Source organism: Sturnus vulgaris, chromosome 2, assembly GCF_052056855.1.
Source record: "Sturnus vulgaris isolate bStuVul1 chromosome 2, bStuVul1.hap1, whole genome shotgun sequence".
NCBI lineage: Eukaryota > Metazoa > Chordata > Aves > Passeriformes > Sturnidae > Sturnus > Sturnus vulgaris.
The window spans coordinates 16,449,552-16,562,903 of NC_142244.1; the positions used below are offsets into that span (position 1 = coordinate 16,449,552).

At 44.6% G+C, this 113,352-nt stretch overlaps 5 protein-coding genes across 8 annotated transcripts; 3 read left to right on the forward strand and 2 right to left on the reverse strand.

The window, feature by feature from the left end:
* The first annotated feature begins 1,218 nt into the window (after positions 1-1,218).
* On the forward strand, positions 1,219-8,414 carry PDZK1 (PDZ domain containing 1). Of its 2 annotated transcripts, none has more exons than XM_088157907.1 (8): positions 1,219-1,482; positions 2,270-2,522; positions 3,533-3,669; positions 4,863-5,058; positions 5,291-5,487; positions 5,960-6,154; positions 6,942-7,108; positions 8,183-8,414. In XM_088157907.1, the coding sequence occupies exons 1-8, from the start codon at positions 1,273-1,275 to the stop codon at positions 8,412-8,414; spliced, it is 1,587 nt and encodes a 528-aa protein (XP_088014033.1). In that variant the 5' UTR covers positions 1,219-1,272. The 2 variants fall into 2 exon arrangements, with proteins under 2 accessions (XP_088014033.1, XP_014738312.2); XM_014882826.2 differs by having other exon boundaries at positions 6,942-7,235; positions 8,183-8,260.
* GPHRB (golgi pH regulator B) lies at positions 7,409-25,880 on the reverse strand. Of its 2 annotated transcripts, XM_014882831.2 has the most exons (15): positions 25,777-25,869; positions 24,578-24,625; positions 23,354-23,413; positions 22,491-22,594; positions 20,879-20,985; positions 20,001-20,102; positions 17,017-17,137; positions 16,695-16,775; positions 13,530-13,639; positions 12,485-12,573; positions 12,014-12,106; positions 11,577-11,672; positions 10,940-11,029; positions 10,263-10,328; positions 7,409-10,108 (listed from the first exon to the last, which is right to left on the reverse strand). In XM_014882831.2, the coding sequence occupies exons 3-15, from the start codon at positions 23,378-23,380 to the stop codon at positions 9,902-9,904; spliced, it is 1,293 nt and encodes a 430-aa protein (XP_014738317.1). In that variant the 5' UTR covers positions 23,381-23,413; positions 24,578-24,625; positions 25,777-25,869; the 3' UTR covers positions 7,409-9,901. The 2 variants fall into 2 exon arrangements, with proteins under 2 accessions (XP_014738317.1, XP_014738313.1); XM_014882827.2 differs by lacking the exon at positions 24,578-24,625 and having other exon boundaries at positions 25,777-25,880.
* A 1,670-nt stretch (positions 25,881-27,550) lies between these two features.
* GJA8 (gap junction protein alpha 8) lies at positions 27,551-69,830 on the reverse strand. The gene is made up of 4 exons (XM_088157908.1): positions 67,141-69,830; positions 56,568-56,660; positions 51,946-52,103; positions 27,551-35,851 (listed from the first exon to the last, which is right to left on the reverse strand). The coding sequence occupies exon 4, from the start codon at positions 35,839-35,841 to the stop codon at positions 34,642-34,644; it is 1,200 nt and encodes a 399-aa protein (XP_088014034.1). The 5' UTR covers positions 35,842-35,851; positions 51,946-52,103; positions 56,568-56,660; positions 67,141-69,830; the 3' UTR covers positions 27,551-34,641.
* On the forward strand, positions 69,630-88,215 carry GJA5 (gap junction protein alpha 5). Of its 2 annotated transcripts, none has more exons than XM_014882843.2 (2): positions 69,630-69,912; positions 85,410-88,215. In XM_014882843.2, exon 2 carries the CDS (start codon positions 85,459-85,461, stop codon positions 86,569-86,571), a length of 1,113 nt encoding a protein of 370 aa, XP_014738329.1. In that variant the 5' UTR covers positions 69,630-69,912; positions 85,410-85,458; the 3' UTR covers positions 86,572-88,215. The 2 variants fall into 2 exon arrangements, with proteins under 2 accessions (XP_014738329.1, XP_014738331.1); XM_014882845.2 differs by lacking the exon at positions 69,630-69,912 and adding an exon at positions 74,630-75,123.
* Positions 88,216-101,121: 12,906 nt separating this feature from the next.
* On the forward strand, positions 101,122-109,035 carry ACP6 (acid phosphatase 6, lysophosphatidic). Its single transcript, XM_014882847.2, has 10 exons — positions 101,122-101,372; positions 102,714-102,842; positions 102,937-103,067; positions 103,722-103,801; positions 104,518-104,605; positions 106,064-106,196; positions 106,903-106,997; positions 108,273-108,368; positions 108,577-108,742; positions 108,857-109,035. Exons 1-10 carry the CDS (start codon positions 101,178-101,180, stop codon positions 108,992-108,994), a joined length of 1,251 nt encoding a protein of 416 aa, XP_014738333.1. The 5' UTR covers positions 101,122-101,177; the 3' UTR covers positions 108,995-109,035.
* Positions 109,036-113,352: the final 4,317 nt, after the last annotated feature.

Consider the following 113,352-nt stretch of genomic DNA (forward strand, 5'->3'; position numbering starts at 1 on the left):
GTGACATCTGTGCCAAACATCCATGCTGTTCTGTGTGCTGCCCAAGTAACATCAACAGTGCAGCCTCAGCTCCCATAGCAAAGAGTCTGCAGCATGATAACCACAGCAGTGGCTCTGCACTGAGTTGCTCTCACAGAAGGATTTGGCTGCCAGCAGATCTAAAGAACTGACTTCTGTCAGTAAAGAGACAGAAGAAAGTCTTCCCAGTAAAATAGTAGCCAAGGTTGCTAATTACCTGGATTTTTCAACTGGAGGAATTTGTCTTCATCTGCCTAATTTCCCCATCTTCATGGATCTTTGGCAGGACAATACCTTGGGAGGTGTTCCCTGGCCCCACCTGCTACTTACCTTCCATATGTGGTATTCCTGCGTGACAAGCTTCACCCAAACCAGAGTTTCTTTACATCACAGAGCAGTTTAGGTAGGAAGGAACTTTTAGAGGGTGCCTGGTGCTATATCCCATAAAAAACAGGGCCAGCTTACATGAGGTTGCTCAGGGCCCAATCCAGGTATTTCCAAGGACAGAGACTTCACAGCCTCTCTGGACACCTCTAGCTGTATCTAACTGCCCCCAAGAGGAAAAGCTGGTTGGAACTTACCTTGCTGTGCTGCAGCCTCTGTCTGTTGCCTCTCATCCTCCCACTGTTAATTTCCAAGAGCCTGGCTGTGTTCTCCACACAATTCAGTTATTCAGTGGCAAGATATCAATAAGAAGTTCTCTTTACTTTCTCTTCCCAAGACTGAACAAATCCAGCTCTTGCAGCCTCCTTAAATACTTGCTTCAGAACCAAAATGCCCTCTGCCAACTAGCTTCAGTATGTCAAATACTCGGGGAGATCAAAACTGGGGACGGTACTCACATGTAGCCTGCCAAGGGTCAAATGGAGGGGAACAATCCCTTCAGTCCAGTTATAATCTCTTTTCTCAAAACTTCATTTCCTCTGTAAGACTTAATCCTGGTATTACACTCTCTCCTCAATCCTTACTATGTTTTCACAGGCAGACTTTTCTTATTTCAGTTCTGCATTATGCTTAACATCATTTGAGATACAGAGACAAAAAAGCAAGGAGGGTCAGGGAAAAGAGTTTGGTTTCTTTGCTCTAGCCTTATTAACTAAATTCAGCTTTGCACAGCTGGATTTCCAGGGGCCAAAAAAAAACCACCCCAGGAATTCTGAAGCAAATCCTCTCAGCATGTAATTAGAGGGAATATACCCTAGTTAAGCTTACTGTTCTTACTCACAGGTATTTTTTCCATCCTGTCTGGTAGAGATGACTTCTGCTCTGCAGCCCCGAGAGTGTACAGTGACCAAGAAGCCCCAGAAGAAATACGGGTTCTTCCTGCGCGTTGAGGAGGACACCGCAGGGCACATCATCCGCAACGTGGGGCACAACAGCCCAGCTGAAAGGGCTGGCCTGAAGGATGGAGACAGGGTCCTCAGGGTTAATGGTGTCTTTGTGGACAAGGAGGAACATGCACAGGTACAGCTCTGTTCAGTCTGGGATCCACACCATGCCCCCATTAGCCAGGCCCACGGCTGCTGTGTTGTAGCAATTATGTCGAGACGGACTGGACTGACACCATCATTAATCCTTTATTAAAAGCTTTTCATGCCTTCTCTCAGTGGACTTCTTTCAGGCAACTCTGACTTCTTTCCTCACAGGCAGCTCTACACAGCATTGACTCCTCTCTGCAAGTTTCCTTCTGCATGACTGGCTAACCCCAACCTGTCCCTTACCCAGCCACCTGACCCTGTCTGTCCCTCACCCAGCATCTTCTTACCTTGTCTGTCCCTTGCACAGCCACATGTCCCTTCCTCCTCATGGCACAGCCAGCAACTCCATCCCAAACTGCAGCACACTCTGGGGCTGAAGATCCAGCTCCAACTAACTCTGGACCACCTAACCCACACTTCTATAACCCCCATCCTCACTGGGCAGGCAAGGCTGTCTCCACTTCTCAGCTATCAGTACAGCTGTAATTCATTGAGGAAAATTGCCTTCTGCACTATCTTTACAAACTGTCTTCCCACACTGCGTGAAGCTTTTTCTTCCAGCTTTTATGACTAGGAAATCGAGGGGCAGAGCCAACTGCCCTGAGTATCCCCCTGCATCATTAATTACCCACCATGGGCATGGAATGTCTTTGGGGTGCCTCCCCAGTGCATGAGCAGGAGGGTGAGACAGTAAAGACAGTGGGCAGTGCAGCTTTTCTTCTTTCAGCTCCATCACTCAAGTGCCTGCTTCCATTTGCCCTTGTCCATTACAGGTGGTGGAGATTGTCAGAAGCAGTGGGAATTCTGTTGTGCTCCTTGTTCTGGATGATGCATCCTATGAAAAGGCACAAAAGGAGGGAGTGAACTTGGAAGAGCTGGGTCAAAAGACATCCACAGGACAACAGCAGGAGCAGCAGTGCCCACCATCCATGGCCAACAGAGGAACCACTGGAGCTCCACAGCCCCGGCTCTGCTACCTGGTGAAGGAGGAGACAGGCTATGGCTTCTCCCTGAAAAGCACAGAAGGTGAGAGCCTGGAAACAAGAAACTGGATATATATATATATTAAAATGTGTATATCTGGCAGCAGGGACAGAGACAACCACAGTTAACATGTGGAGGCTAATGGGGACACACAAACTGTTCTTGCTAACAGAAAGAAAGTGAGAAGTAGCAGGATGAGTTCAGATCCATCTCCAGTACATTTCTCTTCAGCGTATGCAGCACAAGGTTTTCTGAGGATCATGCTTCTCATGGGATGGAAAACAGACCAAAAAAAAAAAGAGGGAAAAATAATAAGCTGTTTTCTGCTTGTTATTTAACCCCACTTACAAAACCAAAATTACAGTCCCTGCTCAAACACGAGATATACACTCAATGTGTTAAGTCCTGTTCCATTCCTCAAAATCAGCTTAGGAATCAGAACATGAGCTTCTAGACAGCTGTAAGAAATACTTTCTCTGATTTCTCTGATTTGTAAGTTAATTCATTTAGAAAGAAAAGGATTTAAAAACTTTTCCATATATGCCTTTTTTCCAAGGCCAGTCAACGGAAGAGGGAGGGCTTCTGGAAAGCACCACCTCTAAAGAGCCCTCTAAAGGGTATTTTGGAATGCAGTATAATTGAAGGATCAAACATAGAAGGCTTCCAAACACAGGAAATTATGAAATGTATAAAACAACAGTAAAAGCAGCTTCTGTCTTCAAAGTGATGGGGGGAGAGGAGGGTGGGAGGGACCAAAAATCAAATCCCTTTCAGCTATGTTAATCAGCTGCTTTGCACTCCTGGTAGGGGAATAAACACCAGTTTGAGCTGCAGATAGCAAACAAACATCTCCTTCCAGCACTGAAGTGATTTTTCCAGGCCAGAGTAAGAGACAGAGTAGTGTCTGTGTGGAAGGCTCGTGGTGCTCCTGCAATCTGTGTGCAAGCAGAGGCCAAGAGTCTCTGAGGACATCAGTGCTGAGTTTCCTTAACCACTATATTCAGGCCTATTGCAGTGACTTACCCTGTGTAATGAGTTTTCATTTATTTTAGGACAGAAGGGGTTGTTCATAGTAGAGATTTCACCACAAGGAGCAGCTGCAAAGGCTGGTGTCCAAAATAACGATCGCCTGATTGAAATCAATGGGAAAAATGTGGAAAATGACACACACGAGGAAGTGGTGGAAAAGGTATTGATCTATCTTCTTATTCTGGCCTGCTTTCACAGCAACCTATCAGGGTTACTGAGGAGGCCAGGCTGGCTGATCAAGGCCCTTCACAGTAAATCTTGGGAGTGCTGTTCATGCACCATCAACACATCAGCATAGCTCTCTGCACTGGCTCTGTTGTCAACTGCCTCTCAATGAACACTGCCATCAAGACAGGCCAAAAAATTTTAAATAACGATAGTATACTGCTGCCAGGAACCCTATGAAATAAGTTCATTTCCTAGAAGTCCTGGAAATGCTCCTAATGGCAGGAGGGCAAGTCATCAAATGTGGCTTCCAGGCAGGAAGAGGGAAGCCTCTGATGATACAGTCAGAAGGGAGCAGGAAAGATTTCATGATTTTAGACAGTAGTCTCTTTCTCTGTGAAGAAGTCTAAAACTCATGAAAATCACTGTGCAAGTGATTTCATTAATTGGCTGCAAAGAACACGGCTAATGAGGCTTCCAGCTTTCTGCTGTTGGCACTGCTAAAACACAGCTGGAGCTGAAGAGATTCCATAGAGCCATGAGACTCCAGCATTCCAGCAGCATTCAGTGCACATGGCTAACTATGGAATCATGAAACACCTGTCTTTTTTTGAGTTACTGCAACACCAGCAGCAGAGTGACACTAGTTAAGATGAGTAAAAAGAGAACCCATTAGAAAGAGCACCCATTAGAGTAAAAAGGACTAAGAGAAAGACAGGATTGGAGAGGTTGAACAGACAGAAAAAAACCCCTTCACCTCAGAGTCAGTAATACAGGGAGACAGAAGAGGACACAAGTGACAGAAACTTGACTCCTGTCACTGTAATCTAAAATAGAGGCATAGATGGCATGATAAGTTTATATGGTAGAGTTCCACACCTAGAATAGCCAAATACTATCTGCTCAGGCTCCCTGGATTCTACAGCACTGTGTGCCACCCCCATTGCCCTCCACAGGTAATTCCCTACAGGTCAGGAACACAGTATGAAATATGGAAAATTTCCTCATATATTATATGCCCCTGACTTTGTCATGGTCTAGATTTCTGACTGGAGGGGAAAAAAAAGAAAAATCTGGACTAACAGCACCCAGACTCTGTCATGTATCAGTGCACCAGTTACCAAATATCCACAATTCCCACATGCTGTTGAAGGGGTGACATCTGAGACTGTACATGTGCTGTCACAGGTAAAGAAGTCTGAAAATCATGTTATGTTTCTACTTTCAAATGAAGAAACAGACAGCTATTTCACAAACCAGAAGATGTCACTGAGCAAAGAGAACGCCAGCCTAAGATTGCTTCCCCTCAAACCACGACTTATTGAGATCGAGAAAGGAAAAAGCGGGTATGGATTTTATCTCCGGATGGAACAAAATACCGGCGGTAAGATGCAATTTAACACACAGACCGTGAGAGTTGTTGGAACATTTCTCCCTATATGATGTTTGCAGCTCTCCATTCTCTTTGGCTTCTCACTGGCCAGCTAGGAATAATCCTCAGGGAAAGCAGCCACAACATAAAATGCAATTCTGACCATTTTACCTCTGCTTTTCAATGTCTTTAAAACTCACCAAGCTCTGCCTTCACAGCGACCTTTCTCCCCTTCTTATTTTAGATCACATAATCAAAGATGTTGATTCTGGAAGCCCAGCAGCCACGGCAGGTCTAAAGGACAATGACATTGTAGTGGCTGTCAACGGTGAGCAAGTGGATGGGCTGGATCATGAAAGTGTAGTGGGAAAAATTAAGCAGTCTGAGGAAAGGACCTCCCTGTTGGTGGTGGATAAGGAAACTGACAGCATGTACAAATTGGTAAGAAAATGCAAACTACTGCTAGGAATTGATAATTTATCACAATGAAACAACAAATCTGCTCCAACACTTTTTCAACTTGCAGGAAATGTCTAAGAGATACCTGTATTCCAGCAACTCCACTTACAGGAAGTCACTAAACACCCAAACATTTAGCCTCTTCCTGATTTTTACAGATGCTACTGGAACAATTCTAAATTCAAACACATCACAAGAAAGGTTAAGGTTTGCTGTTAAGACATCAAATTCAGAGTTACATGACTATGTAACCATTTATGAGTAACAAAGTTCCTTTCTCACATAGATCAACACGGTAGTTTTCCACTCAGACAGAATAAGGAAGAATTCTTTACCACAGCTAAAGTCTGAGTCATTAACAAAGTTTCAAACAAAATATATTGAGCATGAGAGGCTGAAACAGATTTCACAGCAGAAGTTTTTATTTTAATGTAGTTTTGTCACTTTTTTTCAGGCTCAGATTTCCCCTTTCTCATACTACTACAAAGCACAGGATTCAACCCCAGCTCAAATGGAGGAAAGAGTGGAGTTGCACATTGAGCAGAAAGTGAACCATAAGCCAAGGATCTGCAAGATGGTGAAAGGACCTAATGGATTTGGTTTCAGTTTAAACATGATCAAGAACAAACCTGGATTGTTCATTACTGAGGTACTAATGAAGAATGAGGAGCAAGGAGAAGCTCAAATAGTCTGCTGGGCACCTTCCTCCTCTCCATCCTGCAAACAAATGCAAGAAAAGCCACAAGTCTCTTTTCCAATGTTCTCAGATCAGAGCTAGAATTGTTTAAGTCAGACTGACATTGTTGGGCCAAGATAAAATATGAGCACCAGAAAAACATTCCTTTTTCTGTTAGACATCTAGAGGGGAGGACGAATCAGCTTTTGCATTATTTTTGCTTTTGCTCATGAGTCTGGCACACTAAAATTAGTATTTTAGACAGACTTGGTTTTTACTGTAGAACAGCTTAAATATAGGAGAGATGCCTTTGCCCTACTTCTATCCACCTTCTCTGAATTCCATAGCTGATAAAAGCCAAACTGTTTCCTTCTGTCCCAAATTACATCTGTAACTTCAGCTTTCTTCAGAGGTGGGGTTCCACCTATTACTAAAGGATCTGTGATTTGTTCTAAACTTTGAAGTTATTGGACAGAGAGACCTCCAAATAGTTAGAAAACTTGTTTTCCTACCTGTCTTCATGGTCCTACCATGCCACATTCCTATAATGGAAGTCTATCAAGATCAAGAAGCATCTTAACATCTCAAAGTAGTGGGCTCCATGTTTATAATTTCTGGGCCCATTGCCCATCCCAGTTCCTTCCTGCCCCACGAACTCCCATTTCCCTTGCTTATTTCACCATAACACAGCTAATCCTCAGCTGTTGATGCATCTTTCCAAGTTTTATGCCAATATCCTGCTTTGAACTCCCCTCTGCAGGTACAAAGCCAGGGGCCAGCAGGCAGAGCAGGTGTGGAAAACAACGACTTCCTGGTGGAAGTGAACGGAGTGAACGTGACTGATGAATCCTATGACAAAGTGGTGGCGAGGATCAAAAGCAGTGGGGACAGACTGACACTGCTGGTGTGCAGCAAAGATGCTTTCAGGTACTTCCAAGGCCAGAACATTCCCATCACAGCCTCCATGGCAGACTCTGACACTTCTGAGCCTCCTGCTCACACAGAAAACCATCCATCAGAGCCAGAGAGGAACTCACCTGAGCCAAGGGAAAGGGTGAGTAATCCTGCATTAGGCAGATGCTGAGGAATCGCTCAGAGCATAGGAAAAGAACTTTCTTTTCAGGTAGTAAGTTTTCCAGAGCTAGGATTGTTGAGCCTGGATTTTTGCAAGTTATTAAAAGGAAAGCTGTTAATTATCACAAGAACTCTTCTTTTGCCCACACGTGATACAGGTGAGTATCTTTAATGCAAGATTAAATCACACAAAGAATGCACATACAAGAGATTTCATGGAACAGGATAATCCAAATAGAGTAATCCCAATGATGTGAAACAGGCAATACAATTGTGGAAGTGGAGGGGAAAGTACTTAAATACACAGAAAACATAACATTTGTGAAAACCACATGAAATATTTTGAAATATTTCAAAATGGGTCATTTTGGAGAAGGAACAGCAACTGATAGGTTATAATAACATTTTCCAGGCAATGTGCTGATTTTGAAATTATTTTACTCACTTCATGCCACTAGTAAGAATCTGAAGCATGACTAAAGTCAGAAAAGCAAGAAGGTATTACTTCTTGAAACACTTTTAACCCTGTTACAAAATGCTTGTTTTCTGATCATGCAAAAGAGACAGACCTTATCTTACAAAGGTAAGACCAATAGTGTTTCCCATTTATTTGTCGTTAGCCTTGTCTGCAAGTTTTTTCAAGAATGTCTTAGTCCCCAAGTTGCATTTTGCAGAAGTTAGCACTACTGTTGTGTTCAAATTGAGCAGATCTGGGAATTCAACAATATAAACACTCTATTGAACAAATTTCTCTCAAAACATACTTAACCAAAAAACTCTTCAACCATTATGGTATTTGTTGGTTCATTCTGCCATCTAAACAGTGTGTGATTAGTGCAGATGAAAACAAGAGTCTGCAACCGTGTAGACTATCAAACATGTTTACAAATTGAAAAAAATGACAATGTCTTTGTTATTCCTCTGCAGGCAGACTCATCTTCCTCCTCACAATCAGCTGCCTCCACAAGAGCTGACGATGACAACAGCGATGACACAAAGTTGTGAGCAGACAAAACCACGCCAACAAGAAGAAAGAAACCTGCCAAATCTTTTCTTCAGCTCTTCTTTGCTATTCCACCTCTCAGAACTCAGCTGTTCCAGGGAGCGCCAGAGCCATAAAGGACTGCAAACTCTTGATGCAATAAACACTTCAGTGTAACTTGCATCCATTTAACACTCTGCAATTGTGCACCACTGGCACAATTTTTGCCTTGTGAAGTAGGCACTCAGTCACTGGCTTCTGAAAAGGCTTAAAGAACTGCAACTTTATAATTAAGTGTCCTGCAGCAGAAGCTGGAAATGTTTTATAGATTCATAAACATCTTAGCCTGTTACGGATAAGCTCTTAATAAAGACCAATTGATTTCTGCCCACCTCCCAGGAAAGGCAGCTCTCCCCCTAATCCATCACCTCAATCTCTGTGGCATCTCTGCTTACAGCAGTACAGCTACTCTAAAATGGCAAAATCCCAGGTACTCTGTGGATTATGATCCTTTTCTCTGCTCACATTGCAGAAATTTCTTTCAAACATTAAGGCTAACTTTGTAATTCACAACTCAAGAAGTTTAATCACTATTCTGTCTCCTCTGCATACAGCTGTGGATTAGAACAGTGCATGTAATTCAGTCATGCACATTTGTCACCACCATGTTGTATTGAATGTGACATAAATGGTTCTGTAATACTGCTGTTGTGTACTTTGCCTCCTTCCTGTACACCAAAGACAATACAGAAATAAATTGTTTAGCGTGGTTATTTTCCCCCCTCCAAGGCTTACTCTCACCACCTACAATTTTATGTTCCAGAACAATTATAAAATAAAGCCTCAGAGTGTGGCCATGAGAACCTAAAAGTTTAAGTCACAGGTATAAAATTTGTAACATACAATGTAAACCAGGCATGGCAGTGGTCTTCGACTTGACACTGAACTCTATCAAAGAGGAACCCAAAACCTAAGTTCAACTTATGCAGAGAGAAAAACTGACACTTAGTAAGAGAAAGCAAATCTCCAGTTCCTAAGGACAGTAGGTACTAGTGACACACACTACGTACAGAAATGGAGTTCTCTCCACTTCACTTCTGCCAGACAGCAAATTCTAACCATCTTCTGGCTCAAATCCAGCCAAATCTTTGGGAGTGACAAAAAACAACTGTGATACTTGCATATTACAAAAGCTTATTTAATTCCATAGACTCACACATTCAATTCCAGAACTGCTGTCCTCCAAATCCCAATTATAAGTTGATTTTCAAAAGAAAAATTGCATTTCTTGATGCCTTCTGTGAAGATGATGTTCCAACAGCAGAAGGTGTTCCCTTAGCCAGCCTACACAAGTTCTGATGCCCCTGGATAGTGGTGTATCCAGGATTGCTTTTATTGCCTGGCAATGAACTGTTTCAAGTTTAACAGACACACCCCCATCCCTTCCAGCTGTGGCACTGAACAAAATGAGCCACAGAGCTGGATGATGACACGTGTGGAGGTTCAAGGAGCCAGAACACACAGAGCAGTCCTGTCTCTCCAAGTTTTGCAGTTACACTGCCAGAACACACCCAGCAGTCCTGTCTCTCCGAGTTCTGCAATCCACAGGAGCTGCAGCAGTGCAGCTGACAGGACAGAGAGCAGTGCACGGCTGCAGTTCTGCCTCAGAGGGCCATATGCTTTTCTGGGGCTTGTTTGTGTGCTAAATAGAGAAAGAGGATACTGGACAGGGCACTAACTAGGAATATCACATCAAACCACCGGTGATAGAAGTTGAACTGGAGCTCTCCCAGGACCTCTGTAATAATGGTGCGGTATTCCGGAGGCATGCTCATGCGGATCAGGAGCACTGATGACACAAAGTACATTCCCTGGAAAGTTAAAACAGGGACAGCAGTTAAGGCTTCAGCACAGGCTCTGTGGCTAGCAGGGGGCAGCAGACAAAGGTATTGTTATGTGTTTAAACACACACAAGGTATGCATGCAGAAATGCACGTGAGTGTGCCCATGGTTCTCCATACTCACCATTATCTGTGCTAACAGCAGAACAATAACATTGGAGGACTTGCTGCTGGAAATGGCATAGAAGAACTAGGGGAAAAAACCCAAAACATTGGAAATAAGCAGTTAGGTAAGTCTGATGTGCCTTAGGACATATCAAAGGTACATACTGTTCAATACCTTTTCATCTAAAAATAACCCAATCAAAACCATACTCTAGAGGGCTACCTGTAGCCTATCTTAATAAACCTTTCATAAACCCTAGTCTGAAATATCAATCTCCCTCAGTCAGTTGCACCTTGTGTTAAAAATCACAAAACAATACCGAGAAGTTTAAGCATAGGTACCAAAGGCCAGGTCAAGTCAATGAGTCACATGTCTGTTGAGTTAATGCCTTTCAGTCCTTCCAGCACCTTAAATTAAGTAATCCAAATGCTTTTAATCACCATCTCATCAACCTTACTTAATAAGCCTTGGCTACAGCATCATTTTGAAACCTTGCATACATTTAGCATCTTGACATCTAGATCCCTTCCTGACAGAGCCTGGGGAAATATCTTTCCCCCCTCTGCAAGAATTTATATTCAGATATTTAAACATAAATGCATACTGGAAGTTTATACAGCACTTGTTCTATCAAAAGGTAAAGATCTGATAATTAATTTCTCTGTGTAAAACCACTTATGAGTCCTGGTTCTTACCTTTGTAAGTGTGATTAACAACCCTCTAATAGAGGTAACAATGATTATTCCAACAAGAATAAAGGAAATGTGCTGAGACCAGAATTTGACCTGTATCAACAAAAACACAGTTAAAACTTTGACAATAACCTCATTTACACCACATTATATAGCTACCAATTCTTCAGGGCTTTTGTATCTTCTAATTGTACGGATGTCCACTGTAGACAGGTTTATATAACAGAAATTTTCACAAATGTATTAGCAACTGTTTACTCCAAACACAAGACAAGGAGATTTAATTCATACCAATCACAAAGAACCCCATTTTCACAAAGATATGTTTTTAAAGTGTAAATGACCGAATAACTCTTTGCATAAACAACCAAAATTAATTGTAGCTCTGTAGCTGAATGTATTAATCTAAGCAGATTATCTAAAGTGCTTCTATTTCTCCTCTCTGGCAAGACCACATCACCATCTCAGCATAAAATCAGTGGGAAAACAACGTTCATGGCACATTTGCCTTTCCTCCTCAATAAGTCAAAAGCCAAAACCATATTCTCAGGGTCTATCACTTTCTCCCTAGCAGCAGGATGATTTAATTTAGATAAGATTTGAATTGCTGAAAAGGCTGTAAGAATTAATAAAAGCTCACATCAAACTGGATTCCCAGGTAATTTACAGTGATCTCAATTCCTCTTGTGACTGGATCAGTCTTCCCCACACGATCAAATACAATATTGATGGTTGCCTGCAAGAGATGGATTTACATTCAAGCAAAAAAGGCAAAAGCATTTCTCACTCTCACAGGTGAGGCTCATGCATGACTCTTGTACTGTACTACCAAGGAAGGGGCAGGGGGTGGTCAGAGTGCCAAAGAAGGCACAAAACACATCCATGTAAGAATTATTGGTCTAATGCTGTATAGAAAAAGTCAGATCCAGAGCTTTATTTCAACCAAGGGCCAGTTTCTTTCAGAATTTCTGGATTTTAAAGAAACTAGAGCATTACTTAATGAACTGCATGCATAGCATAATCTATGCAGGGTATATTTGCATACATCTACAGAAAATGCAATAAACTTTTACATACCATGAAGATTTTCCAGACACAGTAGATAGAGAAAAAATAACCCAAAAAGTTAAAGTATTTTCCCTGGAAAGTTTTGGAATACTCTATTCTCTCCTGGAAATACAAAGAGAGAGAGGGAGTAAAGTATAGACAAATACATCATTTTCACAACCCACAACATATAATTGTAACAGAGCACCAACAGTAGCAAGCACAGCCTTATCTTTCTACATCTTTTAATTCAAATGTTTCTCAACTCCTAAGTGTTAATTCTTAAGCTTGTGGTTATAGGGCCATGGGGCAGACTTAAGGATGGATCTGAACTGGAAGGGGATCTTAGCCTCAAAGTTAAAGGAACAGATCCTCATTCCACTGCATTACAACATTTCATACATTGACCTATTAAACAGGTTTCAATTTCTCATAACACATGTACTCTTTCAAACTATTTTGACCTCCCAACACCCATATGGGCAGTTATTTGCTGTGTACCTTTGTTGCATGCAAGTCAGCAGTTTCCAGGAAAAGCTGCCGACTCAATTCTTCCAAGGCATCCACTTCTTGCTGGATAAGAGACAGATCTGGCAAACCAACATAGTCAAGGCTAGAACACATCATAAACTCTTAATTAAGAACAAAACATTCCCCATCTTCAGCCCAAAGGCCACATCTAATGGTCTGGTCTCTTCTTAGATCCAGATCAGCTTTATCATTCAGTCTTCATGCTCTTCATTAATAGCAAAGAAATCTCAAGGATATAACCTTATGCACACTACCTCAGCTTAAAGAGCAGGACACAGTGTTCTGGCAGTTGTGCAAAAGTCTTCATTTCTTTGCCTGGGAAACACATCACAGAATAGAACCAGAGCTCTCAAAAACTGCTGCTCCACTTTGATCAGTGTCCCTTGCCACTGAAGTGCATCTCACAATATGTCATCTCAGATCATCTTCATAAACAAAACTGCTGAGTAACTGCTGCAAGAGATTAGTGATTACTATGAATAGTCTGTCAAATAGCCAAATTCTGATTTTAGCAGCTAGTGTGAAAGGAGAGGAAGAAGAGTCCTCAGCCTTAAATATGCAAGATGTATACTTCGAGTGGTCTGACAGAAATCGTTGGTAAGCAACTCTGTTAGAGAAGTACAGACCCTTGTCACTCCCAACAGATTCCTTCACAGGGAAGGTTGAAATTGGATGATCTTTAAGGCCCCTTCTAACCCAAACCATTCTATGATTCTGTGGCAAGCATGCACATCAAGTGTCCCCTGATCTGCTGTACACCCATGGTGATGCAACAGAACATTTATAGAGCAGGGCAGAAACATAAATCTTCTGCCTGTGTCACAGTAAAACTGTGCCCAAGGCCTGGGCAAAACATGAGACAGTGCTGGAGAACAAACTTCCCAGTAGACATTAGGCTTGAAATGTGTTGAAACACAAATGCTTTGTGACTGTCCCAACTAACGCTCTACCTCTCAAAAGAAAGAAAGCTGGATCCACCTCCCGAGGCAGGTGCCAGCATGCAGATGAAGGATACTTTCACTGCCAGGAACAGATGTTGTGACACTTTTTATCATTCCCCAGAAGCCAGTGGGTCTGTTATGCACTTCTCCTCTCTGGAACATTGTCCTGTGAGCCACTGCTATCCTGAAAGAACAGAGAACACAAGTCCTCAGGAATATAATATCTTTATGAAAAATCAAAACAAGTAAAAAGAAAAATCCACCAGTTTCTCAGAAGATGCTGTTAAACTAAACTCACAGAAAAGAGATGACCCTTTTTTCTTCCCCTAAACACCCATCCTGCTACATAAAATTGTCCTGATTAGCTCTGGAGTAGAGCCCAGATCTAATTAAGTGAGATTCAATGATACACTTCCCAAGTCTTCAATTCTGGACCCTATTTCAGTCCTAAAGGGTTTTAAACCCAGTTAAAAATTCAGAATTCAAATGGATTTCTTAGTCATATGCTTAGTTGCTTTCCTTTCCTCTAACACATGACTGTTATCTCAAGCTCAGGAATTAAAAGACTTCTCATGCTCCTCCCTCTCCTTGGACATCTCTTCTTTATCACTGCACATCGGCCTTTTCCATGGAGCTGTGAGCTCTGGATGGTGTGCAGAGCACTCCCTGATATGCTGTCACTCACTGCTGGGCTGCATGACAAGCTGTTACTAAGCAGAAACACACAAATCCATTCTTGGACTGAACCACTGGATGCCTCAGGCAATCTGAACATGACTCCTGAAGTTCATTCCAACACTCCAGCAGCAGCTGTGTATCGTCCCTCACACTTCCATAATCCCCACGAGCAGCGTCGGCTTCTGGTCTCGTTCCCTCACATTTCTCCCCACAGAAATTTGTGAGCAAGTTATCCACTCCTAAGCTGAAAATTATTCACAGGATTCTCAGGATGATCCATGATTCTGTGGTGTTTAGTTCCTTTCCTGTAGCTGCAGCCAGCATTGCTACATTTGGCACTGAGCCCTCTTCAAGGCTGTTGATAAGCAGCATAATAAAAAAAATTTAAAATCATTCCATCATTCCTTTCACATCAGCAAAAGAAACACCCTTGGGGCATCCTACATACACATGTATGCACATTTGGCCATAGACTACAAATAACAGACATCTTAGAAACCTGATAGCTGCCAAATGTAAGAAATGCATTTTTAATCCTTGCTTTCTTCACAGTACACAGATTCACATGGTCCATCCCAAATGATCCACAGCATTGCAGCAAAAATGCAGCAATGTCCAGGTGAAGCACAAGGCTATAGATACACAAAGGCAAATTTTCTCTTTTGAGAGGTAGCAGGGATCTCTGTATCCACACAGTGGCCAGGAGTTCTGGAGACCTCACAGAAAAGATCCACAGGCAAACCCCACACACTCTGTGCAGACTGGTAATGATGTTATGTGATATTTGTGTGTGACATCAGCTGATCTGACTCTAACATGATCCAAATGAAGCAATACTGGCATTTCAAACCTGAGGATTAGTTGTGTCACACCTGCAAGAATGAGTATAAAGAATCTGACAGCCTTAGAGGTGAGTTTCCATAAGGCTTTACTTGATTGTGCTCTGGAAGGAAAGAAAAGTGATTCCTTGCAAAAAACCCTCAGGGCAAACAACTTTCACCAACTATCTCCTACTGACTACAAAGCCAGCCTGAATAAGGGTTGGCATGAGAAGAAATGTCAGGATCAGCAAAGAAAACAAAAACCTTTATGTTCTATTGCCTTACAATTCCTGTGCTCACTGGTAATTCTGAACTATCAGTAGTGCTGAGAAGTTGGCCAGCACATCACTGACAATTTATGGAACTGCAGCATTGAAAATACTGCTATTCCCACTTGTTCTGCCAATTACTTGGTTGCATTTGGACTGATACATATCTAACCTTTCAAATTTGGCTTTATATGATCAAAAAGTCCAATCATGCAAGCCATTGCTCCTCATCAAAGCAAAAAAGAGAACAAAATCTACAGAGTTGCTTCATTATAATTTACCAAGTGACTAATACATGGCTCTTCATAATGGTTAGAAAGTTGCCATATTCAGAAGATTTCCTGCCATGGGAAGGCAAGAAAATGCTAGCTAGTTACAAGCCTCTAGCATCCTGACTTTTACTCCAACATCACTCTCCCTGGACCAAAAGCCCAAAACCACTGTACAAAACAAAAGAGCAGAGTCAGAAACAGCACTATCTTTTAACTCCAAGGGCAGTCTTTTAGTGTACTTCCAGTCAATTAAATCAATTAAACCTGAGTAAATAAATTCTCTCACTACTTACCATCTCACACATGACCACAAATACAGAGTTAACAGCTGTTCACCACTGAATATTTTCAAAGGGGAAGGAGGTTATGCTTTAACTACACTTCCATCAGCTAATACTCATCAGCAGATACACACATGGTGATAAATTTGGCAAGGTTAGGCTATCTAAAAGCTCCCCTGAAAATGTTAAAAGCTTCCATTGAAACATTAAGGCACCAAAAGTAAAGTCTAGGAGAATGGTGGTCAGACAGTCAAACCTGTGAAGTGACTCCAGTAACTGGATTTCATTCTGCACTACTAACAGGACGTGAAATACGTAATATTGACATGAAATATGCAGGCAAAAATCTTTTCAGTGTAAAAGAAATTACATTGTTTCTGAAAGTAGGTTTTTTAGCTTGAGGGACATGTAATAAACTTAACCAATGCCAGCAGAGTTCTGATGGCACACTTGTGTACTACAGTATCCACGTTAGCAATGTTTTGCAATTCTTCAAAACTTAAGCAACATAAACCTTGCTCTTTGCAAGAATACGGCTGTGTCCACACCAGTTCACTATCCTGCTTCAGCTTTGATTAGGATCTACCATATGTACAAACCTGAAACCACAAGCAAGAGCCAGGTGTAGTGGTCTAAGGGTCCCTGACTTGGCAGGAGAGAAAGGTGCCCATCCCACAGATTACTTATGCTGCCAGCAGAGAGTTACAAATGGCCTTGGAAGCCTAATCTGTGCCACTGCAGCCACAAAGGGCACTGCTTAGTGTTAAAACAGTCATGTATCAGGCCAGAAAAAACACCACACAGCTCAACCCAATTCAGATTTCAAAATCCATCTTATACCACTTCAAGAACCATCTTGTACCACGCTGACTGCAAATCCTTGAGATAAATAATTTCGTGCTACTGTTGTCCTCTCACCGTTTTTTCTTGCTAACAATCATGTCCATAGTCTGGAGGAGCCGTCTCTCCAGAGCCAGAATATCTGCATCTGTCACGTTCCTGCAAAATAAAAACTCCCAATTAGGCCTGCTACCCCATTTCAGAGGAGATGTGCACATGAGACAAAGAAAAGCCTGTATAAGGGGAATATGCAGCAGCAGTGGAAATGATTTTAGCATCCAGACATGACAGCAGCTAGATTCAGAAAAAAAACTAACAAAAAAACTTGAAATAATACTACAGGAAAAGCAAAAAAATAATCTCAAAAAGCAGGACAATTACTTCATAAGGCTGCAGTTACCTGAGAAAATAGGACATGTAAGTGTATGGACAGTTGACAGCCCCAAATCCTGACAGCAAAGCCATGAGTGTCACCCCAATCACACCAACACGGCTGATGAGCTGTTCTATAGACAGGATTCCTGAGGGAGGGAAAAATATGGCATCAGCAACCTTGCTCTCTTCACTCTGCTCCACACTTGGTGCCTTCCTAACATAACACAGAGCTGCTTAATTGATCTGACTGCTTTCCCACTGCAATGACCCCAGGAAGGACAGACAGGGACTAGGAGAAGAAAGGGGCAGGAAGTCTCCCTCAGAAATCACATTACCATTCTTAGAAGCAGGAATGGGGAACTCCAGCTGTGAAGAAACTTAAGACATATATATAAATACGTGGAGAGGACTAAATATCAATATTTTGGTTCCAAACTAATAAAATACATTTGCCATTTGCTGAAGTGGGAAAACAGATCATCCACCAGGCACTTATAAAGGAGTGCATTCCATAAAGACACTTCTGCAACTATCAGCAATTATTACCAAACCAGTTGGTCCTGGCAAACCGACCTAAAAATGTCTGAACCCCCATTCCATTAGAAATGACCCCTCCAGATCAGATACAAGCTGTGCTTGTAGGACAGTAGAGTTGAGAATCTTAAGCTGCTCCTGGCTGTTCAGTGTTCATCTGGTTGACACAAACACGTTGTTGAGGAGATCACCAACAAGGTCTTCTACCTGAGCACCAAGTGGACTCTAAAATATGTAATTCAACATGAACATAAGCCTGTGCTGTAACCATCACCAAGCACTGAAGCTGCATTTATTCTTAAACACAGACCTCAACCTGCCTTCCCAGGACACAGTGCCATGTGTAGTAAACACCAGTCGCTTTTTAGGGAGCTGGTTATAGAGCAGCTGCCACACACAGCACATTTAGAGCTTACACGATTGCAAAGCTGAGATGGCTGAGCTCCAAGCCACATTTCATGCTTCAGAGAAGTGGAATGAATGATGAAAACAAGGCAAAAAGACTTCACAAAGGGAAACCGAGACACCCAGTCATGTGCAGCTGCACAGAGATTTACAGGAGCTACAGAATGTGCTACAATACACTGGCCTTTTGCCCCATACACTGTCAGACTGCAGCACTTAAAACAGAGGTACCTTCAAAATGACATGATATTCCACTGGTTGGAGCAATGCTTCCCCATGAAACTCACATGTAAAGTGAATCAATGTTCCATCAACTCAGATAAAGGCAAGAGCTTTATTAGAGTACTGGTGTGTCATTAAGCACAACCTTCCCTCTACTATGAGCTCCCAAACCCAGGTTTGTTAAATAAGTTGTAGTCCGAGGGAGCCCTTGCTCAATGGTGGCACTTCTCAGCTGCAGAACACTGCCATCCCCATCCCATCCCCACCTGCCTGAACTGGGTCACCACTCCCTGATGAAACACACAGCAGCCTTGTCTGTACATGCAGGACAGCAGCATCCCAACAATACAGCAGGGAATAAACATGCAGAATCCTTTGCTCTAACTTCATGTCTACACCTGGTAGGATAAGGCACTGTAAAACTTTTAAGTGGAGGTATCACACCCTGTAAAGTCCAATTAAAATTAAAAACAGAGAGTACCCTATTAGCTATTCTGGAAATCTGCAGGTGTTACACAGCCTCCCAGAACCTTTTGGTGACCTAAAGAGGATTACCCAAACCCCATGGCTAAGTCTCCACTGGATTATTACACTCTGCCAACTCAAGCACCTTCTGCAGCTCACAATGGATACAAGTTTTTCTTGGCAATGGAACACTGGGCAGAGGGATCTGCACTATACATCAGCTGCTGGATTTCAGAGGCAAATGACACAATTATAAAACACAGACAAACATTTTCTCTTAGGAAACTTTTAGGATCACAGATGAAAGGGTGAGCAGACCCTACACAAGTTGGTATCCTTCAACTTCTCATGTGAGTACAAAGTCAAGCAGCTTCCCACAGAAAAGAAAGACTAAGCTGAGTATTTTGTATGCAGACAGACATATTCATTAATTTTCATTAAATGGACTCAATTTCACCTTTTGGGAACAATATCCACACAATTTTCCAGTGCAGGGGAAATAGAAGGACAATATTATATAGGTTACACTGGTAACAGAGGTGACAAATAGTCTGGTTCTAACAGCATTAAAATCCTTCAGCACAGCCAGGTGCCTCAAGGTTTAGCACAGCCAGGCACACGCTAACTCTGCTGCACCCAAACTAGCCCAAATGCACACAGTATCTTCACACTGTAAGTCCTCACGACCACAACAGAGACACCCAAGCTAATTCTGCACACAAACAGCTCTGGCATCCAGCAGCACTTACCAACTCACACTCCAGTCCCATGCAACTGCACAGCCTCTGGGCTCAGGCACAGCAGCAATCTGTACCAAAGCCAGCACAACTGCCAGGCCCGTTGCTGGCTACAGTCTGTGCAGCTCTGGAGTTTAGGCACACTGCTGTGTTTTGGACACAACTGGACTGTCACTCATGTTAAACTCCTCTCATTTCAGTCACAAGAAAGAAAAACCTGACTGAAAAAAGAGTCAGAAGGACTAGTTGTTCATCTGCTTCTTAAATAAACTAGGTTTAGTCTCCATGATAGAAAGAAGTGAGTGAATAAAAATTGCGATCAACTTTTTGTGGAGATAAAGTTTCTGTGTCCTCAAAAGTACACCATGTCTTTACATAGTCTAAATTCAGTTAGGACTTAGTTCCTTCAAGTTTTCCAGTGGTACTGAAAGAAAACTAATGAAAATAATCCAGATGTATCCAGCCATTTCTGTCAGTCTGACAACCTTCACATTGCAGATTTCAAAGCAGAGCAGACCCTCAGTTGCAGGAATTACTTTCTGCAGTCTCAGCTGCAGAGCTGAGATAATAATAGCTCCAAAATAAAACGTGAAATAACAAAGCCTATTTGTAGGAGGGAAGAAATCAGCAAGAAAATGAAACTCACCGTGTTTTGGGCTGAGGATAGGAAACGGATCTCCCAACTTCCAGAAGAAATACATGAATGTCAACCACACAACACACGCAAAAAGTAGTTTCTGTCTGTGCACTAATGGAGAGGAAAAAGAGAGTGCTTAAAATAGGTTCTTCCTTTAGGGCTTTTTATAGCTTGCAACATTTTCACATTGATCTAAATGCTACTTTGAGAACAGGTGGCCAAAGCAGGTGCCACCTGGCAGAGCTACAACTTGCAGTGTGCACCCCTTCACCTCCCACAAGGCTCCACACGGGACCACTTCACTGCTTCTTTCTTGTGTGGTCTTGAACATGAATCTTAAATATTTCACCTTCCTGGCTAAACTACACATTTAATATTCCCAACCTATATGCCTAAGTTACACACAACAGAGTGATGAGTATCAACAGTTCAAGGGTTAAGTGTCCATTAGCCCATGGAAGAGGCCTCATCCAGACAGCAGAAACAAAACCAGCAAAAGTAATTTACTGAGCTTTTCTGCTTCAGAAGTGATTTATTGAGCTTCTCTGCCTCATTTCTTTTATCCCCCAGTAGAACAACACAGCCTTGCCAAGGGTTGCAGAGTTTGGCTGCAAGCTTAGAATTGCAAAGGAACAAATCCCACAAAACTACTCTGAAGTGCTCAACTTTGTTGCAACCCGTGAAGAAAAGCAGCATTTGCTGGGGTCATGTAAAGAATTTCCTGACTGTTCAATGAATGGTTCATGATACAGCATAAAGTTCCAAAGAGAAGGTATTTAGCCAGAACAAACCCAGAGCAAGGAGGGAGGTACAAGGACAGTAACCAAAATTATTTCTCATTTGTATTCCTATGCTCAAATTAGCAGCTCTCCTGCCACAATACTCACATAATCTGATATTGCTCACAACAAAGTAACCAATGTAGAAGGGCACCATGAAGATCAGGATGAGCAAAATGACACACAGGTTCAGCTTCCAATGAAAATATCGAGAGCTGAAATAAAGCCAAAATACTGATTAGCACGATATCATAATACAACAAATTTCTCAAAGAAAACTGCATGTCAGTGAAATATTTTCAGCTACATCAAGCAATGAAAACTATTGGCTTAGTATATAGAATATTCTCGATTTTTTTTATTAGGGTAGAGGAGAGGGAGTTGTTTGGTTAGGGGTTCTATATGGTTTTATTTTTAAATACAGAGGTCAAGAATGTGTATTTAAAACTAAACAACTATCTAGAAAACCATGCTAGGTATTTTAACAAATACAGTATTTTTTATGGTGACTAATGACAGTTGCAGAATGATTCATGTGACTGACTGCTCATCTGGTAGAACACTAAATGAAAACTAAGTATAAGCAGTAATTAATTTTCTAATGAACAGCTGAGTCAAAAAAGAGCTAATCCATATTGAAAAGACTAAAAATACTTAAGGTTAATAATTCATCATGTTTCATTTCAGAAGTGTCTCATCTGCAAGACTTTGCAAAGCAAGGTTTTATAAACACATATACAGATCAACATGACCAATACTCCTCTGACCAAATTAGAGTGGACAAACACAGGTGAGATTCATCTTGGCTGAAATGACCTTTCACTTTACTTCAACAGAAAAATACATGTCCCCATTCCCAACATTAACTCATATCCTTTTTATCCCCAGGAAAAAGTGACAAGGATCCTCATCATTTCTTCTTCCCTAACAGATTGAGGGGCAAACATTTTCATCTATACTGAAGTCCCTTTATTGAAGCTCATAAAAGCATTCTCCTCAGTGATCTTTCTGGCTACCAGCCCCACATATTAACAGCATACAGAACTAACATTACCTTTCATCTGCTCTGTGCTTCTTGCCTTTCAACCCCTTTGACTGCTCTCTTATACTTGTATGATTAGACAGAATAAGAAGAAACTCAACTTAGCCTCTACATGTTATGGTTCTATCTTCTCTTTCCTACTGACTTCCAAAGAAGAAAATTTTTAACACCACCTTTATGTAGAAGTCCTCACCCTATTGTCAAGCGGGGATTCACCTTTGATTCACAAATCCTGTACTGTTACAGACATAGCTTTCACTCCACAATTATTTTCACATCTTATTCACTCCTCTGACCACCAAAGAAAAAATCAGTGCTTAAAGTTTCTGTAGTCTTTAGCATCTGAAAAGTGCTCTTAGCATGATCTGAAGACTTACAATACTTCCACAAAAGAAATCATTTCTTTTAACTTCACAAATGGAGAAAAGTCCAAGACCTAAGCCTTGCCCTAAGGACCCAGGCCAATTATTAATTGCATGGAAAATTGGAAGCTTATGGCTACTAGTCCCCATGTTCTGTCAAATAAACAAATGTTGCTGCACAAACATCTTGATTGAGTTGTTGACAGTTCTCTCCCATGATTTCTTCCATCCAAGACTAATCCACTAATTTAGAAGTTAGACTGAAGATGCTGCAGAGCACAAGGTAAACCAGTCCCCAGTGGGCTCCCAGACTCACCTGCTGTTCAGCACTCCCAAAATCTCAAAGATGATGAGCTCAAACATGGTACAAGAGAAGGCAAAAGTCACAGAGAAGATCACCTGGACCACATACTGTCGTACCTGCAATGCAGAGAACAATCCACAGACATCAGGCACTTACATTTCTGGAATGGCATCCTGATATCCCTCAGATAACAAAACAAATCACAAGGTATGATGGCCCACAACTGGGTCTCTTGCTGAAAGGCACCAAGCTCTTTATCTGCTCAGGAGGAAGCCAAAAGCTTCTTGGGAAACAGAGGGCAAACTCAAAAACTAAGAAAACTCTTTGATATTAACCTTAGATTTAAAAGGAAAATCCACATCAGAAAAACTGCTGGGGTCTGAATTTGGTTTGCACTTAAAACATCCCTGAGAGACTACAATCTCACACTCCACTATGGCTAAGAGAATGGCATTTTAATCCCATCTAAGCTGCCTCACAAACAATTCAGCTGCAACTTACACATCTCACTGAGTTTAAAGTTAACCACTGGATTTGATTTTGTCTCTAAAAATCACTTTATATAAGGTGGGCTTACTAGGACAAAAGGCAAAACAGCTCCCTCAGTTTCCTATTACCCCTGTATCTCCTCCATATTTCTTTTTATTTAACAGTAGCCAGTATGGAAACTTTCAGTTGCCACAAATGAAACTAGTTCCTCGGATATCTAGGAGTCTTTCAAACAGAAGCACAAGAGGAAATTAAAGAGAAAGTAATTGCAGATAAAATAAAAGGGATTAAAGAGAGGAACAAGGCTAAATGCAGTTTTTAAAATATTTCTATAATTGGGAGTAATTTTTTAAGATACAGACTTGTAATGAAAGGTTCCTTCTCACCTCATAATCCTTGAAGAGCTTTCGCATGAAGAAGAGCCACCCAAATCCAAAGAACAGCACCTGCAGAAGAGATGAAGCACTCAACATTTGCATCCTGCAACTTGCCAAACACAAACCCACTGCACTGCTGACTGTAAATTAAACAAATGGAAGGAAAAGAGCTAACCCAAAGTACTCAAGATCCAAAAAAATATTAAAATTTTCCATGGTACATGGAAAAATTGGTATTTTAGGTATCCAAGTGTAGCAGACATAAAAGACTATGGCCTTAAGAAAGATCTAGTCAATAGAGCAGAGTTTGGTGTTCCTAAATTCTCAGAATTCCTCAGTTCCTGGCCTGCCAGAATCCTTTGCACTATTGATTCTTGTTCCACTCTTGCAATCTACAGAATTAAAGCCTATGGGTTTTTTTACAGGAAATACAGAAACTGAGGCAAAGCAAACACTTCAATGTCCACCACATATACAACTGGTAGGGATGAGTAAATTTGATAAAAACATCTGCTGTTTCTTGTAGACAAGAAGTGCATGTGAATTTTTTGTAGAGGTCTGGTTACACACTGACACATTGTGGGTGAAAGGTGCTACAAGCATCTCTAAGGTGGGGAAAAGGGAGTGCTGAATGCCAAACCACAATCTGGAGCTGCAGAAAGCCACATGGACAAGGTGGGTGAAGCAGAAAAAAAGCCAGTAGCACTTTGCATTTCAGTGATTGTGAAAGCACATTACAAAATTTGTTTAAGTCTCGCCACACTCCTGAAGGGATCAACTTAATACCACAGCTATTTTGCAGATGACTTAAATGAATTAAACACAAATTGAACAAGGCAGCCAAAATTGCAATTACCTGTCTTTAGAGAGTAAAAGGAGGCTGTGTTGTCAGGCCTCCCCTGGGTAGCCCCATCTATTCCTCATAAGACTGAAAGGGAGTGTAATGATTTAAAAGAACTCAAGCAAAAAGAGAATTCGGGAAATACTTATTTTTTACAGAAGTAGCTTTGACCAAGGCAAAGACAAAATTCAGTATGTGTCAGACATCAAACATAGTCAGTGTATCTCCTCAGAGCACATGGAAAAGGCCAGAGCTTTCTGCCCACCCTGCCTTGGAGATGGGAAATATTCAAAGACAAAAGCAAAGGAATTACTGTGGATCACTTCCCTGCAATCAGGAGTAACCACAGTGGCAAAGGTAACACACTAACATAATTTACAGACAAGGAATACCTGGAATGCTGGGCAAGAAGATCAAACGCAGCTGCCTTGAAAGAACAACTGAAATAGGAATGAGGTCGAATGAGTGATTTGTAACAGCTGGCAAAACTTGTTTGAGGAGGACTTCAGACTTTAAAGTTGCTGCTAGCAAAAAGGAAAGATATTCTGTAAACCTCCTATCTACATGTCATAAGTTAAAGAAGAGCGATAAGCAAATGAGATCTACATAAAGTAATTCCACATTTAACAGTGGGAAGGAGGAAAAAGGTAGAGACAAACTCTTTAACAGAAGTAAGTAAGAGAAAAAGATGAAGAGATAAGTAAGTACAAGAAGAACGGAAAACTGAAGATTAGACTCCCCTTGTGTCAGGGACTGTACAAAAGCAAAGAAAGACGTTTTGGTAAAAGTTCACACTCCAAGACACTGCAGGTGAATGTGACATGTAAACTCAGCAAAATCTTGAGCATTTGACAATTACATGCAGAGACTTGAACATCTAACTTGGTACTATTGAAGATGATGAAAGGATTCAAAGCTGCTATCAGAAATGAAAGAAAAGATATTAGATAAGTTAGAGCTCAGAACTCAAAGCAAAAAAATGGGAGTTTTTGTTCTGGGTGAATTGTTAACACTACCAAAGCTAGGCTCAAACCACCAAGAGTGAAAAAGCATGTTTTAAGAAAAAATTAAAGCATTATCAAATAGCAGGGCACTGTTCTTCTAAGAAACGGCCAAAAGCTGTCCTGAAAATTATCAGGAATTAGGGGTGTGCACTGAAGTCTATCTAAGACAACCACCTGCTGCTGAGAGGAGAAAGGTTCCCTTTCCTCATCACTACACAACAGAACTTTCACACCAGCTCAGAAGCTTAGATCAGATCCCTGTGATCCACTGTGATCACCTGGTCCAACTGCCTAGGATCAACCTCACTGAGAAATACCAGAAATAAACCGAGGACTCAGCAGAGACCTGCAAGATGAACTTCCCTATCTGTTCCAACTGGAGAAACTTAAATTTACACTTAAGCGGAGCTCGGCTCCGCCGGGCCCGGCCGCCCCTGAGGGTGCGCGCGCCCCCGCGCGGGGAGACGCGAGCTCCTCGGCACGGCGCAGGCAGAGGGGAGCCCGGTGACGGCGGGACCTCCCCGCTCCCTCGCCCTTCTCCCGGCCGGAGGCGCGGCGCCGCAGCGGCGGTGAAGGGGACTGGGTACCTGTGAGGTGAACATGATGCTGGAGTCGATGAGGAAACTCATGGCGGCGCCCGACGCTGCCCACTCCGCCCCGCTCCGCCCCGCCGCGCTTCCGGCTCCGGTGGCGGCGGCGCGCAGGCGCGGGGGCGCGCGCCCCGGGGTGGGCGCCCCGCCCTCCTCGCCGCGGGGGCGGGGCCAGGGGGCGGGGGCATGAAGGAAGCTCCGCCCCCAGCGGCCCCAGCGGAGGGAGCACGGCGGGGCCCGTGTGAGGGAATGGAGCGGGGAGAGTTTGCGAATCTGAGCCCTTCGCCTGCCCCTTCCAAACTCAGCGCTGCTGCTGCACTCAAAACCCCTAGGAAGGGCACCCGTGCTGGCGTGGGGGCAGAAGGAGGTGTGCGAGGCACAGGAAGAAGGGGAGGGTGAACACCGACCCCAGCACAGGAGGGACATGGACGTGGTGGAGCCAGTCCAGAGGAAGCCCCCGAGTTAATTGGAGGGAAGGAGCACCACTCTGTGACAAAAGTCTGAGAAAACTGGGAGTGCTCAGCCTGCAAAAGAGACGGCTTAGGGGTGACCTAATTGCGGCCTTACAGTGTCTAAAGGGAGCCTGCAAAAAGGTGGAAGGGGGTTTTGTACAACAGCATGGAGTGACAGGACAAGGGGGAATGGATTCAAACTGAAAGAGAGCAAGTTGAGATTAAACATTACAATGAAATTCTTAACTGTGAGGGTGGTGAGGCACTGGAATAGGTTTCCCAGAGACATGGATGCGCCATCTCTGGAAGTGTTTAAGACCAGGTTGGGTGAAGCTCTGAGCAACCTGGTCGAGTGGGTGATGTCCCATCCATGACAGGGCTGTGGAACTGCATGATCTTTAAGGTGTCTTAAAGAACCGAACAATTCTGTGACTCTGCAATTTTACCACTGCTGTAAATGCAGGAGCAGGGCAGCAGTGAGCGGCTCATGGCACACCACAACTGCTCCTGGCCCATCTTCCCCCCTAAGGGGAGATTAATCTCCCACATGGAGCCCTCTCCATCCTTCCTCCACACTGAGAACTGGGCTGTGGATGCCTTCCAGGCCTTGCAATTGCAATATATCAAGAAACGGGGCCAGAAGGGAAGCAAAAGTGCAGACAGGGAATTTCCTGATGGCTATCGGTGTGAGATCAATCCTTCATGTCACAGTCGTGTTCCCACTTGACCTTCATGGCGTCTGAATCTTTTTCTTTTTTCCTCTTAGAAACACACCTTGAGGAAATGGCCTCAAGTGGCACCAGGGGACATTTAGATTAGACATTAGGGAAAAAATAAAAGTCACAGAAAAGATTGTAAAACATTGGAACAGACTGTGCAGGGAAGTGGTGGAGTCACCATCCTTGGAAATGCTTAAAAAACATGGATATGGCACTTGAGGACATGGTTTGATGATGGTGCTGGATTGGCAATTGGACTTAATGATCTTTTCCAACCTCGATGATTCTTATTCTATGATTCTAACCATTGGCACTCAGAACTCTTTGTATTCAGAATAACAAACAGGAAGAGAAGAATCAAGTTGTGAGTTTAACAAAGCACAGAGCCCCTACTGACTGAAAATCAGGAAACTTTATTCATTACAACTCATTTCACTAGGAAAACAATCTGTGTTTGGTTGTGCCGAGTCACCAGATTAGTCCCATAGTCTCTGATTGTTTGGCTTTCTGTCTTGCTCTCAGACTTCTTGGTTTGAAATTTGTCTCCTTGACTGCAGCATTGCAAAGAGAAGAAAACATTCAGCTTTCAGAGAGAAATTAACTGAGGGAGCGGGTTATTGTGTCTGGTCTGAGACTTTTACAGTTTCTGGTATCACTGCCAGTTAATGCAGAGCTGAGATCAGGCCTTGCCTGCTCTTTCTTTCTGTATCTGCTACTTAGAAACTGTTTTTTCCTAAAGTGATGAGATTCCTGAGTTTGGAGGGATTTGTGGTTGTTTTGTTCTATGTTGGTAGGTTGTGGGGCAAGGTTAGCTGTTGGTTGCCTTTTAGAGATTGAGGTTAAAAGGAAATCCTTTAAAAATAAGTTACACAGAGCCAAATTCTGCTCTTGTTTTTGTCTTGGCAACTCAACTTCCACACAAGAGTGAAAAACAAGGCAGAGTTTGGTCATAGGTCTTAAACTTTCATCTTTGCATGTGTTTGGAAATAGGCTTGAAACATGCCTCTGCTTACTGATCCCTGGGCCTTGGGAGAAACACAGAGAACGAGATAATTCCTACAGGATAAACCCAGCCCCACACCCACCTCTCAGCCCCAGGACTCCTCCTTCAGGAAAGACAAAATGTGTGAGAAGAAAATGGGAAATTTATTTTGTGCTGTTCGTCTTTAGATAGTTGCTGATGTGCATGTGTGGGGAGAAGAGTCCATGGCCCTCCACAGGTACAAAAGCAGCTTCTCAGCTCTAGTTATTCTTCCACATATTATAGTGAACAAGGCTATTTTATGTTCAGTTTGTAGAGAGAACCAAAATCAAGCCTTTTAAGTAAAGCCGGAAGGTGCAGTATATTGAATTAAATCATGGGGTTTGGCCAAGAGAATGTTTAGAAATCACACAGGTTTCCAGAAGGTGCTATGAGGCATATTTATGACAAATAGCCTTAGCTGGCAGCCAGCCACCCATTTTCTTTTCTCTTCTCTCCAGAGGTTTTCATAAACAAGAACTCTGAAGCTGGAAGCATTCCCACATCGTTCTGATGATTTCTGCATTTCTTTTGAGTTTATTCTTGATGAGTTCAGGTGATGATGTTCATTGGCAATTCATGGATTCCTTTGCAGGGTTGTCTATGACTCTTTTGTGAGCTAACATGTATTGAAAAACTTACCTGAGCATTTTTTTATATAGCTTTTCCACCTTGGAAGCCAATAAATGGCTGGTTTGCTTTCACTGTACCAAGCTGGATCTAGCAAGGCAAAGGCCAACAGTCTTTGTTTTTTAAAAAATGTTCTGTCAGTAGCTCTGTAATCACCATTTCTATTCAGTGCTGCTTCATCCCAGATCAGCAAGCTTTAAAACACACAGGTTTTTGTTGACAGAATGTTAAAATGCAGTCCTGTGCACTTTCAGATGGATTTAAAGGCACACTTGACGCTGAAGTTAAAATATGGAAAGACCTAAGCTGCTATATTTCCATGATTTTATCTGTTGACAAGCATACTCTTTTTCTTTTTTTTTATATATTTTATTTATAATGCTTTTTCCAAACCAGTTACACAACACAATTCTGGCCTCAAGCAGCTCTTGTAGCTACCAAACACCAGCTCATAGAATCACAGAATCATAGAGTAGTTTGAGTTGGAAGGGACCTTGAAGATCATCCAGTTCCAACCCCCCGCCATGGGCAGGGACACTTTTCATCAGACCAGGCTGCTCAGAGCTCCATCCAGCCTGGCCTTGAACACTTGAACAGCTGATTCTGTGTGTGCATTGGCCTCTGCTGGTGCCTGGGGAGGTGGTGTGGCCTTTGGGACAGCCTGAACCAGCTCTACCAGAGCACCCCGGCAGGCAGGAAGTGCCCTACATGTGTCATTCCACCACGCAGTGGCTGCACTGACCTTTCAGCTTGGGATATCTCATGGGATAGATAGTTCAGGCTGGAAGGCATCACCTGGCCCAACCTTCAGCTCAATACACGTTAGGATGCTCAATACTTTTCCCAGCCAAGCTTCATCCCCCAAGGATGAAGATCCCACCATGTTTCTGGGCACCTGCTTTAGTGCTGAACCACTCTCCGTTTGAACAAGTTTTTTCCTTGTCGGAGCTTTTTTCGTAAAAATTTTCCTTTGCTGCTCATTGTGATTGTTGCCTCTGGTCTTTTGCTGTGCACCTCTGTCAAGAGTCTGCCTCCATCTCCCCTGGAATTCCTCCCCCTTAGGAACCTGAAGAAAGCACTTAGGGCTCCCAATGCCCTCAGCCCCCTTCTCTCCAGGCTGAACAAACCTCCTGTGTCTCTTTGTACAGCAGGCTGCTGAGAGTAAAGCTTGAGTTGTTGACAGATACAGAAGTCTTGCCTCTTCTACTGAAATAGGTTGGTGCCAAGCTAGTGGCAAGGAAAGGATTGTGTGCCAGGCTATGTCTTGGCAAGCCAACACATATTCGCCTGCCATGGTTACTGCTCAGCTGTGTAAGCACATTTGGTGTTGGCAAGAAGCCTTTCCTGAGCCATGTTAAAAGGTACAGCACACACAGAGCCCAAGTAATGGCAATGTCATTCTGTTGGGGGGAAAAAATTATTCCAATTCTTCGACAAGTCCCCTGATTTTGGCACGTTTATCCAGCCCTGGCCCTCAGGAAATCTGGCACCATATACTGTTTCATCACAGCTGCCTTGGGCTTACAGGAAGGCTTTAGTGTAGTACTCATGGATGTTCCTGTCTTTGCTAAACAAAACTAAGCCTAGGCTAGGATTACTTTCAGTTGTCAGCCTGAAAAGCCATTTTCTATACAAAACAGCAAACTGCCACCTTTTTTTTCAGCATTGTGTGACACAGCCGCTCTTTAAATGTAAAACTGCACAGTCAGTGAGTTACTGAGCAGCAGGAGAGATGGGACTTCCCTCGTCAGTAAGTAGATTTGATGCCCACACAGACCTAGAGAGCAGAGGTTCCCCCCAAATCTCTCCTCTCCTGCAGGAGGAGGAATCTGCACCTCACTGTGTTTCAGCACTGAGAGATTGTGGGTGTTGGTCTTTGAGTGGTTTAAAACAGAAGCCCAGCAATATTCTGCATGATCCAACCCTCTCCCACATGCCTTGCAAGCACCTTAAAACTGTCAGAGCTCCACCAACCTGAACCAAGTACTCCAGGAACTGCCTTATTTAAGCACAAGTGCCGCCCCAGAGTGGACGCTGGGGATGGAGAAGAGGGGTCCACATCATCACACTTTCACCACAGCTTCATACATGGCCTTGGCTAAGGTGGGAGAGATGGGTGAGGGAATCAATAAAGTCTTTTTTACCCGTGGCAAATCCACATCCATGTTAATGTTGTCACTGCAGTGCAATGTTCACATTTCCAAACTAACACCCTTCTGATCGAGGAGTCATGTATTACCCAATTTAGCAGTTCTGCCAAGAAATAACAAGGATACCATGCATTTCAGGAGTGCTTTTCATCAGATCATTCCTACTTACTTTACAAACAGAATTAAGGAAGCCTCACAACATCCCTGTGAGGTAGGTGGAAATTCTTACACCTATTTTACAGGTGGAGAAAACAGGCACTGAGAGGTAAAGTGATTATCACAGCAAGTCAGAAGCAGAGCTGGAAATAAATCTAAGATTATTATCCTAGGTCCACTGCTCTAGACACTAGAGAACACCAACCCCCACATGCTATTGTAAACTAAGAGACTACCTTGCTCTTCTACTTTCACCTTCTTTGGTGATTTTGACACTTGCACCTTATGCTTCTTGCAGAGAGCCAAGTGATCAGTTAGGAATTTATTTGCACAGGGAGCTAAGGGGGTAAACACACCTTTAAATGATCCAGGCATGGCTCTAATTGTCCAGTGATTTCCCCCTTCCCAAGGATATAATATTCCCCATTCATCATATATATCTCTATATTTTGCTAAGTTATTTTTTGAGTAGAATCATACACTGAATCCACAGCTCTGAGGCTGTTATACAACTTCACTAGGAATTTCTTGAATAAACAATTAAGTTTGTCTCATTGAGAGGGAATAAAGCACATTTACGTGCTCTCACATCCAGAAATAGCAATAATCCTTTGCTCATCTGTAAGGCCTTCCATCCAAAGACCTCCCTTTCCATAATTAGCACGTCAGGCCTCACATCATCATTGTAAGGTAGAAAATGATTCCCAATTGCACAAGAAGGAAGAATAACTTGCTGACAGTCCCACAGCAATTTCCTTGCAGAGATGAGGCTGAGTGCCAGAAGACCAGACTGTTCCTGCCCCGTTTGCCAAGCAGCTCTGTCCTGATGCTGTGGCCCATGCTTGGTGGCTATAGATTCACTGCCAGCCAGGCAAAGTACTTGAAAACTGGCTTTAAAAAAATAAAAAAATCAAGAAGCAGTTGAGTGGATGCAGGAGGAAAATGCCAACTTCTCCTTGTGCTGTTGGGACCCGGGGGAAGAAAGGAGCATTCCTGTGGCAGCTGTGAGAGAGCTACAGTGTCCATGGAGTACACTGCACATGGTGCATTTTACTGAGGCTCTCCAGTGAAAAAGGACATAATTAACTTGTGGTGATTAAAGACTGCCCCTCCTGACAGCTATGTTGTGAACAGTGTACTCCTGATGAGCAAGCACTCATCTTTAAGTAGTCCTGTAGTCTAATGAATGTATGAATGTCAGAGATCAGGAGTGGAATTGTCAAGTAATTAGAAGTCAACAGGGGTGAGTGTGATTCAGCCAGTCAAGTACCTTGGTATCTGGAAAGGTCAGATGCTCTGATGCAGATACCTCATACTAAACTGTTACAAGGTTGTGGTTTTTACCTGCAGGAAGGTGTGTTTCTAATCCCCGTCAACAAGTGGGCTGGTTGATTCTTAGAATCATTCAAACTCTCTTATCTCTTTCTATGGAGAAAATAAAATAGATCCCATCTAGTGTAAGTGTGGTGATTGTGTTGTTCCTCTAAATCTTAGCCCTTTCTTTAGTTCTGTATCTTGAACAGGGCACAGTGGACTCTTCCTGCTGAAAAACATTCTCATTCCTTAGTTGTGATAACAGTTCTCCTGTTTCTGTATTAAGGGAGTGGATAAATGGTAGCCTCCAGGCTCTCTCTCTCTGCATGTGTTGCTTTGTCATATTCTTTCCCAAAACTGAGGAGGGAGCTTCCAGTCTTTTCACAAGGAAGGACACTCAACAGCCTTTGCTTAAGGAATAAAGGTTTTGACCTCAGGCTGCAAACCTTGGAAAAATACACAGGCCCAAGAGGAGCAAAAGGATGAATAGTTTAAAAAAAAAGAAAAAAAAAAAACCAAACAAAAAAAAACCACATGGCACCTCTGTGGCACTGAAGAATCCCAATGCACCCTACAAACTTTCTACATATGTACAGCTTATCATCACTCAGCAGTGAAGTCCAGCCACCTCCAAGGCTGCGTGGCCAGGCAGGGAACTCCACCAAAGGGGTGGCATCAGGAGCAACAGGACTGACTGTTCTGGGGCTGGGGCAGGGCCCAAGCCTACCCAGGACTCTCACAGACGCCCATTTGCCTTCCCTGGGCTTTGAGTCAGACCTGCCACAATAGGAGGCCGCAGGGGTCTTTTCTAGCTAATGGCGGGATGAGTTTGATGCATTGTGCCAAAGACCTTTTTTTCCCTGACCTGGATTAGAGCCTGCCCTGGGAACAATGGGATGGGCTGCAGCCCAGCAGAAAGAATTTGCTGAGATGGCAGGGTCTGAGGTTTGCAGAGCAGAGCAGAGCAGAGTGCATACCTGCACTTTTTTGGCATGAGGCTCAGTTTTGGGGGGACATAGCTGTTAACCTGAAGCTTTTGAACGCATTGCTGCGCTGTCCCAGCCAAGGGTTGCTGCTGTAGACCTAAAATTAGAAACCTATATTAGACATCTAAACATTTGCAAGCACATCATTTTCTGCCTTCTGTAAAAAAAGATTTTTCTGAGTCTCTGAGAGTTCTGTACAGATCTGTTGGCACAAAAGGTCTAAATCATCTTTTGAAAGGCATTGTCTTACTTGAGCTAGACTTTGGCATTTAATTAAGAAGTAGCCCACTGAATGGCTCCCATCTGTCAAATTATAAACAAAGGCTGTCAAAAGAATTTTATCATATCAGTCTTTTCAAACTTGACCGACCAGTTTTGTGAGGCTTAAAAAGTCACATAGTTACCCAGACCCCTGGTTTAGGTTCGCAGGTGCCTTCAGGACTCTGTACCTGAGATTTGCTGAGTGCCTGGGAGCCTGGAAACTCCAGGAACTGAACACCTGTCAGGATCACACCGTGAAGCCTTGCATTTGGTTATGTGCTCTGGGGGCTGTAGCTGTCCCCTCCTTTCTCAGAAGATTTTTCCCTCTTACTTGGCTAAATATAGCTTCAGATCTTTAAGTCACTAGGTTACAAGTAAAAAATATCACATGAAATTATTCTTTCCAGTATTTTGAACTAGTCTCAGGGCTGGATGACCCTCTTGGGAACAAATAATCCATCTCTGGGCATCTGCTAAGTCCTAGTAGACAGCTACTCTTAACCTTGCCCACTGTCAATGTCGCTTGAAGAGCAGAAATATTTTTGACCGGGGAAAATATTTTTACCTAACTCAGATATGCATTCACAGAGAAATTTGGAACACTTTTGCCTTTATTTTCTGAGTAAAGAAGGGAAGTTTGGCTTAGTATTTTAGTGTGTTGATGCTAAGCATAGAATTCATTTTGTGAATTAAATAACTGCAATTCCATGCCAACAGCAAAGGGAAGATCTGCTCAGTGAGCCATAGGAGGAAACAGAAAGAGAAAGACTAGATACAGTTGTTGATCAGTCTTTCCCCTCACTGGCTGAAAGACAGATCCTCCCCACATTCCTAGAGAAATGTGGAACACAAGGCTTTCAGTAAATAATGATCACAGTGGTGACATTTGGGTATCGCTGCCATGTTAGGTTTTAAAATACATCAGTTATGTGTCCAGTATAGATATTACTGTAAGGAGTGAGCTGGCATGTGGAAACAGGGAAATACAGGGACATATGGGGCAAATAAGGCACAGCTACCATGGTAGTACCTTTCCAGTTGAGAATCATAAAAGGAAATAATATTCAAGTGGCCTTTTTAGCGCTTTGCTTAAAAATATGTTTCGATTCTTTCTCTATCTCTCTTTTTCTCTTCAACCTTTTCCTTTTCATGTGCTCCCCGCATCCTGCACCTTCATACAGTCAAATCATCTGACCTGGCCCGGCTGCTGGCTTTACTTAGCCTGCTCAGGGGTCTCATATCAGCAGCAAGTTCAGCAGGTGCTGAAGGCCCTTCCACTTCATCTCTCGCCACCTGCTCCTCTGCTTTCTTCACCCCTGGCTCTTCCTGAGGCCCTGGATGCTCCTCCTCTTGTTCCTCCTCCTCTGCTCGTACCTTCTCCTCTTCTGGTTCCTTCGCTTGCGCATACGATGGTAACCTCTCATCGAATGCCCGGGAGAGATCTTCCAATGGTCCCATCCCAATCTTCTCCTCAAACTCATTGTAGGCTGATGGAAGGGGGCTGGGCTCAACCCCTACTTCCGTGAGAGGGAAATAGTGGGACACCGGCTTCTCTTCTTCCAGCAGCTTGTAGCCTTTGGCCTTAGGGATGGAGGGGACTGTGATGGCGTGGAGGGGCTTCTCCGGGACCTCTCCAAGCTGCTCCTCCGCTGGTCTCCTCAGAGCCCTCCGGATTCTTTTCAAGATCAAATGACTGATCTCCACCAGGTTGAGGAAGAGGGATACAGAAGCCACCACCAGCATGAACATAATGAAGATGGTCTTCTCCGTGGGCCTGGAGACAAAACAGTCCACAAGATTGGGACAGGGCCACCGCCCACAGCGGTAAAGGGGGAGAATTCGGAAGCCATACAGGAAGTACTGACCTACTATGAATCCCACCTCAAAGAGGGTTTTAAAAATGATGTGGAAGATGTACGTTCTCAGGAGAGTACCTTCCAGGCGAAACTTCTTGGTTCCATCAGGGTTGTTGCCTTTGTTTTGGTTTGGAGCCAGGGGCAGCTTCTCTTCATCCACCTCAGCTTGCTGGCGCCTCTCGGCTTCCTCCCTCTCTTTCCTCTTCTCCTCCATGCGGACGTGGTGCACAGCATGCCCGAAGTACATTAGCGAAGGGGTGGATACGAAAATGATCTGCAGGACCCAGAGCCGGATGTGGGAGATGGGGAAGGCCTCATCGTAGCAGACGTTCTCACAACCAGGTTGCTGGGTGTTGCACACAAAGTCTGACTGCTCGTCTCCCCACACGAGCTCAGCGGCTGTGCCCAGGATCAGGATGCGGAAAATGAAGAGCACCGTGAGCCAAACTCTCCCGATGACAGTGGATTGCTCGTTCACCTGCTCTAAAATGTTCCCCAAGAAACTCCAGTCACCCATTTCTTACGGTCTAAGGGAAGAAAAAACAAAGAAAAACCACACATTATGCTAAATTTTAAAGGTTTCGGGTTTTCCTGCCGATGTTTTTTGTTGCTTTTGATCAGTATTTCCCTAATATGCTTTGAAAACAGAAAGGCGGTCGCTTGCTTGCTGATTTGCCTGTTCACAATGATTTATTAGCAGGAGAAGGGCTGGTAAGCCAGAGCAAGCTGCCTGCTAAATTCTTCCTTCCATGGCTCTAAATGGGCAATTACTTTTCAGCCAGAGAGTATATTTATCTCCTTTTGCAGGTGAAAGTCTTCTGTGGCGCCTTGTAGGCTCACTTCTGTGAGTCTGCTTGGATTTTGTACATGTACAAACACTCAACAGCAATACAGTGGAACAGATTTATCAGCAGGCAGCTGCAGTGGTTAGAAGAGAGGGTGAAGCTTTCAAGCACACAAGCACTCCTGCACCAGAACCCCTCATGGGTCGAACAGATCTCAAATCTACATCTTATACCTAAACAAACCTGAATTCTCTCTAGGTTGCAAATGTCAATTCTACTCTAGCAATCACTCTGTTAGGTAAGAACAGCAATTACTGTGTTAGTAATGCTGCATAAGCTTAACAACTACTATATAGATTAGTTTTGCTATATAGAATATGTTATATGCAATATAATTATTTGATGCTATTTGGGCTATTCTTTGCATCCCCTTCTGACACTGACACACTGACAGTGGAACCAAGGTCTCTAACTGGGACCTAAAATACTACTTGCTGTCTCTAAAAGTGCCACTATCTCAGGCTAATACAGAGCTGGAAGCCAGCTGCAGATACGCTATTGGAAAGCTAAGACAGTCATCCATTTTCAAGTAATGCAAGTCAAATATTACATCTGTCATTACTTTTGCATGATAAGAAATGATTCCTAGGTCAGGGCTTCATTCTGCATATCCTGAACTTCCCACTATATAATTTCAGGCAAGGGAAGATCTATGAAAGAGGAAAATAGAGATGAAAGTTGTTTTGTATGGGTTGATTTAACCCATCACAGCAGTCTGAAGTCTCTGAGGAATGCAAAATATTACAGTGGCTCAGAAAGACCGACTTGTAGAGCATGACAAGTGAAACAGGGAACATTATTTATAAAATAGCTGTTCACAGAGATCTAGTAGTTCATCTCTTAGATACTACCTCCATCTATAGTTCTCTAAATGCAGACACATACACAAGCACTGAGAAAAGGAAGGTACAGTCAACAGCATGAAAATCTGAGTATCTAAACATCCCTCCTCCTTCAGATACCACTGGGATATATTTGTAATGCCATATGTTATGACACACCAACGCATACCAGTCTGTTTCAACTACTCTGTGTACGTAGTCACACATAGACAAACACGTAAAATATTGAGAATTCTATGGCTCGGGGGAATTTCACAAATTTTCAGTCAAAAAAAAAAAATAGCTTATGTATGATGGCATTTTGCTAAAGCAAGATGATGGACTCATATTCCTTGCCCTCAAACCTCACATTATTTTTACCCCGGACACTCATGTTAGAAAATGAAGAACAGAACCCAGTACCTTCAGTTTGCACAAACACCTCGCATACATAAGCGGCAAACATATAATTTAATCACCAAGGAAAATTGCTACTTTCTCAGTCATTAAAGTCTTGTAAAGAAGCGTGTTAATGTCAGCGCTTACATTAACAAGTCTAGCAGAAGATTATGCTGTTTACATACATTATCTAAACTGATTTAAACATCCTCTTTCTGCAAATTCACAGAGCAAAGTACACCCGACAGTTACCAATCACGTGCAACTCTTTAAAAAACATGACTACACACAGCACAAGCTTCATTGTCCCCCAGGCACCTCAGTTAACTCCATCCCTTTCTTTCCCTGTGAGTCACACTCATATCTACGCTACCATTTGAGCACTTCCACTGCAGCACACAAGAGCCACATTCTAGGTGTGATAAACCTTATCACACGGAAAACTCACTGTATAGGAGAAGGGAAAATGTTTCCTGTCTAACTCCATCACATGCCTTGCTCGCAGCTCGCTGCATTTGGCTAAGCCCTCCCTGAGATCACTTCCAACTTGTCACATTCTTCACAACTCTGCCATGTCCATCCCCTCTTGTTTTCTGCAAGGGAAGTGGTTCGAGGTTGCAAATTTGGAGCAACAATATTGGGGGGAGATGGATGATGAGCGGCACAACCAGCTCGAATGTCTGGGATTCCACCTGCGAGCAGACAGCCACTCCAGCCTCAAAAAAAGGGGCAAGCGAGGCACTTAGGCAGCCACCTTTTCCCCGAAATTGCCTGCCACGAGGAAAGAGCAGGACTCTGCCTAAGCCCACTCAGAGCCAACAGGTTTGTGTTCTGAAGTGTCCCGGGCTGGCTGCAGACCCCCACCCTGCGCACGCTACCAGCGAGAGAGGCTGAACAGGTTAAGGATGGTGAGCAAGCAACTTGCCGCTGTGAGAGGCTCCACCGAAGAAATGTGTCCCCCTCCTCTCTTGGCACTCTGCAGGGAAGAGTGAACTTTTGTCTCTCTTCTTCCCTACCCTAAAAGCCCCAATCTTGTCGCACGACTGAGCAGATATGACTGAATTGGCTCTGATGGTGGGTTTTAGTTGCCCTGCAATATTTAAGCTCCGAGCCAGACGGCTTTATGAAGTGAGTGACAGTCAGTGACGTGGGGAACAATAGGGAGAAAAAAATACAGAGAGAGGCAGAGACACAGAGAGGAGAGTCCACTGAACATGAAAAAGCAGAGGGGGGAGAGGAACAGGCGGCAGGCAGTGAAAACCTAATACATGCACAAATGGGAGTTTGCTCAGTTAAGCAGGGACCAAAGCATCTCTGCAATTCCGCTGTGGTTCAGCACAGCTCTGTGAGTGTCCACACTCACTGGTCTTTAAGTGTTGTGGTGTGGCAGGTAAAAAGGGACAACCAACATCTGTGATAGTGGCACCATTAACTGATTTGTTACCCTACACCCAGCTCTGACAGACAAGTTGCATTACTGATTTTCAGGCAGATGCTGAAGTACTGGGTTTATATTTGGCATTGTCAAATACTTTGGTCTGCTCTTTACCATCTTTTACCTGGAAAAAGCAGCAGAATGGGAAAACAAGATTATCAGTCAATATTAATCAAAGCTGAGAAAGACCGATTTTACAACCTCACCTCTCAGTGAGGCTGTAAACTTAACTCTGCTTAGTTTTTCCTCCAAATGCATCTTGCATGTGCACATGCATCAAGAATGTGTAAACCAAACTGTTTTGTTACGGAGCATAGCTGAATTCCAGCAGCCCAGCACACAGGAATGTTACCACAGGCACACTTGCCTGCCACCAGTCACCTGAAAAAATGCTGGAGAGGCCGCAGAAGAGAGGGATCACAGGCTCAGTAATGCATCCACAAGTACAATTAGATGGCCTGAGAGTTTTAATTAAAAGTCAAATGCTATAACCTTACTCTGAGGCATGGTTTTTGTAGTCTTTCTGGAAGCATTGCTCAGAATGTGTTCTTGGTGCTCAGCTCTGAAGAAAAAGAGGATTACTGGAAGCAAGATTTGCTAAGCAGAGATACAGATGCCAGGCTCATAAAGTGATGAAGCAGCAAGTAGCTCTCGTCTCTCTTTATGCAAACTCAACACTGAATTTAATTTCCCAGAATGGCACTGGGAGACACTCTGTCTCCAGAAATGCTGTCATTTGAATGACATATTAAAACACAAGGGCCACAAAATTTTGTTGTTTTGTTTTGCTATATACTACTGAGATAAACTGGTATCAATATATGAGTGAGTGGTCATCACTGCCACCCTCAACCCCTCTCTAGGAAGCAGTAAGAGAGGGAGGACTAAACAGTACCACCAGCATCCAGCACTTTTAGAGAGTGCCTAGAGGCTGGTGCATCACAGAAGGCAGGTGGTTCAGATGTTAAACTGTCCATTCCTTTTCAGACCAAAAATGTCTTTTTGGAAAACTCAGCTCTAGCTGAATGTGCACGTCCATTTCTAGGCCTTTTCTCTCTAATATAATGAGCCAAACCCCAAATCTGGTATATAACTACATGGCTGTAGTCCATCTCTAAATTACATCTAGCTACTATCAGAGGCCTTTCCCATTAACCTTCTATCTGCCTTTTGCTAACACTATCCAAATATCAAACATTGTCTGACAAGTTGCAGAACAGCTTGTAGTATGCAACTGATGCAGAAATGATATTCAAGTCTCTGTTTATTTGGTCTGTGTTACCTTCATCCAAATGATCAGGCTGACTTTCTTTGGTATCACAGAGTGCAGAGCCTTTAGCATGGGGCACACCCAGTTTTCAGGACATTTCTGGTTTGTGGAAAACCACTGAGTCCCTTCATCTGGAGGCCTTTTACAAAGGCACCACTGAGCTCTGGGTCAGGTTCTCCAGCTCACTAGGGCCTCCTCCCTCTGAAGAAAAGGGTCTAAATGAAAATGAAGCTGGGCAGTGAGGAATTCCTCTTGTACTGCTGCTATGCAGGGGAGTGATTTGAGATGGACACGAAGAAGAGAAGGCAGAGCATGAGAACAGCAAGAAGGAGACTTGATTCTCTTGGGCATCATGATAATGCTGGAAGTCAGAGCTACCTTTGTAGCATGAAAGCCGTGGCTGTGAAAGAAAGGAGTAGAGATCATAAAAGCAAAGGTCGAGAAGATTGGGCCTCACGTGCAGCATGTGACAATCAATGAGTCTGCAAAAGAACTGCAGCACTGACAGTGCCAGACTGAGAAGGGCAAACACTTCCAACCTGTGTACCTGGCTTGGTATTTATGATCTCATTGGGCAACCTGTAGTTGAGTACTTTCATCCCCAATGAACCAGTGCTAAAAATAGTAGCAGCTAGTGAAACTTACTTCTGTTAAACACTGTTAACTCTCACAGTGGATTTTCCTTGCCTTTGGGACTTTTCTTGCCTTCAAAGAATCATGGGCATCTCCTGCACTTTTAAAATACTATTTTAAAATACTATTTTCTTTGGAAAGAAGTTTACTTCATTGCTGACTTCTCAACCTTGAGCTGCTTTGAGGCTGGTGAGCTTCTGTCCCTGGCACCACTGAGTCTGTGAAGTCTCCACTGCAACTCAGCCTTTTGCTCAGAGACTACGAGGTCACTTGGGGAATGTGGGATTTTTCATTCCAAACGGATTTCCAGCACAGACATGATGTCAGGACAAGGCAGGGCCATGCTATTGAACAGCTCTGTTCATGCATGATGGCAGATTGTGCGATTATATAGCGCACAACCCTGCATAACGATACCCCTCCCTCAAACAAAGTTATCCTCTGGGGATCTGCTTAGCTAGGAAGTGGCACACGCTTCCTGTTCTTCTGCTGAGCACACAAACCTCTCACTCCTGGCTGAGGCTGAACACTGGGAACATTCAGCCTCCCTACAAGAAGCTGGGAGCTTCACCCAGCTCTCTAGTAACACATGTCCTTGTCCATCCCAGAGCCAGAGTGATCTGTCCTCTGATCACCGGGATCAGGCTCCCAGATTTTATCATCTCTCTGCCACCTACTGGTCCCAGAAATCATCTGAGTGTAGCCAGCCCTGGACAAATCTCTAAGCAGACCTTACTATGCCCCTACAAGCCTGGCAAATGTCACTGCCTACATTTTAGGGCCAGGCTCCCAGATTTTTCTCTTCAGGCACCAGTGGATATGAATTGATGGGGAATATGTTTTGCTATGGAGCTGCAAGCAAACCATAAAGAAAAGAGAGGGAGGAAGATATAAAGCATCAAGTAGGAAGAAAATTGGGAAAGTATATAACAGGAAGGCAGTAACACAGAAGAGGTGAAGATAGGGCCGGGTTATGCTGAGCCTGAGTGGAGGATGAATACTTATGGGAAACATGTTTTTAATTTAGGGGATGGAACCAAGCTAGACAATTAATAAAGATAAGCAGGGCAAAAGTGGAATGTCTTTCAATATCTGTTAAATGCAATTCTTCTCTGAAAATTACTGTTCTAGGAGGACCTGGGGAATTACAGGCCAGTCAGCCTAACTGTGATACCTAGAGAGATACTGGAACCAATTATGAAACAATCAATTTATAAGCAGCTAAAGGACAATATGCTGATAAGAAACTACCAGCAGGGAATTTGGAAGAACAAATCATGTCAAACCAAGCTAATTTTCTTCTTTGACTAACAGGCCTGGTAGATGAGGAGGAAATGGTAGGTGTAAAATACTTTAACTTCAGTGAACACTTAGAAAATATCTAGATTACAAGCTCCCAGGGCAGCAAGCAAAGTCACTGTGCAGAGGGTACACAGGTTGAAGTACCATAATCAAGGGTAATTATCAGGGCTTCACTTTTCCAGCTGGGAGGATTGTGTCCCTGAAGTTCTGCCTTCAGGGCTGTTCAGTATTTCCTTGAGTGTCTTGGAAAACAGACTAGAGGACAAAACGAAGAGGATGACAGCTGGGCTGGGGGTCAGCAGTCCCTCCTGAAGGCAGGAGGCTGAAGTGATTGGAATTTGAGAGGAATGTGAGACAGTGGGGAGCTGGGATGCCTCTGCAGAGGTGACTGCACCAAGATCCAGCTCAGGAAAGGTGACTGCACCAAGATCCAGTTCAGGAAAAGTGGCTGCACAGACACCAGGTGTGCTGCTCCCAACTAAATTGTGACTGGTCCAGCAGAGAGAGCTGGGGTGGGACCCAATGTGTGTCTGTTAAGTGAGATCCCCACAGAAGAGGATAAATCTCATTCTGAGGTGCTTTAATGCGGATTTTGTGCATAAGGCAACAGAAGCAATTATTTTGTGCATTTACTTGATACTGCTGAGTACGTCCACTCCCAGGCACTACATTTTACAGGAGATGCAGACAAGTTGGAGAAAGTCCAAATCAGAGCAGCAAAATGAATAAGAGAGGTGAAAAAAACCCCATGGCTTATAAGGAATGGATAAAATAATTGAGTTTGTTTTCTCTAGGAAAAGAACAACAGGAGGGGTGGCATGATAACAGTCTTCCAGCACATAAACATTTGTTATAATGGGTGGAGAGACTAAACAATTGTCCCCTACATTCACCAAAAGTAGAAGAGGAAATAATCAGCTTAATTTGCAATAAAAATGATATAGCTACACATTAGAAAAACACTTTGCTATGGCAAGAATAGCAAAGCACGGCAGCACACTGCTTGGGGAGGCTGCAGAATCACAGGAGGTTTTTATGAAGAGGTAAACAAACATCTGTTAAGGATGATCTTACCTCACAAGCAGAAAAACAAGCAGGGGGAGAGGAAGGCTTTCTAAGGTCTTTGGCTCTATGGTTTTGGGTAGGGCCAAAGGCCTGAAGAAATCTCAGAGAAATATTTTCAGTTGAAAAAAAAAGAAAGAGAAAAGAAATAGCCACCAGTTCTGAAAACCCAGCCTGGGCACTGTGGGTTGTCTCCACCACCCAGTGCAATGCTGACCTGGGGGACAGCAGCTCAGGCCTGGGAGCAGCCTAGCAAGGAATTCCACTTGAGTTAATGATCTTCTCTGGAGAGGGGCTAATTAGCTGGGGCAGTGTGAAGTACAGTGTGAAGCATGGTACCGCTTCCCCAGGTATCCCCACGCTGCCCTTCGAGTAGGGCCATCCCCGGGACACCTTCAGGGGAGTTACAAATGTGTTCTTTGCCTCCAGTGATGCAGGTTTAGAGGTGTTTGCTGCCCACAACCCCATTTCAACCAATTCGCTGCGCTTTCTCGCCCAGCCCGGCGAGAAAGGCGCCGATTTGAGCCGAGGAGGGGCACGCACCTTGTCCCGGTGCAGAAGAAGCTGGAGCAGCATCCTCGCAGCATCCTCGGGAGCGGCAGGCGGCGGCTCCGCTAGCGGGCGGTGTGTTGCCATCCGTGCGCCGGTACCCGGGGATGCTGCGGGGCACAAAACAGCGCCACGGGCACGCTGAGCCTTCCCCCGGCTACGCCCGACATTTCTCTCCGCTCCTTCCCCAAACAACTGCTGCGGACACAAAAGTAAGCACGGCAAACTTGTGCTGCTGTTGCAATGACTATGCTGAATACAATTTTTAATGGTGCTTTTACAATGGTTAAACGGATGGACTTAAACTGACGTGAAGATCATTTTGATGTCTCTAATTTTACCTATAGACTCAGTGTAAACTTTTTTGGCAAAGCACCTTTTTTACTAGTAAAATCTGTATTTCCTGCATCCCTTTTCCAGCAAATACTTCACAGATATACCTGCTGACCTGCATGATTTTCCCTTTAATAATAACATAGTTGATAACAGAAACTTTAGTAAAAGTATATCAATAGTAAAAATTCATTAAAAGTACAAAGAAAACCTAAGGCAAAAAAAGATTAATTCTCACATGTCAAAGGTGGGTGCTATGCTACTGCAACAGCAGAATCAGGGTTAGGAAGAAAAGAGTGCCTTCAGACACAGGATTTCATGGATCAGCATTATTTCACTTAAAACCTGACCAGACTACTTCTAGAAGCACAGATCTTTCCAAGAGTGTGTTGGTTAGAAATTCTAAGTTCTTAGAGCATCTGCAATGGCATTTCTGAAGAGCAGCACTGGGATAGGGCCCAGAGCTCATAGGTAAATTGTTAAACATGCATTATGCAGCCATCATACACAAAATGCCTTTCCCTAGGTCCCTTTCTCTGCCTCCTGCCCAAAACCTTCCCCCAGTCACAGAAGTGGAGCACACCACTGAGAAGATGTAAAAACACAGGCGTGCTGCATACTTAAGTGGTCTATGGACTCAAATTTCTCTCAGCAAGGTTATGGCCCTTCCAGCAGTGCTGAGATCCTCAGGAGAGGAGCAGAGGAGCTGCTATCAGGAGCTGTGAGGTATCAGGCCAGTCAGGGAACATGGTTGCTTACAGCCAATCTGGGCTCTGTGAAGTGGATCCAGGGAAAGCAGTGACAAGTACCTGATAATACTTCTGGTAATAATTAATTGCTCCATGCCTGCCAGTAAAAGAGGAGCTAATAATATCTCCCAGCCTCTTGAGGGGATCTCCATATGTTTGTTTTATCAAGACTTTTTGTACAATCTCTTAACATTCCCAGGCACAAAGAGCTAGAAGGGACCAAGCTTCTGAAAGAACTCTACATGTCTGGAAGCATTCTGTGTTACCTCACTTGTCCATGGGGTTTTTTGCTTTCCAGTTTTTGATGGGGGCTCATTCCCTACTCCTTTCTCACTTCTTCTGGGCTCTTCTTACACCACCAAGGCCTGCCTTGCTGAGTGGTAGGCTCAGGGCTCTCAGGAACGTTGTCACCACCCACTCTCCACCTTTATCTCCCTGCCTTCATTTCCACACCACAGAATGACACAGTGGAGGTGCACTTTGCACACAAGGTGTGAAGGTGAGCTCACCAGCAGGCCAGGCCAGGGATGGGGATGGCAAAGCAGACCATTATCTATTCTTCCCATCCCAAGAGATGTGCATACCTGCTGTGCACTTTGGCTGACCTCAGCTTCCCATTTCCCACAGCAGAGCATGTTCCCAGCCTCTCTGGGGAGGACATCCATGGGGATGGTTCCTGTTTCCCTGCCCTTTCAGCCTTCCTGAGCCTGATATAATTGTTTCTTTGGGCACAGTGTAAAAGATGCCAGCAAGGAACGGAAGCCTCTCATGCCTCAGCAATTCATTAAGAAGGAAAGGAAGTTTCTGAACTTGGGAGCTGTTGAGCCAGTCATTCTCCTTTCCTGATCAAGAAGACAACCTGTCCATAGATACATCATTCATCCAGAGGTGTTCAGCACTCACTGAGACAATTTGGCTTCAAACTAATAAACAGCCAGATGGAGGGAGTCAAGGATTATCTGTGTGCAGACCTGCCAGAAAACATAGGTGGGAGAGCCAAAGGGCTTCTCCAGTTTGGAGAAGTTTGGCATGGAGAGTTTTTTCTTCATTATTTCCAGCAAACTTCAGTCCCTTGCAGCCCTGTTACTGCTCAGTGAATATGATATTCATAGGAAGAATATGGTTTAAAGCATATCAGGATCCTTTTAAAAGAAGCATTAAGACTCTCTGGGGTCCCCTGTCCTGTGTGAAACTTGGCAAAATTTTAAGGAGCTACTTCTATGGCAAACTTCTAAATCCCACCTTGGCACAGTAACTGTTGAATACTCTTCCACATGACCTGAATTATGACCCCCCATTCCTGTCTGATTGAGCAACACTATCCCAGTGAATTCAGCTATTACAGGTAGTTCCTCAGCAAAATACAGGCATGTTTTTAAATGGGCTGTGTCTCTCCAGTCCCCAGAGCTCTGAAGCAAGAACTTGAGCTCTAATATTCCTATTTCCCCCCCTGCTTTGGCCCAGGGTGCTGCAGGTTTGGTGGGTTTCCACTCCCCCTGAGCAGTGCTGAGTTTATGCAGCTGCAGCCCTGACTCTGCCTTTCAGAAGCATGCCCTCCCTCACAGGAACACAATATGGAAGTCAAATCCATTCCAGTACATCCTCCTTAGCTGCATACAGTTGTGGCATTCCTTTCCAGTTTATATTCATCAAGGCTTTGCCTGCCCAGGGGACTACAGCTGTAAGACACTGGAATAAATGCTGGCATGGTTTGTAAGACAATATTAAAATCAATAGGTATAGCCTTAAGACAGACAGAGTGGGACAAAAATAAAAGTACTTGCTAGCTTGTTTGTGACTTAGAATCACAATTTCCTAGTTACCAGTATTCAATATTTGTGAGTTGGTGCTCCAGTAACAAGATTCATGACTTGAATGGATAGCCAAGAAACACTGGAATATTGCAGCACTGGTTACACAAGCACTCATCAAAGAAAAAAATTATTGCTTAGTTTAAGGCATGGTTGCTGACTCAATAAACAGCCTTGGGGATTTTTTAATGTTCTTAACTTAGGTTCCTCATTCGGCAAACTTGAAATCCAAATTGAACAAAACTTGTGTTTTCCTTATCAGGATGGGTAAAGTGGTGGCAGAAATGAGAGGCTGGTAGCAAGTTCACTGATCCCTAGCTCACTGCACTCTTATATGAAAGCAGAAGGAGGTAATGCAATGCTTTAAAAGATATGTTGCTTTGAAAAGTCCCATTTCCCAGTCCTGAAGAGAATTCTGGGCTAAATAAACACAAAGAAAGTATTTAAATACAAAAACATAAATAAGCACTAGCAACTGCTTAAAAATCATTTACAGGGCATCAAAAATACACAATTCCCCGGTAAAGAAAAGATAGTGCAACTGAAAAAACACAACCTGAGGTAAAATTGAAAGGAGGCAGCTTTAAGTAAGTAAAATATAAAACATGCAACAAACAGTATGAGAAACTGAATATAAATTAGAAGATAAGAATTGTAAAAAATATTATGGAGGTGAAAGGGCGGGAAAAAAAGACAGACAAAGGTATTTTTTTAAAAAGTAAATTAAGACCAGAATGAGTCCAACTCATAGTATTCATCTGTTATCAGATGGAAATCTTAGATTATTCAATAACAATGCAGAGAACTGCAAAAGAAATCAATAATACTCCTATCCTACTGCTGAGAGGAAAGAAAGTAGTTGATGAAGACCTTGTTAATGACATGTCTATTCTTGTAGTATCTCAGAGGAGTTAAATACCACCTACTAAAATCATGCATTTTAAATCACCAGGATTAGATACCTTGCACTAAAATGTCTAACTTTCTTTAGTTTGGGGTTTTTTTCATAAGCTGCATACATAATTCCATTATTATATTGGTCTTCTGTACTTCTTGGTGCAATGGGTAAGTCCTGGAGGAGTAGAAGAAATCCTATAGCGTGGCATTTTGTAAAGACTATGTAGAAGGGCACAATTATTTTATAATTATCTCATAATTACTCACAGGTAACTACAGATCTGTGATAGGATCTCAGACCTGAGCTAAACAGCCAAGTGGGTAACGAAGAACACAGGGAATAAAAAGAGGGAAATAGAACTAGGGGCAACCAACACGGGCTTATAGAGAATTCACCCCCACTGAACTGTGCTCCTAATTTTCTCTGAGGAAATTGCATGTACTATTGTTAAATATAACAAAGCTGGTACAATATACTTGAGATCTGGAAGGCAGTTTCCCTTCTGTCATGTGGCACTATGATTAAAGAACTTGCTTGGCATAAAAATAAGACAGCAGTCATTAAACAGACTATAAATGACCTATCAGACTCGTTCCAAAACACAGTTGAGACCTAGAAGTGATTGGGGTATCTTTTATAGTGTGTTTGCACCAAGATCCTGGAGGGTGTTTGGCATCAGGATATTTTAATCAACAAACTGGAAGAAAACATCAAACATTTTACGAAAGTCACCAAGTGCTGGAGAGGGGTGGATCATGAAAAAGGGGACTGCTGATCCAGGGGACTCTTGATGGCTCACAGGGCTGGACAAACACAGACTGGGTTTGCTTTAGCACAGGGAAGGGAAGGTCAGCTCCTGCCCTTCTGCAGGGACACCAGCTGTAGCTCTGCTGTGGAGAACTTTGTCCCAGGAAGCAGTGACTTCCTGGAGGGCTCTGAGCTCTGTGTGGCTGAGGAGCTGCACGTGAACTCCTGCTGCACATCTTAGGGTTGACACACAGAGGCAAGGTGGATACACCTCAGTCCTGCCTGGTTTATCCTCCAGCTTTCCTGGAAGCCCTCTGCTGTCAAAAGCTCCTGTTAGGTGTTCTCCATGACCCCTAATTCATCAAGCTAGAAAAAGAGTGCTTATTTTCTGGTTCAAAAGCCAGCTGTGCCTGCCAGCTTGAATGAAAAAGGTGTCAGGGTACCCCCCAGAAGTGTCTCCTTACCTTGTACTGATCACATGAGATTGCAGATCTACACATAGGCTGCTGGTATGCAATTCTAAGGGCTCAAATCTCCTCATCTGCAACCCACCTCCCAAAAAGTAACTTGTGAGGCAGCCCAGAAACCAGAGTAACAAGTGGTGAAGTGCTGCATCATCCTGAGGATTCTTATGCAGCATGAGGGTGCCAGCTCAAACCTCCTGTTTGGTACTGCACCATTTCAACCCCATCAGAGCACAAACACCAATCCTGGGGAGCTGTTGATGAACTTACAAAGACTTCTGAACAACCTGGAGACAGACACTTGCATGAAGAAGTGTCTTGCATCTCCCTGATGTCAATGATGAATCTTAAATGTCAAAGGCTGGAATCACCACATTTTTCTGCCAACTAGTCCAGTGCTGTTGTGTTCTTGGAATGTCAAAGCATGGAAAACATGGATGTCTTCGAAAAATCAGTCCTGGGAAAACCAAAGGCTGCCAAAGAATTTAAGGAAAGGTTCTTTGTTTAAGGAAAGGATGCCTGAGCTTGTCTGGGCAGAGAGGTCTCATTCATGGAACAGAACAAAATAAACTATGTAGGATTTCTCCTAGTGTGGGGAAGAGGGCAGGCTGAGGCTGGGACTTCTAGAGGCAGCATTTAATCTACAGTGTGTCCTTAGAGAGAAGATAGAGCTTCTGTAGAGTGCCATGAAAGGAGATCTGTGAAACTGCCAAGAGATGTTGATGATCCAGGCCCAACTCTCCCTTTTAGGCAAGGTATTTAACAGTGGCAAAAGTAAAGATGGGTGTAGGCAGACCACTCATCCCTGACCCATGGAAACCACTGCCATAGGCTGGGCCTAAGCCCTGAAGGACCGCATTTATTTATCCAAGAGGTTTCAACAGCTCTGTGTTGCTGCAGAGAGGGGAATGGGTTTCTTGGGAAAGATTTCCATCCAGGCAGCAAAGTCCCCATGCAGCAGGGACCGCGTGTTCTTAATGACTCATTAACTCTGCTGTTCTGCACACAGCAATAAGCCTGGATAAGGAAAGAGCCACAGAAGGGTGGGGTGGAGCAGAGGTCTCTGCTTCAGATCTGACAAAACCTTTCACCTTTACTCCTCACAACCACATCTCCACCTCGGTGGCATAAGCCATCCACGAGCACAGCTAGCTCTGGCACCGCTGGAAACAGAACCACGGGATGGGGCCGTGGCATGTTTCTGGCAAGAGCCAGCGAGGCCAAAAGCTGTAAGGCTTGGAGAAAGTCTCCTGGGGCCCACTGTGCATCCTGATCGTGTGCTGGCTTGCAGTGATAACATTGTGTGCCGAGGTTGGCACACAGTCCAGGTGAAGTCACAAGGGGAAAAAGCTTCCCACCCCGCACAGCCTCGGCAGTCACATCCACAGATCCCACCCAGCCAGCCCTGCTGCCCACAGGGACACACTGCCCTGCCTGGCTTCCCTCTGCTGCCCTGGGCTAGCTGGCTCACAAGTGGCCATTGTGTTTCCTAGGAAGTTGTGTTGCTGTTACAGCAAGGACGTGGCCGTGCTGGCTGTGTTCAAAGGCTCAGAGCTCTGCTGGCACCTCTTGATGCTGTCCCAACCTCCACCTGCATCAACACCCATCCTTCTCCTGCTCTCAGACCTCATTTCTAATGGTACATTGCACCTCTGAGTCTTCCACAGGGACAGACTTGGCCTCTGACAAAGTTAAGTCTGCAGGGCATAAGGTAAGAAATAAAGCAAAACCTGGCATCATGGGGAATATAACTTCTCCACGAAAAAAAAATGTTCATTGAGGCAATAGAAAAACTCATTCTAGTTTTTCCAGAAATAGAAACTAGTTTGGCTAAGAAATACAAGAGAGTAACAAGGTTTAAAGTTTGAAATGGATGACAGAGCTATAGATGATGGTCTGTAAAAGGAATGCCTTGATTTGGCTAGAAGAGAATTAAAGTACCATTGATAGATAACAATTAGTCATTACTGAGCACTTCACTGGACACTAATGAAGCTTCATTTACTTTGGGATATCAGTGCAACATTATCCAATAAAAAGTGAACCAAACAGTAGTGAGTTTGTGCACAGGGCAGGGTGAAAAGGGGCAATGCCTGGGCTGAGAGGAGATGCCTTTGGCTCTTGCCCTGAGGTCCCAGTTCTCAACCCCAGAACTGCCAGCAGCTATGAGCCAACATCTGACTGTAATGCCAGAAAGAAGTGGCACAATCATCCAGACCCACTTCTTCACAAACTTGCATCAGAAAACTTGGCAGAAATCCTTCCCATCTCTACAAGTGTCCACTTTCTGACAAGAATCCAGCCACAACTTTAAAGCCTCATGGGAAGGATCCTCCAAAACCTCGCTGAGTTCTTTTAGTGGTTAATTACAGATGATGTTTAAAAATAGTGCTTTTTCTCATATCATTTTGGGGTGTTTTTTTTTTACTCCAGTTTCATATTCCTGTTTTTGGGTTTTAGTGCCCCTCAGTCTGCTAGACCACAGGAAGTTTGTTCTCCTTCTAGGTATATCTAGATGCTGAAAAAAGTTAGCCTTCAGCTTTCCCTTTTCACTCCACCTCTTCAACCTCTTTTACTGGAAGGCACACTTCCAATTCTTTAGCACCCTCAGGCATTGTCCCTGAAACCTCTTCCATCCAGGAATTACCAACAAAAGCACTGAACAGAGTACATGGGAAGTGACATGTTAGTGCTAAATCACACAGGCACGCACACTCAGCCCTTCCTAGAACCATGCAGTTTGACGTTATTTACTGGAATCTGCCCGAGTTCCCCCAGCTACAGCATCCTCCTGGAATTCTGTAGTCAGCCAGTGAGCTGCACCAGCCCCCACTCCTTCCAGAGACAAACTTGCCAACTGATAAATGTAGCCTGTGTTCCTTTGACATGTGACTTACAGCAGCTAATGTTATGCTTGGCCCCATCTTTCTGAGTCATCCAGACTATTGCAGTACTGTTTTTCTGGTTTGTGGTCAGGATTTTATTTTTGCAGATCACTGATTTTTGAGTCATTCCTACTGATCAGTTACTATCTTGCAGTCTTGTCAATAGCATTCAGCCACAAATGACCAACTTTCCAATGTTTACTCCTCCTTACAACTACACATCTCCACTCATTTGGAGGACTGACGGGTTTCCCATAAAGTCTTAACATCTGCATTCCAAAAAAACAGCAACAACAACAAACCTCTCTAGAAGCACTGTGGCAGCACCATCTATTCCTGGCTCAGCCTACCTCATCTAATTTGATTCTAAGAGCTTTAAGTAAAGTCAACATTTGATGAGTGTTTCTGTAGAGCCTACCACAAACAGGTCCCTGATGAAGAAAGATTTCCCTTCTCTGGCTGGGACAAAAACAAGCTTAAGCACACTCTCAGCTCCATCCTGTGTCAGAAAACCAGTCTCAATGCACACTGAAGTACAGGATTTCCAAAGGACTGGGCACCAGGAAGATGCATGACCTGCAACAGGAGAGGTGAAACAGGAGGTTAGACAGTCACAGTTTTCTTTATGCTGTTGTAAACCCAAACTTCTTCTCACATCATCTTTTCAGTTGTTAAATACACAAATATGGGATTACATTCCCATGTCTGGTTGCCTCAGGGGCAGTATACAAATTACAAATAAGCAAATATATGGATTCCTTGACTTCCAAGGGATTTTTTTAAGATTAACTACTTAACCCCTAATTACAGCAACACTAGCTGGCTAATGAATAAGGTGAGGCAACACCCTTGGCTGGTAAGATTCACAATGAAAAAGAAGGAATTTCATCCCAGGAAGGAAAAGGGCTCATGGATCTGGCATCTTTCCATTCAGATTTCCCATCTGGGACAGGGTCACATAGTCTGTACCTACAGGAATATCTGAAGTTCACGTTTTATTGTAGAAGAAGGTATGAAACCCCATGGTTTTGCTCTGTGTAAACAAAGGGTCCAGGTGAAACAAGCCCTACCTGGACAGGCACTTTTCCCCCATTGTCACAGCTGATGAGTGTGAGAACAACCTACCTCCTAGAAAATTTTAGTTTAGCTATAAGGGACACTTCTGTTGCTGCATCATCCAAGTGGTTTGCATTTTAGTAACCTTCACTTCAGTCCCCTGACTAGGACCAGGCAAAACAGAGCAATGCCTTACAAATAATTCCAAAGCACCAACACCATGCATACCCTGCACCCCAAGGAATGGCTGTGGCCTGTGGTGACAGACTCATGGAGATTTTTAGTGCCAAAAGCCTACGTGCCAAAAACAGCTTCAGAGACCCAAGCTGCAGCACCACTGTCTTCAAGCTAGCAAGAGGGTTAAGGATAAACACAGCATCCATGACTACTGCATGTGGCACTTCCTCTGGAATTCACCAAGTAAAATACCAAATGCATTCCCTTGCTCATATCAACCTTCACATTACTTTGGGGAATACAGGCTTACTCAGAAATGTGATACAGATGAGCCAGACCATGCTAGAGCCACAGCATCTCCCCCCAGATGAATTCAGGATTGTTATATAGGTGATAAATTCTACTCTCATTGAGAGAGCAGCAGGGCTTGGGGACCCATCATTTGTGTACTTGCCCCCACAGAGGCCCTTAGCCTAGCTAGCTGAAAAAATACAGTGTTTATGGAGTGTATTTAATGGCTGAGCCACTTCTCCATTGTATAGAACAATGCTAATAGTTCTCCCACTTTTGCCTAGTTATTTTCTTCCTCTTTCCTGCTTTCTTTTTGTTTTGACTCCTTCCCCTTTCTGTCTCTGCTTCAGCTTGATGGGACTTTGATTTCTTCTTTACCCCATGACTCTGTCTTCAATAACATCTTCTTGGATAATCTACACAAGTAGCACCAGGCTCTTCTGTCCCCACAAGTGATGGGCTTCCTCCTCCCTACAAAAGCATATCTCATAGTATTAGATCTGTTCAGAAAAGCAGACAACTCCTAAGCACTGTTAGATTCTTATTGTTTCATACAGGAAGAGCCTGTTTATAGCCTGGAGCTTGCAAGGAATTTGAAATGCCTTCTCCCTCCACTTGGAGGGCAAGCAGCTGAAGAGAGCAGGAATCCTGCCTCACAAATGTCTTGGCATTCCAGATATCAGCCTTACCTATAGATCCTGCAGCCCAGCAAATATGCTATCACATATCCCAGTGTTTACCCAGCCTGTGCAATCTGATAGGCCACCTATACTGAAGGGAGTGATTAACATCTAAGAAGGGATGGGAAGTGACCCTCCACACAACCATGATATATTTTTGGAAGGGCAAGGCAAAGTCAGAAAGTCTTACTAAACTCTTTGATCATTTAAGTTTCTGGTTACTAAATAACCACCAGTATCCTTTCCATAAACGCATTTATTCTTAGCTGCACAAATTCCCATCCCTACTTCTGCAACATTAGTGTCTACTCCTAAACTACATCTTTCATCCCAGCTACCCCATCATTCCCCAGCAGCTCCAGTAACCTATTCCCCAAGTGTTCTCCTTTTCCTGACTGAAAACATACCATGCATCTTGTTCGCTGCACCCTTCTCTCACCTTCTGTAACATCCCGATCACTGGACATGAGCAGCCAGCAGGACACACTTGCAAAACTTCCACTTCTAAGACCTCCACACAAAGAAAGTAACAGAATCTACTTAATTCATGGATTTCTCATAGCTTCTCTCACTCCCCTGACAGTTGTACAGCTGTTATATTCACATCTGTTGCTGCTAACTAGACTTGTTTCTAGCAAAGCACAGCAGGAGCTAAAGAAACCTAATTCTGGTGACATTATAATACCAGAAATACTCCCCCACTTTCATTAACTTCATGCTCCACTTTTTATTTTCTCTATTCCCTTTTTCTTCTCTTCCTCCTCCTCCCTTTTTTGCTGGCATGGTGGACCTTTTCACTAGGTCAGCAGCAAACAGGAGCAGCTCAGCTGGCAGTTCACATCCCTTCACTGCTGCACAAAGAGTGGAGGTGGCTGGCACTGGGGACTTCAGAAGAGCACCAGCAAATACCAGCACCCTTAGGGGATGCTACATCAGATATCCATGGAAAAACAGATGCTGAGGGCATGGTTTCATAAGGACATGACTATCTCACATGGATCTGTAGCACATGTATCCATCTGAAAATGGGACTCACCACCTTGCTGTCTTTCCTGGTCTATGTACAAAATGCAGGAGGGGCATCAAAGCAGAAAAAAAAGATAAAATTATAGTAAGTCAGGCTGGTGGTGACATGGCCCAGTAAGTCACTAATTAGGATGTTTCACTATAACGTGGGGAAAAAAAGAAGGAAAAAAATTAAGACCAACACTTTCTCCATTTGACCTTGAGTGTCTTGGGCAAAAGGCTCTGCCCTTAAGGCTGGAGCACATTTGAGAATGAAATTCACTCAAATCTGAAGTGGAAGCTCCTTAAAATTTGAAAGAAAACCCTGTATGAGATATAGCCCTGACAGAGGGAGAGGCAGAGGCATCCTGGTGGGCAGAAGCAAGAACTAGATACCACCCTCGGGCTGTTACACAATACAGATTTTGAGGGCATCACTCACAGAGCAGGGCATCAGCAGCACTGGGAATCCAATTACAGCTCTCAAAGGGCTAACAGGGGGTGCCAGATGGCACACTGGCAACAAACACCTTCATATTCCCTTGCCTAACTCCTAGGTGGGCAGACAATCAGCATTCATGTCAAGGGGAATTAGCTATTCACTGTGGTCTCAATCCTGCCTAGCATGAACAGAGTCCAAAAAAAAATTTGAAGAGACCAACAATATTGAAGTGCAGTATAATAAATTTTGAAGGCCTGGAAAAGAGGCATAAAGGAGATTTTCAACCAAACAGCATAGAGGAAAAAAGGTGAGATTTTATAGGTTCATATGCAAGACAGAGCTGAGACACAGTAAAAGGTGTGGGGATCTGAATGTCACTGTCAGGGAGAAGAGTGGAAGTGCTGGGGGTGATGAAGAGTGGTGGCCTTGGGAAAAGGCCCAGGTTTCCCACACAGAGTTCCAGATGTTGGTGGGGGGTGATAGAAGAATGGTGAGGCTCTGAAATAAAGAGATGCTAGTACAAGATGTTGGGCAGAAACAAAAGAAAGCAGAAGAGAACAGCACAGAAAATATCAAAGTTGGTGGGAAAAAAGTAAGACTTCTAAAGGTGACTGGGGCAAAGACAACTAGATATTCTTGTGAAAAGAGCTTTGAGACTATGATTTTGAAAATAAACTTTGAGGTATCCCAGCAAGTATTGGAGAATAAGAACTTGGCAAAGCTCTTGTCAATACAGGGAATATGGAGGGAGTTTGTTCCATTCTGCAAGTCTGCAGCATGTGGAAGTGATTACAGGGATGATTTCAAGAGCAGTGCTATATAAGTGATCTGGGATAATAACATTCAATGAATAACATAGTACAGAGTAGAGCTGTAGCCAAAGAAGAAAAAAAAAACGTGCCAAGAGCTGTATAAGCCTATTTTCTGAATAAGATGTAAAAGAAGAACAGCAAGTCAAATTGAAACCTTTCCTTGATTTTGCTGCAACTTTCTGTTGTTAACTATAATTCCTCTCTCTAAAGAAATCCCTTGTTTCACCTTTAATCACTTAGAATATTTGGACTAGTAAAGGCAAAGTCAAAACTTCAACCACAAAAAAAATTAAAGGACTTTGACCCCAGGTTACGTAGTAAAAACTTCAGAGGTTTTTCTCAGCAAGAAACTCTGACATCATGGATTTTCAATCCAGTTCAGGAAGAAGGACACTAAGTTTAAGACCCTTTAATTTTTTTTAACAAAATAAAAGAAAAATAAAGGAAAATAACATCTAAATTTCACACTCAGAAGGAAAATTATTCTTTCCAGCCAGTCAGGTTTAATTGTTCTCCTGTAGTGGCAAGATACTGTTCGCCAGTTTGCCAGCAGTTACAGGTTTTAAAAATTACATACCTGCTCAGTAGACGCTCAGGGTTTTATATTCAGGGCCCTCAGTTCAAACCCATCAAGAGGACTCTCCCAAATGTATCACTGTAAATTGCTCACCTGTTAAAAAAAAAAAAAAAAGAAATTAATTAAAACTACTTTTAAAATTTTCTGTGGGTCCACAGGTAGGCCTAGAGGTAAGGTAATGTGTGAAAATAATACCCTTTTTTTAGTGATAACTAAGGTTTGTATGAGAACTATTTAGGTGCTGAATACCCCGAGAGAGAAATGTTATTACTGGAGAAGAAAGGAAAAAAAAAAAAAAAAAAACAAACCACCCTGGGCATTCCTTCCCAACTCTATTGTTTATAGCTCTGAGAACTAACATCCTGCAATCACTTCACATGGCTCACACTTCCAACTCTGCTAGGTATGGGAAAGTCACAGCAAACCCAACTTTTGCAAACCCCTATTCCCACCCCAAATCCACCTGCTGCCGTGCCAGTCCCATCGCAAACACCTCGGAGATCATCCCTCCCTCGCCTTGTCCCGGCTTAGGAGCGTTCCTTTGTTACCTTGCAGTGTCCTGGAGCCCGGGCTGGTGGCTGCAGCTCAGACTCCCATGCTCTGCAGGGATTCCTGCAGGGCTGCTCAGCAGATCCCCCCGGCCGTGGCATTTTATCAGCGCGGCGCGAGGTGAGCACGGCCGCGATAAGGAAGCGCTAAAAAGTCAACGAGGTGCCACTGACAAGGACTGAAGCTGGGCTCACGCTTCCCCACGGCCACGTGTGCCGTGACACTGAGCAGCCCGGGCTCCTTCTCACCAGCTGCTGCCTTGGAAGGAGGCACCTTTCACCCTCTCCTCTGTCCATCCATCCGTCTGCCCATCCCATCTCCACTGGAAGCTGCCACGACACCAGCCCTGCAGCAAACAATTTTTTCCTCTTGAAACGCCCGTGGGTTCCTTGCAAAGGGATTTTTCTTTGCTCAAACACGCTGATGGACGTGTCCCCTGAATGCTTCATGCCTGCCCACTGTTCCCTCCCAGGGAGGAAAGATCTGCTGCCCAAAGTGATTCCTTTCCCAGGCAAGCACTCCCATCTGCATGGAGCAGAGCCACCAGCAGCGTGCCTGGCATACACCCCACAGAGATTAACCCCCTGCTCAGGCAGCCCCAAGGCCTGGGAAACCTGCTGTGACTAACAGCTTGATTAGGACTTAAGCCCTTTTCCACCAGATTTTCAGGGGAAGGTGAACAAGCTCATGAGAAAGGTATTTCTGTTGTGCACCCACAGTCTGTGAGCTGAGTCCCACAAAAGAAAAAGAGGTTTAACCAGATCACAGACCAATATGTGTTGTTAGAGCAAAAACATCCTGATTCCATCCTTGCCATGGTCACCATTAACTCCACATGGCAAGAGCAGACACAGCCCAACTGGCCACATACTGGCTGGAATGTTTCAAAACAACCTGAAACTCAGGAATTTGGACCCAAAGATATACCAAGAATGCCCCCACTACCTGGGCTACCACAGGTGGGGCCCAGTAGCTCAAGCAGCACTGCTCTGGAGAGCAACCAACTCAGCACAGCACTGCTACCAGGCTCTGACACACAGCAAACCTCTGTAAGAGGCTAAAGGACTCCTTTTTATTCCCATGGGCAGGTGTGGTTGGCTCAGCTGCTCAATTTCCCAGCTGGTGCCAATGGTGCCTTATGAGCAGCCTCAGCACAGACACCCAGGTCTGAAAAGAAATGTTCAGTTCACCTCCAGGAAGTCCCCTCCTTTGCAAGGCTGAGCTGCACTGAGCCTTTAACCTGCCCAGCTTTGTGAGTGATCCTCTGGCACCCTGAATTTACATTCATAGAGAGAAGAGTGAGTCACTTTTTCTTGGTGTGTGCTTTTTTGGAAAAACATCTCCTGAGATAGCCATGCTTTCTGTTTCCTAGTTTTCATAAAGACACCATGAGCAAAAAGAGTCTCTCCCTACTCCCTGAGATCCAATACAAAAACACATCTCACCAATGCACATCACAGGCAGCAGCAGGACAGACAGATCCTCCTGTTCTGTCCCTGGACAGCAGGCACGTAGGATTTAGGGGTGAGAGCTTGGTGTTGGGCCAGGCCAGCCCTCCCCATGTCATTCCATGCTTGTGTTGGCAGGCACCACTTCCCCTACTGTGAAAAACACATCCGAGGCTCCCAGGAGACTTAAACACTCAGGGATATCACTAAAGGGAGATGTTTCTTTCCCAGAAGAAACAAATATTCGAAGTGGGAGCTCTGTCACACACTTAGATGTGGATGCAGACCTGTTTATATTTGCACAGGGGGAAGAGACTGGCAGTATCTGTAACGTCTATTACTGTAGAGATATCTTTGAGCAGTAATCAGAGACCATGTGCAGGAAAGGTGCTGCTCAAATATCTTGTAGATGCCATTTCAGCTCCATTTGAAATAATTTCTCCATTTCGCCTGTAATTTCTGTTTCTCTCTCCACGCCTGCCCCTCTCTCTGATTCCTGACAGGCACCCACAGTTCCTGATTCCTCCATGCTATCAGTCCTCAAGCATTTTAGTCGAGAACCTAAAGCTCCTCATGGACTCCATGGACAGTGGCTGGAGGTCTGCTCCCAGCCCCAGACAGGAGCAGCAAGTTCGCCAGTCTGGCAGGTTCCCCCCCAGCATTTTCACAAGCACTTGCTTACCTTGTCTGAGCTTCAGGGAGCTCAGTTTGGGGTGAAGGGTAGGTCAGCTCTTATCTCCTATCTGCACACACAAATGTAACCCTTAGCAGTTCCCTTTGCAGCTCCAACAGTTCCTGCCCGGCGGCACAGCCTGGACCACGCTCTCCCCCTCTGCTGAGCCAAAGATGTCCTAGGGACCCCCCAGCCCTGAGGAAAATCCTGAGTGTCTCTGGGCTTTCTCCTTCTTCAGTGCAGGTGAAGGAGCAGAGCCCCCAGTTTCCCCTGCCCCACTCCAGGCTGGTGAGAGGAGCTCTGGGGTGATGCTCAGGGCTAACAGGAGATGGATGAAACCCCCAAAGGAGATCCTGCAAGGCTCTGTGAGATTCAGACATTTCAAAAAGCCTCGCTGGGCCCCTTCTCCTTCTGGAAAATGTTTTTAGTGCATCTGAGGTGGATTCAAGAGCTTGAGCTACGGGATCTTGCAGTTTGTTTAAGCAAATATCACTTCTGTCAATTTTCCAAATGTCTGTTCACACACAGACTGTCTTAGCATCCTGCCAGGGCTCTAAACATTCATCTATGGAGAAATTTTCTGGAAACCTGTGCCTGCATCCCTGTCTTGCCTTCTGATAATTTTAAAACCAAACACATAAATATAAATAAAAGTGTGGGTGTGAAAGAGTGCATTATCTAAAGCCTTGCAGGTGTGTTACTCAGGGTGCCCTGCTCAGACCACAGTCACCTTGTGCTGACTACAGCACATCACACTCAGCTCCAAATCATATCCAAACTAGCAAATCATATCCATATCCCTCAGTGCTGGAGGCCACCACAGGACAAAGACAGCAAATCTGAGTGGGGGTGGTGTGGGAAGGGAATGGTGGAGCAGGCAGAGACACTTGGTCCTGTGTGTTTTCTTTCCTTACAGATAAAACTTTCCCCAGTCAAATGAGAAATCAGGAACAATGCAGGGATTTTTTTAAAGAGGCCCGAGCTGCCACCTGACTCAGCGTCTGGGCAGGATATCGATTAGCAGGGCCATTCTTTATTCCTCTGCTATTGTTCAAGACCAGCCTCCCCCATGACACAGCAGGCGTGGGAACACAGCAGCTTTGGTGTTAAAAAGTGTTTTTATCTCTGAGCTGAGGAGAGGGGTCTCTGGGAACCAGAGATGGTTGTGCCTGATAGTCAAGGGAATGCATTCAAGCTGAGAACCTTGTTCTGGGATCTCTCAGGTCCTGAGGCACACCAACACCATGCAGCACATCCCTGCCCTCCATTTCTACTGAGCTGTGTTCAGGTTCTGATGAGTTCAGAAAGCTGCAGGAAGAAAGCACCTCTGCCTGCTAAAGTTTCTTGGATTTCTCCTTGAGCTTCAGTAGCTGCTGTGGTGGCTGTTCCTACCAGACCTTGTTTTTAAACAAGTCAGGTTGAGTTCTCTAACTCGTGTGTCACAGCACAGAGAACAGCTCACCACCAATGCCCTTATCCCTTCTCCTGAACAGGTTTTTTGCCAGTTTTTTGCAGGTTTTTTTTTGCAGGATAGGCTCCAGCCTGCTCTAGCTACCACAATGATGTCAGCAGGTGAGGGCATCTCCTCCTTGTTCAACAGACCAAACAACTGTAGGGTGTTACACATCACTGCCACTTAAATTACCCAGCTGCCTGCAGCCAGCCAACAAGCCAACACAAGTCCTGACCAAGTGAACTGATAGACACTTACACAGCTTCCTGGGAGCTCCAGGCAGGAATAAAGAAAATCTTTGGTTTCTTGGTAATTCTCAGTGCATTAAAAAGCAACACACTTCAGTACTTGAACACTTCTGATGAGTGTTCTCACTCTGGCTGAGTAGAGGAAAAGCAGGGACCAAGAACCAGGTTTTCAGCCAGCCAAAATATTTCTGCCTGTCTATAGAGCCATACAGTTGGATCCAGATTTTATATTCTTTGTAGGTTTGTTCCTCATTTGCAAAAATATCTCATCTGTAACCACTTTAAATATACACATGGTGGTCTTTATTTTCACCTACCCTTAAGAAGAAATTCAAAAATGAAAGTCTTTCAGGTACTGACTGGACAAACATCAATATACAAATTCACTTCAAAGACACCCCAAATGAAAGAGCACAGTGCACTAGGGAGTGGATCTCCAGACATAGCAGGTGCCCTCTGCAGACACAAGATATTTATTCCAGCATCTAGAAATGCTCTGCAACATTGTCTGTGTAAGATTGCACAGTTTGGTTATATTATGGCTGCACCAATTTTTTCTGCAGGCTTTCATGTTCCAGTTTCATTCTTTCCACGAATTTTTCACCTTCCCAAAGTTGAAAAGCAGTCAGGAATCAGCCAAGATTCTCCTCCTCCAATCTGTGACAAGTGGACAACGAAGCTAAACTTAGATGTTTAATAGCTGATGGCTTCCCTTCTACAAAAAGCAGAGTTAGTGCACAAATACTGCTTTCCAAAGAAGATGGATGTGTTGTCTCAGGACTGACTGCCTCCCTGCCAGCTTGTACTCAGTGCCCAGCACAGAGCAAGCCATGCACAGCTTGGGAATTCTGAGGCCCAGAGCTTGACTCTGCTCATGGAGATACCACAGACACAAAAGGCTGGAGCCATTTGGCTCTGCAAAAGCCAACCCTACTCCAGCACCAACCTGCACATCAGTCCTGAGCTACACAAAGTAGCTACTGCATCAGATCATCAGTTCAGCAAAGGCGTTGATTATGTCTTTATCCACTTATTTGGGCAGCCAGGAGTTGAGGAATCCATCACATTATCCACTACCAAAACGTAGTCCAATAAATGCAGCAGGTTGCAATTTAAGGGATTTAATTTTTCCTTTCTCCCGAGCTCAAGTGGCATGGCCATACTTTCATTGTTTACTTTGTGACCTTCCCCCTCTTCCAAACCTAGTGTGCTCTCCATCTTCCAGTGAAGCTCCATCTAAAACTCCCAAACTAACGGGACCAAGGCACAGGTTCCAGTCTGATCCCACTACCATCAGCACTGCTGAACTGTCAGTGTGTTCCCTGACCATTCATTCACAGTGCTCATTTATTCAGTGCTGCTCTCCCGGGATGATTCAGGAGGTTGGCTTGATGAATAACAACTCCCACAAGACAACATGGACAAAAACACCCAGCTTGGGGTCTGAGGGAGGAAGGGAGGCAAAGGAAAGCCAAGTGGACATGAGCTGTGCTGTTCATCATTCTCAAGATGAGCAGAGCAGTCTCCCATCAATATTAAGACATTGCCTTTTCACCTCCAGCAATAAGCCCCACGTTTGGGCAATCGTGCCTCTCTTGTCATGGAGCTGCTCACAAGAATGCTTCCTACAGCCTTTTCTGTGAGGAGTTAAGGTTGGAGCCTGGAGTACTTAAAAATCATTACATTTCCCCTGCCGGTGCAGCAGCTGATATTCCTCCCAGGGGTTTCCACATTGCTTTGTCTCCTGGCCATTTTAGGTCACTCCATCACTGGAGTCCAGGCTGCAGCCCCCACAGGACTTGTGCCATGGTGTCTCAGAGTAGAGATGGCTCTTTGGGACAGCCTCAGAAATCCCCTGGCACATGAAAAGAAAGATGTCAATCTATGAGGCACTTCAGCAATTGTTCCCTAAATGGAATGGGAACTCGGAGGCAAGAAGAGTCTCTGTGAAACCTGGGGACAAAATATCCTCTGCCAAAGAGTCTCAGCTACAGAACAATGTTCCAGGGAAAGCAAACAAATCCAGAATGTCTGTATCCATTTTTCAGGACTCCTTCTTACTGAGAAAAGCCAGCCATGAAAAGAAGTTAATACATTGATTTCTAACCAGGAAAACCCAAGCAACCAAAACAAAAAAGGCCACTCTGACAGATATGCACCTAGAAAACTAAATAAAATGTGTGTTAAAACATAGAAGGGACCTCCCCAGTGAGCGATTTAACCCCTCAAATTAGGAATGTTATTGATGCCTTTGGACATATGTGCCTATGTATAACACTCCTCACCAAGATACATACATCTGTATGTAGATATGTTTGCACTAGTTATGATTTTGGTGATGTTCTTGTTCCTTTTCAAGTCACTACCGTACATTTTAAACAGTATCTGTACTTTGAGATATGTCCCTTTGTTTTTATTTTTTTTTCTGTGTTAGACTGGCAAACTTTATTAATTTCCTTCTTTTTACTTATTCATGATCTGTAAAAAGCTTCCTGCTAAAACCAAGGCCACTTGGCACCCTTAACAGCCTTATTTGGGGATTGTTTTGGAAAAAAACACAAATAATTTTTCCTCTTACTACTTTTCTTGAAATGCTGAAGAAATTCTGTACATTGATATGATTTACCTGTATAGAAGATGCTGCATTGACCACGACCTGCTGCAGACAATCTGCTCCCAACAATTTATAATTATAACATAATTCAGGGGGGAAGTTAAAGATCTTTTTGTTCTTTAATTTTATCAGCTGAGACCAGCTTTCCTTTTTGACACCAGTTCTTCCAGTAGCCCATCTTTATTTCCAGCCAGACTAGGAGTCTAGCCTGGATGGTGGCAAAGCTGAGGAAGGGTATAGCTCAGAGAACAAAATGTCATCAGACAGAGCTGCTTGGAGGCTGCTCTGGGTAATACAAGAAGCCTCAAACAGGTCCAGAGCTCTGAGGGCTTTAAGATGGCTTGAGGTACAGAAGTGATGGGTCTTCTCTGCTGTGTCTCCATTCTCCTTCACTGCACCTCACAACCCAGTCCAGAATTAATTTCTCCATGTTATTCACACTGACTATGTCACCAGAGCCACCATAGTTCTGCTCCAACAACTGGAAATGCTGCAGGGCATTCCTGACCATCACCAGCTGGGTTCAGCCACTTGGACAGGAGGTAGCAGCAGAAGACTAAAGGAAGCAGAAGGCCCAGAGATTTCCATCTTTGGGGAACTCTGACCATTACCAAGGCCAGATAATATTAATGTTGGCATCACATTAAGTTTCTTCATCTCCATCTTCTTTTATTTTTTCATAGCTGAACCATCTCACAGCTTTGTTGTGCTTGGAAACAAAATGTGAGTTCCCATGCAGGTCAGCACAGAGCAGATTGCTTGCACAAAGCAAGCCAGATACCAGCCCACAGATCACCACTGACCTCTGCATGGATTCCTCTAAGGCTGGTCAGTTTGCTTACACAGCTGCAGGCTCCTAGTTCACATCACTTTGGTGGCTGAAAGATAATTTTGCGTCATTCCTGTGCTGGAGATTTCTCATGGGCCCACTTTTCAGGGTGGAGAATAATTATTTTTAACAATATGAAGTAGTTTTTTCAAAGTATCTTTTTTAATGCAGGAATTACCAGAGTTCTGAGAGGAGGAGGAGAAGAAATTGAAAGGATTGCTCAGGTGGAAGGAAAAGTTGTGTGACCTGGATTAGAAAGAATTTGACTGGAAGACTGGCTTGGATTTGTTTAGACCTACTAGAGAGAAATGGGAGAAGAGCTTTTCTCAGTAATATTTGGGAGAGGGTTGTAGGGAGTTCTGGAGAAAGCACCTCATGGGGCCAGCATGGACAGCCACAGGAGCTTTAGGAGAAACATTTAAGTCAGGTTTAGATTCACCCTAGATTGTGGTACTTTGAGAGTTCTCCAGCTCTTAGGAATCTGATGGCATTAAGGCATCAGCCTCTACTCTCAAGGCAGCATTTCTCATGTTTTCCAAACAATTTGGGAACTGCAAATCAGTGCAGATTTCTCAGCTCAGTAATTGTGGTGTTGCCTCAGCGTTTTTCTATCAGGATTCTTCAAAGCTCTTTAGATTCTCTCCCCAAATGCAGCCATCCATCCTCCTCCAAGAAATCCCAGACCTTACTGATTATTACCAATAAAATTATTGATGTTGGAAATGCTGATACAGGAAGATGAAACTATTTAGGAGCGTTTTACCAGATGCTGGTTGAGCGATACTGCATCATTTCATGCAGCACATCACAAAACCTCTTTCTTCCCTGCTGTGTTAAATTGTTACTTTCCCTGAGGGAGAAACATGGTTCTGCACAAATCTGGCCGAGAGGAAAGTGGGGAAAGAGTGTGGGAATAGCAGACAACATCAAGGATTCCCATTTCCCTATTCTCTGCTGCTTCTGAGCAATCTTGTGTGGCTTTTAACCACTGCCACTCGTTTTCTGAAGTGCTCTTTCAGTGGCCACATCCTGCTGCCTCTGGTTTGGTGACAACACCCCTAAATACCGAGAGCATTGTCAGAAAAATCAGTCCTGGGCTCCTCTTGGGCTGAAAAAACCAATTTACTTCTCTCCTTCAACAGGCATAGGATAATTATAGGAAGTCCCTATGCCACATCACATGGGTATCAAATGAAAAAAACATATATCCTACTAATGTGCACTGCTTAGGCATCTCTGTTTCTCACACACAGAAAGATGAAACTGATCACCCCCAACCAGGAAAAAAATTGCTTATTATTTTGATAGCTATTTTTTCATATCCCAATTGAACCTGAGGGGTAGCTTTCAAGGAAAATAAATTTCACATTTCTCAACAAGAAGCCAAACAGAACTGCAAGATTCAGAGCAAAACCAATGAATTTATAGCTACTTCAACTTGTTTCAATCAAGTTTAAATATTTCTTCCTTTTCCATCATTTCAAGGAAAGCAATAAACATCAGCAAGCAAACATAATCCTGTCTGACATCACTTTCTGGTCAGATTTTATCCCTAGGTTTCTGCACGAGCTCATACAGGGATTTTTCCACAGTGCAAGCCCGTTTTGACAACATCTGTCAATCACTAAATCAGAGAGATAAAAGACATTAACCCACAAATGAAACATTTCTGTACAGGTAGCAATTTTGGGTATAATTTTCTCTTAGGTGTCCTGTGGTCATACTTCTTCTTTGCCCCCACTTACCATTAAAAACAAGAAGCTCCAGCATGCAAAGGACCCAGTGAGAATGCAGTGCCTGGATTTATAAGGAGCAGGGCATCATACTATATATGAGCACCAAGAGAGGATTCAAATTAAATTAAATGAGGTGGGGAAAGCCCTATGTTAGGCCACTGTTAGGACTTCAGTCCTCAGAGAACTCCCTAGCTTCCTCCACACTCCTTGTAGCTTTAAACGTGAGCTTGTGGCCACCTGGAGAGCCAGCAGGGTTCTCTGTGTGGCTGTGGGGAGAAGCCACTTCCTTGGCTTTGTGGCTGCAGGTGATTCATGCACACACCTGTTTCCTCTGCAGCCTCTCACCTCTCTGGGCATGGAGAGGGGGAGATGCTGGTAGACAGACAGGGTTTTACCAGGAAACCCAGGTGTCCAGAAAAACAATGAAGGAGATTTGAAATGACCAAATCCTGCACCATTCCAGAAAGCAAAGCTGGGTACAAATATTTCCTTTGATAAATCCTCCAGGCACCACGTGCCTGATGCATGCCTGTGAAAGATTTGCCTTTATGCAGCCACTCACAAGTGCAGCATGAAGGAGCAGGGCTGCCTGCTTCTCTCTCAGGGCTCATGGCACACTTTGGAAAAGAAAGCTCCTTGAAAAGCATTTTCCTTGCCCCACAGCACTGCTGGGCTTGTGAGCTCTTGCACACACACGGATATTTGGTCTTCTGGTATAAAAGGCACCCTTCTAATCTGCTTGGGCCAGTAGTGTCCTCCTGTTCTCAACCCCCTCTCCCCCCATTTGCTGTGATTTACTTTACAGAAGGCTTCAAAATCCAGCCAACACACATCACAAAATTGGTGGGAAGAATCCTGATTCATGGATTTTTTTCAATTAATCAAGTTCTTAATTTTACCCAGGAGGTCATGCCTTGAGATTCTTTCAGACCATCACAAAAGAGAACAAGCTGGCTGGGAGCAATAGGCACCATCTGAGAATCCTCCTATAACTCAGACTGTTTACTTTTCAGTTTCACTCACCATCATCCAAGCACATGCCCCTTTTTCCTCAAATCCTTTCAGCTCTTTCTTCCTCTGAAGCCGATTTCCAGGGAAAGCTCTAGAGATCCTTGCCTTCAGAGCAGATTCACGTCCTGATTTCTCTTCCCTCTGTGGAGAAAGCACAGAGCAGGCTGAGGTCCTTCTACCCCACAGCTTGCTTTAGGAAGAGACATGTGCTTGTGATTCTTTCCACCTTGGCAGACTTTTCCTAAAGCCTCGACATACAGAGCTGGGATCCTGCAGCAGCACAACTCCTTAGCTCCAGGATGGGAGAGCACATCCCAGGAACTTGGTGCCAGCACTGGCACCACATGGCTGCATGGCACAGCCTTCTGGAGTGAAAAGTCCCCCAGCAGCCATGTGTCCAGCAGGTTAGGAACTGCTGTCATTCCAGAAGTTTCTGAGAAACCATGTTGGGTCCTGGAGGAAGAAAAAAAAAATCCCAGGAGCTTCAATAATCCACAGTATTTTCCAGTCTATGACATTTGTACAGGGAGAGACCTTACCCACACAGACAGCCCCGAGGTGTAACTATATCAAGTCACTCACATGACCAAGACTTTGCAGGATCTCAGCCTCAGGGGCTACCAAGAGTCCAGCAGGCCTGAGAGACTGACAAAAAGACTCTCACAGCTCACATTCAGGATCAAAACACTCCTTACTAGAAAAAAACCCCACAGATTAAGTGATACCAGCCCAGATGACACAGACCTCAAATAAGTGCAGATAAAATATTTTTCTGCTGCCAGAACACCATCATGAGATTTGCACGTGGCATCTCTTCCTGCAGAAGCTATGCAGAAGTATATCCACTATCTGCTGTCTGCCTCAGAATTCCCCCAGGAAAGCTGGCCTGGCTGGCAGTGTAGGGTGCCTTCCAGACCATTAAACTATACTGCAATCAATGCAATTCAAGAATGTACTTAATATTAAGTAAACACCTACAGACTGTGATGAAATAGGATGCTGCACTGCTCAGAGCATTTTTTAGCTGATTTGTTCACCAAGGCAATATCTCAGAGGGACAGATTTTATAGAAACCTTCTAAAAGCTGCAAAAAGAAAAAATTAAAAAGGAAAGATTCTTGTATTTACATTAAAATTACAAAGTTTTTAATACCCAGTATCTTAGGCCCTTACAGAGATAATGCATTCAATTTGACTCTTTTATAAACACCTACCCTGGATTAATTAAAAGGAACATATAAACCAAGATCTTCTATCATTTGCCTATACAAGATGCATTATTGTCCCAGGCCTCAGAGAAATGGGAGTGCAGCTTTGCATTCCCACTTTTAGTTAAGCTAATGAGGAGAAGAAGGAAGAGAATTTTTCGAGGTGTGCTCTTCTTCCTTTCATCTGAAAAGTGGTTACTGAGCTGTGCAAAGCCTGTGTGCATAGCTCTGTGAGCTCAGTACCTCAGCATCCAAGCTCCTAGAGACTGCACCACTGAAAGGAAAGGTGAGTTCTTCCCATGTCCTCCCTGGAAGCTGGTGAAACACTCAGTTAGCAGAGGGCCCTCTGAATAAGGGATATGGCTTTGCACTGGGCAGAGTCTGCAAACGCCTCTCAGTTATCTGTTTTATTCTCTTCTTGTCTCGTTGCAAACCCTGAAACTCCTCAGGAAGGCTCAGGCTCACTTTGTGACTCTGATGCTTTGGCTGCCCATTCTTCTCACCAGTCACATGCCAGCGTGCATTCAGTGACTTCATGGTGTGGCTGCTTTGGGGGAGCTGGATGGGGAAGCAGACTGCAGCTGCTTCTGAAGGATATAAATATTTTTTGCAGTCGAGGGGCTCCAGCAGTCCAACAGGGTCAGGGACACCTGGGCTCTATTCCTGGCTCTCCTGCAGACCTGCTGCATTGTTTGGCTCCTTTCAGTGGCTCTAAATGAAGACCTTTTCCTGCCAAATTTGTTTTCTTAGGTGTGAGGCTTCCATTTGAAAACTTGAGCCACAGTAAGGAATTTGGGGTGATGGGACTGGTCTGTGAATGCAAGTCCAGGCATTCATTTGATAACAAATCCCACAAAAGCCATTGCACTGGTGAACACCATGAATGGCCCACAGGCCAACCTTACTCACACCATTTACCAGTTAGCCATCTGCTCCCTTCAGATATTATTTTATGGCTTTCCTTTGTTTTCACTAAGGCCCAAACAGGAATGAAATCGTGGGTCCTGCAGCTAGCCCTTTTAAATAAATAGTTCTGCCATCACTCTAATAAGTTTGACAAGTTGGTCACAGGCCCTGGGCAGGAAGCTAATAAACTTCAAGTTGCTTTTCTATTGTTTTCCTAAAACAATTTGACTTCCTTTCTGATAGCCTCAAATTCCTTCAATAAAAATAGAGTAGCTGGGAGCCAGAGGAAGAGCTGAACCTGAGCCAAGTTGTGCTTACAATGCCGCCTGCGTAAGATCACATTTTATCCTGGTCCACGAAGACCCTTTAAAAGAATAGCAGGCAGACAGCTGCCAGTGCATGTCAGGAACAGCTCAGGATTGGTCCTCCAGGCTGGAGGGGATCTCCAGCCAGTGAGACAGTGTCAGAGCACAGACTGAGCTCCTGGGAGCTGGCAGGGGTGCACTCACCCTGCCCAGAGTGTCCTCCCTCGGACACTTCAGGATCTCTTCTGGGAGCTGAACACTGAAAGCTGGGCTCCAGCAGGACCAAAGGGCTGTGCTAAAGCTCACCCACCCTTCAGCCAACTTGACCTGTTCCTCTCTCTACCTGTGCAGGCTCAGCAAAAAGAGGTAAAGGTCTGTTCTTTCTTTTCTTCTTTGGGAAGCATATCTATGTATAGATGTATACACACATATTTCTGCCAAGCAGCAATTCATCCAGCTGGAAGTTTGCAGGACAAGATGAATGTCTGGTGGCTAGGCAGATGAGGACTCCTTGCTTTAAAATGACTTGCTGATCCTTTGGACAAATCCTTTATGCTCTCCATGGTCTGGTTCCTCCACCTGTAAAACAAGGAGGGTGTTTATAGGAGCTGCAATTTCATTATCATCTGCAAAGCACTTCTCAACTACTCAGAGATGCTGCAGAGTTGAGAAGTGGAAGCAGGAGGGGTGAGAGTGCCGTACTTGGTTTCCAGTAACATAAAACTGACAGCTGAGCATTTACTTTGGGATAGATGGCAATTTCTCCTCAGTGAGATGAAAACCTCTTCCAGTTTTTCTTGCTGAAAACTTTATTGGCAAATGAGTCTGACACAGAGTGATATTTCACAACTTGCTGTTTCATGTTTCCTCTTCTCTTACTCTGTGCTAGTATGGTACTCTGGGTTGGGAAGATGAAAGCATCCATCCATATGGAATAATTTGGTGCTTTTACTAATGAGGAACTGTGACTATAAAACTGTTCTTATTCAGGGGCCTTTGCTACTCCTCTTCCCTTGGGCCCAGCCTGTCCTTGGGAATTTGCCTCCTGCTGGAGGATGCCTTCAAACTGTCTCCAGAGGTCTAATGTATAACAGAGAACTTCCCTCTCTGGCCTTCTCTTTCAATCATATCCATGCATGGGTATTTGAGATAAAATGTTCCATCAGGAAGGTACCATCCTTTGGTTGCTTTAGGGAAGGTACTAGAGGTGCCTGTCCAGCATGGAACATCATGAAGAGCCAGAATAAGTGCAGTGCTGTGGCCAGGCAGCAGAGATGAACTCAGCCACTGCTGGCTGGTGGTTTCTTCTGAAATTTCCCAGTGCAGTAAACCTGACATGCTCCTCAAGGACAAAGTCCTCGGTAATGGCAGGAATGTACGAGACATTTTCCCTTCAGACAATCTCTTTAAGTTTTCACATCTCAAGAGAGCATCTAGCTGCATTTGAAACAGCCTTCCAGCAAAGCCAGATGCTCTGGGAACACCTGTTTTATGTGAAGAAGCTCTTTCATATGTGAGTTCTCATCTATACTACTGCATATTTGCAGACCTTCTCCATGTATCATTTTGCCTTGCCCCTTTTGTTTGTTTAAACCTCAGGCACAGAATGAAACCCTCCATTAAATATCCATGGGATCAATGCTGAAAAACTCATCACACGAACTCTGCTCCTGATTTACCTGGTTTTTGTATGTAAGGGTGCAGATCTGATAAGGCACTAAGGCAAGTACAGGAAATAGAATGAAAAAGGGACCTCTTGGCTTATCAGGTTCAATCCCTTTGAATAACGGGCAAGTACAAAACAAATGGCCTTTTCTAAACTTACTAAACTCTGTCCTAAATCTCATTAGGTTTCCACCCTAACTTGTGCTGCTAAAATGCTGTTCCAGCACCTCCTTGCCTGCTCTGTTGCTTAGAAACCTTCTGATTTCCAGCCTAAATTCATTCATGGCCAATTTATATCTATTTATTCTTGTGCCACATTGTCCTTTAGCTTATGTAGCTCTGCTCTCTCCCGAGCACTTACTTTCCCAACCCCCAATTCCTAAAAGTATTTATAGGCAGCAAATCTCTCCTCTCTTAACCTTTGTTCTGCCAGACTAAGTAACTAAGCTCCCTTATAGTATTCACCCTGCAGGCACACCACACCGTGGTTTAATTACTTTGTGTAGCTGCACTAGCATGAAGTTCAGTGCAAAATAATTAATGCTGAAAAGCTCAGACTGGTAGCACATCTACTTTCAAATCAGCTCAAATATCTCTGTGCAGTCACTGCTGTGACTGATAAGTAAACATGCTGTTGGCTGAGACACTTTCCATCCCTCTGACCACCCCACTGCCTCCCTCTGCACCTGCTCCAGGCTGAATATCCTCCTTGCATGTGGGGAAGCAGCACTGCAGACACTATTTTGGAGAAGTCTCATCCTCTTGGATGACATTACTTCCACTCACTGCAACTGGAAATACTGCTACATCCTCAATGTTTGCTTGCCTTTTTCACCCCCACATAGCATCGCTGGTTCCTCCTCCTTGAACCATGAACTTTCCCCATCATTCTCCATCTCTCCCGGGAGATGGAGATTCCTCTTACTTTTCAAGCAACAAGTCTAGTGTGTCACCTTGCATTCTCCTACTTAATCTCACCTTGATCCCTCCAGTCACAAAGATCAGTCAGCTCTTGCAGTGCTGGAATCCACCTCTGCCCTCCTGATACCTCCCAGCTTGGTTTCATCAGCAGATTTCATTAGTATTTCTATGTTCTGTGCCAAGGTAATTAACAGAAATATAAAAAAAGATCAATCCTATGAGCAATCTTTAAGCAGCCTCAGAAATAATTTCCCTTCAACATATTAAGGAACTGGTGCATCAATCCTGTCAGTCTCTTACTCACTTGAGGATTTATTTAATAATCCCTGTCTTCTTCAGCTGAATCTTCTACACTAATTTGCTTCTTCTGGGACACCATATCATATGGTTTACTGAACTGCAGGTAGATAAGGTCTGCTATGTTTCTTTTTACCTAGGGGGTCGGGAATCCTAATCCAAGAAAGCTCTTAAGTTTTGATCAAAAGATAGTACATGTTGTTTTATTTTCCCTTTCCCTCCCGGTTTTATTTCTGCTTTCCTTCAAAATGCATTGTACAGCATCACAAACTGCTGTGATCTGTGAGCTGCACATGGCAAGCTGTCAGCTGTTCTCCTCATTCCCACTGTCAGGGGCAGCATTCTCTTCCACGTGCTCTCCTCACTCAAGTCAGACAAGTTTTGTATAACAGGCTCTTGGGGAGGGGAGTCAAAATTATTCCTCCCTGCTTAAGAGTGAGCAAACCAGCTATTTTTCTAGCTAAGGGGCTGCTAGGACACCTCTGATTTCCCTTGAAGAGAGTGCAGTAGAGAAGGGATGAGACATTGAGGGGCTGGGTTAAGTATCCTTACAACATCTCTACTTCCCTTTCTGTCTTTTGCCTCCCTGTCTGCCTTCTACCATTTCCTTTTTGTGCACCAAAATCCAGACAGTTACCACCAGCACCAAAACAGAAAGAGCTCGTAACAGCTACCTCCTGTGCAACATGCATGTGTTGGACAGAAACCTCCCCTCCCTCACTCATTCAGCAGAACCAGACCGTATCTGCTGGATTCAGGATTACCTCTGTATGCCACTCAGGAGCAACACTTGGGCAGGAAACACAAAGGAGTGAGCAGGGAGAATCAGTCCTGATCACCCTGAGTGTACAGCGAAGTGTCAGCCACACAGGGAGGTGAGCGTATTTCAGACAGCTCTCTCACAGGACCTGTCTCTCTACAGCATGTGAAAAACACTTGACAAGCCTTATCCCTAGCCTATCCCAAAGCCATCTGTGAGCTAGACCTGTATTATTAACACCTTTTTTTTTGGACACTTCTATGATGAAGTCCTTGACAATCTCACTGGCATAAAATCAACATGAGTTTACATAATAATGCTTCATGGAAATTACTCTAGAAAGGCAAAAAGCTGGAATGATATTCTCCTTCCCATGAATTTCCATTGCAGATACACAACTGCCACACAAGAGAGGGAGAAACAACTCCAGAAACATTTCTGTTTTCTTAAAAGCCACAGAAGGGCTTTCAATAAAGTTAGAAATGAAGCAGCAGATGACTATATGTGTCTCCATACCAGGAGGTTAGTGAGCTGCTGTGGGAATTTACTGTGCACTCTTTGTCCTGCATCCTGCACCAACCATCAGTGAGGATACAGCCCTCCTGGAAAAGAGTTGCACTCCTAACTTCAGAGTGAGAGTGTCCACATAGGAAATGCTTTCAGAGATAGCCTCTGCACAGCACTGTCCCTTTGTAGACTGGCTTTCAATCTTGTGACTAAAAGAGGTATTAAATTAGTGGGAGAAAAATTATCAGAAGTGTTGCCAGCATTGTGTTTTTGTCCCTGGACTGCTTTTGTTTCATGATCTGCACTCACTGATGCATAGAGAACACCAGGTGAACATCTGGGTGGGAGATATCCAGCCTGGGAAGGATTGCTGAAGGGATAACCACCAAAGCTTGTGTGCAGTTCTCAGGTCAGAAGAGTCTCCTGTGCAAATCTCACTCTCCTGCCACTGATTCTTTGAGACCTTTATCAAAGCCGGAAGGCATCTCTGATTCTGCCTCCTCACTGGGCCATTCCTGATGTGCAGGAATCAGAGGCTCAGCTTGACACATACATGAAACACAAGACCTTCAGACACTATGTCAAAATCATTTCTAAGGGAGGCCCAAATGCTTGTGCGTCTGACTGTGTGTGCGGGGAGGTGGTGGTATGGTGGTGTGACAAAAAACACCTCTCTTGGCAGGCAGATCATTCTCTATTTATCAGTAAGGGGCCATGTAAAAAGTCCCTGGGAAGCATTTGGTGCCCTTTAGGACAAGGCTGCAGCTGTGCTGAGCCCCTGGTCCAAGCCAGCAGAGCAAGTTCTGTGTGATTTCAAGAGGTGGAAGACCCTGCTCCACATGAACTCTACTTTGCAGAAATATGTCCTTTGTTGGTTGAATTGTCATTTGTCTTGCACGGAAAAAAACTTTCCAGGGTCTGGCTGGTGTAACTGTGGGGCAAAGCTGTCTCTTCTCATTTGGGGAAAGCTTGGACCATAGAATGTTTTCCGTGGGAAGATGTGCAAAGGAACAGGAGCAGCAGTGACTGGAAGGGACTGCGCGAAGCCAGCAGCGAATGAATTCCATCGGAATGAGGAGGGTGGCACAGGGAGAGGCTGAGAATGGAGAGGGAGGAATGAGATCCATGGTCTTTAAAGGAAAAACAACAGGAAAGCAGGTTTGAAAATAGAAAGATTAGTCTGGAGGGGGTGGGAGAGACAAGAAAAGTAGGTGAAGAAAGAAGAGGGGGAAAGGCGGAGAGGCAGTGGGGAAGACAGAAAGTGACACAGACAGGGGGTGGAGAAAAAGAGAGGAAGAGAGAGAGAGAGAACCATATTAAAGGAATAAAACGAAGCAACTGAGAAGAACAAGGAGTTCAACTTAACTACAAAAAGGGAAAGTGCTAAAGCAAGGAAAGGAGACCGAAGACAAGACACTGGAAATCAGGTAAGCAGCCATGAGGGGGAAATAATAGAACTGCAGAAGTGCCGATGGTAGATCAAGTTATTACACTCAAAGGGAAAACAGCATGAAGGAAAAAAAGGATTTGGAGAGGCAGAAAGAAAAGGAGGGCCAAAAATAACTTAAGAAATTTACTATTTCTTTCATTTTCTCTTCGAAACATTCCCACTAGTAACACAGTGGGCTTGGGACATTTTAAAAATTAAACTGTTTTGCCACAGGCAGCAACAGAAATAACAAGTAACTTCCCTGTGATGAGCACAGATACCAATAGATTCCAGTGTATAGGAAAGCACGATAAGAGCCCCAAACATTCTCCCTCAGACAGTATAAAGTGCAAATTGCCATTTCTGTCAGATCCCATTTCAGCCTGCTGTCAAGCTGCTCGTGGGACGGTGGTGAAGGGAACTCTTACCTAGGAGAGGCTCTCGGGGTATAAACACTTTATCAAGTGTCTGCATTAACCGCCTAAATTCCGAAGTGCGCAGGATGCTTTCAGAATATTGCAGTTTCTTTCCCTTGAGAGCATTGTGTCCTGGCTGGTCTGTGACATGGAGCCTGGGAATGTAACTCCAGTGTGGAGAAGTGCCTCACTGGTATCTGGCAGTCACACGTTCTGTGCGTGCCGCCAGGGAATGAATGCCTTTCTCCTTCATCCCGACACTGCCCGTGGCAGCCTCGGCAAGGAGGCACGCAGACCTGAAGGGACAAATGTCCTCTCACACACCAGCAGCTGCTGCTTCTTTTTTATTTGCCTTCCTAACTTTTCCCCCTCTTTTTTGTACTTGGAATAATTACTCAATTACATTTCCATAATTTAACACTGCTTTTTCAAAGAATAGCCCACCTTGAGAATATGGTACCCCTGGAACATACCCACTTGGAAAGAAGTAATCTCTGTAAAGGTTGTTGACTAATTGCCACCTCAGATTTGTGGTGGCTCCTTTGATTTCCTGAAGGGTTGTTTGGCTGCCCATTTATCATGTCTAAGGAGCTTTGTGGCATTCTGGTTTTAAGAACTCAGGTAAACTGAGGCAGGGCCCCTGTCCTTCAAGTACACTAACAACCTTTGGAGTACCATATAAGTGGCTTTTCTGGACAAACCTCAGCTAAGAAAGTCTTGTGCTGAATGAGCCTTAAGCATTGAACTCTCCCTCCATGATAATAAACTCATCAAAATTCCTCGGTAAAGCAGTGTGTATGAGAGTTTTCCCCTACTGCTGCCTATGTGTTCCTCTCTTTAAAAAAATTAATGCATGTAACATATGTGTGCATACGTGTGTGCAGCTAGGAGCAGCTTAAACAGCTCTTCAGAAGACTCAGTATTGAGTATTTCTACCAGGAGCCAAAAAATTCTGCATTTCCTGGTATTTTCAAAATCTACTTTGAGGAGAGCACACATTTCTAACTTTGTTCCCTTTTTCCTTGGGAGCAGAGCAGTACTTTAGGAGAATTCCTGAGCCTTCAGGGTTTAAAATACTCGTCAGGCTCTGGTCGCTTGGGAACTATGTTAAGTATTCCTGTTACTATAAGTATTTGGGGTTGGTTGTTGGTTTTGGTTTTTTTTTTTTTTCCACTCAACAGTATATATTATCACAATATTTTTAGTATTATATAGGCATTAAAAAATTTAAACTCTGACAGAAAATACAGAACTTCATACCTTAGTCTCATTTCACTTTTTGACCTTCAGACAGACTTCACACATTCTGCGTACATTTGTCCATTTTCTGACTTTTCCTGCAGCACTGGAAATAGCCAAGAAGGAATGAGTAATTCAGCACTGCACTAGGGAGCACAGTTTGGAGACTGCTCCATGCTTTGGGTGCTGTTGTATGAGGCACAAGGATAGAGGCTTAAAATTAGAAATAATTCCCAGAAAACAACAGAGATACTTCAATATTTGGGCTAAGAATTCACAAGGGAGGGGATCAATTTTATTGCTATTGATAAGCAACAGAGAAATCTCTGTGAACAACACTCAGCATGCTAACTCTTCCCTGAAACAAAGAAATATTAATGCCACACAGCATTCAATGAGCAGAGAGATGCACACTTTTAAGTCTCTCTAGTGTATCTTTGAAGAGGGGTCAGGGGTTTTAATGTAAGAGCTACAGGGTTTACACTTACATTTCTGCCTTTCTCCATTTTTTATGTCATTACGAAAAGGCTTTGAGAATGGCTGAGAATTTCCATATGAAACTGCTCTCCCTTAGAAGCAGAAAAGCTGACAGATGCCTTGGTCAGGGCACAGGGTTGCTCAGAAAGTGAAGCAGCCTGGCAAGGGTGACGCCTGCAGAGCTCCAGGGTCTTCTGCTGCACTCAGATGTCTGGTGAAGAAAGGAGGGAATGGTGGGATGGGAGAAAAACTGTCTCCAGTCTGTAATCAGATAAAGCTATCCAAGAGGACTGGGGTTAATTCTTGCTTCTTAGTCCAATTTCTTCTGCCACGATGAGGCAAATCACTTAAGCCACATTTCCCCACAAATGCCCATTTCTTGTCTTTTGAGTATCTGATTTCTACATGTGGTGCAACTGGTGGAAGTGATAAACCTTCCCACTCCAGCACAAACCAGATAGAGCTCTGCTTTGAATACATATTATACACTGCTAAGTACACTGGAAAAAAAAGCACCAACAGATTAGCCACATCACCAAAGAGCTTCCAAAATTAATGAACAGTTTTTATCTTAATCTCGCTGCTTTAGTTCCTTGGCTGCACAGCTGATCTAATACCATCTCCTCACCTCTGGGTGGTAATGAAAGTAAGTAGATTTATAATTGTGAAACGATCAGATACTGTTGTGATGAAAGCCATAGAAAAACCCATGAGGAAACTAATAATTCTGTCTTTAGAGCTGGACTTGAATAATGTACAGTAAATGAGGCACAGGCCACCCACTGAACAATGAGGAGAAAACAAAAACATTGAATAGCTGCTGTTCAAGAAAGCCCCGACCAGGCTGGCACAGAACAAGGCAGGCATCCTGTGCAAAGAATGAGGTGACAATGTGAGGATGTGGTTAAGGACTCTAAGAGGCACAGCCACAAAGAGATTGAATTAAGATTACTGAGAACAGTAACCCCAGCATTTCCTAACTCCCTACTGCTGGGCTTTGCTAATTTAGTATTAGTTGGTTTCAAAGGGGGGGTGTATTTTTTTGCATATATATATGGTGCATACACTGAATACAAAAAATAATCCACTCACATAGCCAGACTGAGGCAAGGATACAGCAATGAGTCTGGAGTGTGAAAAGAATCCTACAAATTTTTGGGAAGAAAGAAGCAATGAGATTTGACAAGGTAGTAATAAGTGGGAAATAGATAGTCACTGAAAAAATTCCCCTTTGTAAGGCTGAAAGAATTAGCAGTTTGGGTGCTGTATAGAGTTAGCTGGTCAAAACTGCTAAAAAACTGAGGCAGTGCTCTCTGGGGGAGTTTGACTGTAGGGAAACCATGGGGAACTGATAGGCAGGGAGATCCTGGGGTGAGAGGAAGGAAGAAAGGATGGGAAAAGTGTGAATGAGAGCTCTCCCCTTCTCCCATTACCTCTCCAGTCTGTTTTATTTCAACACTGTAACGAGTTGCATCTCATGCAGTCTGTGAAGGAGCCTAAAATCACACGGGCAGGTTTAATTGCTGCTGTATTGTGCCCAGTGTGAGGTCTGCCATCACTGCACATCTCCTTACACCAGCCAGCCTTCCCCACTGACTGAGCAGTGCTTGAGATCAGCTTCTCTCAGCAGAGCTCAGGGACAGCTTTCACTACAGCAGCCCCCAAATTTCTCAGCTTGTTTTTGTTTCCCAGAGCTCCCTCTTTGGCTATCTCCTCACCCCTATTTTGCCCAATTTAGTATCATCTGCAAATTCATACAGGTCAGTTTCTCTCTGCAAAGAGAAAGATACTGGAAAGAGCATCAAGTTTCCAGCATTTACATTAGAGAGAGAATTTAGCGGGGGGGAAGGGGTATTTCCTAGCAAAAAGCACAGTGACTCTTCATTTAGTTTATCCCAAGTCCAGTTTTGTCACATCTGTTGTGGTCTCTAGGGACCCACATTTCTCTAAGGCAAAGAGAGAATCCCAAGAGAATGAGAAGATGCTCCCTCCATTTTAAGTGTAAGCCTGGATATCACTATCATGTAACCATTTGACACCAGCTTTTCAAATATAGTGGGATAAATTCATCCCTCAGCTTGACTCATCTGAGTTCAAGGTCTCTTCTGTTCTTGGTCTCCTGAGACTACATCAGGCAGAGCTTGGCCCTAATATTTGGATATATGAAAGCACAACGAGAGGAATAGCATTAGATGTTCTGGACAGACAACTAATAAAAATTCAGCTGACTGGGAGTCTGCAGCTTCCTCCATCACTTCAGATGAAAATATTCTACATATTATTATCATCTGTGTGTGTAACACATCCCTGATGTTCACACTTGAAGGTGTTGAGTGATTCCCCAGTGTCTGTGTCCCTGTGTGCGTCAGGGTTGTGTGCCTGTGTCCCTTATCTTCTCACCCACTCTCTTTTTCATGAACTCTGAGATTTTCCACATTTGGAGAGGAGGGGGGAAAGCACACCTCATCAAGGAATAACGAGCTGTCTGCAACTACAAGTAGGGCCAGTGGTCTGGATACCAGTATGACCCTTCCAGAAATTACAGTGAACTTGGGAGGAGCAGAAAGATAAGAAACATTGGATGTCTGTCTTCTAGGACAAGAGCTGTTAACACAGAGCTGTTCTCCCATGAGATTTCAGCTCTCGAGTCAAAGTCACTCTGATACTGGCTCAACACAGGACTTTGAACCCAAGGAACTAGAATGGAACCTAGCAAACATGTCATTTTTTCTTTAAAATGTCAAATTTTCTTTAAAAAGCGTAAGTACAAAGCTATTTATTCCAGGCTCATGTGCAGATCAGAGTTACAAACTTGGCTAAAGAACAGGCCTGGTTCAGGCAGAAACTTATCATAAGCATATGTGTGCATATATGAAGCCAGAGAGATGATGTTTGGACAAAAATGCCTAACAGGTTGTTGCTTGTCTATTGTATATCCATAGGAAGGAGCCAATGCCAGTAAACTCTGAACAAAAAGATACCTGCTGAGGTGGGCTTTAGCATCACAAATCCTCTGTAATCCAAAGCACTGCACCCTCTCTGCACAGTTCATTTCCAACTCTAGTCATCATTTAATGTTGTAAGCCATGTGTCCCCACAATGCAAAACAAAACAAAACAAAAACCAAACCAAAATGCCTCTGGTTCTGCCAGGTGTACCTGCTATAGAAGGGCACAGGAGAGGGTTCTTTTTCAGGTAACCAAGACAGTCTTGTCCGAGGGCACAGGAGAGAAGAGCTGTGGTCTGTAGATGCAGATGTGCTGCAGAAGCAGTGTTGTATTGTTGTCATGACGTTTAAGAGGCAGTGCTGCCTTAGAAAAAAGGACACAATCCTACAAGTCACAACCCCTGCGCTCTGTCCCCAAACTGTCTCTAACACTGCGACCTCAAACAAGCAGTTTGTCCCTTCTGTACCCCAGTGATCACCATCTGCAAGACAGAGGTGACAACATCTGCCCTGCATGGGATGCTGAGGCCACTAACTAGGGGCTGGAGACCCTTAAGTAAAGTAGCATTAACCAACCTCCAGTGCAGAGCTGGAAGTGTCCTTTCCAAGTGGCTACAGCTGTGAGTGCACAGTTTGGCAGTGTGGGCTCCACTGCTGTCTGGGTTCAGCCTAACAAGTGTCAGGGCAAAGATCTCTGCCCACACACCCACCATGATCTGTCTTGCCATGTGCTGGCCTGGACCTGTATGAGATAACACAGCTGGAGGGAGGAAAGGCACTGACCATGCCCCAGCCAGCCTCACTGCAATGTCACTGCTCACATGCCCTGTACCCAGAGGGGACAGCTGTCTGCTCATTCAGTAGCTTGGAGGGGATGCATTTCTTGCATGGCCTTCACACACAGCCACGTGTCTGGAGTGTGAGCTTCTTAAAACATCCTGGGTCCTCCTCTTCCTTGTGAAATCTCATTAATTCCCAGAGACACACATTTGTATCTGATTGAGCAAATCATGCACAGAGATTGGGCAAAAATGGCTTTGAATCCAATATTTTCCCTTCCCTGGGAAGTGTACTTGCCCCACACAAAGGAGCCTTCCTCAGAGAGCCTCTCCATGTGACCCTGGGATCTGCCATGGGGAAGAGGTGAGCCCAGCAAGGGAGAGCAGAAAGTGTTATAATCAGACTCTCCACTTTATTTTAGAAACATCCTGCAGAGATGGCAACCTCCTGTCACCTTCCTTGTGGGAAAAGCTAGCTTGAAGTGTTGAGCTCAGCTATTTATATCACTGCTGATAGCCTTGCCTGCCTTCTAAAGAGGGGAAAACTTTCTTCCTAGCGACCCCTGGGGAAATAAACTCATATAAAGATGATTGCACAGGAACAGCCCTCCTGGCTCGCTGGTGTGGATTTGCCAGCTGTTCTTCAGAGCCTTGGCTAGCTCCAACCAGAACGAGTGTGCTGGCTGGAGCGAGCAGCAGTGATGTGAAACGCTTGCCTGTCCTTCAGAGCACGTGGCATCACCAAGAGGATGGGCAAAACTGCTCAGAGGGCAACAGACACAGTCCCCTCCCGCAGATAAAGGTAGTGCAGAAAAGGAATGGCAGAGAGCAGCCCATGGCTGGTGAGCCAGCCTGGCGTACTAGCAGGTGCCGTCCCCGCTGGGGTATTTTTATCGTGGAATTTGGCAGTCACAAGGCAGCCCGGAGCTGAGCAGACTCCATGCTTTGGCCTGAGGGGTGATGCTCAGTTTTCCTCAGCTTCAGTGGCGTTCCAGGTGATGATTGAGCCGGGCTGGCCATGTTGCTGGGCTTGTGCCAAGCTGTGCTGGTCTGTGTCACACACAGTCTCGCGGTGCCAGGATGCCCTGACGGCGCCCAGCTCTGGTGTGGATCCAGCAGAAAGCTGCCAGCCAAAAGCATGGAAGGGCAGTGGCACAGCCCACTGACTGCTCATGAATATGCATGACTCTGCTGCCAAGACTGGTGCTGAGACCCCACAAAAATACCCAGAAGTATTTTTTGCCCAGTCACACCAGAGTTAGACAAGATTTGTCCAACTGAGCCCAAAGCAGGAATATAAAAGGCTGCAGATGCTCAGTCGCTGAGAGGTCAAAGCATGTGAGGGCAACAGTAGTCTGGGAATGAGGAAAAGGAACTATATGGAAAATTCCCAAGAATAGTAAAGCTATGAGGAGAGAGGCTAGGTCGGGGGCAGCTCTGCATAGCCAGGAAAAGCTGTCAGGAGGTGACAATCCTTCTTTTCTTGCTGGCAGCAGAGAACTAGATGCTCTCAAAGACCCTTGGTCTGGCACTGCAAAAATAGCTCACTAATAAGTATCAGTAAGCCAAAAATGCTGCTCTAGGAGGGAAACTCCTTCTCTTGGTTTCCAAAATCTGCTCCCCTGTGGCCACCTACGCCCTTGCAGCAGCCACCTCAGCTCTCTGCAGGGCTGTAGCACGATGATCAGGAGGCGCCTCAGGGCAGTCCCTCCTTTAGACAGTCTGTGCAGGGGCGGGCAGAGGAAATGTCCCTATTATCTAATCTAAGCCTCTTGACTGCCAGCCTCGGATCCTCCTGATTTACAGCCTCTTGAAATATTCTGTGCATGTGTGAGACAGGTAAATTGCTGTTCTTCTTGCATCCATTAACATTTTTTATTTCTGGATTCCTCTTGCACTTTTATTTGCTTTACTTTGTGTCCTGAACATCCTGATTTTTACAATTTGCAAGCGTCTAGGCTTAGAAGCCTTCCCTGGAGAAAACAAGCCGTTGTAAAACCCCAAACAACCTGCACACAATAGAATGGATGGGAAGAGGGGCTCAGTTTGTGATTGTACTTCCCCATGGCAGTAAGAAAAAACTCAGCCTTTGCACATCCAGGAAGAACTGTGTTCATATTTACACTACCAAGCAAGGTGAAACAAGAAAAGGCATGTGTAAACAACATAACCTCACCTGGAAAAGTGCTGCCTTGTAAGGAATATTCCACACATACAGCTGTGCTACAGCACAGTGATGTTGGACACGTGTAAACACCGAGCTGTAGGTACCTAGTTGCCTTCTCTACACTCTGGGGGGAAAAAAAACAAACACACCGATTTCACTGCCACAGTCTGTAAATATTTCCCATCACTGATTTATCTGTATTTAATCCCCTGGTGCTCCTGGAATGAAGCCATATGCTAATTTCTCCAGAATGCAGTAACTGCACCAAAGCCATTTTGGAAGGTAAGGCAGACCCACACCTTCACCAGTTTTCACCAGTGGAGATGAGAGGAGTCAGAAAGACCAACTGATTTTCTGTGTTACTGCTCCTCCAGCTCTGGGCTGGCAGCAGATCAAAGCTTCTGCATATGCCAAGCAGACACCAGGACCTCCATCAGCATGATTGCAGCATGCCTGCCAGGGCAGGAAAGAGCCAAACCCCATCCTTTGCTTCCTGTATGTCCCTTCTCCCTGCTCACATGGTTTCTGACAGGTGGTGGGGTAGAAAGGGGCCACTGCCCTGTCTCCTTTCCTGGACAATCCTCACCTTCCCCAGGGCAGCCCTCAGCAGCATCAGGAATTTGAAGATTGAACTTTTGATCTTAATCCCATCCATCCTTGCAGCTGGACACAGCACAGAAACAAACAGTGGGATGAATTATGGTGTGTGCTTCTACATTAAATTATATCACTCACATAACTAGGGGAGGGGATATTTTTCCCTCAACAAGTGTATCTGTTCTCCAGCTTTTGCTCACAGGAAATCTACACTATATTGCTACCGTAAATTTTCAGCTTTTAACAGTGTCTGCTCTCCACAAATGTTCTTTGCACTATAAAAATAATTGGCTCCTAAAGACAGGACAAGGAACAATAAAGGAGAGTTAACAATTTGGTCCCTGTGGCTTTGGGATTTACCTTGACTAGTGCTTTTAATATTTCATTATGATGATTATTTTTACATTTACTTATTAAAATGCTATTTTCCAAAAGAATGACTGTGGGAGGACATTAGCTCCAAGGTAATAGTGCACACTTTATACCACCCAGCCCTTAACTCTCACCAGGGAGAGCTTTGCAGTGCCCTGGGAAGGTAAGTATGGTGAGCATAACTGGATCAAATGATTGCTCAAGCACTCCCACAGAGCCCCACAAAAGATGGACTAAACTCACTGCTCTCTTTTTATCCATCAGGTTAAGTGACTTGGCCAGAAACAGTCAGTCAGAGTCAGAAACGAAACTGAAGCAGGCTGTCCTGCATCTCCACTTTGCAATCTTACTCCCAGTCCAGCAAACCTTTCCTGTCATCAGACCACCTACCAACAGCACTTCCCAGGAGCTGCTGGTCCTTGGGAGGCACTTCAAAGGAGGCTTTTTTCTTTCCCTGTTTCATTTGAACTGTGAATTTTTCCTCAGAATTTAAGACAAGCTGAAGGAGCAAGACCCACCATTGAGATTTTGCAGCAGTCCCCACTCAGACAGGCACGACAGGGTGGCAGCAGATTAGGTTTCCAGGACTGGCACGGCCCACCAAAGTCTTTACACTCCCCTAAACATTTGCAGCTTGTAAATGAAACACTTGCAGCTGGCAACACTGCAAAACCAAAGCAAACCCTACAGATGGAGAGCAGGTGAACAAAAGAAAGGTTTTCTCCGCACTTCAGTGGTTGCACTGAGCTCATAAAGGAAGCCTAGAGCTGTGAACACTTCACATTCCAGGTGCTGGTGCAGGTATTACACAAAAGCAAGATCTGAAGTGCCACTTCTCAGGCCAGGCTATAGATTCCAGTCTTATCTCCCAGGGGATCAGCCCACTAAGGATTTTCCAGAGTGCAGTCTACAGAAAGATGAATGCTGCTTTAACTACCCAGTCCACAGAGGATGCAATATGCAGATCACAGTGAAAGGGCTTTCTGAATCAAAAATAAATCTGGCTCACCCTCAAGGTTTTGGGAACTCATTTAGCAGGCTGTAGATGAGTTATGTAAAAAAAGATCGCTTTTTGTTTCAGTAGCTGAATTTAAAAATTAAAAAAAATTCCCAAACACAACTCCAGCAGATGCGAAGCAAAGTTTTCAGAAAACCAAACCTCATTCATTTTCAGGTCAAATGAGAACATTTCCTCTGACACAAAACAAAAAAACCCCATTTCACTCCATCCCTTACCAGCTGGGCATTTCCTAACCCTCCTTAGAACCATTTTCTGTTTTTTCCCAACAGAGGCTTGTGCTCAGCTCTCAAGACATCTCACCCCTCCCGGTGAGCAGAAATGGGGGAGTGGAGTTTCCTGGGAGACTTCCTCGAGAAGGTGCACAAGCACTCCACGGTGGTGGGGAAAGTCTGGCTGACCGTGCTCTTCATCTTCCGGATGCTGGTGCTGGGAACGGCGGCGGAGTCCTCCTGGGGGGACGAGCAGTCTGACTTCATGTGTGACACCCAGCAGCCCGGCTGCGAGAACGTCTGCTACGACAAGGCCTTCCCCATCTCCCACGTCCGCTTTTGGGTCCTGCAGATCATCTTCGTCTCCACCCCGTCCCTGGTGTACATGGGCCATGCCATGCACACCGTGCGCATGGAGGAGAAGAGGAAGATGAAGGAGGCAGAGATGGAGGCCCGAGAGAACAAAAACGGTGGTGACACATACTACCAGCAGAAGTGCTCCGTGGCAGAGAAGGAGACCAAGCTGTCTGGCTGGGATGAAGCAGGAGGCCAAATCATCCTCAGGGGCAGCCTGCTGAACACCTACGTCTACAGCATTTTGATTCGAACTGCCATGGAAGTGGCCTTCATCGTGGGGCAGTACATCCTGTACGGGATCTTCCTGGAGACCCTGTACATCTGCCAGCGGGCACCGTGCCCCCACCCCGTCAACTGCTACGTGTCCCGCCCCACGGAGAAGAACGTCTTCATCGTCTTCATGCTGGCTGTGGCAGTGCTCTCCCTCTTCCTCAGCCTGGCCGAGTTGTACCACCTGGGCTGGAAGAAAGCCAAAGAGAGGTGCTCCCGGTCCTACAAAGCCAGCCCCAGCACGGCCCCTGGCAGGCTGGAGTCCGCCCCGCAGGCAGAGAGGGCACAGATGTACACCCCACCGCCGGATTTCAACCAGTGCTTGTCGAGTCCCAACGGGAAGTTCATCAGCCCCTTCAGCAACAAGGTGGCCTCCCAGCAGAACACGGCCAACTTCGCCACCGAGAGGGTGCACGGCCAGGAGGATGCTGCTGGGGAAGGGCCCTTCATGAAGTCGAGCTACGTGGAGAGTCCAGAGGTGGCGAGTGAATGTGCAGCACCTGCCTTCCCCGAGAACTACTTCAACGAGAAGCGCCGGCTCAGCAAGGCCAGCCGTGCCAGCAGCAAGGCGAGGTCGGATGATTTGTCTGTGTGACCTGTCTGCAGCAGCGAGGAGGAGAAGGAGCTGTCCCAGCCCTCAGTAAAACCTGCAAAGTGGACTCCAAACTCTTGCCCCTAATCTCTCTTTTTGAATACCCTCTCTCTATCCTTTTCAGACAGCACCTCTCACAGCCACAGGCACTGAAGAGACTCCAGTCTCGGGATATGAAGCCCTCAGCTGTATTTTCACCCTGGGACCCACAGGGATTAGAGACTCCCCAACCTTAGCCTGGTAGTGCACAGGCCAGCAGACTCCCGCCCAGTAGGTATCAACTGCGACACTGTATTCAACAGACTGACTGGACCTCTACATCTTCTGTGGTCTCTGTTCAACATTTGCAACATCAGCTTGGCAGTCATACTGAGCTGAAGCTTCTCTCACCTGCAGGGAGCAGAAACACACCAGTCGGCTTTCTGAAAGAAAGATTTTCTCATCTGCTTCATTTTGGCTCTTTCTAACTCTCTCTTTCTCTACCTGAGCCCAGATATTTTATACCAGGTTACCTGCACAATAAATCCTACTTGAATTTTTTGACACAGTGTATATAACAACACTTTCCCATAAATAAGGACGTCTGTGGTCCCCAGTGCACAGCTGCCTCTTGTCTAACATTGGAATCCCTTCCTCATTCCTAAGTCAGCGCAGCAGACTGGCCCCAGGGAAATCACTTAGATGACCAGTTGATGAAGACTGGAGAATTTTCCCAAGATACTTATGTCATCAATCCTAAGCAAGACATCCATTAACAGAAATAGAGACTCTCCTGTGAGAACAGATATCTCACTAGTATCATGTAGAAACAAAGTGGTTTTCCCCTTTTTGAAACTCATCTTTCAAGCAACCTGAATGCTGCTGAAAGGGTGCTGCCAGCTGCCCACTTGAGAGAAAAGCATCCTCTGTTTATCTGCAGAAGAGGTACGGCCTGTGTCTTCTCACCAACCTACCAAAACACTTCAGCATCCTCTGCAAGCACAAAGAATCCTGCTCAGCTCCTGCACATCACTCAGCTCCTCTCTGCTCTCTCAAGCTTGCCAGCCAGCACTGGTCAAGTTACTTTTCCCCACAGCAAGTCTCTGCTCTGCCCCCAGGCCATCCTCTCCACTCCATCCCGAGCACACACGGTGCTAGAAATCACCCATGGACTCGGTCTTTCCACTGCTCTCAGAGCAGCCACTGGGCCCCCGAGGCTGCCCTGTGAGTCCGGTGGGTGAGGTCTGCAGGCAGCTCCCACTGCAGATACATTTTCTCAGTGCAGAGCTGCCATCCCTCTGTTAAAGATCTGCTAAACAGAGCCAAGCTGCTCCCTGTTGTTTACCCTGCACTGCCCTTTCAGACACAGGCCACAGCTTCCCAACACTGGACTGCACAAGCGAATGGCCTGGGACCAGCTGATGAGGGGACTGAGCCATTCCCTCTCTTAGGGCCACTGAAAGTGAATCCCTGCTCCTGATACACAGCTTTGGTACAGCTCCCTGTACATTTAAATACACATTCACACTCAGACGGGGGAAACCGTATTTTCGTTTGCAAGTTTTTATATGTTTGTATTTTTTAATCCTGAAAAGACCTATGTGTTTTCCTTAACATGAGATTTTAGTCAGTTGTGTCTAGGTTTCTCCTAATAAAGTTCTAACTCCATCTCTCCTAGTGGATGTTTCTCCTCTCACATGGCTGACAATGAGCTGCTAGCAGGGATCAGGCTGCCCGCCAGCCTCTGCTGCCCAGAGATCTCAAAAATTCCCATTGCCCAGAGTGGCAGGAATTAGGGGAGGGTTTGGCCAGGGGGATAAATAATAAACATAGGAAAATGATTGATTGACTGGCTAACAGGAACCCCCTCTGCATTACCAAGGAAGGAGGAGCTGGTCAGGGAGCAGAGCTTCCATCCCCTTGCAAACACTTGCTCCTTGCATCTCCTTGCATGTCCTAGCACACCTCTGTACCCAGAGAGGACACCTGTGATGTGAAGCCAACTGAGCAGGAAGAAGGAAGCAAAACCTGTCCCCCATGCATCTGACTGCTTGTCCATGCAGTAACCAAGCCCTTGACATCTTATTAAGAGACAAGGCCTTGAGAGAATCTCTGCAGCACTCCTGTAGGTACTCAAATGTTTTAAGATGTATTTGCCCAGCCCGAAGAAATTCCTTTTCTTCCCTCAGCTATGTCCTTCCTCTGAAATTTATCCTTTGTTCTCCCACTTTCCGACTTCCACTGGCTCCCTCCTTCTGGCCCTGGATTCCCCCTGTCGACCCAAAGAAAGTGCCCTTCTTCACTTTCTCTACACAATCTCCCATCCCATGGGATTCTGCAGGTTGGGAAGCTGCAGACCAGTGAAATACTGGGTCCCAGCAAGGAGTCTGAGAGGGGGCATAAAGAATGAGTCCAGAATTCAATGAGGACACAGGAACAAGGTCCTTTAACTGCATTAGAAACTCAGGGACCCTTTAAGATTAAGGAGCTGTGCTTTGGGGGTTTTGAGCTCAGGAGTGAGGATGCCACCTGAGGAGCCCCAGCCCCACAGTGCAGCAGGAAGGCAGGATTGGTCCTGAGTTTATAACTGGCATGTGTACAGCCCTGAGCATGCCTGTCCCTTAGGGTGCCACCTTGCTGTGACAGACAGGCAATGGGGAAGTCAGGAGCACTCCCCATGGAACGCTTGGCTACTGAGTGACATTAATGTTTAGTAAAGCCACTCAAGCATGAACACAGAGCTTGTTTAATAAACCATTCATGGTTTAAAACAAGCAACAGCCAAACTTCAAAAACTCAGCTACAGTCTCTGCTGGAGGACAAGGTAGAACTGAAAAAAGAGGACAAGGATCTCCTCTGTGCTGTCTCAGACCTCTGTGATCCAACCACGTTCATGGGTGGGGTTTTGGTGATTTTGAGACCAGAGGAGTGCAACCATCTTAGCTGTCTCTCATCCTAGAGATTGAATGTATCAAAGCAGATAATTTCCCTCTGCCACCCATTTCTTAATGCCTCCATGATTCTGTCTTCTAGGTATAACAAATGGGGAATATTTGATGGATGGATGTTTGCACTAGCTGACAGACCATAAACTTGTGATTCTTGGAACCCACTGTCAAGGCTGGCCAGGCTGTCACACCATGATAGAAGCACATTTACTTCGGGCTGGCCTGTCCTTTCAGACAGATTTAGTATATATTGCTTTGTACCAGATGGATGGCTAGACAATCTTATAGTAGCAACTTGAATCAACATTACATATTAAATTCAGTCCTTGGATAGGTATTCAATCTGTAAAAGGCAGCATTACAAAGACAATACTCTGAGAGGGAGAAAAGAGGAAACATGAGAGCTTTTCATTCTGTTCTTGCTCCTCTTTTCTCCAATTCTACCTGCCAGGACTGCTCAGACTCTCAGAACTGTGAATTCTCCAGCAACAGCTGGAACCAACATTTGACAGAAACACCAACCCCAGTTATCTCCTTGGTCAGCACACCTCAAACCATTTCTTCCTCTAGCTGGTGTCTGAAGGACCCAGAAGTCAGTTCTGGTCTGCAGCCTTGTGCTGATCAGCTGCTGAGCCTGAGATAGGAATACAGAGAAACGTCTTTCAACAAGCCTTTAAAACTGAAATACTTAATCCTATAAAAGGAAAACCTATATTTAAAAATACATAGAATGCCAAAACTAATAAAGTATTGAGCTGAGACAAGGTCATGCCTCTGAGTTCTTCTCCCTGAACAGCACAGTGGGACAGCTGAGCAGGCTAAGAGAAATTTGAGGGAGAAATTGAGGGAGAGTCTTAAAAATAATGACTGATCTAAAGGACATGGGTCAAGCAAGTTGTTTCCTCTTTCAGAACATGTGGGCAAGACAATACTCAAGCAAATTCAGTGCTGATAAAGTTTCAGACTGTTGGAAGGAAATAGGTAGGAAGATGACAGAAGACCCAAACCCCAAAGAACAAATGCACTGTGTGGTCACAGGAATGAGACCATGCTTGACTGGACTGGAAATGGCCAAAGTACAAAGAAGGCAGAAATTAGGAATTCAAAAAGTCAGTGTAGCATAGCAGAGAGCCTGACACACAGCAATGGCAGGTACTCCAGAGCAGCTTCCCTGCTGGCATCGCTGTCTCCTGGGGAGCCTGGGACTAACACAGGCACGAAGGGAGCTGCTGTTCCCAGGGGAGCTCCTTTGGGAGGCTCACAGCAACCAGGCAGCACGGCCAGAAGGCTCTAAGTGCCCCTGAGGGAATCCAGCACCTCCTCCCAGCACGGGTGACGGGAGGGGATCCTGTACAGGGCTGATGGCAAGTTCTGCACACATTTGTGAATAAAGAACATTTCAGTGATTCGTGTTAGCAGCAGCACCAGAGGTATGGATAGACTGAGAATGAAGATAGAGAATGGCAGCTCTATAAGATACACTTTATAGGGGAAAAAAACTGTGACTTTGAAGTGCAAAATTAATAGCTTTGCTTTTGCCTGAAGTGTTTGTTGCTTATATGGTCTAGATGATTAAAGATCTTTCTGGTGAGCTCGGGAATTGTAATGCCATACATATATAACTTTGTCATGAAAATCTGATGACAGAAAAAGAAAGAGGATCAAATGAGCTTGTAAAACTCACTGTAGCCAAATAATGCAGAAATGCTTCATTTTTCCTCCAGTGAACATTGGTTCACATTTTTAAAAACGAATTTGCTGAGGCCACATTCACATACCACCACTGGTTTCCCACAGACATTTGAACAATTGGGTTTGACGGGCAACAGAGTTCTCAGAAACTAAATGTCAGTCAAAGAAATCAAAATTTAAATTCATATGGGCCAATATCTACCCCAGAGGCAGCTCTGTGTTCTTCCAGCCCTCAGGAAGCACGCAGAGTATTGTGTAACCAACCCAGTGCTGTGTAGCCAATCACAAACCAAACAACACACATCCACTGGAGACTTTATGTAATAAATACTCACCAAAATACATTTTAAGTACCATTAAATGCATTTAGATTAGTAATAGAAAGCACCTAGGAGAACTGTGATGTACTGCCTGGTGGAAATGGTGGTTACAACACCAAGACTCAGAGAGTTCAAGAAGTGTTTGGACAATGTTCTCAGGCACATGGTGTGATTCTTGGAGTGTCCTGTGCAGGGTCAGGAGCTGGATTTGATGAGCCTGATGGGTCCCTTCCAACCCAACACATTCTATGGTTCTATGAACACACTGCAGCACCAGCATAAAACCATTCCCCCGTTCTTTAACATGCCAGGCTTCATAACCAACCCATTCACACAAACCCACTGGTCTGCATGAATCAAAGCCATCATTCCATGCATGCTGGAAAAAAGTATTCCCCCTGAAAAAGTCAGAAAGCAAAATGCAGCAAAGCTGCAATATTTACATATTCCTTTCAAATTATTCCCCGACTGAGGCCTGCAGGTCTGCTACATTAAGCCAACTCTCCTCCCTTGAGGTGGCTACATTTTATTAGAAGATTAAGCATTTTTTTCTCTTTTCATTTCTGTATTACAAACTCTGTTTGGCTGGCACATGACAGGCAAGAAAAACACCCCCACTGCAGCATTTGCAGGAGCAAGACCATGCCTGCTGCAGATCCCCTGCTATTTTTTGGGAGGACATCTCCACCTCTTGGGGCTGGATCACAGCTCAAGGATTTCTCAGAATCGAGGTTTAGGACTCATTCTTCATATGCAAGAGCTCCTCATTACAATAAAGTTGTTTTAGGCAGGAAGGGGTAAAGCAGATGGAGCCAAGCTAGGGGTCAAAATGACCTGGTTGGGACCCACGAGAGAGTTAAATTTCATGCTCTTATTGGACATGAACCTAAGAAAGCATGTCAGTGATGGTCAGCCATATGACAATATAAAGAATGCAAAAGACACATCAGAAGATTTTCCTAGAAACTGGATATGAGTGTGTGGCCATGACATTTTTATCAACAGCCTCAGCAAAACCCAACACTCTCATATTCAGCTGCAAGCAGGGTTTCACTAGAAATCATGTTAACCACCAGCTCCTACCCTTAAAAGGAATTAGATTAGCAGCAAGAGGCAAGCCTGAGGTCAGAAACTTGCTGCTATTTGTTTGGGTTTTGGAGTAAATGCCGTGCCAGCTCTTCGGCCTGGGAACAAAGTTTGAGGTTGAAAAGTGCTTCTGACAGAACCAGTTTGATGTATGCCAGGCTACAGGCAAGACTTTTCAGAAACAAGTGTCCAAAATTAGCCATTGCAAAATCGTGTAGTCCAGTGAAACCACATTTTCTTTCCCACCTTGCTTTTCTTCCACTTCAGCCCAGACTCAAGAAAGCACTTAGGTACACATATATAGCAGAAATTACCTACATCTTGGCTGCATACTCACAGAAAAATGCACTTTTTTCCAATTCATATTAATTTTTCACATTCAGTTCAATTCATTTTTTTAACCCTTGCAGACCATGAGAACACTTTTCTCACCTCTTTTCTCACCTTTTTTCCTCTGAAATTACTTTTTTTTGTATTATTTTTTCCCCCTCTGTGGCTTTGTATTTTCTTAGGATATAGTTGCACTTTGCTCTCCCTATTTCTAGCTTCACGAGATTCATCTCTGACATTTCCAGAGAAATGCCAAATTTGAGGACTTTCTGAAAAGTTCATTAAATTACTCAGTCCTAAATCAACAATGAAGACGTTCATTAAATTAAAGGGAACTCGGAATAATCCTCACTGATTCCTGATGGATATCTCTGGCCACTCAAGCACATCACAGTGAGGTACCTGAGAGCTCCAGATCATCAAAGGAAAAAACACGAGATACATTATCCCTTTTCCTGCCCTAGTGCACACCTGGCACACTCCAAAGCACTCCTCCCACACCCCAAATCGGGGGTGCCATCACACCAGGTGCATTTTAATCCTGAATTGTGAGTCCTTGCAAAAAGGAACAACATTTCTGACAGCTGACTGCTACTCTAAGAGAAGCACTCTTACAATGAGAAGTATTATTTTAATTAACAATTGGAAAGCACAGTCTAGGGATGAGCTAATTTCTACTTATTGTGATGGGATTTTAAAAGGTGTGCACTGGTACCAATAGAAGTTACTGACCCCATTGGAAATTATTGGGTAAGGTCCTCTCCCCTACACTAATCAAACAGCCAGACCAGTCACCCCAGCATTCAAACCTACAAATCTGTGAAAAATTCACTGTGGTTGATACACTGCAGCTCATAATGACTATTTTTTGTCCACAGGGCTGCTGTTTGTTTCAAACCATTTAGCAATATTCATTAGGTCCACGCTTCAAATTAAGGTAATTGAGAGTAAGAGAACATACAATCAAGTATTTTACTAAGGGAGACGTGCTCCATTCCCTTCTCTGACTCAGGTGTTGACTGTTGACTTGCAGTCAGGCTTTACCAGGAATGCCAAATGCATCATGAAAAATGTTGTGCTGCCTCTTTCTTAAAATCTCACCATGGCTGGAAATTTTAAAACATATGTTTCTCCTCCCATTTATTCTATTTATTTACCAGAGAAGGATATTAAACTCCAACACCAAGACCGTTGTGCCTCTGACCCTATTTTATGGCTGAAACCACAGATCCTGAAGCCCAAGGAAAGCTCATGTCAACAATCCTTAAAATTAATACTAAAACATAGTCTTATGACAAAAACTATGTCAGCCATACCATTGTCTGGGATACTTCAAATTCTTCCTCTCCAGGAATCTCAGTCACCCGCATTAAATGACTCCCAATTGAGACATGAGAACTGGCAGCAGCATAAATACCCACGGAGCACTGGCTGGTACAGCTGACAGCCAGATGGGATCAGAACAGCAGCAAAAGATAACACTGAGCCTGGACAAGCAGCTCAGGCACCAGCCTAGAAATTTGGAGAGTGCCCTCAGGTTCCTGCTCCAAGAAGCTTTATGCCTGACAACAGGCCAGTCATCTTTGGCTTTGCCTGCCTGAAATTCCCATCTGAAAAAATATAGTGGCCCCTGCCTCCCACTAAGGAGGTGCTGAGAGCCTACAGGAATGCCATGACCTGAGATAGGCAATAGACATACAGGGGGACCAGAATAAAAAACCTTTGTGTCTTCAGAAAAATCAGTTGCAGAGAAAGACAAATCAGGATAAAAGAGTTTAAACTCCGTGTCTTCAGCAACACTGTGTGTGTTGCAACATGCAACATGCACAAAAGCCACCCAACTATTTCCATTTTGTAATAGCAGTGTTTTCATAACCATAAGGGTCCAGAGCTGTCAGAAAAGACCTGAAGGAAAGGTCGTATCTGTCATTCAAACAGCTACTAATACAGTGTGAAAAAACAGCTGAGCTCTTGCATATACAAAGCCTTCTGCATGTACTTTTGCTACCTCACAGCCTTCCCAGAGAGACAGGGAATAAGTGTTATTCCCATCTGCCAAAATATAATCTGAGTTTGAGTGGCCTGCTGAATGCTGCATGAGAAATTACCCTGACTCTGATTCAGCTCAAGTTCCCAGGGCTCCCTCCACGCTCTCACTGTGCATCAGGACCCAGTTTCAAGCTCATTACCTTCGTGTTTTGAATTAGTGCCTACTGCCTGCATACAAATGTATTGTTTGCAGCCAACATTCCAACAGCTTTCCAAACCTGGGAAAACTCTCAGAAGAGATGCAGCTCACTCCTTCTAGCACTGTTGCCTGAGTCAGGCTCCTGGGTGCTGTTGCCTGTTTTGCCATGGATTCTCAGCAGCACCAGGGCACTCCATTAAATCTCCTCCCAACACCATCTCTCCTGGGTGGGCACCAGGAGTCATCAGGATGTGTGTAGGACTTCACCAGGGAATGGTGCAGATTAACAACTGCAACCTGCTTTGCATTGCATGGATGGGAGACACTTCCAAAATATGGACCATAAAATTAATAAGGGATAACAATATATTTCTTAAAATTATCAACTGCTGCTTTGTACTGGATTTCTCTTGCTGATTGCACATGATAGCAAAATGGATGTCCTTTTCTTATGAATGTAAAGAACCATGGTATGTCTCATGTCTCTGCTAGCTCTTGATACAAGGAGCATTCACCCTGTGATTCTGCAACTGGTGTCACCCCAGCTGTGGGGACTGCCCAACCTTTGCCACAATTCATCTGGTTTTATGCTTCCTCAGAGCTGCTGATGGGGAGCTAACAGCACTTAGCTCCCTGACATTTTACACCATCAACTGCCTGTATCAGCCTGATATGCAAAACAGCTTCTCCCTTTGACCATATGAAACACATTAAAGAGACCTGTCACACATTTGCAATTAGGTGCTGAAAAATAAAGTGACAAGACTCAATGCCTGCTTTGAAAAAGCTCTTGTTTAGGCCAACGAGTCTGATTTCCACAAATCTGCAAGGAAAAATGTAGTTTTTAAAAAGTTACTTATTTTTTTGCTTTGTTTTGTTGGTTTTTATTATTTTATTTTACTTTATTTTTTCCAGGGTATGAGAGCTGCAGGACCAGGAATAGAAGGATGAGTTATAAACCTTTCAAAGTAGAGATTTAGCATGGAAATTCTGACAACCATCAATGTGAGCAATGCCGCCAGGCACCACTCACAATCCACAGCATCTTTCAAACCTGTCGTGGGTTTTTAGAAAGGGCTAAAAATAAATGCAGAAATGCAGCAATACACACACACACACACATACACATATTATTGTTCAAAAAAAGAACAGGTGGTCCTTCCAGCAGTGTAAACACAGATGACTCTTGAAAGCAGCTAACAAACACCCAGCTGAGCAGCCTTTCCTAGCCATGCAAGCAGCACTTTGAGAACTCTCCTTGAGTCCTTCCAGCCAGAATCATCTGGGATCCAGACTCTCTGTCATGACAAGGCCTGGGTACTCCCAAGCGTCTTGATTTCCTTCACCCGATATATTCACACAATTCCACCCTCTTGACCTCCTGTGGATTATTGCCCTTCTGAAAATAACACACATGGAACAGATGGTGGGGCCAGAAATGTCTTAAACGTAAATAGCACAGGTCCCTGTTTTCTAGCTCCCCACCACTTGATCTGACCCCTATCCTCATGTAATGAAGAGGAGAATTTACTGAAGGGGAAAAAGGATCAGGGCACTGTGGACAGCCCAGAAGGAGTCAAACAGCAAACGTGAGTGGCTGTATGTTGAAATCCATCAAGTCCACTGCCTGCAGGGAAAGCGAAGAAGAAAACATGAAGCAGTCTTGGAGTCTCAAAATTTATCCTAAACCTGCAGAAAAAAGAAAAAAAGGAAAGAAAAAGGAGGGGGGGAAATAGATAACATTTCAACTCAGATTTCAGTTATGTCTCCTCTGCCCACCACAGGAAGAAGACTGATGTCACAGGCTGAATCACACACATAAATCCTCCTGCATGGTCACTTATCTCTGAGGATGAAAGCATAACAAAACAACTTTGCTAGGAGTCCACTGTAAGGCTCAACATCATCTCTTTGCTGCCCTTCTCCCCTGATTGTTTTGAAAAAAAGCAAATGTAATTTACACTTGCACCATCACCTTTTTAATTTCGTATCATCCCAAAACATTTGGTTTAATAGAAAAACCCTTGGTTTAATATATATCCACAAAAAGGAAATGAGGTGATAAAGCTTCAAAGTGCCAAATGGTTGAGTGCTGCCACAGGGGAGTACATCTGCCATGGCATCAGAGCACTGAGTCCCAGGATGCAGCATCTCGGGCACAGTGACAGACTGGCAGCCCTCCCACCACACCTGGACTGCACAGGCACGGAGAGTCCACCTGACACGACTGGGAACAGCTTATCCAGCAGGCTCCTACTTCCCTCAGCCTTCCTGTGCAAGGGAAAAACACTCTTTCAGAGCTGAAGAGAAAACCAGCCTGCTGTTCTCCCAGAGCGGCACATAATTGAGTCGGCATGATGCCGCAGACTACCAAATGCAGCAGATGGCTGCAGGCATCATCCAGTTTAGGATGACAAAGTTGGAACAAAAGAAAAACAGAAGGCAGGGAATGCATCTTGTGTGCTGGGTTACTGGGCAGAGGCTGAACCTTGGCACAGGGGGTCCATCGCCAGCACATGGCTGGCTTCCAGTTCTTCCACTGCCACACCGACAATGACCAAATGCCCAAGCCTGGAAATGACAAAGAAAAGTAGTGAGGGAAAGCCACATCTTCCCAGGTAAAAGAGGCAGGAAACTACCAACTGTCTGATGATCTGTTTCTAAAATACATAGAAGAAGATCTCCAAAAATCTCCTCACATTGCCAGCCCTATGACAACTCTGATTTCCAGGACTCTCCCAGATAACCTGCAGGAATTCAGAAATTAAATTATGACCTCTAAGTATCGACACACATCATTACACTGCTGGAAGGTAAAGCACTGATGTGAAAGCATGCAGAAAATGAGACAAGATGCGTCAGATCTGTACAGTGTATCATGAATGGTGTCTTGCAGGGAGGGCTCAGTCTGGGGTGGCATTCAGCAGTTTATTTTTGCCAATTCCACCCCAAAGGATCAGTGACTTTAGGAGTGGAAACATTCCTTCCATTTCCCCAGGCGCCTTGCTCACAAAGCAGCTGGCTACAAGGTTCACCACAACAGACAGACTGGAGGAGACAGAGTGATACGGCTCCACAGGAAGCAGCACAGCACACTCAAACAATTTATAAATAAAATTCAGCGCTTTGTGAAGGGAATACAGCTTCCATGCCCAGACTGACTGGTTTATAATAGCCACTGTGGTCAGCAGTCCTTGCAGGACACAGAGACACCACCATTAGCTCCAGAGCTGGGAATGGAGAAAGTTCTTTTGGCTGCAGGATGCAGCAGCCTGTGATTCCAAACATGAATCCTGTACAAACTCCTGCCCATGTTGCTTTTGAGATCTCAGTACCTGTGTGATCACTTCAAGGGACCACAGCAAAAGCACCTTCATTGCACTCAGAAATGTTCCCAGTCATGGGAACATTTTGGGGTGGAATAAGTTTTTGGAAGGGCAGGAAAACACTTTGTGCTACAGCAGAGCAGCCCGTACTCCACCCAGAGGTGGAGCTGCCCCAAAACAAGGCTGGCACACAAGAGATATCATGCTTGGCAGGAGCTGCTTGTGGCCCACTTTGGGCAGTCACACCAGGCTGGTTAAGCCACCCTTCTCCAGCAGCCAGGCTCCCAGCCCAGCTGCAGCCTGTGTGGTGAAGAGTTGTGGAAGAACATTTCCAGTTCACTCTCCTTGCTGAGCAAAATGCACTTGGGAAAGGAACCAAAGAACTCAAGGTAATGTCTATTTTCTGACCCCTACCAATCGGGGGGAAATAAACCCCCTCCCTAAGGGGCATCCAAATGCTTTTTGTGCCTCTACCATACAAACATTTCATGGCTAATCTCTGATTTACACCATAAAGAGATTAAGACCTTTCATAGAATGATAGAATGACAGAATGGTTTGGGTTGGAAGGGGACCTTGAAGATCATCCAGGTTCAAACTCCTCCATGGGCAGGGACACCTTCAACTAGACCAGGCTGCTCAGAGCCCCATCCAACCTGGCCATCCTTTACCTTTGTTCCAGGATAAGGTGCTCACTTAGTCCAAAAAACAATAAAACACACAAACTCATTAGGTTAAATTGTTTCTTTTGTGGGTATTTTTATAGCATTATTTAATTTCAATCCATGTTGTGGAACAAAAAAAATCTAATCATGCTAGTTGGCCTCGCACCTTATCAACGTATCAGCCACACAATGGCTGCGTGACTTGGTCAAACTACAAAACTCATTATGACTCAGTTTCCTTTTCAGAAAAAGGAGGATGTAAATGCAAACTTATCAAACTAGAGTGTTCTGAGGTGTGATACATTTCTGTAGCACTGTAAAAGGCAAATGACAGCAATGATAATATTTCACAAAGATAGCAATCATTGCAATTTGGTTAAATTCCAACCAGGAGGAAATCTGCCCTCTGCTTTCAGAGTGGAAAGTTTCCTGAAACTTGCTTGTTCATTAGAGCTCATTACTTTCCTTCAGTGAAAAAATTTCACCCCTGGTGGCCATTGGATTAGCCTTCTGCTCCTCGTCTGGTCACAAAAAGTAACAGAAGGGTAAAAATAACAGGTCCTTTGAAAATGTTTCTGTAAAGATGGTGCATCTTAGAATAAATTTCTACACAGTTGGACAAAGGAAAAAAAAAACAGGGCAACACCATTTGCTAAAAAATTGACAGGCGCCTGCTATTTCAGAGATCCCTCCTCTAATTGCACGCACCTGCTGTGGCGTGGTGTAATCTAAAATACATCTCACCAGTAATGCTGCTTGGCAGCAGCCAGGGCCACCCAGGAGGGACCCTGCAGCCCCAGCATTCACTTCACAGGAACTGGGGTTTTCTTCCAGGGTAACATTGGAATGCAAATACAAAAAAATTCACTGTGAGCCTCTCTCCCTGGTCACTTCTATCACATCACTTCTATCTCCCTTCCACCTTCCTCCCCCTCTTAACTACTTTTCCTGTTCCATCTCCCCTCAGCATTTGTGACCCCTCTCTCTTGAAACACAAGATTAAGGCTTCATTCCTTAATTTGTTATTTTTTTCTTGGTTTCTGAAACATTTCCCCCCCTTCTCTCTCTGCTCTTGTTGTGCCTCTGTGTTTCACATACTCTCAAGCTCAGAAAACTGAGGTGACCCTTTCAGGGACACGAGGAGATGACCAAAATCCTCCCTCTGCAGGTCCTGCTGTCTGTGCCAACCTCGCACCACCGGCAGCAGCTCCTCCTTCTGCCCTTCGTGCAGGTCACCATCCTCTCCCCGCTCTTTATCCTTCACCCTTGCCCTGCTCCTCCAACACCTCCCCGGGCAGCTCATTACAATACCTAATCACCCTTTCTGTGAAGAAATCCCTCTGGATGTCCAACCCGAACCTCCCTGGCACAGCTTGAGGCCTTTTCCTCCCATCCTGTTCCCTGGGAGCAGAGCCCAGCCCCGCCTGGCTCCAACATCCTCCTTTCAGGTGTTGTACAGAGCAGCAAGGTCCCCCCTGAGCCTCCTTCTCCCCGGACCAAACACCCCCGGCTCCCTCAGTGGCTCCTCAGAACACTCGTGCTCCAGTCCCTCAATGCCTTTTTCCAAGTGAGGGGCCCAAAACTGGACACAGCATCCCAGGATGGCCTCACCAGTGCCGAGTACAGAGAGACAATCCCTGCCCTTGCTCCTGCTGGCCACGCTATTCCTGCTCCAGGCAAGGATGCCATTGGCTTCCTTGGCCACCTGGGCACACCTGTCTCAGTTCGGTCGCTGTGACCAGAACCAGAACCCCAGGAGAGTTTTTCCTTTTCCAGTGGGCCGCCTTCCCCAAGCCTGGAACGGGCTGTTGTGCACGGGGAAGATAACAAACTACAGCCGGCGTGCAGAGGCGCACGGTGGCGGCGGGCTCGGGTGACGGCCGTGCCCCCATGGGGCGGGGGCGCGGCCGGTCCCGCCCAGCCCAGCCCGGCCCCACACGGTTCCCCTGCGCGGCGCCCGCCGGGAGCCGCAGTCCGCGCCTGCTGCTCGTCCCTGCCCGGTTCCAGGCGGGGCTCCAGCCGCGGACTGCGCTTCCCACTGTTCCCCGCGGCGCGGCCGGGCCGGCGGGGCCGCCATGGGCTGGGGGGTCCGGCTGTGGCTGCTGGGTGGCCTGGCCGCCTGGACGCAGCGGCGGCGAGCGGCGGCGGCGGCTGCCGGGCGGGATGGCGGCGAGGGCGGGCGGCGCCAGGATCTGGAGCTGAGGCTGGTGCAGGTCCTGTTCCGGCACGGGGCGCGCACCCCGCTGAGGCCGATCCCGGGGGTAGAGCCGGTGAGCTCGGTGTGGGACGGGACGGGACGGGGGGTGGTGCGGGAGGTGCCCTGAACCCGCTGCTGAGCTCCTGCCTTGCTCCCGGCAGCCTGGTGCTTTGGCGTTTATTCCCCTTCCCGAGGCAATACCGAGAATAGTTCCTGAGGGGAAAGTGTGGGAATTTGGAGCTTGCACCCCATGCCGCGCTACAGGCTTGGGTGAGAGTGGCTGGAAAGCTGCCCAGTGGAAAAAGGCCTGGGGATGCTGCTTGACAGCCACTGAACGCGAGCCAGAGTGTGCCCGGGTGGCCAAGGAGGCCAATGGCATCCTCGCCTGGAGCAGCAATAGTGTGGCCAGCAGGAGCAGCGCAGGGATCATCCCTGTCCAGTTCTGGGTCCCTCGGTTCAGGAAGGAGATTGAGATGCTGCAGCGGGTGCAGAGAAAGGCCACGGACCTGGCGAAGGGCCTGAAGTACAAGTGTTAGGAGAAGCTACCGAGGGAGCTGGGGGTGTTTGGTCTGGAAAAGAGGAAGCTCAGGGGTGACCTTTTCACTCTCTACAACTTCTTGAAAGGAGGTCGTATGAGTCAGGCTTTTTTTCCCGGGAGGAAGTAGCAGGGTGAGAGGAGACAGTCTTTAATCTGTGCCACAGGAGGTTCAGGTTGGATATTAGGAGGAATTTCTTCACAAAGAGGGGGAATTAGACCCATTGGAATGGGCTGCTCGGAAGGAGTCACTGTCCCTGGAGGTAGCACTGTGGCCTAGTTGACACAGTGGTGTTCAGTTAGAGATTGGACATGATGATCTCAGACGTCCTTTCCAACCTAATTAATTCTGTGACTCTTTAAAGTGGAACGGCGATAGCGCATTAGTGGGACAGATGATAGCAGAGGGAACAATTGCTGCAACTGCAGGGAGCCCTCAGGGGCAGGATGCAGGGATGGGCATCCCAGGGCTCTGTGCCAAGGCCAAGTTCTGCACCACACAGTGGGTGCTCAGCAAAGGTGTGGCTCCTGCCTCAGTGGTACCACAAATGATCTGGCTCCCCCAGCTTCCACCGAGGTGGCCTGGGGAGCCAGCAGAGGTTAGCTCAGCAGTTTTTCAATGTGTAACAGTAGAAATTGTGATTTCCTACAGATTCTTCTCCTGTCAGGGAAGGAAAGCAAGTACAGCATTTCCTGCACATCAGATCTGCAAATCCAGAGAGCAGCACTGCTCTCATTTCTCTATGAGCTGTGAAAAGAGATCCCTTTGTGTCCGTGTTGTGTTGTTGGCAAGGCAGCACAAAGTAATACTCCAGCTTTAGTTTAATGCCCTTGAAAGTTTTCCACTGAAACGCTGTTTGTTTGTTTGTTTTGAAACAGGTAGAATGGCATCCCACTCTTTTAGATGTACCTGCTAAGACTAAGTTTGATTATGTGGTGACAGACCTAAATGGAGGACCTCAGCCCTGCTCAGCCTTGGATGAGGAATACAGAAAGACTGTATTTAAGGTTGTGTTGTATTTCCTGGTAGGTTCCTCTTTCCTCTGTAGACATTTTATTTCCATAGTCCATTGGAGACCTCTCTTTTTTTTTTTACTCTTAGGGTGGTGCTGTTGCAGGACAGCTGACAAAAGTGGGGATGCAGCAGACATTCGCCCTGGGGGAAAGGCTGAGGAGAAACTATATGGAAGAAGTCAAGTTTCTTTCACCAACATTTAAGCCTGCTGAGGTCTTGTGAGTCTCTCAGTTCCCTCCTGGACTTTCCCTTTCTTCCTACCTCTTAACAAGTAGCTTTGCGCTAGGGAAACTTGAGCTAGCATATCCTTCTCCATCCCACAGCAAACTGCCTGGCCCCTGGGCCTTCATCTTTGCTCAGCCTGCAGAGCTTGGCACTAGAACTCGCTCGTGACACAAAGCATCCAATTGCCCAGCAGTCCTGAGAGTGATGCCAGGGCCAGATTCATCTCACCTAGGCTGAGCCACTGGCAGTGCTCTTTTATGCACTTCTGTGGTGAGCAAAGAGAAACAGGCATTTCTGGAGCACACTTTAACTCACTCTAAGCAGCTGAAGTTCAGTGAGATGAAGCAACCCCTGCTGCTCACATCAGTAATGCTGAGAGCATCTGGCTTAGCATGAGATAAAAAATCACACCAGAGAAGTGCCAGTTTGTTACCTCCACTCTCTCTGACATGCAGTTAAAGGGCAGTTCAGATTATAGTGTTCAGTGTCTACATAAGATATATATAGTGACAAAAGATGAGTCCCACCACAGATTTCCAAAGCCATGGTGGAAGCAGAACCCTCAGTTCCAGCAGGACCTCCCCAGTTGCAGCCATATTAACATGAAGGAGAAGGTGCTACCTCACAAACTGCTTTCTCTCTTTCAGCGTCCGTTCCACTAATATTTTCCGGAATCTGGAGTCCACACGGTGCCTGCTAGCTGGGCTGTACCAACAACATAAAGAAGGTTGGGGAGACTTCTGATTAGTGCCTTTCCTTGCTTAGTCTTCCCTAGATGCACACACCTTCTGCATCCTAACTTTTCACTGGCTCCTAGTTATTACTTCTTCCTTGGTTCTTTGCACTTGGCTCCCTTCCCCAGTTCTGGTACTGTAGATTCTTTCTTGTTCCCTCTCTTTGCATATCTTTCTGCTACTCTTTCAGACCTGCTAAGGAGGTTGGTGTTAACCCTCTTCAAAATCAAGAAGGCAAAAAGTTCACACATCTGAAAAAGGTTACTCAGGGAAACCCAAGTATTTTGGATACAAGTTCAGTATCTGGAAGTAACTTTCACCTGTATCCTGCAGTTGGTGTCTACTTGTATGTTCTAAAAATATGCTCTGCATTTTAAAAATTTCACATCTGCTTCTTGCATATTCAGTTCCACTAACAAGTAGAAGTGACTTGCCAGAGCTCCTTACACTTCATGACACAGAGACTAATTTTTGGCGCTAAGAAAAATGAACACACAACTGGGAAGCTTTACAAGATGCACAGCAGACATCCCTGTGGAAATAAATGCACAGAAACAAGTACAGTGGTTTGTGTTGCAGGTGATAGCTCGGGGGAATTGCTAGTTGGTAACACTGGACGTGAGCACAAAGACTGTGAGAGTGATTATAAAGCAGTCTAAAGAAACACAGATGCACTGCTGATCACAGAAACGTCCTTCTTGTTTTGCAGGATCTGTTGTCATTGTCACTGATGAAGCAACCTCTGAAATACTCTACCCCAATTACCACAACTGCCAGCGCCTGAAACACTTGACCAGGTAATTGCCAGCAATATCTCCCCGTATGATTTCACTGCTGTTTGATTTCAGCAGTAGTAATTTACAACAGCACAATTTCTTCCCATTTCCCAGTTTCTTTCCCTACCACTTACTGTTCTTTGTGAATGGTTAGCTAGTTGTATAAAATACTTGTTAAGTGGAATTATACACCAGGCAGTGGCAGCAGAAGAAAATAAAATAGAGACTTTTCTTTGAAAGACCAGCTTAATTTAGTCTGTGTCTAGCAAACACTCATTACTAGCTAATGTACAGCTAGTCTGTGGCATTGCTGCAGGGCAGAATTAATGTCATCTACATCCCTTAACAAGCTTTTCAAGTGTGAACATATTGGGCCTCCTTTTTATATTCAGCTTCTGGTTTGGGGGTTATTTCAACATTCCCGTCACATTCATACCTTGAAGAAACTGAAATATACTCAGTCTTGACACATTTAATGAAGACTAATGAAGTGAAATAAGGAAGATCCTACATAGAACACTCATGTTTGTGTAGTGAAGTACTCTGAAATGCCTGTGCCAGGTTTGGGCACAGGGTGGAAAATGAAGAAGAGAGGCAGATTTATTACAGTTTGGCTAGATTGTACATTAGCATACTTCTGTTCAAAATTCAAGAGCTGTCAGAATTTACTTGGAAGATCTCACTGTGAAATGCTTGACCACTGTGCAATGCAGGCAAAGAATTGGTCTAGACAGTGGTGAGGTGACAGCCCTTAGATGCAGCAAATTCAGCCTCCTTGAGTAACATCACAAGCCCAAAAAAGGACTAAACTGCAGGGTCTGCTGCTCCCTGCCCCCCTCTGCCCACCAACTGCACTTTTTGTGCCCGTATCAAGGTAGATTTTTTGAGCTGCACTAAGCACTCTGCCTCAGCTTGCAGGCTACCTAGGGAGTACATGGCCAGCACGGATAGTCTCAGTTAAATTTTTTTAAGTGAAATTTAAAGCAGCATAAAGATGCAAATGGCTTCTAACAAAGCAAAAAGTGGATTTAAGCTACAAGCAAGTATCTAGGTGTTTCCCATTTCCCACACCATACAGCAATCAGTTCAAAGCTTCTGCCCATTCTTCTTTCATGAGGCAGTTAAAGGTTACTCCCTGAAGACATAGACATGTACTGTTCCAGTATAACCAGATCTGTTAGCTGATACACAGCCCTTGCTTATGGGAAGCACTTCTGGGGTGTTTACATCTCATCCTACTTTTTACTCCCACCTTTGTGAGAGCAGAGAGCCAGGTCTGATCCTTGAAATCTGGATACACATCTGTCCTTTCTGCAGCTCAAGACTCCCAACATCAGGAATCCCTCAGCATGCTGCAGTGCTTCTCTCCTACCCCTTACTGATGTGGGACAACTCCACTGGGCTGGGTGATGAGAAAAACAAAAGACAGAAAGCCTCCTGGTGTGTGAAAAATTCTTGGTTTTCTTAATTCCTTTACAGGGATAGGTCAGAGAATGCTAAGCAACAGCCAGGTATCTCAGATGACTTGAAAAAAATTAAGAAGAGGATGGGTATTGACGGCGATGAGTCTGTGGATTTCTTTGTCCTCCTCGATAACATTTTTGCTGAGCAGGTGAGCTGAGCTGTTGTGTTGCACTGTCACAGAAAAAACATCTCCTTTCCATGCACATGGAGGAAATCACAGTGCCAAGACCCACAGATACTAATGTGCACTCTAATACCTTTCTATGCAACCCAGAATGCTTATAGAAATAGCATGGCTTTCTGAAAAAGCAAGATGTAGGGTCAGCCTTGCAGTAGGATGGATGAAGGCTTGTCTCCAGTATTTTTGTTCTTACCTTGAAATCCAGTATTTCTTTCAAGTGTAATGTAGAGATAAGAGAGGCATTGGGCCTTGCTTACCCATTGCAAAGTGCTTTCCCTTTTTTGGCACTCAGCACCTAACAGTCTTCTTAATCCCAGTTCCACCACATTACCTGTGAGCCAGACTGCTTCTGCTATTGCAAGGAAGTTGGGCACATTTCTAACCCTCCTTAGTACCTCTTTTTTGCTGGAGCTAATGATAACTGGTCTGTCAGCTGAATGTAAAACATGGAGCCATTCTCCACAGAATTGGATCCTAAAGAACAAACATCCATCCTTTTGGTACACAGAGCAAGTCTGTGTGTTTAAAACCATCCTAAAAATCCTCACCTGAGTATCGTAGTACAAATGGTGAGACATGAGCAGCTGTTTTCTGTGGGCAGCCATCCATGTGTTTTCATGCTGGGTTCAGAAAGGGTCAAACCCTACCACTCTGCTGCATCTCCTCATTCCAGGTGCACAATATGCCAAGCTGCCCCATGCTGAAGAGCTTCCAGCAGACTGTGGAGCGCCGATCTGTTGAATCTATGCTTTTCCTTCTGGAAGACAGGTGATTTCCTGTGTCCATGCCTCTGGCCTCAGGGGCTGTCTTACCTGGGATGGATGTGCTAAACCAGCTTACTTCAGCAGACAGAAATGCTTTCCCATCTGCTGCATTCCCCCACCAGAGCCCACTCATGAGGTTTGTGCCTCAGCTGTCTCAGTGCCAAGTTCAGTGCCTTGAGTCAGTACTGTGAGCTAGGAAAAAGGAATGCACACTGAGGAGACCAGGATGTGGGCTTATACCCCGTTTTGTTGATCCTCATGGAGAGGGTGGTCTCCCAGGAGCAGCAGTAAGCCACTGAGGTAGGCAGTGAAGGCCTCAGTTGCCACAGGGGTTTAAGTGAACCAGTGGTAAAAGCAAAAGAAGGAAAGAGGAGATGCTCCCAGCCCGTGCCCTGAGGCTGCCCTTGCAGTTGCACAAGTACAGTCGAAATTCCAGCCTGGGAAGCTTATCCCAGGGATGGCACTTGCACAGCTCGGCTGAGAAGTGCTGGCGCTAGCGGAAAAAGTGATGCCAGGTCCTGCACACATGTAACTACTTGCAAAGAGAATCTGCTGCTACGTGCAGCTAATTACCTCCTCCACAGTTGTTTGTAAAGGCTGGCTGAGTTGCCAGCCTAGCAGTCATTTTCCTTTTAGATTCGTTTGCAGCTGCCACACTCACTAGCTCTTCTCAGGTGGTAGCAAAACACTGTCTTTTCTTTACCACGTATCAGAGATCTCAGGTAGTGGAAGACTGATGTACCCCATTCCCACAACACCCAGGAGAGTTAGTCACTGATATATTCATCAGGTGGAAGGAATTTCTTCCCACCAGATATTGTATAAAGATCATCTCTTTGTTTAACAAGAGGATAAAAACTACTTTTCAAATACAGCAACCATTTTCTTGAATCTTGCCCCACCTCACCAAAGACCCCAACCACTTCACCTGCTTTTTGCAGCAGTCATCTTCCCTAGCTGAAACCCATACACTCAAAAACCAGATCAGGGAAACAAAGTAGCCTAGAGAACAATCAAAGAGTTTCTAGATTGCCATTTACATGGCCAGACTTCATGACACTGCTTGTTAACACCTCTTCCCTCCCATTCTGTGGTCACATTAGAGTGGTGACTGCACACCAGCTGAACTAAAAACTGGCCATATTAATTGCATTTAATAGTTCATAGCTATGCTCAATTCAGATTATCAAATCATAAGAGAAAAGAGGGTTCTCAAGTTTTCATGTATAATAGTGGGAAGGTTTTAAAACTAGTAAATTTATTTCTGCTTCTTTTCTAGAGAAGTTCTTCAGATGAATATTGGCCTCCTGTTCAATACCTTAGAGAAGAATATTAAAGCAGCTGTAAATCCCTCAAATCCAGCTGAAAAGGCCAGGTACAGCACAGAACTTCTCCTCCAATCGTTATAAATTCTAACTTGTCAGTGTGAAAAAGTGGTTCAGAAAGACATTGAAAGTGTGGAATAAAAAGGAGTGTTCACCTGCTGGAAAAGGCGTGACTGCTACTGCCTATCCATGGAGGAACACAGCTGACATTCCAGGTCTGATTGTTTCTTTTCCCTTCTTTTTTTTTTTTTTTTCCAGAAAGCTCTACCTCTACGCTTTTCATGACTCCACTCTTATTCCTCTCCTGCTGGCACTGGGCACCTTTGACCACAAGTGGCCACCTTATGCTGCTGATGTGACCCTGGAACTGTATCAGCACCGGCGCTCCAAGGAGTGGTTTGTGCGCATGTCGTACCGTGGAGAGGTGAGATCCCGTGGGAAGCCCCTCCTGCCAATCTTGGGTTTGTGGTTTCACCATGCAACAGAAAAGGGCTTTGACAGTGCACAGCATCTGTGATTCTGTCTCTTTGCCTTGCAGGAGCAAGTGGTGAAAGGCTGTAAAGCAGGTCTCTGCCCACTTGAAGAATTTCTGGAAGTTCTTTCACAGTACTCAGTCACTCCAGAGGAGTACAACAACCTGTGCTCCAATATGGACAGGAATCAGAAAACTAACTAATGATTAAGCTGTCTTAAATTAAAATTAGTTTATTGTCACAATCTCCGCCTATTTTTCTTTATGTCCTTGCCAGCCTCCTCTGTTCCAAAGGTATTTTACATGAGGGGACACTTTCCTGCCAGACACAGGGTGGCACAGTGTCACTTTACACTGTTAGCATCAAGCTGAAAGAAGCCACGTGACAGAATGGCTCAAGTTTACTTCTGAGGTGACCACACAAAAGCAGGGAGAGGCTGAAAACAGCAAGGGCGAGAATAGACCATTTTAAATTGCCCATCTGCATCAGGAATACTAGACAAAACTTACCTCTTCCTCATATGCTGGGACTGTGGGATGAAGCTCAGCTTGCTCTGTGCTACCACTTGACACTGAAAGCTTTGACATAACATTGATTCTATGTTTGGTAAACTACAGAAGCCATTCTGCCTTTCCCTTTCTTTTGGCATGTTGGAGGGCTGCTCTCTGCAGACAGATTAGCCTCCCTAATTGCATAGCATTTAGCTACCCCATCTTCTTGAGGGCATTCTTGTCCACAGAAAATATCTCCAAAGGGACAGAAAGCCTCCAGACCTCTTCCCTGTACTCCTCTAATTATGGAAATTCTGCCATGAACATGCAGAACAACCACAGTGGGCCAAGTACAAGAACACACAGTCTTGGTGAACTCTGATTAATGTGCTTTAAACAAGAAAATCTGGGGACCTGCTATCAACTTCAACTTTGGGCAGCAGTGATCTATTTTGCACTTGCTGAAAGAGGAATACAGCACTAGCCAACAGCAATACTTCTGGCTGAGATGACAGTTTTTCCTGTAAGACAGTACTAGGAATCACAATGTTGCCAAAGTCATAGAATCATAGAATGGTTTGGGTCAGAAGAGATCTTAAAGATGGGCAGGGATGCCATCCACCTGAGCAGCTCAAAGCTCCACCCTACCCGGCCTTGAACACTTTCAGGGATGGGGCATCCACAGCTTCCCTGAGCAATCTGTGCCAGTGCCTCACCACTCTCACAGTAAAAAATTTAACCTAAACCTCTCCTCTTTAGTTTAAAACTGTTCTCCCTTGTCTTATCACTGTCTGTCCATGCAAAAAGTCATTCTCCCTCTTTCTTATAAGCCCCCCATTAGGAACTAGAAGGCTGCTCTAAAGTCCTTCTGGAGCCTTCTCTTTTCCAGGCTTAGCAGCCCCAACTCCCACAGCCTGTCTTCATAGCAGAAGTTTTCCAGTCCTCTGATAAATCTTTATGGCCTCCTCTGATTTTTACAGGTCCACGTCTTTCTTGTGCTGGGTGCCCCAGAGCTGGATGCAGCATTGCAGTGGGGTCTCATCAGAGCACAGCAGAGGGGCAGAATCCCCTTCCTTGACCTGCTTTGGATGCAGCCCAGAACATGGTTGGCTTTTTGGGCTGCGAGCACATGGTGCTGGCTCATGTCCAGCCTTCCATCCACCACCATTCCCAAGTGCTTCTCCACAGGGCTGCTCTCATGCCTGGGATTCCCCTGACCTTGCAGCACCATGTACTAGGACTTGTTGATCCTCACTAGGTTCTCACAGACTCACTTCTCAAGTTTGTCCAGGTCCTCTTGTGTCAATGGCACCACTTGACTTCATGTCCTCTGCAAACATGCTGAGGGTGCACTTGATCTCACTGACTATTTAATTGAAAAAGGTCTCTACTTTTCAATAAATAAATAAAACATGGTCCCTACTTTCTTTGGGGTAGGCAGCAGTTAAAATAAGGGGACCATTTATTAAAATGGCCCTGCAATTTAGGTTCTCTGTTACCTCTTCTCGTTTTGTGAAAAAAATCACTTAATGTAAGTCTTTGACAGATACGTGATGGAGGCACTACAGCACCTTTTCCCTGAGAAGAATGGGCTAGATTTACCTCTACTCTTTCATTAGCCTGCCCCCACCACAATTACATGTTGACACCACGCAAAGTGAACAGAATAGTTTGAATACTAAATAAATTGCTGGAGGTTTCACTGAACTGCTATTAGAAGCTGTCAAAAAAAACCAAAGAAAACATTGTTATTTTCCATCAAGTTTTTATACAGCCTAAAGCCATAATGCCACTATATAAAAATCAATGCCTAGCCCTGCTTAAGAACAGTGTTCTGCTCTAATCAAGCTCTCTCTTATACACAGTTTCAAGTATTTGAGGAACATTAATGAAAATATTAGGGCTACGATTACAAGGTATTTCTGAGGCATGGACTGCTTGGAAAAAGACATCAGGAGCTTTGGCTATACAAAGGGGGAATTCACATACTTACTCTTAAATAACAACTAGGAGCATCCCCAAGAGCACGTAAGGTTGTTAAAGGGCACTGCTTTTGCACAATTAAGATCCTCCTATCGCTCTAGGCAGGGTAACACAAATTTCAGTAACAGCAGAAGACCTCAGAAAAGCAGTGGCTTGGAGGAAGACACCCCACTGGGAACAGGTTATTTCACTGTCTCTTGCAGGGGTCTGCAGGGCCCCTTTGCCCTGTTCTAGCCTTATCCTTCCTCCCAGTGTGGAAGTGGTTGGGCCACGCAATGTTCCATCCCACTGAGCACTTCCATGGTAGTTGTGGCCCACAGGATGAAGGAGGAGTTATTTCTGACCACAACTAGTGTCAATGATAATTTCAGAAGAGGATTGGTTGGACAGTAGAAGAGTTTTAATACTAAAGGACACAGGTAAGTGGGAGCTACTGTATTGCAAACACAGCACAGAAGAGCTGAGTCATTTCTGAGAATGTTGAATAAAAATTCCCAGAAATCAACAATTTCCCAGTACCTCAAACAAAACAGCATCATTTTCTTCCTGTGTATTAACTATTTTTAGGTTAAGAATTACTACCAATTGACAAAGTGAAGTACATTTTAGTAAATACAGGCCTATATCAAACATGAATCATTTTTCCTTGAGAAGTGGCACATTAGGGAACAGGTTTCAGCCAGCAGCCTGGTGAGGCTGCACAAGGAAAGCATTCACCATCATAAGTGCAGGAGGACACAACCAATAAAGTGTAGCCTGTCCTGCCACCTGAGTGAAAACCAGCATAGCCGAGCACACAAAGCACCACAAAATTAAACCCTGCATATACCATATTTGTAATAATAGTCCCAGCATTCTGGGGGAACAAAAAATGCTGTGTTTCAACTTAGGCTCAGGAAGATTTGGGCACCCACAAGAGTTAGGACACATGTATTGCACTAGAAGCACTACCAGCATTCAAATCCCAACCAACACTGATGCAGATTAGATCTTCACACACACTGGTCTGTCTTCTGAAAGGTGACCCATTAGACACCCCAAGGATGTAAGGACTAAACTCCTAAGGCTAGCCTTGCTGTCATCTTCTTTGGCAGATTAGCTAGCCCATGATACAGGTACAAATCTCAAGTTTATTTAACGGTGCTTAAAACTGCCAGTGTACTTCACAGATGACCTGAGTGCAAGTCTACTAATTTAAAACAAACAGATTTCAAATATTTTAAACTTTTGATTTAGCAGGCACATTACTTCGCGTTTCAGAAGTTCACCATCTGCTGGGTTTACCTTTTAAGTCTCTCCACACTCCGGCTGCGCAGCCATCTGGGATGAGATAATTTGAACAGCAGACTGTTTCCTCCCATGTTACTAGAGAGGAAGAGCAACCAAGCATGTATGAATAAAGTCTATTTCATTCTTTCAAACAAAGGTGGAGGAGGATGATTTGAAAATTAAAAAAAAAAAAAAGGAGGGCGGGGAGGGGAAGAAAACTAAAAATGGCAAGCCACTTTCCATCTTCAACTGTACCATGACTACCAAAGCTGAGTCACAGTTACTATTGATAAGCAGGAGAGAACAGAGCCTGACTTAAAGATCCTCAGGTGAATCTGCAAGGCTGACAGCTAGAAAGCTTTTCCATTTGCAAAGTAAAAAGGGAAGAAGTAGAATCAGAGCAAAACAAAGAAGTTCATCTATGCACATCTATGGAGTCATTCTCACAACTGGAGCCAGCTAAGACATTAGCAACTCTTGTCCATCTGCTGGTGCAAATACCTATGTGGACTCAGTAGAATCCACATCTTCTGCACTTTCTGTAGGAAAAATCGCATTAAGATACCAAATGCCAGCATCAGAAATTAGACAGACACAGAAGGAACTTTAATTATACAGCATATTTAAAATGTATCCTCTCGCTGTTCAGTGGCTTTGAAACAGTGAATTCCCTATGCTAATTTTCCTAGAACAAGTCACAGCCACCTCAAATCCTTCGCTATGCAAAATCTCAACAGGCATAGGAGGACTAAGAGGCACTAAGACAGTTTTTAAAAAAATCCCAAAACCTCCAGCTCATTTCTATGTCGATCAAGAAC

Bases quoted from the DNA above. Each gene is read 5' to 3' on its own strand.
- PDZK1 (XM_088157907.1), top strand. From the start codon at position 1,273: ATGACTTCTGCTCTGCAGCCCCGAGAGTGTACAGTGACCAAGAAGCCC. The intron at 1,483-2,269 runs GTACAGCTCTGT...TGTCCATTACAG, and splicing joins ACAAGGAGGAACATGCACAG to GTGGTGGAGATTGTCAGAAG. The intron at 7,109-8,182 runs GTACTTCCAAGG...ATTCCTCTGCAG, and splicing joins TGCAGCAAAGATGCTTTCAG to GCAGACTCATCTTCCTCCTC.
- GPHRB (XM_014882827.2), bottom strand. From the start codon at position 25,818: ATGAGTTTCCTCATCGACTCCAGCATCATGTTCACCTCACAG. The intron at 17,138-20,000 runs GTGAGTTTCATT...TCCCTCCCTCAG, and splicing joins TATCCTCAGCCCAAAACACG to GAATCCTGTCTATAGAACAG. The intron at 10,329-10,939 runs GTAAGAACCAGG...TTTTTCCCCTAG, and splicing joins TGTTAATCACACTTACAAAG to TTCTTCTATGCCATTTCCAG.
- GJA8 (XM_088157908.1), bottom strand. From the start codon at position 35,841: ATGGGTGACTGGAGTTTCTTGGGGAACATTTTAGAGCAGGTGAACGAG.
- GJA5 (XM_014882843.2), top strand. From the start codon at position 85,459: ATGGGGGAGTGGAGTTTCCTGGGAGACTTCCTCGAGAAGGTGCACAAG.
- ACP6 (XM_014882847.2), top strand. From the start codon at position 101,178: ATGGGCTGGGGGGTCCGGCTGTGGCTGCTGGGTGGCCTGGCCGCCTGG. The intron at 103,802-104,517 runs GTTGGGGAGACT...CTTGTTTTGCAG, and splicing joins GTACCAACAACATAAAGAAG to GATCTGTTGTCATTGTCACT. The intron at 106,998-108,272 runs GTGATTTCCTGT...CTTCTTTTCTAG, and splicing joins CTTTTCCTTCTGGAAGACAG to AGAAGTTCTTCAGATGAATA.